We start from the raw sequence: 144,179 nt of genomic DNA, 5'->3' as shown, positions 1-144,179 counted from the left end.
TATTTTAACGTTTATGGATTGGCCCCATTCATTTCCATTGTAAGTGCCTCACTGGAACCCAGATTTTTTATTTATTTATTTATTTGTTTTTTAAGAAAAGGAGGGGCAAGTCTAAATTAATTTTTGTGGTAATCAATATTATGCCACAAATACTGTCGATTTAGCTTAACTTGTGTTGAACCAGGAAAATTCCTATAACAATCTTATTCTTTGACTTGTTAAATGTTAATCAATGATTACAATGAAAGAAAAGAACAGATACTCTAAAACGCCACAATAATGTCTTAAAAATATTTTATGACTGCTCAAACAAACCACTGTTAAAGGTGAAGTGAAATTTCTCTGCCACTGTTGTAACGAAACAGAATTGCAAATATATTGACTGTTTTAGTTCTGCTCTTAACTCAAGCCATTGAGTCTATCCATATTAAGTTGGGATAGGAGAAAGTATTTCAAACCAAACCTTAACACATCGGCTTAAAGACATTGTTATAAAATAGTAAATGTATTATACTGTGACAGGCAAAGGGAACTTGTATTCTTTGATTGGCAAAAGGATACATGGTCAGACTAATAATGATTTTATAGTAAGTATGATCTAATATTATTCATTCTGCATTGCATTACTAATGTGGTTGCCTTATCTGTGGCTCTCAAAATGACATCCCTTCCTATATATAGGGATATAGATGTGAATTACCCAGAACATTCATCATATGCTGCTTAAATCATGTGTGTGACGTACTATAAGCATGCATTTTCTTTGCTCTGTTTCACAAGATTTTTGTGCTCCCACAGATATACTTTATATACACATGAGACTGGCGTTGTGGTTTACTCTGTCTAACAAGCGATTAACATTAACCCTTACATAATATCTACAAGCAAATCGAGAGTGCACTGAACTACACACGTGTCATTCTATCCCTACAAAATCAAAATACAACTTCTAAAATATAAATAAAAAATCATATAAGCAGAAACAGTTCCTAATACCTAGTTGATACAGTTTGCAAGAAGACTATCAAAATAAAACAAAATATTTTGACAGAATAAAGATGACTGAAAATGGATTGCACCTTAACTGTTTTTCAGACAGTCTCATGTGACAGTTTTGCTTAATTAAGACCAGTGCTATGGTTTTATAAGACCAAAAAGAAAGGAATAACAGCACCAAACTGTGAAAAATATGATCCATCAGCAAAAATACATTCTTACAATACAGTTGCCATGGCAATTACACAGTTCATTAGTTTACAAAAACAAAGGAAGATTTCATAAGTTGTCACATTGATATTAGGACAAACTCTCACAGTTTTATATATTTTTAAATAAAAAATTTTGTATGTTCAATTTTAATGATTTCATATCAATATTTGGACCCACTTTATATTAGGTGTCTTTAACTACTATGTACTTAAACATTTAAAGTACCTGCATTTAATTACATCTGTAATTACACTGTTAAACTTACCCCTAACTCTAAACCTAACCCAGTCCTTATCTTAAACCCTTACCCTAATCTAAACCCTAAACCTACCCCTAAAAACTACCCTTACCTCAACCTCAGAAGCAGCAACTGTGAATCTTGTGATAACTTTGCAGAACAACATGTAATTACACAATAAATACATTTCAGTTAGGACAACTCTCGGAGTAGTATAACATATATTTTTTTATTCTATATACAGTATGTATGTATGACATGGTATGGGATTGGTCTTGGTGGACTAGATTTGCTCTACGCATGCAGCTGCTGCTACTTCACATGAGTAAATATGCTGCTGCTGTTGCAAGGAAACTGTGCGCTGCTGCTGCCGACAGAGAAGTGTGCTGCTTCTATTGAACAAACATAAAATCCCCCCACAGAGCAGCTCTAAACATGTGGTGCTGGGGAGGTGGAGGGAGAAATTCTGTGTGTTACCATGCTGCTGCAGCAATACCGCTACAATGCGTTGGCGGGTTATATAGCATTTAATGAGGAAAAAAGGGGTTCTGATTGGTTAACGTATTGGTTTAACAGATATTTTGTGGAAGATAGACTTTCTACATATAAATAAACAACAGATTCCAATTGTGGCAACTTACCTCATATAGTGTTATCACGAAAGGTCAACTTGCATTACATAACATTTTTTCCTGTGCAATGAAGGTGAAAATAGCTTTTTTTGTGGTCAAGACTTCAAAGTCTGCAACTACAGAAATTGGCTTTCAAAATTAAATCTACCCTGAGAAATATTCACTTGAGTTAAAAGTGTAACAACTAACCTTGGTCTCGCCTACAAATTTACATACCAATTTAGAATAACTGACAGGACAATGTGAAAACAAAAACATGTAATTCTTAAAATGAAGATCTTCAAAAGAGAGATAATGTACTTAAGAAAAATCACTCTGATCTGTTTTTATCCCCCACATTTTTGTATTTCAAAGCATTACATCATCATTGAATTACAGTAAAACTTTCTGCTGCTAAGAGGTAAATTTGAACTAAAGTTTATGCAAGGAGAGCTCTCTCCAGAGCTTTCTGTTGAGTAAACAGTGAGGGTTCAGCCATAACAGAGCATAATGAAGCATATGGACACCTCTTGAAGACCTTTTCTTGGTTGGTGCTTTAGTTTTAAAAATGCTATTGGTTAAAAGACCAGCAGCTTTCTAATCCAGATGCGTAAGCTGTTCACTTCCTTTTTTAATGATTTTATATTTAAATCTAAAAACTATTTCTGACATTCAGACTGCAAGGAGGACAATGATACATTTGTGCTTTGAAAAAAATAAAAAGAAAGATTATTCATTTTTTTATTTTAGATTTTTAGATATACAAATTAGACATCAGACAGCATTCAAAATATTCTTTGATATTTTCATGCTGGCCATGCAGAGGACAAGCATTTTACTCGTTCACTGCCCTGGAGCAAAGATCTGTTCCTTGTTTATTAACCTTTGCTGTCACCATCGCAGATACTGTCCTGCTGTTGACCATAAGTCAGTACTGCCTACAAGACATGATAATGAATCCTAAAGCCAAATCTAATATACCCACTGATCTGATGCTTGACATGGAGAGTACATACTAAACAGCAGCTGTAACAAAGAATTAACTCATCATGCTTCTACCAAATTGCAATATTTAGAAAGGATTCAACAGTTTAAAAGTACACAATAAGGAAATAATTGAAACTGCTATTTAAAATGCAGCTCAGCCTCACTGAATCTGTGCATGCATTATGTTTCATAACATGAACCCATCTGTGCATGTGCAGCAAGTAAATTCCCCTTTCTTTAATAGTTAATGAGTTAAGGGCATGTAGTGAGACTGTTTATAGCTGCCCAATAAGCAAGAGCTGATATTTGTGCATGATTTATTAAATCCATATCAGGGAGACCGGGGACACACTTTTTACTCCAGTGAATATTTATCAGCGTAGGTTTATTTCTGAAAGTCAAATTCTATTTACGCTCATACCTTAAAATCTTGGCAACAAAGAAGTTGTGGAAAATTTGCATCATTATTTCCCTAAAATAAATGTACAGTTCATAGAACACATGTTAATCCTTTGTAACAACATGTCCACATGGGGTAAGCTGTCACAATGGAACCTGCCATTAAACGGCCTATTACAGGCTTTTTAGCAAACATTAAACAGTACAACAATTACAAAAAACAAAATAATTCATGATACAGCATGTAAAAGGTAATATTAAAATATCAAACCATTTTTTGTAATATTTCTATAATTTTTTTAATAATACTTTGTCATTTTTTAAATATTTTTTTTATAACAGTTTTAATAAAATATTCAAATATTTTTACAAAAATATTGTACACCAATCAACCACAACATTAAAACCACCTGCCTAATACTGTGTAGGTCCTCCTCGTGCAGCCAAAGCAGCGCCAACCAACATCTCAGAATAGCATTCTGAGATGCTATTCTTCTCAACACAATTGTACAGAGCGGTTATCTGAGTTACCGTAGACTTTGTCATTTCGAACCAGTCTGGCCATTCTCTGTTGACCTCTCTCATCAACAAGGCTTTTCCATCCACAGAACTGCCACTCACTGGATGTTTTTTGTTTTTGGCACCATTCGGAGTAAATTCTAGAGACTGTTGTGTGTGAAAAACCCAGGAGATCAGCAGTTACAGAAATACTCAAACTAGTCAATCTGGCACCAACAATCATGCCACGCTCCAAATTACTGAGATCACACTCTTTCCCCATTCTGATGGTTGATGGGAACATTAACTGAAGTTCCTGACCCGTATCTGCACGATTTTATGCACTGCACTGCTTCCACATGATTGGCTGATTAGATAATCACATGGATGATTGTTGGTGCCAGATGGGCTGGTTTGAGTATTTCTGTAACTGTTGATCTCCTGGGATTTTCACACACAACAGTCTCTAGAATTTACTCTGAATGGTGCCAAAAACAAAAAACATCCAATGAGCGGCAGTTCTGCAGATGGAAATGCCTTGTTGATGAGAGAGGTGTACAGAGAATGGCCAGACTGGCTCAAACTGACAAAGACTATGGTATCTCAGATAACCGCTCTGTACAGTTGTGGTGAGAAGAACGTCCTGGTTACTTTCGTAACCTCCGTTCCCTGATGGAGGGAACGAGACGTTGTGTCGATGTAGTGACACTAGGGGTTGCCCTTGGGAGCCCCAAACACCTCTGATCTTTGAGAAAAGGCCAATGGGAATTGGCGAGTGGAATTTTCATGACACTCCCCTGGACATACGGGTATGAAAGGAGCCGGCTCGCAACCACTCATTCAGGTTTTGTGCTGAGGAGCCGAGATAGGGTCCCGGCCATTTCAGCGGGTAGTTCAGTGTTGTGGCAGGAGGGACACAATGTCTCATTCCCTCCATCAGGGAACAGAGGTTACGAAAGTAACCAGGACGTTCCCTATCTGTCGCTCACTCGACGTTGTGTCGATGTAGTGACACTAGGGGTCCCTATACAAAACACCAGAACTAGCTGAACTGTGTTACGTGGACTGGCAGTGCGAGACAGGTAAACCATTGCGTGCCTCATAGCCAGCGCACCTGGCCATCATGTAACCTCCCCCAATGCTCCTACGAGCGTCGTACGGTCCCCCGCACCTCTGGGACAAGTCGACTGCCCAAAATGGGGACAGGCCGCCCCAGCCATGGCCTCTTCTCTTCTTTTTTCTCCTCAAAAAAGAGTGGAAATCGTTCAGCAAGGGGCCATAAGTGTCCGCGTCAGGGGGTGTCCTTTCCCAAGGGGAAGACACCGTGGAGATCACACCCTGCCCTAAGGGGAGGCAATTGTGTGGAAATACGTCACATGGTCTTACCGAGTCTTGTCGGCAGTGTTGCATGTGGAGAAGTCCCCGTGGTAGGTCCTACCCAGAGGGGATGGAGCTCTACAAACATGGCGACCGGTGGCAGAGGGGGACTCCGCCCAAGGAAGATGCGGGTTTACCAATGGGGAAATCTTCTCGTGGAAGATACATCACACGGGGTTACATACAGGAAACCAGCGCATGTGGAGCACCTACCCCAGTACAGGGCCTATTAGCACACCTACTGTGCCGGCATCGAATTTCTCCGCAAATTCGCTTGCCACAGGGCTAAGGAGGAAGGACATCCAGGGTTAATGACCTCGTGAACATGGCTGGGGGGTAAAAAGCGCACGTCTCCCCCTCCAGGAGGGGAAAGGCGCTGTACGCAAGCGGTACACCCGGCCCGTTGTCCTGCAAAATTACCTGTTCATACCTGACAACACACGGGATGAAACCGGCTCAACCCGGAGATTGTAGAACCTCGCGATGGTATTGGGTGTTGCCCAGCCTGCTGCTCTACAGATGTCTGCTAAAGAGGCACCATTGGTCAGGGCCCAGGAGGCCACCACACTCCTGATAGTGTGTGCTCATAGCCCCAAGGGGAGTGGCACACCCTGGGCATGATATGCCAAAGCGATGGCATCAATGACCCAGTGGGCGACCCTCTGTTTGGAGACAGCACTCCCTTTCCACTGTGCTCCAATGCAGACAAAGTGCTGCTCAGAGCTTCTAAAGCTCTGCGTGCGATCCAAATAGATGCGCAAAGCACGCACCATACACAGCAACGACAAGGCTGGGTCTGCCCCTCCTGGGTTAGTGCTTGCTGGTTCACCACCTGATCCCGAAACGGGGTTGTGGGATCCTTGGGTACATAGCCCGGTCGGGGTCTCAGGACCATGTGAGAATATTCCAGACCAAACTCCAGGCACGTGTCGCTGACAGAGAACGCCTGCAGGTCCCCTATCCTCTTGATAGAGGATAGAGGACTCAAGATGGCGCCGAGTATGGCTGCTGCGTTGCGAGCTCCGACACAACATGGTAGTGTTTTGTTTGTTTTGTTTACAATTCTTATGTTTTTTGTCTTGGATGTTGTCTGCCTTATTGTCTATGACAGACAAACACTTTTGGACATTGATTCAGCAATTGCACACCGTAAACCGGACTTCAAATTCCTCAATGCAGACCTGCTGTTTACAAACACGCAAGCGGAGCCCTTTGTCTGGGCTGCCCGGCCACGGAAACGCAGGAGGAAAAGGGGAAACAGAGCCGGCGTTCTAATCAGAGTAAAACGCCACGCAAATCGACCCCTGCTACCCAGTATTCTACTGGCAAATGTTCAGTCTCTGGATAACAAGCTCTGCAAGCTGAAAGCGTGGATCTCTTTCCAACGAGAGACGAGGGACTGCTGCATTATCTGCCTTACAGAAACTTGGATGTCTGCGGAGATTCCTGACTCAGCCATCGAACCCGTGGGGTTCTCCGTGCACCGAGCGGACAGAGCGAAAGACCTCTCAGGTAAAAGTAGAGGTGGTGTTGTATGTTTTATGATCAACAAATCCTGGTGTGATCAGAGGAACGTACATTCTATCAAATCTTTCTGCTCTCCTGATCTGGAATTTCTCATGCTTCTGTGTCGACCATTGATGAGCTAAACATTTTTTATGCTCGTTTTGAGGGAAATAACACCACCTTTGCGGAGAGAGCTCTCGCGGCCGAAGCTACAGAGGTTAGTTCACTCTCCGTCTCTGCAGCGGATGTAACCCGATCCTTCCGACGGGTGAATATCCGCATAGCCGCGGGTCCAGATGGCATTCCGGACTGTGTCATCAGAGCATGCGCGAACCAACTGGCTGGTGTTTTTACGGATATTTTCAACCTTTCCCTCTCTTTGTCTGTAGTCCCCACATGCTTTAAAACATCCACCATTGTGCCTGTTCCAAAGCAATCCAAAATCACTTGCTTAAATGACTGGCATCCTGTTGCTCTGACCCCCATCATCAGCAAATGCTTTGAGAGACTAATCAGAGATTACATCTGCTCTGTGCTGCCTCTCTCTCTAGACCCATTGCAGTTTGCTTACCGCAACAACCGCTCCACTGATGATGCCATTGCATCCACAATACACACTGCTCTCTCTCCTACCTGGAAAAAAAGAACACTTATGTGAGAATGCTGTTTGTAGACTACAGCTCAGCATTCAACACCATAGTGCCCTCCAAGCTTGATAAGAAACTCCGGGCTCTGGGCTTAAAAGCTCGCTGTGCAGCTGGATCCTGGACTTCCTGTCAAGCAGACGTCAGATGGTTAGAATAGGCAGCAACATCTCCTCATCACTGACCATCAACACTGGAGCCCCACAGGGCTGTGTTCTCAGCCCACTCTTGTATTCTCTACACACACATTACTGTGTGGCAACACATAGCTCCAATGCCATCATTAAGTTTGCTGATGACACGACGGTGGTAGGTCTGATCACTGACAATGATGAAACAGCCTACAGAGAGGAGGTGCACACTCTGACACACTGGTGTCAGGAGCACAACCTCTCCCTCAACGTCAGTAAGACAAAGGAGCTTGTGGTGGACTTCAGAAGAAAAGACAGAGAACACAGTCCCATCACCATCAATGGAGCACCAGTGGAGAGAGTCAGCAGCTTCAAGTTCCTGGGTGTCCACATCACTGAAGAACTCACATGGTTCTTCCACACTGAAATCATTGTGAAGAAGGCTCATCAGCGCCTCTTCTTCCTGAGACGGCTGAGGAAGTTTGGAATAAACCGCCACATCCTCACACAGTTCTACACCTGCACTGTAGAGAGCATCCTGACTGGCTGCATCTCCGCCTGGTACGGCAATAGCACCACCCACAACCGCAAAGCACTGCAAAGGGTGGTGCGAACTGCCAGACACATCATCGGAGGTGAGCTTCCCTCCCTCCAGGACATATATACCAGGCAGTGTGTGAAAAAAGCTCAGAGGATCATCAGAGACTCCAGCCACCCGAGCCATGGGCTGTTCTCACTGCTATCATCAGGCAGGTGGTATCGCAGCATCAGGATCTGCACCAGCAGACTTCATGATAGCTTCTTCCCCCAAGCAATCAGACTTTTGAACTCTTGATCTCCCACAATCAAAATACATCAGCACTGCACTTTATTACTTTTACTCTTATATCTCACACCGGACTGTCATAAATTATATTATTATTATATTATATTCTCTCTTAATAACTTACTATCAACCGACAGCCTGAATGTCAATACAGTACAATACAACCAACTGTATATTCTGTATATACTATATATACTTTTTATTGAATAATGTGTATCTATATTGTGTGTATTGTATACTGTACAGTGTATGTTATTATTTGTATATTGTGTTGTGTGTAATTATGTGTATATTAGATTTTAAATTGTGTTGTGTAAATCTGATGTTTATTGTTATTGGTATATGTCTCATCACTGTCATGACTGCTATGTTGCTCAGAACTGCACCCAAGAATTTCACACACCGTTGCACTTGTGTATATGGTTGTGTGACAATAAAAGTGATTGATTTGATTTGATTTGATTTGATTTGATTTGATTTGATGGATGTAAGTGCAATCAGGAGGGCAGTCTTCAAAGAGACTGCCTTTAGCTCAACTGACTCCAGGGGCTCAAATGGGGCTCCCCGCAGGCCCCACAGGATCACGGAGAGATCCCATGAGGGAATGAGGCGTGGCCTGGGAGGATTCAGCCTCCTCACGCCTCTAAGGAACCTGATGATCAGGTCGCGTTTCCCGAGAGACCTACCATCAACTGCATCATGGTGCGCCGCAATAGCAGCCATGTACACCTTCAAGGTGGAGGGGGACAGCCACCCCTGCAGCCTCTCCTGCAGGAAGGAAAGCACCAACCCAACAGCGCATCTCTGGGGGTCTTCATGTCGGGAAGAACACCACTTAGTGAACAGACACCACTTCAAGGCATACAGGCGCCTTTTAGAGGGAGCCCTGGCCTGCGTGATCGTGCCAACCACCATGGGTGGTAGGCCACTTAGGTCTTCCGCGTCCCGTCCAAGGGCCAGACATGGAGATTCCAGAGGTCTGGTCACGTGTGCTAGATGGTGCCCCGTCCCGGAGAGAGGAGATCCCTCCTCAGGGGAATTTGCCAGGGAGGGGCTGTCGCAAGGTGTGTGAGGTCCGAGAACCAAGTCTGGGCGAGCCAGTAGGGTGTTACTAGGATGACCTGCTCCTCATCCTCACTGACCTTGCACAGGGTCTGTGCAAGTAGGCTCACTGGGGGGAACGCGTACTTGCACAGCCCCTGTGGCCAGCTGTGTGCCAGTGCATCTGTTCCGAGGGGAGCCTCGGTCAGGGCGTACCGAAGCAGGCAGTGGGAGGATTCCCGGGAAGCGAACAGGTCTATCTGCGCTTGACTGAATTGACTCCAAATCAGCTGGACCACCTGGGGGTGGAGTCTCCACTCTCCCCTGAGCATGACCTGCCATGACAGCATGTCTGCTGCACTGTTGATGTCACCCGGGATGTGAGTGGCTAGCAATGACTTGAGTCACTGCTGACTCCAGAGGAGGAAACGGTGGGCGAGTGAAAGGTGCCCGTCACGACCTCGTGAGCTCCTCATGCACCTCTGGGAAGAAAGGGACTGGGGCGGGGCATGGCCGTGAGCGCTGCTCCAAGCCCAGGAACCAATCGTTAAGCCACGAGGGTTCAGGGTGGGGCGGAGGGTTCCACTCCAGCCAGCTCCGCGTTGGCCTGCGAGTCCTTGGCATCAGACTGGACCAGCCCGCTCTCCGATGCTGTGATTGACAGCTCATCCTCTTGACGAGCCCCGAATGAGACCGCAAACTCGCCCTGAGACGTGGTCTCATCCCAGAACTCGACGAGAGGAATGGGAGGTCCGTGGGGGGTTACCCGGTGGAGCATCTCCCATTGGGGTTCCCAAATCGCCCCCAGTGCTAACCGACGCGTCCTCATACCCATAGGTAGAAGGACCGAGGCGGGGAGCTGCTGGGGTGGCTTTCCCTCTGACAAAGGAAAGCCGCGACCGCAACCTTGCCATGGTCATGTTCTTGCAGTGAGGATATGACCCGTCCACTAACACTGCCTCCACGTGGGCACTGCCCAAGCACGTGAGACAGCGATCATGGCCGTCAGAAGTGGAAAGGTAATGACCACAACCAGGAATTAAACACAGACGGAAAGACATCTTTAAAAAGACGCTCTCCGTCAGTGCTACTCTTTTAGTAGAAAATATACTCTTTTATTGCAAGAATATATACTCATTAGACTGTTGAAGCACCCTGGGGCGTTCTCTGCACTCAACCGGTGCATGAGGGGGAAAAACCGTTGTAATGCTCCGTAAATCCAACAGCTTTCTTAGAGGTGAATGGAATGGCAGAGGGATTCAGCTGGCTGAACACAACCGCTCGGCTCTGAAGAAAAAATCTGAATGAGTGGTTGCGAGCCAGCTCCTTTTATACCCGTATGTCCGGGGGAGTGGCATGCAAATTCCACTCGCCAATTCCCATTGGCCTTTTCTCAAAGATCAGAGGTGTTTGGGGCTCCCAAGGGCGACCCCTAGTGTCACTACATCGACACAACTTCGAATGCTATTCTGAGATGCGGGTTGGTGCTGTTTTGGCTGCACGAGGGGGACCTACACAATACTAGGCAGGCGGTTTTAATGTTGTGGCTGATCGGTGTAAGTAATATATATAATACTTATAAATTGTATTAAACACATAATACCCTTAAAGGAATATTCAGGGTTCAATACAAGTTAAGCTCATTTAAAAGCATAAGTGGCATGATGTTGTTTATCACAAAAATGTAATTACACTAAATTCATTATAGTGAGGCACATACAATTGAAGTAAATGGGGTCAATTATTTGAGGTTCTAAATACAGAAATGTAAAGCTTAATATTTTATAAAAGCACTTGCATTAATTATTCTGTTAAAATTGTGTTTATTTGAGCTGTAAAGTTTTTTTAACAATAATGTTTGCGACGGACTACTGTTCGAAGCAGATTAACTTTTAGTTATTGGTCACAGACAGATGTTACGTTATCATGGCAAATTGTAAAATTGGATATAACTTTACACAGAAAAGGTTAGGAAGCGATTTTATCACACTTGTCACAATTATTTTAACACACATATTGTTTATGTCATGTGGCTATACTTTTGATACTTTTAACAAATATAATTTTTTTTTTGTGGTAATAACAATCATGCCACAAAAGCTGTCAATTGAATTTAAAGGAACAGTCCACCCAAAAATAATGATTCTCTTATCTTTTACTCACCCTCATGCCATCTCAAATTCATATGAGTTTCTTTCTTGTACAGAAGACAAAAAAATATATTTGAATGGAGATATTGGGCTCTATTTTCGTGACTGCTCTAGGAACATGTGCTGCATCTTATCCACATTTCGTCAGGGTGTTAACTCTAAGTGCAATTTTCATGCCAGCGCAAAGCGCAAGTGGGCATGGGTGGGAGTGCTTGCGCTATCTGTTATTAAATATTAAAGACCTATTCGTGCTACAATTTCCCTGGCCCTACGCAACCATGCGACCCGGGCCCCCCTGAATGTTTTCGCTGTCCGTTGGGGGTGGGGGTGGTGTCCGACCTACAACGTTTACGCTGTCCATCCGCTGGGGGTGGGTGGTGCTCTGATGGTCCGTAGTGGGATTTGGAGGTCCCCCCTTAATGCAGAGGCCCTAGGCAATTACCTACTATGTCTATAGCTATCGCAGGCCCTAGAGCTATCAATCACTTTTATTACTAGTCATGATTTTTGTGTCAGTAGAGCAATATGTTTAATAATAATAATAATGTTTACATTGTATAGCATCTTTCCAGAGCTCAAGGACGCTGAACAGAAATTAAACATAAAACATTAAACAGAGGAACATGTAACAATTATACATTACATCCTGTAACACGACGAGAGCAAACAGTCCCAATGAGGCCGATAGAGAAGATGTACAACCAGGGTTGGGGAGTAATGGAATACATGTAACAGGATTACGTATATAAAATACAAAATATAAGTAACTGTATTCCACTACAGTTACAGATTAAATTATTGGTAATTATAATACAGTTACATTCAAAAAATATTTTGATTACTGAAGAGATTACTTTGCATTTTATTTTCTTTTGTTTCATTTAATATTTAGTGCTTTCAGATGGAAAACATTTATACATATAAATTATATGATCCAAAGTGCATTTGAACAGCGGTGAAACACTTTCTTATGATGTGTTACATTCATACGAGCAGTCAGAGAATTAACTTTGAAGTAAGTTTGGGGCAAAAGAAATAGAAATAAACCTTGTGTAAATTGTCAGCTTTACGCTAAGCTCAAATGCTATTTCTATCAATTTTACATGCATGTTACCAGGCATGATCATATTTTTTTATCAAGAAAATTCACATTAGATCATAATTTCTTTTTTTCTAGTAAGACCTTTGATATTAGGGCAAAAATCATATTCTTGATAATAATTTTTGTATTGTTTTCCTGTAAAAATATTTGAAAATCCTTAAAACTAGATCAATTTGATTCATCTTGTTTTAGAAACAACACTGCATAAGATATTTACGTTTTTCAAAGAATGTATTTTTAACATGTGTATTTATTTCTTACTGTACTGGCAGAGTTTTTATAGTCAAAACAAGTGAAAAAATCTACCAGTGCTGAAGAAGTAATCCAAAGTATTTAGAATACGTTACTGACCTTGAATAATCTAACGTAATACATTACAAATTACATTTTACAGCATGTATTCTGTAATCTGTAATGGAATACATTAAAAAGTAACCCTCCCAACCCTGCGTACAACACATACATCGTGGTCTGGAGCAGCGCAGCCAACTATACAGTCACAGAGCAGGGGATTTTCGAGGCAGGAGGAAACAAAAATCCTCAGAAGTATTTCACCGCTAAACATCATAGCTCTGGAATGAGGGCAGACAACATGGGAGAGAGTTCACAGCAAGAACGTAGTTATTGCGCAAAAGAACCTAAGACATAAATGGTCCATATTTATTTTCTTCCAATGCATTGCATACAGCCCATTTTCACTTCCAAATTCTTATGAATAGGCTATCTTAATTTATAAAGATGTTGCTTTACAGGGAATGGGATACATAAAAGGACACAGATGATGCATTAACCAGAGAAGAACCTCTAAATTTAATTGCAATTTACCCAGCCCTTTAGCGCTTTGCATGCGCAATTTCACCAACCCACTTGTGCCTAGACTTAGCGCATCCTTGTACAAAAATATTAAACCTTCATGGCCATGCCCACTGACTTTGCGCATATGACATATGGCATAGCGCTGCGCTTAAGGTGTAATGCTCTTAAAATAGGGCTCATGGTGTAAATATATCCATTCAATGCAAGTCAAGGGAGTCCAACACTTCCAAGCTCCAAAAAGGACATAAAGGCATCATAAAGGTGATCCATAAAATTCATGTGGTTTAATTAATGTCTTTTGAAGTGATCCGATCAGTTTTGGGTGAGAACAGACCAGATTGTACCTCCTTTTTCAACATAAATCTTGAGTCTCCTTGGCGCGATCCTGTTTTTTGAAGATCGATTATACATCCTCGCACTTGACGCATGCGCAGAGCGCTGTACAAGCAGAAGAAAGAAAGTTATACAAGTTTGAGATGGCATTAGGGTGAGCAAATGTTGAGAGAATTATAATTTTTGGGAGAACTATTCCTTTAATTTGTTTTGAAACCGAAAATCTCCTATAATGTCAGTGTGGTTTAACTGTGTACACTAGTTTACCCAACAGCTATAAAACCTAAGTCACTGAGATACAGCCCGTGTGACAACTTCTCCCTGTGACAGCTTGCCCCTGTTTTTCCTACACGTTTTAGTGAGTGTATAATGCAAACCAACAAACAACTATTTTACTCCTTTTAAAACCAATACAGGAGATTCAAGCCAAAATGCTTTGTGACTCCATTAAAGGCTTATTAGCACCACAGAAATGATGTCCGTAGCACTACTCCTATTCTACACATAGTTAGTGAGTCTACTAATGTGCTATTGCTCCACATTGAGACAGACAGTCACAGGGGGAGATAATGAGACTCTGCTGCTGTTCTCCATTACTGCCATGCCGCCTCTGGGGACTCATAGAGGAAACTGTATGCAGAGTGGCTCGAAGTCTGACTTTAAAGCTGCCGTACCCGGCCTTCTGCCACTCTCGATCCCACAGATAATGACATGATGGCTGTGATCAAACTTTTCATTTAACTGGAATCTCTATTGGAGGACTTTTCAAAGAGAAAGTGTGGGTGACTGAAAAGAGAGAGACTAAGTGTTATCAAGTACATTGTGAAATACTGTGGAGTACTGCAGAACCAAATGGGACAGAAAGATATGGACATGGTCTTAATCTCAATCAACATGATAACCATTCTAAATAGTAAAACATTTCTGAAAAAAAGTCAGGACTACTGGGCAAACATCATGTCACCTAATTAATATTCATGAACTAGGCTGATAAGGTTAAATAAAGATAATATGTTTATAATGTATAATTTAAGGTAGATTTTTTTATGCTTCCATGCACACACTTACAGTATGCGACAAAGGGGTCTGTGATATTAAAAGCCAGTGTTATGAAGTGGCAGTAAGTCTCAAAACTGGGTGTACTGTCTTACTACATAGAGAAGTATGTATTCTCCCATCATCAACAATGTACATACATACACTGCAAAATGTGGTTACCCAACATAGTCTCATGATCACTCGTAATAATAAGTACAAGATAGTGATATCCTAAGATATGCTCACTCGTAGATGCCATCAGGTCAAATCTGCCCATTTCTATGGGTCAAATAATTGAGATGGTCTTGCTGGGCTATTTCATCTGACACGGTACAGGAATCACTCCAAATCTCTGACTGCTTGCAATGGGAATCTTGGCATATGAATACTGGGGTATCTAAAATGTCTGCAATGGTCTTAACAGAAATATCTTACAGTAAATTTACTTTTTTTGCCGTTTTCACTGCTTGAGTTATAGTCTATCTTAAAAAGGACCTTCTGGACCTTTTATATCATGCCAGATTGGATGTGTGATCATTATGAAAAAAACATATATATATTATATGATATAATAATGCTTTAATATGATATTAAAAATATAATATATTGTCAGTATAACACTATAAATAAATAAATATGATTATAACATAATAAATATATTTTCTATTTATTTTCACCAAAAAGGAAGTTCTAATTATGTAAAAAAAATCTAAATGCTTTAATAAAATGCTCATATGATATATTAATTATATAATATGATAATAATACTACATTAACACAACACATATTATAATATTTATATAACATTATATAATAATAATCAATATAAATAATGTTTTTTAATATATTTAAATTATATATTGACTTATAAAGAATTCTCTTTATAAAGAGATTCTGTAACATATGCTTAAATACCATGATTACATGTGATTTCCTTCAAATAGATGTTCCTCAAAGTCCGGCCACTTCCATCTATACATGCAGTCTGGTTTATTTGAATACTCTGTTATCTGCCCTGGGAGAACATTGGCTTTCTGCTTCACTAGGCCCGGTCATTACAACAAAAATATATCCTGTGGATTGAATACATTTGACTGCTCACATCAAATTGTATCCTTTTGTCCAAACACATAATATGTGCATAACATACCCTCTGAACATGATACATATTTATTTGCCCATCCCTCTCAATCAGCAGACACAGCAATGCCACTACATATCTATTTAAAAAAAACGAAAAAAAAAAAAAAAACGAAACGTGGTCTGGAAATTGGGGCAAGCTCTGAAGGGGAATGGATATAAACAAACATCTTAACTCATATGATCCAAAAATCAAACTTTTTATACACTCAAAATGGGATGTCATATGGATGCGTCATGCTTGAGGGAAGCTGTTTATGGCTCCCTTACAGATGGGCAGTGTGGTGTTTTTAGTCTCTTTAAGCTTGTGTGTTTAAATATTTGTGATTATTGGAATGCAAGACATTGGATGATACATAAATGAAGAGAAATGTATAATTTCCAAAATTGGATTAGAGATTGTTTAACCAAATCAAATCAAATCAAATCCCTTTATTGTCACTCAACCATATACACAAGTGCAACAGTGGGTGAAAGTCTTGGGTGCAGTTCTGAGCAACATAGCAGTCATGTCAGTGATGAGACATATACCAATTTACAATAAACATCAGATTTACACAACACAATTTACATATATAATATACACATAATTACACAACACAATATACAAATAATAATATACAATGCACAGTATACAATACACACAATATAGAACACACATACACAATAAAAATAGAATAGTATATATACACAATAAAAATAATATATATAAAATATACAGTAGGTTGTATTGTGCTGTATTTACATTCAGGCTGTCGGTTGATAATGTGTTGTTTAGAGAGAATATAATTTGTGACAGTCCAGTGTAAGATTAATAAAGTGCAGTGCTGATGTATTTTGATCATGAGAGGTCAAGAGTTCAAAAGTCTGATTGCTTGGGGGAAGAAGCTGTCATGGAGTTGGCTGGTGTGGATCCTGATGCTGCGATACCTCCTGCCTGATGGTAGCAGTGAGAGCAGCCCATGGCTCGGGTGGCTGGAGTCTCTGATGATCCTCCGAGCTTTTTTCACACACCGCCTGGTATATATGTCCTGGAGGGAGGGAAGCTCACCTCCGATTCTTGTCCTGCATTCTTGTCCCTCTGTTCTTGTCCTGCAGTGAGAAAGCCATCTATTTGTAATACTGTTCCCTCAGTAAGCTGGCTTTAGATGTAGGACACCAGCATATATGCAGTTGTATCTTGTTCCTAAGATACTCTGCAATTGAAATATTAGAGTATGCAATGGAGTATAAAGATACTCTCAAAGAAACCCTGGTACATGGCAAATATATACGGGTATTATTGTGAAAGCACCATAAGTGAAACTACAAAACCCATGTAGTGAAACAATACAGTGAATGGTAACAATGGCATTTTTGTGCAAAACCAGATTCTATTGGAACAGATCTGTAAATACAGTTTAAATAATGTTAATTAAATGGAAATACATACAAGATTGATTTAATATGATACATTTGAAGCTAAAGAGTGAACAAATATGGAGACTATTTTAAAGACCACCTGAAATGGCTTGAAAGTGCAATGTTCTTTCCTGTTTTGATGTATTTAAATAAAATAAAATAGTCAAAATAGCCTTTATATTAAAAAATAGACTTTAGTTTATGTAACAACCATGAAAAGGGTTTGCTACTTTTTTGCTAGTCAGAAGTAGGTGGTATTTGTGGGAGGGGACATTCTCATTCTAGAGACCATTTGATTGGACAAAATATGTGCAAGATGACTTCATCATTATTTTTGGTCTGTTTTCCCAGAAGAGAAAGCAATTTTGTCAGCTTTTACAAGCACACTATACAGTCGCCCAAGAAAGTATATGGACACTAAAGCATCACTTAAAGGGATAGTTCACCCAAAAATGCAAATTCTCTCATCATTTACTCACCCTTATGCCATCCCAGATGTGTATGACTTTCTTTATTCTGCTGAAACAAAGATTTTTAGAAGAATATTTCAGCTCTGCAGGTCCTTGCACTGCAAGTAAATGGGTACCAAAATTTTTAAGCTCCAAAATGCACATAAAAGCAGCATTAAAGCAATCCATGAGACTCCAGTGGTTATATCTATATCTTCAAAAGCCATTTGATAAATGTGGGTGAGAAACAGATCAATATTTAAGTCCTTTTTAAATATAAATTCTCCTCACAGCCCAGTAGGTGGTGATATGCACAAAGAATGCAAATTGCCAAAAAAAAAAAAAAAAATAAAAGAAGAAGAATGTGAAAGTGGAGATTAATAGTAAAAAAGGACTTGAAAATGGCTGTCCACCGACGGTTCCCATCCAACCTGACAGTGCTTGAGAGGATCTGCAAAAAAGAATTGCAGAAAATCCCCAAATCCAGGTGTTCAAAGCTTGTCGCATCATACTCCAAAAGACTTGAGGCTGTAATTACTGCCAAAGGTACTTCAACTAAGTACTGAGTTAAGGGTCTGAATACTTATGTCAGTGTATTTCAGTTCCCTATCTGTCACTCACTCGACGTTGTGTCGATGTATTGACACTAGGGGTCACTCTTGGGAGCCCCAAACTCCTCTGCTTTTTTGAAAAAAGGCCAGTGAGAATTGGCGAGTGGAATTTGCATGCCACTCCCCCGGACGTACAGGTATAAAAGGAGCTGGTATGCAACCACTCATTCAGATTTTCTATTCGGAGCCGAGTGGTTGTATTCAGTGCAATTAATTCAATTCCCTCCAAAGACTCACTTCAAAACTGCTGGATTTACGCCGCATTTCAGCGGCTTCTCCCCCTCTGCACCCGTGGAGTGCAGAGAACGCCCCTGGGCACTTCGGCAGAGCGAAAATAAGAGAGTATATTCTAAAAGAGTATATTTTCATTCACAAAAAGAGCAGCACACACGGAATGTCTTTTTAAAGATGACTTTCCGTTTGTGTGTTATTCCTGGTTGCGGTCGTTATCTCTCCGCTTCTGACGGCCACAATCGCTGTCTTACGTATCTGGGCACTGCCCACGTAGAGACATCGTGGACAAGTCATGTCCTCATGTCCTCATTGCTAGAATATGAACATGGCAACATTGCGGTCGCGGTTTGCTTTCAGCTTTCTTAAGAAAGCAAGCCACCCCAGCGGCTCCCCGCACCAGTCCTTCTACCTACGGATTTGAGGCCGTGTCGGTTAGCACTGGGGCGATTTAGGGACATCAATGGGACCACCTCCGCCGGGTATCCCCCCACGGACCTCCCATTCCCCAGCACTCTCGCTTGCCCCGATCGGGCTCTCGCACGAGACCGCCGGCTCGTCTCAGCGTGAGTTCGACTTCTCGTTCGGAGCTCCGGAAGACGATGAGTTATCGAGCGCAGCATCGGTGAGCGGGCTCGTCCGGTCTGACGCAGATGCTTCAGCTGGGCTTCCTCCTTCGGGAACTGTCGCCCAGTCTCATGCCGACGCGGAAATGACAGACATGCTTTCCCGGGCGGCCGCAAGCGTCGGGCTAGAGTGCTAGGAATCGAAGATTGGTTCCTGGGCTCGGGGTGCCACCCACGGTCACGCCCCGCCCCCGTTCCTTTCTTCCCGGAAGTGCATGAGGAGCTGACAAGTTTGTGGGAGGCACCTTTTACTGCCCGGTCCCGGTCTTTCAGCTCCCCCGCTCTCACTACCCTCGATGGTGGAGCGGCCAGGGGGTATTCGGTGATCCCCCAGGTGGATAAGGTGCTCGCCATGCACTTGTGTCCACAGAGTGCCGCCACCTGGCGTGGGCACCCGAAGATCCCGTCCAGGGCCTGTAGGTTTATGTTGTCCCTGACGACTGTGGCCTGCGGTGCCGCTGGACAAGCCCCCTCCGCCATGCATGCCATGACTCTCTTTACGCATCTATTTGGATCGCACGCAGAGCTTTAGAAGCTCAGAGCAGATCTTTGTCTGCTTTGGTGGACAGCGGAAAGGAAGCACCGTCTCCAAACAGAGGATCACCCACTGGGTCATTGACACCATCACAATGGCATATCAGGCTCAGGACATTACGAGCCCACTCTACCAGGAGTGTGGCAGCCTCCTGGGCCCTGGCCAGTGGCGCCTCTTTGGCAGACATCTGCAGAGCAGCGGGCTGGGCAACACCCAACACCTTTGCGAGGTTCTACAATCTTCGGGTTGAGCCGGTCTCGTCCCGTGTATTAGCAGATAAGTTCCGGGACAGCTGGCTGGGTGTACCGCTTGTGCATAGCGCCTTTCCCCTCCCTTGAGGTGAAGACGTGCGCTCTTGACTCCCAGTCGTGTTCACAGACTGTGATCCCTGGATGACTTTCCTCCTTAGCCCTCTGGCAGTTGAGTTTGCGGAGAAACTTGTTGACCGGCCCATTACGTGCGCTAATGAGCTCCTGTACTGAGTTAGGTGCTCCACATGTGGTGGTTCCCTGAAGGCAACCCCATGTGATATCTTCCGCAAAATCGTTTCCCTGTCGGCCAACTGCGTCTTCCTTGGGATTGAGGCGAATCACTACGCAACCATGAGGACTTAAAAGTGCATTGGGAATTGGGCATTCCAAATTGGGTGACAAAAAAAAAAAGGAGGGGCAAATAAATGTAAATAATTTTTTTTTTTGTGGTAATCAACATTGTCACAAATGCTGTCGATTGAGCTTAACTTGTATTGAACCCAGAACATTCCTTTAAGATCACCCCAGACAGCACGCACACGTACGTCTCAAAATGTCTTTTTTAGATCTTTTCATCTAGAAAGCATAACATTATATATAACATCTGCTAAACATCTTAAAAAGATCAGATTTACAAACATTCTTAATCATAAACGTCTCAAAGACATACTGAATGTCTTATTGACATCCGAGAGGAAACGTCTTTTAGACATATTGTAGATAAGCAAACAACCTAAAAAATAAATCATCTAGATGTAAACACACACATCAAATAGACGTCTAGGTGATGTATGGGTGCTACCAGGGAAAATAAGATCAACCAATTGTCATCAATGTCATTTTAGTGAACCAACATGGCAATCATAAGTAGTAATTAAATTAACTGTTTAAAGTGTCTTAAAGGGAAAAATTATTATTATATAGCAATATTAAATGTGAAGGCAAAACAACAGAGGTATGTGCTTTAATAATTATTTAGAAGCCTAGCTTTGAATCCTGAACTTTAGCTTTATCTGATGATTAACTTAAGCTTTGATTAGCCTATTCTAAGAAAGGTTTAATTCTGCTTATATTATAGATAAATAATATGGCAATTTCTTGCTGTAACACGTCTCAGTGTAAGGAGGAGGTGAAAAGCAGCTTTCCTGGTTCAGGTAAGGATTTTTATTTTCTCTCTGTAGCAGAATTACACTCTCAGAGTCTTGCGTTGTTCACTAAGTTAGTCTATAATCATACATGCCACTTCACAAAATAAACTCTCAGCATTCATAATAACAAACTCCTTGCTTCTTGTTCGGCTCTCTGGTGCCCAGGCTCTTTCTCTCGTCTAACTGCTGTGTGGCTCTATTTATGCCGCTCTCCCCGTGCTCACTGAAATTAGAGACAGGTGTTAGACATAATTTAACTCAGGTGTAAGCGCCCTTACCGCTTTCTCTCTCTCAGGAGAGATGCTTGACCACGCCCCCGCTGCCACACTTGCTTATCCCAGGTTATTAACGACACAATGCCACTGAAAAGGTCTGGATATGCCGCATTGCGTGAAGACAAGTTTAATTTTATACCCACAGTAATCTAATTCTCACCCTGACCAGAGGATTTTGTCAGTTTGGCAAGCACATTAATTCTTTCCCAAAGCAATATTACAATCTGGCCCATTAGACATGCAGCTCAAAATGCATCAAACGCATATTATTTATACAGTGAAGACTCCAAAGTGAGATTTTGTGTCCCAGTCGTACAGTATGTTGTCCATGGCCCTTTCAGAGTGCCTGCATTCATCAACATGTCATGTTGTGAGCTGTTGCCCTATTCCCTGGCGAGTACATGAATATTTAGAAGCAGTCTGGTTTAAGGATTTAAGGCAGTAATAAGGTCATCTCCTCAGCATGATACCACCCCCTTGTGTACAGTATGCATGTGTGTGTGTTTATCTGGTAATGAGATGACTAGAGTCTCCCCTACTGTCTCTTACATGGTGTACAAGTTTTTATAAGCTACCATTTAAACATACGAGAGATCCACAAAGTATCTTTTAACGTTCAACAGAATTAATGTTTTTTGTTTGGTGTTGGGAACAACACGGTGGGGGATCCTCATTAGTATATTTGAAAGAGTGTGTAAATTTTAAAATATGATTGAATAGCAGATGGTCTGCTAGGTTCTTGGATGACATGGATGGAAACAAATGAGAAGTTTGGTTTAAAAGGCCAGTTTTTTTTTTTTTTTTTTTTTTGCTTTGGGCTTTAATGGAGGATAAAATGTATGGAATGAGTAAAAAGACAGGTATCATTTAGTTAAAATGGAAGGTAAAATGTCATGTGCATTTTATCAGGAATTTCAAGCAGGTAAATTACTTGGTATTTGTTTGGATTTAGAGTCATCATTACTCAGTAAACAGAGGGCAACTGAATAGGCTTTATTAAATGCTGAAAGTGCTCTTGACTACACCTTGATATATCTCTTCTCCATCATTTGATTATAGTCTTTCCACGGGCAGAAATAGTGCAATGTTAATTGCACTGACCTTTGTGAACAAGGCACAATCTACAATAAGCCTCATTTGCATTAAAAGGAAGTGTGTTAACACTTAAAGAATGACAATGACTTAATTTGATTTAATTTGAATAGCTATATCCCACAACGTTTCTGCCCTATAAACGCAAAACAAATAAACTACAGTATTGAAACTGAGAAAAATGGCTTCAAAGTTACTTGCTTTCAGTATGGATTTAGTTGTTAATGCAACTTTTACACTCCGTTTTCTCTATATATGAGCATAGTTGAGCCAAACCCATCTGTCACAGGACAGATAATAGTCTAAGAAACCAAATTTAATTCTTAACTTAGTTTTGACAAAAATGTGTAGTTGCGTTTTGCCTTTGCAGGTCAGTATACGAGTACAGATGATTAAACTGGATTGCCGGTGGTTAGTGAATAAGACTAACTAATAAGCCTTTTTTTTTTTTTTTTTTGCACTGAAATAACTGTTTAGGGAATCCTAAGTGCCTGTAAAAGGCACATTTTAACTGAGCATTTACCAGGAGCTCAGTCATATCCAGTCTTTAATCTTTTTATATTGAACAAATCCTTTTAAAAAAATTATTGCCCTAATTGCTCTTTTTAAAATGGTTTACAAATGTCTATTAAATTAAAAAATATTTGCCATGCAATTGCATGGTTTACTGTGATGTATAGGTGTCATAATCAGCAGAGGACTCTGTGTCCTTTAGGGGTGGGATGTGACATGTCACATCTCATGGATCAATCCCATGGATCAATTGCATCACTACAGAGATATAGATCTCAATTTCACAGGCTGCAAATGGCAAATTAAGAGAGGCAATTTGATGCCTTCCACAGTGCCTTAGCATTCCTGACACTGGGGAAGCTTCTTTGAAAATGTAACCTTCTATTCAGTATTTTCCCAAGCTACACACTACTCACAATTTCAAGTAGCTAAACTCCAGTCAAGCTACTCTTTTAAAACCTTACCAGCTACTTACAAAAAGTAGCTAACTACTGTACATTGAAGCTGTTTAAGGGGGAAACATCTTAAATAACTATCAGCATTAACTAACAGCATTTCAACTGATAAATGTACACTAAACAACACCAACAAAATTAGAAAACATCACAATTTATATAATTAAATTCAAAACATGCTTAACAGAACTAAACTTAATATTCATCAACAAAACCAAAGGAAATGATGCGCATGGACTTGATGTGCACAGAGAATCAAATGAATCGATGAATTTGGTTCTATATTTAGAACAAAAGCTGACTTCATTCCGGCCTTTGCCAGTCAATCAAAACTCATTGTTTTGGCTCTGACTGAGACCTGGATCTGCACAAACAACATTGCAACTCTCTCTACTGACTTCACTTTCACCCACACCCCTCGTCTAACTGGGTGGGGTGGGAGAACTGGTTTGTGCATTTCCAACTCATGGAAATTCACTCTGCTCTCATCACTCTGCAATAACACAAATTTGAATATCATACCATTACTGCCACTAATCCTGTGAAGACAAAAAAAATCACTTTTTGGTAAACTATCGTCCCCCAGGTCAACTAGGCAACTTTAATGAAGAGCTAGTTGTATTGCTGTCCTCATTCCCCGAGGATCGCACTCTGCTGGTGGTCCTTGGGGACTTTAACATCCACCTGGACAAACCTCAAGCAGCTGACTTTCTATCTCTTATGAACTCATTTGACCTTACAAGAATGGATACCCCTGCAACTCACAGAGCAGGGCAAAAGCTAGATCTTATCCTTACACGTAATTGTATCACCACTAATCCCTTTGTTACTCCTCTATATATTGCTGACCATTTCTTCATCCAGTTTTCTCTCACTCTCCTTTCTTCTTTACCTCTCACTCCACCTAAGGTCTTCTTCCACTGCAACATTTGCTGTCTCTTACCCACTCACTTCTCTTCCATAGTCTCTGCATCTCTTCCCTCCACTAACCATTTATCTTCACTTGATTTAAATGAAGCTACAAATGTTCTTTGCTCAACATTAACTTCTTGTCTTGATAGTGTCTGCCCTCTTACCCACCAGGCCAGCACATGCCACACCTTCCAGCCCCTGGCTGTCAGAGACACTTCTTGAACACCACACCGAGCTGAGGGCTGTGGAGAGAAAGTGGAAGTCAAAAGACACTGCAGACCTGAGCAAGTGTCAATCACTTCTCTTCTCTTTTTCCACCAGCATTTCTAGTGCTAAAATGTATTATTACCAGAATAAGATAAGCAACACTTCAGATACACGTAACTATTTTCAACTTTCTCATCTTTTCTCTATCCTTTTCCACCACATCCTACTACTCTGACTGCTGATGACTTTGCCACGTTTTTTACTGACAAAGTAGCAAGCATCAGCAGCCAGTTCTCTACACCTAACTCCCACAGTCATTCTCTTCCAACATCCCATCCTCTGTTCTCCTCTTTCTCCCCTCTATCCGAGACTGAGGTCTCCAAAGTGCTTCTTTCTAACTGTCCTACTACCTGTCCTAAATGACAATGTAAACACTACAAAGTTTCGAGAGTGACAACCGCATTTAAATGTGGGAGTGAATCCCCTAAATTTTTATTCCGTATGGTACAGGACTAATTCCCGCAATTTAGATGATTGACAAGTGATGATAACCATAGCAACGGTGAACGCATTTGACAATTGCCTCAGTTCCCGCCACTGGAAAGAGCCGTTCAGACCAAATGCATCCTTGTGCTAAAAAATCTAGACGCAGCCCAACAAAAATAACAGAACGCAGGTCTCTCGAAATGCACTTTTAAAACTTGATTTTCTTTTTAACCTGAGGGGCCGTTCACATTGAATTCATATTTGCACTATAAAACCTAAATGCAGCAACATGAACGCAGGTGTTTTTAGACACGTTTGTAACATTTGGAGTTCTTATTAACTTGACACAGCATCTAAAAAAAGCGATGTTCCTGCGAGGGACACTGAAAAAAAAACAGCGAGATATGGCACAACAGACAAAGATGTCTGTCTAGCGTATGTTTATATACAGTAGGAGAACAACTCAAAAACAGTGCGGACAGATGCAAAAACGTGTTCGGTGTGAACGGCCCCATGTCTAAAAAATGCTGCGCTCCTGCATGGCTAAAGTCTTTCCAGCAAGTCAGTCCACTGGCAGCCATCTTTGGAACACTGTTAGATAGCTATTTTTCTATGTAAAAAAGCAGCATACAAGAGCAACTTCTATCTACTTGAATGGGAAAAGACAGAAATCTCCAAAACAGTTGGTCAAGATTACAATCAAAGAACATAATTCAGCAGTGAAATCTGACAACACTGGATTGTGCTTCTTTACCTCAGATTATGCAAAAAAAAAAAACCAAAAAAAAAATTATAATGCCTGGCTTGTATAGCTATTGCACATGCGTTTGCCGCATTCTCAAATTGATTGACAGGTGATGTCTGTAACTTAGAGGTGATTGGCTCTTTTACCTGTAAAGCGGGACTTCCTTCTACATCCGTTGACCATTGGACATTTCAAATTTCACCATTCATTGTAATAGAGGTGGCCCGTCTCTTCTAATAGTCTCACGTGGCACAACCGTCAGAGAAGTCTGTCTAGTGCTTGTTCACATAGAAAAACAATTGGAAAACAGTGCAGAAGGAAGCACATACACGTTCGTTGTAACCCTAAAGCTGTATGCGCAAACAGTGATGTAGAAGTTGTGATGCTACACACAAAAAAAGGCTTGTGGATAGAAAACCTACTCTGTTTTGTAAACAGTTGAGCTACTCTCACGCTACAGAAAAATATACTTACGTTAGTAGCATCGCTACTTTTAGATAGTAACTCCTCTGAAATACGGAAAAGCTGCCAACGTGACAATTGGTTATTACTGTAGGTATATCTGGCTCTGTGAACCTAAATTTAGATAAGTTATGTTTCAGTTTGGTTCTTCAACGAGTCATTAATAGTCTGCAGTATGGTGGAGTAATTTATTAAAAGCGTTTCAGAGGCGTTCTTTTTTCCCTTTTGGAAAGCTGAAAAATTGTGGGGCACAAAAGAGAGTTGAAAGGCTAGCTTTCTGAGAAGTAATTCTAAAAATACTCCACACGATTCTGCACACTTTCCACCCTTTGAAGCTAGCTAACAACAGAAGCTGGAACACGCACTTAAATTATTAAGCCTTTGTGACTTCATTTCTTTATTTAATCACTCCCTTGGACTGATTGACAGCTTTCTATTTATCATTGAACCCAAAATATCAGTTGTATCTGTTATGTGTATCTGGGCATTAGATTCCATTTTGTGGATAGTGAGAAGTGGGAGACATTTCAAATGAATCAGATACTTATTTAAGCAAACAGTGCGCTATGACTGTGTGGGAGAGTGGTTTGGGGCTCCTAGTGCAAGGACAAAACAAAAACTTACAACAATGGAGCTAAGGTATTGATATAGAACACTCTTTTGAATTAATTGTATCACCTTTCTTGTTTACTTTAGGGAAATGTGTGGGTATGTGTTCATTTGTATGAGAGAAAAACTGAGATGGCAGTTGTAGACACTGTGTGAAATGTAATTTAAAGGCTTTGAAGCTAAGAGGCCAAGATGGCAAGATGCCAAGCATTTTTTTTTTTTTCATTATTATTTTAGTCCAAGGTTCAATTGCAAACTCTTTAGAAACCATGTACCAGGTTAGTTGTAGAAGTAATGTGGGCCTTTGATGACTGAAATATGCCAAGCTAAAAATTGTTTTCCCCAATTGCACATGAACAGAATATCAACTGGCCATTCACATGGCCAACTGACAATGGGAGCAAATTTTTTAAAGTTAAAATACTCACTGTTTCAAAAGTTTAGCCTCAAGACATAAACAATATATATGTGTTAACATGATTTTAGTGTGATTAAATTGCTTACTAACCTCTTCTGACCTCCAGCCAGACTTACACCCCCCCCCACCTTCCTGGAGGAGAGGTGTTGCCCTTTCAGCCATCCTGCCTCCAGCCGGCCTTCTCCTGGGAAACTGAGAGAGATGAGGGGAGGGAGAGGGAAGAGAGAAAGAGTGAGCAGGAGAGACAGAATGAGAGAGAAAGAGGAGAGAGAGAGAGAGAGAAAAAGTGGCTCGCCGGTCCCCGGACATGCTGTCGCCTGGTCCTCGGCCAGCTGGGCAGTGGTCCTCCGCGATGCCAGGCGATGGCACTGGACCTTGCCTCCTGGCGGACGACAGCAGGTCTTCCACTTCCTGGCAAACGTCAGCGGCTCCTCCACCTCCTGGTGGACGGCAGCGTGCTCCCCCGCCCCCTGGTGGACGGCAGCGGGTCCTCCGCTCCTGGCGGCCGGCAGTGGCTCCTCCGCTCCTGGCGGCCGGCAGTGGTTCCTCTACTTCCTGGCAGATGACAGCGAGCTCCCCCGCCCCCTGGTGGATGGCAGTGGCTCCTCTGTCTCCTGGCGGATGGCAGCGAGCTCCTCTGCCTTCTGGCGATCTGCTCCAGTACCACCGCACCATCTTTCCTCGGCATCGTGACCCTCCAAAGCGGTGAGGGCTCTCCAACAGCACATCCCTCCTCCCTTCCGGGCTTCGGCACCAATGTAACAAGGTTCTTAAGATGGGCAAGGAGGAGGCGGGAACCAGCAGAACAGTCAACGTAAAACTTTAATAACAAACTGAACTCAAACAAAACATAAACTGCAAAACAAACAAAGACGCGCACACACACAGCTTCGGGCGTCTCTCTCACTCGAACTGGCATCTCTCTCCCACTGATTATTCAACTCAGCGCCAGGCATGTGTCATCACGGCCCAGCCACGCCCCTCTCCTCGTCACAGTCAACAAACCCTAAAACCTTAAAATGGCTGAAAAATGACAATTTAAACAACTTTACAGCTTAAATAATATATGACTTTTAACAGAAGAATTAATGTAAGTGCATTTATAAAATAATATGATTCACATTTCTGCCTCCAGAAATTGGCCACATTCACTTCCATTGTAAGTGCCTCACTGTAACCTCGATTTTTGCTTAAAAAAAAAAAATAAAAAAAAAACTGGCACTTGTGGTTGCCAGAATAATTATTTTAAAAATACAGTGTTTATATGTAAACAACTTTACAGAACAACCTGTAAATTTTCAGTTTTTACGGTATATTTTACGGTGCAGTACCATCGTTTATATTATTATATTATAAATTTCATATATTAACATTATGAAACTGTAAAAATCAAAATGAAGTTCATCAATAGTGGCCCTTCCAGGAGCAATGTCCAATAAACATGTAGAGACAGTGCTCATTGTCACTTACATAAACACTTATCACCAACAGGATAACACGTGAAATAAAAATTATGTGATAAACATTAACTAAACTACATCAAATATGACACAGAACACCTCAAAGTACATAACTGATATTAAAAATAAGAATAAACATAACTATTCCCATAAAACATTTATTTATTTACATTTTGTTTTTATTATTATTTATTTTACTTTTTTACTGTAGCATTTTTATAGTCTTTTACCATCAAAATTATGGACATTTTTTACAGTGTGATCTAAAAATGCATACACAGGAGCCAAGCATTTCAGAGGGATATTCTGAACTGATAAACACCCCAATCAATAATTATATGTAAATTGTCCTCATTTTATGCTCCCTTTCTATTCATAAATGTATTAATAAAGACATCTAGTCAATAATAAATCATACAAGTCTTTTAGCATTTGGTGTCCCCATTATTATAAAAGACAATTTCCAAATCAGTCCTTTTATATCTCAATATGGCTTTGATATCTGTATTTAGTCCAATTGCAATGGTGCCAATAAAACACATCAATGAAAAAAAAAAGTTTTTTCACCAAAGACTGCCTTGCCGAGCCAGTGAGAAACTCACATTCTCACGCCCTCTCTTTTTGTCCCTCAGTGTTTCTAAATTAATCTCTCTCAGCATTTTACTAATCCACTACCACCAAATGTATTCTGCATCACTCAAGACATTCATTCACCCTAAATGAAAGCTAAGATCCCCCCCTCTGAATGCTACATTTCCTTCAAACCAATTGATGAATAATGAGTGAATTTGCAAATGTGCTGGTCTGGCATTGCTTTTAATCCATTTAATCCATTAATTCGTAAGAGAGGCTGTAAGGATCCAGCCTGTGACTCATCATCTGCAAACATGTTCTCATAATGCATATGAAAAATTAGTGCACACAAATTTGTAAGGATAGATACAGAATTGTTAGTTTATGGAGTGTGGTATGAAAAATGTCTGATGAATGAGTGCAGGATTAAAGAACCCATGAAACTGTTGATTAACACCGTTTTCTTTCCTGTGTTGATGTATTTGATGCTATTGAAACAGGAAGTTGGGGTGGGACATCAAGGGTTGTCCCTTTTCTTTAAATAGCGGGTAGGGTTTAGTTTACATCACAGCCATGAACCATGACTTGCTACTTGCTAGTAGTGGTAGGTGGTATTAGGGGAAAATCTGATTCTATAGAGCATTTTATTGGACAGAAATCTGTATATGCCATTGAGTGCTGTGGTGATGGGGGCATGATTAAGTGCCGGTTTGTGAATGGAGAGTGAGATCAGGAAGTGAGAACGGTAAGGATCATCACCTGGCAATGATTGTCTCTAACAGCTGTTTGTCACTGCAGTGAGAGTGGAGACGGGCTTTAAGAGCGAGCCAGATGCCAGCCCCGGGAGAGAGCTGAGCTTACAGCATGTGTGAACCAGAAACCAGTTCTGCTGAAAAGCAAACACTGAGTGTGTTAAATACTGAAAAGTATAAAAATAAAAGTACCTTTTGAGTTGGATTTCGCCATCTCCCGCTTACTTCTTGCCCCCTTCCTAAGAACTTTGTTACACTGGTGCTGAAACCCGGATTAAGGGAGGGAGAACACCGCCATGGATCACTCACCTTTCTGGAGGACATGGTCAAGACCCTCGTTAGCCTCCACCAGACCCAGCATCAGGGCCTCCTCGAGCTGCACAGCGAACAGGAACAGCGATTCATTGTGCTCCTCCAGGCCCAAGCGGAGGACCGGCAGATGTTCCGGAGCTTGCTGCACCAGGAGGGTGCTGCTGTCGCGACCCCGGACATACAGTATACCTGTGAGTATTAAGGGAGGTACATACCAGGCCTTGGTGGATTCGGGTTGCAGCCAAACCTCCATCCATCAATGCCTGGTTCAAGACAAGGTTTTGGGTGCTAGTCACAAGGTGAAGGTAAGGTGTGTGCATGGGGATCTCCACATTTATCCTGCAGTGACCGTGATGATTCAATTTCTGGGACAAAAGCATAGTGTCGAGGCTGCGGTTAGTTTGTGCCTCACCCATCTGCTAAATTTGGGCATGATTTGGCCAGCGTTTTCGACGTTATTAAGGGAAATTTGCGCGGATTGGTCCTTTAACAGAGAGTTTCAGTGTGGGATTTGTGATGCGCTTGCTGGGGAGGCAGAGCCGGGGCCGTCTACGTCAGTTCCATGTCAGGATGACATAAGGGAGGGCTAAGTCTTGGCTTCCCCAGCCCTTAGAGGATTTGCCGCAGGGGATTTCCCTCTGGAACAGATGCAAGACGAGACTCTTCGGCACGCCTTCGACCAAGTAAAAGTGATTGATGGTCACCATCTTCGGCCAGACATTGCACTCGCCTATCTGTATTTTTCTAGTATAAATGACCGGTTGTATCGAGTGACACAGGACGCTCAGACAAAGGAATATACGACCCAGTTATTGATACTGAAGAACCATTTAAATAGCCATTAAATAGATTCGGACAAGTGTGTACCACCCAAAAACAGATGGCTTGGTTGAACGGTTTAATAAAACCCTGAAAAATATGATTCGTAAGTTTGTGCACGAAGATGCTTGGAGCTGGGATAAGTGACTGGAACCCCTGTTATTTGCAGTGCGAGGTATGGGTGTAAGCCTCGTGGTATCTTAGATGTCGTGAGGTAAAATAGGGAGGAGAGACCTTCAAACAGCAAAAACTAAATTCAATACTTTCTTGACCTGAGAGCAAAACTCCACACATTGGGACAGCCATCACAGGAGAATTTGCTACAGGCACAAGAACAGGGGAGCTCGGCTATGGGAATTTACACAGGGAGATAAAGTCCTTGTATTACTACCCACATCAAGCTCTAAATTGCTCGCAAAGTGGCAAGGGCCATTTGAGATCACACAGCGAGTCGGGGAAGTCGATTATGTGGTTAAACGCATGGATGAGGCAGAGCACATCATATTTACCACCTCAGTCTCTTAAAACTGTGAAGGGAGGTGGTCCCCATAGCTTTGGCGATGGTAATACTGGAGAGGGAGGAGCTCGGGCTGCAGGTGAAGTTAAAAGCCAGTTGCGGCACCCGGTCACTTGCGGAGACCACCTCTCACCGTCGCAAATCACAGACGTGGCGTAGTTCAAACAGAATTCTCGGACGTGTTCTCGCCCCTTCCCGGTCGTATGAACCTCATAAAACACCATATCAAAACAACTCCAGGGGCGGTGGTACACAGTCGTCCCTACCGATTACCCGAGCACAAAAAAAAGTGGTTCAAGAAGAATTAAAGGCCATGCTAGATATGGGGGTCATAGAAGAATCCCACAGTGACTGGGCCAGCCCGGTGGTGCTGGTTCCGAAGAGCGACGGCTCAGTGCAGTTCTGTGTGGATTATAGAAAGGTTAATGTGATGTCAAATTTGATGAGTACCCAGTGCCTCATACTGACAAACTGCTTGATCGGTTGGGTGTGGCTCACTTTTATTCAACGCTGGATTTAATGAAAGGTTATTGGCAGATCCCCTTAACGCCAATATCCTGTGAGAAAACGGCCTTCTCCACACCGTTTGTCTTACACCAATTTGTGACCCTTCCGTTCGTTTTGTTTAGGGCCCTGCTATGTTTCAGCGCCTTATGGACTGAGTCCTCAGACCACACTCTGCGTACACCTCTGCCTATCTGGATGACATCATTATATACAGTAATGATTGGCAGCGGCATATGCAGCATTTGAGGGTGGTTCTGAGGTAGCTGCGATGAGCGGGAACCCCAAGAAGTGTGCAATTGGACAGGTGAAGGTATGGTATCTGGGGTTCCACTTGGGTCACAGGCAGGTGCGCCCCCAAATTGATAAGACCGCAGTGGTTGCGGCCTGCCCCAGACCCAAGAGCAAAAAGGAGGTGAGACAGTTCCTGGGGCTGGCTGGCTATTATAGGAGGTTTGTGCCTAATTATTCGGATGTTACTAGCCTGCTGACCGATCTCACTAAAAAGGGAGCCCCAGACCCGGTCCAGTGGTTGGAGCCATGCCAACAGGATTTTATGCAAGTGAAAGTGCTTTGTGGTGGGCTGTTGTTACATGCTCCTGATGTTTCTCTCCCTTTTGTTGTACAGACTGACACGTTGGACAGGGGGTTGGGAGCCATGTTGTCCCAGCTGGTGGAGGGGGAGGAGCGCCCGGTGCTTTACATCAGCCGGAAGTTTTCGGCGAGAGAGGTGAGGTACAGCACCATAGAGAAGGAGTGTCTGGCCATCAAGTGGGTGGTCCTCACTCTTTGGTACTACCTCCTGGGACGGGCTTTCACCCTCTGTTCAGACCACGCCCCACTCCAGTGGCTCCATCACATGAAGGTGGCTCTTCAGATTTAAGTTTGAGGTGGTCCACAGACCGGGGGTGCAGATGGCTGTTGCGGACTTTCTCTCCAGAAATGGGAGGGGGGAGTACTGGGCAGGCCAGATGACTCTCCGATCTGAGTCGGGCGATGGGGGTATGTGGTGGTGGGGGCGTGGTTAAGTGCCAGTTTGTGAATGGAGAGTGAGATCAGGAGATGAGAACAGTAAGGATCATCACCTGGCAATGACTGTCTTTAACAGTGATTTGTCATTGCAGTGAGAGTGGAGACGAGCTTTAAGAGCGAGCTAGACACCAGTCCAGGGAGAGAGAGAGCTGAGCTTACAGCATGTGTGAACCATAAACCAGTTCTGCTGAAAAGCAAACACTGAGTGTGTTAAATACTGAAAAGTATAAAAATAAAAGTACCTTTTGAGTTGGATTTCACCATCTCCTCCATCCTCCTGCCCCCACCCTAAGAACTCTGTTACAAGTGAAAAATTAGTTATCAGTATTCTTGGTCTGTTTTCCTAGAAGACAGAGCATCTGTAAATGTTTAATGTGTATATCTGTTTTAGTTAATTTTGTCAACTTTTAGGAGTATTCTAGCATATAGATGGCCTCAGAGCTAACAGACATGGAATAAAAGCCACAAAACTCACATTTTTATGTCACCGGGTATTACGTAATATAAAGTAATACATTTCTAAGGGCCAATCAAAAAATCTAAATCAAATCAAATCCCTTTATTGTCACTCAACAATATACACAAGTGCAACAGTGGGTGAAAGTCTTGGGTGCGGTTCCAAGCAACATATAGTATGACAATTACAATAAACTTCTGATTTACACATAACACAGTTTACACATCTGCTACACAACACAATATACAATATACACCTAATAATATACAATATATACAAAATAAGAAGACTGTATACAAATAATAATAATAATATACAATATACAGTATACACAAAATAAGAAGACTGTATACAATATACAATAATATATATATATATATATGTATGTATATGTGATATTTTGTATATCCCTTTTTTATATCTGCATCCCTCTGTTTATTTTTTTCTTTAGTGAGGCAATGTTTTTGGAAACCGATGTTAAATAAACAGCTTTTATAAAGTCCAATGAATGTCATAAATGATAAATTAGTTCTCAAGTCATGACTTTTTAGGCAGTACTTTGGCTGTATCAGCATTTGTTTTAATGAATCATTAAATAATGGTTTGCAAAGATATCATTATGTTATGACTTTACTTGTTGAGGTACATGACTATTAACTCATCATTAAGTAATTGTTGTAATTAACACATGAATTTGCAGTAATAATGCAGTAATTAAGCATGTATTAATGCATATTAGTGCACACAATTGGGTAGAAGTTGAAATACATGGCTTCAGCTCATTGTGTTAATTAACACTATTAGTTCATATAATAAGTTGTTAGGGAATTAATCCACGATGACATTTAATTAATAGCAATTCATATATGACTTAATATATTAATCAGACAGACTCTTTATAAGTTGCTGATGTGGCAATCATTAATGAATGGCTTAGTTAATCATGAGTCATACATTAACTCAATATTATCTGTGCATTAGTTAAGCATGAATTAATGCTTATTAATGCACCCGTATTGTAAAGTGTTACCAAAAAATGTTTTACAGCACCTTTAATATGCTTTAATATGATCAACTCACATATCCAGTTAATACATTTTTTTCTACTTTTTTGCTCAAAGGTAATTCATTAAAAATTATCAAATGCAGGATCATTGAATAAATAAACATAGAAGGAAATACTCTAAATACACTTGAATGTGTGTCAGCGAGCTTGATTTTACTAAATGTTACATTAAACATGTAACATTCTAGACTCTAAAGATTTGCTTATATTTTTATTTTCATGAATGCAATAAACCAGCATAGCCAGTGACACATTCTATTAAGCTAGAGCCGCATACACGCTAGAGAGAAAGAGAGCTCTATAGATAATTGTTTGACGCAGGGGAGCTGAAATCCCTCTATTATTGTTGCTTTGAAGGTTGAGTTGTTTGTTCAAGCTCAGATGAGTTTGCTGTGCTGGGTTTTGGTGTGGACATGGGGGAACTGTAGAGCCTCAGTAGCTACTAATACGCTTTCAGCTATTTCAGGAACTCCTCTAGGCTGTCTGCAGCAGGCTGTCTGCAGCAGACAATTTGTTATAAATTTGTTTATGAGTACAACATCCCTGCGGCACCTACTTTCCTAGCCGGCCGTCTATGTGGTTATGAGGACAGAGGTTTAATTCAAGAGCATCTCTATTGCCTCATGTACTTGTATATGTACTTATTTAAAGGTTATTCTGATTCCAAATAAGACATTTCAGTTTTACAGTGTTGGCTAAACACAGAGGTAAATGGGCAGTTGACATGAGATGTGCATTTTTATGTATTTTAAGAAAAAGGCCATTGACATTTTGTCTTATATTTGCATTATTTGGCTATATAGCAAAGAACACAGATTTTGTCCATAACTAAAATTACCAATACATATTGTGTTTTAATTCTTTAGAAATTTGAATAGATCTCAATGATAGTTCATTGATCCATGGACAAATGAATCATTTACAGTACAATAAAACCAGGAACATGCATTAAGAAAGTAAAGAGTGTTCATGCTGACTTTGAAATTGAATTAAAACAATGAACAATCATAAGAACAAAGCTGTAACAGTAAAACCAATCAATATCTCCAATTCCACATAAATCAAAATAATCAGTTTTGATCATATGTCTCACTGTGATTGCTGTTTTTCAGAGAAATGGACATTGGAACACTCTCCTTAAGTGGTTTCACCTTCCTCCTCATCCCCCTACATGTACTTTGTACTCAACAGGTACTTCCAGTGTGACCGAGGTCTGAGGCAGTCAAAGGATGGGGCTGAAGTTTAAGACGGAGTAAAGATGCAGCACGAATCGTCCATAATTAACAGACTCACAGAGGCTCAAGCATCTGTGCTGTCCTCCACTAGATCAGGCATATCCACGCAGGAGCTAAAGCCAAGAGCTCAAGATGAATGCAAACAGCCACCTTCGTTACAGGGGAATGTGTCTATTAACATTGCTAATTGTTATTAATAGTTAAGAAAGCTGAGCAATGTATTGAGCTGGAATCAAAGGTCTCATGAGAACATTTGATCATTTTACTTCTTGTGCCAGCTGAGTTTTCTGAACTGCTCATTTATCCAGAATGGTATGTCATTAGCAAAGAAGTAATGGCTGTGGATACACTTCTCACAAAGCCCGGCATGCTATCATTCAATATGGGGTAAGTTGTCACTAGGGAACCCACCATTTAACAGCATAAGGCCACGTCCACACCACTCAGTTTAAAAAAAAAAATAATAAAAAATTGCAACGTTTACATATCTCATCCACACTGGAGTGCCTTTTTTTGCTCTTCATAACCACATACTTTGGAAAACGATGACGTTAGGAAACCAAAATGGGGGTTTCAAACTTAAATGGATTAATGTGGACATTGCCTAAAAAACAGTAAAACAATTTTTAAAAAACAAAAACAACAAAAATGTAAAAGGTACGCACTGGCAAACTTGCACTGGGTAAAGTGCAATTTAATTCTGAGGTTCTTCTCTGGTTATTGCACCATCTGCATCCTATTAAATATTCAATTTCATGTTCATGTCAAGCAACGTCACTTGACTGAAGACAGCCCATTCAAAAAAAATGTGGTAGTGTTAATGGGCTGTAAGCAATGCATCCCCTGTTACTGTATTATCGCCTGCACTGATCCGGACCACGATGTATGTGTTGTATGTTCTCTGTCGGTCTCTCTAGGACTGTTGGCTCTCATCCTGCTCACTTGTGTCTCACCTGCTTAAAATATGCTTTGCTTCTCTCCAATTGTTCATTGTTTTTTAATGTATATTTGTTATATGTTTCTCTGTTTAATGTTTTATTTCTGTACAGCATCTTTGAGCTTTGGAAATACAAAATAAACATTATTATTATTAATCATATTGATCTAATGACACAAATCATGGCTAGTATTTACAGTGATCAACAGCCCTTTATCTTTATTATCTGCTGGTGGAATCCACAAACTGCAAATGCAGGAACTGATTGGAACTGAGAAGACTTGGTTTAACTGAGATAGACATGGTTCTCAAATGTCTTAGCGCAATAACATATTTTTCAGGAACATAGCAAACTGCGCTTTGCGGCATTTCAAATACACCCACAGTTTGCACGTGTATAGTGCAAATACTCTTACCCATGACCACTTGTGATTTCCGCTGGCACAAAAGTTGCACTTAGAATTAGCACTCTCATGAAAATTGGATTGTGGAAACAGTTGTTGTGCTTAGTGGTGTGCTTAGCGGTGCGTCTAGCATGGTAACAAAACTAGAGCCCAAAGCCTTCCACCATGTGACAACTAGCCACGGTCTCCTCTATTTGTTTTTCTGTCTTACTCTAGGTGTGCTCTATATGCACTTCTTTATGAGTCAGAAGTCCCAAATATTTTGCTTGAGGTCATTGAATAACCCAGTGCACCCAACTGCATTTGATAAAGTCTGATGACTGACTCTGCTCTTTCTCAACCCACAGGCAATACACTGCAATTGGCACCGGGACTATGGAGGCAACTGAGAGGTGATTGCCCATGACTAGCTCAACCTCATTCACACACTGTCAAGATGGTTAAGGTTCAAACCATGTTTTTCCACTGCCCCACCTCACTTGAAACCTGGTTGAACTCAATTATAATGTATAAAAAGAAGATGGCTGAAATTATTATTACTACTAGAAATTGAATAACTATGACCCTAATTAGTAATACTTACTTCAGAATAACAAAAATGATAAAAATGCAGCCTGTCACATGTAGTCATGGCCTATATAAAAGGTGTTTCTTGTGTTTAGAGAATAGTACACTTGGCTTTACTCAAAGATCTTGCTGTGAGCACTCTCAGGCGAGACGAGAGCACATCTAGAGATCACAAAGGGGCTTCCACATGACTCACGTTGGGGGCGTCAAAGCATTGTTCAACACCAGCGTTAAGCACTACTTTGATCTCCACATGAAAAGTGCTAGAATGTCTTATTTTGATTTTAGTGCTAGCACGCATACTTCTTCTGAATTGTCCAGTAATCATTGGCTGCCGCTTCAAAAGATCAGCGGCAATGGGGTCAAAGTTAAAATGGTTTGAACTTTGAGTGACTCATTAAAACGCTTGACTGAAGCACAACATGCCACCAGGGGCAACGCTGACAATTTATGGCGGGAACTCCATAGAGTTCAATGTATTCGGCAAGTCATGTTTAAGCCCCTGTAGAGCGCCTACGTCAGAGTGCATTTGCGGAAAAATGTAAATGTTCTCATTTTTTGGTTGAATGACAGAGTGTCTCTTTCGAAAACCCTTGTGTTTTCACTTTCCACCCTTCCGACGTACCATACCTATTGAAATTGATGCATTTGCAGCGTTCTCTGATGCAACATAAAGTCTAGTTTGTTACATGTATGTTCATACAGAGTGATCAACGGCTGTTGTTCGTTAAGCCTTTACATAGAGATGATGCATATGCACCTGTGCTGAATGCCGCTTGAGAAACTTTTATAAGCAGATAAGAAAACTTGGATGCAATTGGTATAAAAGGTCTTTAATTTTAATAAATAAAGCTATAAACTGACACTTCACTACTAGATGTAAAGCTTGTACTACTTTGCAAGTACAAACTGCACATCTCTACAGGATTGAAGGTGAACGTTAAAATCTAATTAAGCGAAAGTGCTCTGAAAACAAAAGTAATTACCGTAGCCTAAGAACAGTTATGGGGGTGTTATGTTCACAAAGTGCAGACTGTTTGGTAGAGAAAATTGCTTTAAGATTCTGTCAGGTTAACGAATATACTGAGGGGACTGCCATTGTACTGTGCTTAATAGGTTAGATTGTTGAGATTTCAGGTCTTGCATCTTATTTTTCATGTTTTTTGCTTTTAGCTGGTGGGAGAAAATAAATGTTCTGTGTAAACAATAGAGAGTCCAATACTGCACCTTCAACCTGATGGTGTTGTTATCGCCTCTCTACATCCCTACTGCTGCTTTGTGAAATGGATTTGAGAATCAGACACTTCTAGGGAATCATTGCAGAGGACAACATCCTCTGATGTCTGCTCACAACTCTCACCATCATCTTTCAGTTTACCCAGTGGACCAATTTATGCATCATATACAGGCATCTGTGTTGTTATCTAACTAGAAAGAATCTGAGTTTGCCTTGATCAGCTTTAATTTTCTTGCAATCCCTCAGCCCCCTTTAACCGAAGCTATATGGTGCACATGAGGCTGTAGTTGAAGGTTGTTGACAGTCTGTTAGTTGATATGAAAATCTACAGTATATAAAGGCAAAAGCAATTAGAACTCCTATAGAAACCTATAGTACACTTCTAACAAAAAAGGTTTCAATTATAATATACGGTGTATAAAGAAAGTTTTTTTTTTAATCTTTTTTTTAGTATAACACAATACTAGTTTTTTAGTAAAAACATCTTTGATGTACTTTATACAACCAACTTCGTTGGTTCTTGCGAAATGAAGGTATGACATTTGGTCATGAGATGCAAGAGAGCCAAAAAGGTTTTTTGTTATCGCATGGTGGCCATATTGGATTCAGTTTAATAGTTTAGCAATGATTTGATTTGATAGTGAAAAAAACTTTCTACTGCCATTTTATTGAATGCAGCCAAAAAAGCTGAATTAAATATTCAGCCATTATGTAAATTTTTAGGAGAAACTGGAAGGCTAATTTGCCATGGGTTCTAATTTTCTATAGGTTTTTATAACTGGGTTTTACAATTCATGAGTAAAATAAGGTCTGTGGTAAACATTACTTGAAGATACTTGCACAAACATGTCCAAAAACAAATAAAAAATTTCCACAGACCTTATTTTAATAATGAATCCAAAAACTTTATTTTAAGAAGATCTACACTAGGTTTGTTCTGATGTAGTTGCCAAATGAATAAAGAGACTTTGAAATGGCTACTTTTTAAGATAGCAAAATAAAATAAAATATAGATATAAAGCGTATCAGTGTTATCACTTGCTATTGGTATCTTGAACATGGGACAGCGTAAGTAAGCTTTTTTGGAGGGTTACATACAGTATAGCACACCATTTGAAGTTCTAGAACTTTTGTCCTGATTTTAAGGATTGCTTGGTACCTGAGAGAAGTATTATTGTAATTCAAGGACAAAATCTTTGTGAACAATTGCCAGATAAAATAAATAAATAAATGAATAAAACACAAGCTCTGTGGTGAGTGGGGTTCTTCTGGGTAATTATTAGGAAGGTCTTATTATTTGTTTCCAGAATACAGGCTAAAGTTGCAGCAAAAGCTGCACTGTTTTTAAAGTTTTGGAAAATGTTAACAATAGTCAACCACACTTGTCAAACCACATAATGTGTAAACGCTTTGCTTGAGGGCAAGGATATTTTCTGAGAAAAGGAAAATATGGAACTATTAAGAGTAAAGATAAGATGCTACAAAAAAAAAAATGTATAATCAGAAAGCACATTTTGAAAAATGAGCATTTTAGACAATATGGCTATTTATTTGATCTATTTTTCCATTGCTATGAAAGTACTTTCAAACAAAGTGAAAGCAGGATCTAATGGTGTATAATGATATATATGTATAATATTTCATCATCAATAGTCAGGAACATATTCAAACAATGATTTGTTAATTATATATATATATATATATATATTTTTTTTTTTTGTGCAGAACTTTTCCAGACATTTGAGACATAACAGTGGATTATTTACCCAGGCAAGCTGAAAGACCAGTAGAAATAGATTTGTTTAGTAGAAAACAACCTAAGGTAAGAGCTGATATAGAGTTTGTGGCTACTTGGGGCTTACAGAAGCAGTGAGCAGACATGATTTGTTAAACTTTGAAATACTTTTGATGATTGTTCGAACAAAATAATCTAATAACTTTAATTTGCATTTATTCTAAATTTTTTCAAACAGGTGTTTATTTGTTTATTATATCTGAACATATTTGAACATGTCATACATTTTAATGAACACCAAATGAACAGGAAAATAACTTGAACAAATGAATATCAATTAAAAAAATCTTATGTTTGCATTTGTGTCTGTTGTCAATTAGGTTGTGTGTTGTGTGTGTGTGCATGTATTTGTATGGATGAATATGTATGCATTTATGCATGTAAGTGTGTATGTTTGTGTGTGTGTGTGTATGTGAGAGAGAGAGAGAGTGTGTGTGAAGGGGTGTGTATGCCTGCAATTATGAGTATGAGTGTACTTACAAATAAAGAAATTTAACGGTTCTACCATTTTACAGTTTTCTTGTAAGTTTTTATATGAACCAGTTCAAATTGACCCATAGGTAGGTACTTTTTCATAGCTTTGTTTATAAATACATGAAATAATAAAAAAAATAAAAAAATACATTGCCAGGTTAAAATCTCATATGTGGAAGATGTCATGAATTTCAGGCTGAAAACTTAAAGTATTAAAGAGCCGAAAACAAAAGTCCATCCAAGGGTTAAGGAAGAAAATATATTAAAACATAAAACAAATATGATATGATTTAATTCTACATTCCAAAGTTCTGATTTCAGAATTAAATAATATCACCTGATAGTTATATATTTAATTAGGGTGACACTACACAATAGGTTTGACAACTTTAAATTGAACAAATAAATGTATACTACATATAATCTAATAAAACTAGAAAACACCAAAATATAGTGATAAACATTAGCAATTAACTAAATATTTTGGTCCAAAAAGAAGACGGTGACTCATGGCAAAGTTTCAAGGCTGCTCATAGAGGCTCAAGTGAATTAGTGAATCATTTATGTGAACTAGTTAATTAGGTTGAGTTTAAGTGAATTGTTTATTTTAACCAGTTCATTTGCATAAACTGTTTGAAAGAACTGATTCACTTAAATTATTTGCATTCCCCAGAGCTACACATATGAGAGATGACGGTTAGGTGAGCCGTGAGCCTCTCTGATTACTCTAGGGGATGTGCGATAATGACAAAATTATGTATTTGCCCGGTTCATGTGTATATGTCTATATATTTTAGGTTTTTACAGGTACCTTAATTATTGATTATAAGACTTGCCGATTTGAGGAACTGGGGTCAGAGATTGGTGTTTAAATGGTGGCAGAAAGCTGAGTGCCAGAACTTGCAGACATCTGAATGATGTTCATTGCAAGGCTGTAAGTAGCAAAGTGTGGGATCACTGGCAAATGGAGCCCGCATCTTTTACAAACTGTAATTACTGAGCATGTGGCAGTGATTTGGACGGATAGCAGGTGGAGCAAGAGAACAGCCTGTCACCGATCTGTCAGCCAGTCACTGCCACACTGGGCTTGGCGCCAGAAAACACATCTAATAGCCGACTTACAAGCGAGAGCCAAAACTCCCTAAATAGGAGACATGTGACAGCGTCAGTCCGAGGATGATGTTTTGAGCGAGTCACTCAAGGGTGAGGATTCAAATCAGGAGATGTGAGAACTACTTTGTGGGTAATTGAGTGAAATAACCACTTATGGATCATAAACTGCATGACTGTGCATTTATATGATTGTGCAGCACAAAAACAAGTGACATGCCTACAGTGCTCTTGGTAGCATTAAACCATTTACAGTATATGTGCTCCAACTGTAAAAATAAAATTTGTGTCTCTTTAAAGGTGAAGTGTGTAATTTTTGCCACTAGTGTCAACAAATGGAATAGCAAAAATATTGACTATTTTTTAAACTTATGCCATAGGTAGCTTTGTCGAGCTGGTTGGGTTCAGTATGTTTACACTTTTGGAGGAATCAACCTACCTTTACTGTAACATACTTATACACTATATGGCCAAAAGTTTGTGGACACCATATGTGCTTGATGAACATTTGATTTCAAAACATTAGGCATCAATTTCCCCCTTTGCTGTAATAACAGCTTCCACTCTTTTGGGAAGGCTTTCCACCATACTGTATGTAGTAACATGGCTGCAGGCATTTGCTCTCATTCAGACACAAGGCTATCAGTGAGGTCAGGAACTGATGTTGGTCGATGGGGCCTGACTTACATTTGCTGTTCCAGTTCACCCCAAAAGTGATCAGTGGGGTTCAGGTCCGGGCTTTGTGCAGGCCAGTCAATTTCTTCCACGCCAGACACAGTAAACCATTTCTTTATGGACCTCACTTTGTTCACAGGGGCATTGTCATGCTGGAACAGAAAAGGGCTATCCCCAAACAGTTGCCAAAATTTGGAAGCACACCAAGCCCAAGCCATTACATAAAGAAACATTAAGATTTTTCTTTACTGGATTTAATGGAGTAACCAAATTCGTTAATTAGAAGGGGGGTCAACAAACTTTTGGCCATATAGTGTAGCTGTCCTTGCATATTAAGCTGGGATAAGAGAAAGTATTTCAACACAGAATGATCACACAGGAAATTGACATGTGGTGAAAGTTCATGTACCCTGAAATTAACCCCATTCAACTGAATTACTGAAAAGCGTCATCCCCCATCAGACATTTTTGCATCAATTCAAGCAACACATTTTTCTCAAGCACAACTGAAAATGTGTTGCATCAGCAACCTCCGAAACACAGGCTCTGGTCCTGTGAGAAACAGGAAGTAATTGCATTCTTATAAACAATGGTGAGCGTGATTTGGAGGTTGCATATTCACTCAAAAATAAATATTTTACTCCACCGACGGTAAGGTTTAGGGTTGAGGTTTGGTTAACTTAGAGGGTACAGAAAATAAATATGCATTCCTGTTGACTGTATAACATAATTTACAACTTAAAACTAGCGCTGTCAGTTGATTAAAAAGTTTAATCACGATTAAACAAAATTGTACTCTTGTATACTGTATACATATTTTCCTGTCAAAATGCACTTATTTCCTTCTTAGTAAAGCCTTCCACAGTATAAATGTAGAAATGCACTAAAAGGAACTATGCAACCATAGGTTGAGTATTCATTGAAATGTGCATTAACTCTCTTAAACTCCCATCCTCCACAGACTGTGCATATCCGCTTTGCTACAACAAACGTGAAGTCGTGTTCATAATTCGTATCAGGGCATCAATGTCAGCATCAAGCGCCGCTTTGAACTCCACATTAAAAGTGCTTGCAAAAACATCTACTTATGCATTTTTGTGATTGTTAAGACTTCACATGCTTCTGTGGTAATAACGGTGTATTACAGAGGCTGCAAAGTACTTGATTTTTGTCACAAGTCCCATCTGGGCATGTTTTGTACAACAAATAGCGTTAAGAGGTCCTTTCCCCAATATCTGATCACTGACACGGCTGTTGTATGTGTGATTTGCGGTGTGTGTGTAAGTGTAATGACTCCGGGCAGATACATAACAAAGGTTCCGCCCTGCTCCCACAAGTGTATATGCTGGTTTATGCTTTATTAACAGTAAATGCATTAATTGCGATTAAGAAAAATTAACACGTTAATCTTTTTAAAACTAATCACATGCATTAACATGTTAACGTTGACAGCTCTACTTAAAACACATTTTTGGCACCCCTCTGTGGACATTTCAAAACTGGAGCTCACATGTGCCTGTACATTCAACAACACTTCCAGCTTCAGCCACTGGGAGTGATTTGAATTTCCAGCAGCAAAACCTATGACCAACTGTCATTGTAAAAACATCCAAAAAATTACATCATCTTAAAGAAATGCATAAGAAAGCACCTTAAACAGTTTTAAAATAGTAATTGTTTTATTTAATATACAAATTTCTTGACTGATATTTGGATGGGTAAACACGTACACAATAAGGATATAAAATGTTTGGTCGTCATGTGTGTAACTACATAAGGCATACAGAAGACAGCAGGCTACATGACAGCGGCAGAGAACAATTCTGCTGAGGACTGCTATTATTATCCCCTATGCCGGCATTGAAAATTATTTTGTATGACTACTGATGTTGTACGTACTCCGCATTATAAACAGTGCTCAACAAAAGCATGACATGGGTGTCTTGTGGTGTTAATGCTTGTATATGCATCATGTGCTTACTCTGATTCTGGTGAATTCTTTATTACAATGTGTTGGAAGCTTTTTTTAAAAAATGCAATGCTATAAACAAAGATTAAAGAAAGAAAGAAAGAAAGAAAGAAAGAAAGAATTACAAAAAAGCAATTCAGTCTATGAGTTGATTTATGATTACTTAAATATCTTGTATTTTCCTTTCAGTATTGCTGGCCATAACATAATAATGATCATAGAAAATGAGAAACTGAAATCTGTTGATCAAGGGCTGTGGACTAAATTTCTACCCTATATATATATATATATATATATATATATGGAAACCTCGTAGGGGAGACCGGAGTTGGTTGACACACTTTTCATACTTTGTTGAATATCTCTGGTGGAACAAATGTTAAGATACCCCAACTAGGTGCAATGAAAGCTTTAGTTCTTAGGTAAAAAACAAACATGTTCAATGTCATCAAAGATTTAATGAACCTTGTAATCTAATGGTCAAAATTATGTTGTACAGTTACAGTATGTGTTTTTTTTTTTTTTTTTGGCACAGTATTAAAACACTATAGTAGTGTAGGAGAGAAGCAACACACAGAAAAACAAACAACAGTTAATTTTAAACCAGGACAACAGAACAACACATGTCTGTCTTCTATCATTAAAATGAGTAATGATTATGTAATTGATATGATTTAATTAATATGACTATGATTAGAATATACAAATTCACAGTTTGGAATTACTATGGCATTTTGTTACTAATATAAACTTGTATAAATATATACATTTTTACTTAAACTTGTTTATATTCACATAAATAAAAATAACTGATTGTATCATAAGTATTATTATTATTATTATTATACATTATTTTATGTTATGTATGGGGTTATTTAGAGGTATTTAGTAAATAGTGCATATGAAGCTTATGAATTATTATTATTCTTTTTATATACCCAATGTGTCATCCAACCCCACTCACACTCTTTTGATAAAAGATGTTAGCCAGCTAGCATAGCTTATCACAGGCTGACAAATTTTATGTAAAAATATAGCTGATACCCATCCCTATTAAATCAAATTAATATATTTAAAACATCTTTCTTGGTATTTTTTATTTAAAATGTTTAGCAGATGAGTTAAATGTTTGTTTTGACTTAAATTAGATAAAATGTAAAAGTAGTCTAAAAAGTAGTCTTACAATAACAGATTTTAAAATGCAGATGCCCTGACAGAATCAATCAGTGTAGGTCAAGAAAGTGAACATTTAGATGTTACACTTTTGTGAAAATAATTACCAGAAATGAACTCTGTGCCAACCAACCCTGGTCTCCCCTACTGGGTATATAAATATGATTTTTGTTTCACCACAACCAATAACTGTATCTATTGTGCAAACTCATAACAACTTTTGTGCAAAATTCTGGAAAAGTGGCTTTTTTCTTTAATAAAGCCTCAATATCAGTTTTTGTAAATATAAAGTCCAAAAACATCTCAACCAAGTGACACCAACACATAGGAGCATTACACAAATTTCTATATGTACACAAGTAATGCAACAGATACATACTTCATATTAAAAATGTGTATGTTAGGAGTGCACAAATACACAAAATATATTTCACAAAAGCTTTTCACACATGTAATCGAACCTAGTGTGTGTCTGGTAAAAATGCAACATTCGCTTTTCAAGTTAGTCATCATTTACTTTCTTTTTTTTTAACCTAACATAAATTTTAAGCTACATTTAGTGATAGTAAAATTTGGCAGGTTTTGTGCCTCAAAGTGGTAAAGGACGTGTTGTGCTATGCCTGAGACAATCTGTGCAAACGTTACTGTGAGCTTGTGAAAACTGTGCCACACTGGTCCGTGAGACATCTAGGGCATTGAGTCAGAACTGTAAACAACACATGGTTCTTCTTGTATTCTAGGACGTTAGGGTCAAGTCTGTTCAGTCCAGACACTGCAGAGTTTCTCCAGGTGACAAATATAAATTGGACTGGTGCTCTTGTTTCATCCGAAATTAGTTTAGCTGAAAAAAGTGTCTTATTATCAGAGGACTTCTTCGAGACTGACAACTCCGTTAAGAGGTCACCAAGGAGTAGATCATACTGGAAGACAAGATAAATAAGCATCACTGACATTGTGTGCAAATAAAATGCAAAATTATACAAAAAGGAGTTAAAATGGAGAGAAAAGGCCTTCCTTCAAAACTTCCTGATGAAAAAAGCAGCTTAAACCAGCCTAAAATGGTTTGCTGGACTTAGATGGACACCAAGCTGGTTTTCACTGGTCTAGCTGGTCTGGTTTGATGATTTTAGAGAAGTTTTTACCAGGTCGGGCTGGGAGATCAGCTTGCTGACCAGCTAAAAACAGGCTGAGAGACAAGCTAAACCAGCTTAAACAGCTCATTTTTAGTTTAAGTTGTTTTTTTAGCAGGTCTGCTTTAACTATTGCAAACTTTAATGACAGATGTTGCATAACAGCAGTCACTAACAACTTACACAAGATATTTGGAGTGGGCCATCTTCAGAGTTATTTTTGTCTGTTTATTTGAAGGTGGTAAAAGAGCTATTTAAAATGCCCATTAAACAAACTTCAGAAGGAAAAATGTTGTAGCTTCAAACATGCACTCATGCTTTCAACATGCGATGCTTAATTAATCAAATCAATTGAACAATCTTCAGAATTTATTTTTAATCTTGAAGACTTCAGTTGAAAAAAGATTTGTAAATAATTAATGCAAAAATGTGAATCAAATGAAACAGAAGAACAATATAAACAAACTAGATTTTTATAGTTTCTGAAGAAAATTAAAGCTGTGTGTGTTGTGCAAAAGCCACCACCACCATGCTAGGGTGTTCTAAGTGTTTTTTTAGCACATTGCTATGCATTTGTTTTGGGTAGTTGCCAGGCCATTTCTAGGGGGTTGCCTGGGTGTCTTACAAGCCCAAGACAAAGACCCTAACCTGGGGTTAAATGGCTTACTCAACGACACAATGGAGTTAATGGATCGCAACTCATGAGGTTCAAACCTACAACCTTTTAGATACCAACCCAGACTTCTGCCCACTAGAGTAGGTCACACCACCCTTGCACAGCTTGAACATAATGTCCCATGTACATTTGTACTTTCTCCAAAGCTATCTTTGTCCATATATTGTACTCTGCTTCCAGATGAATACTAAAAGGAATATCCCAGTTTCAATACAAGTTAAGCTCAGTCGACAGCATTTGTGGCATAATATTGATCATCACACAAATTTATTTCGACTTGTCCCTTCTTTTCGATAAAAAAAAGAGAAGCAAAAATCTGGGTTACAGTGAAGCATTTTCAAGTGAGTAGGGCCAATCCATAAATGTTAAAATACTCACTGTTTCAAAAGTATAGCCACAATACTTAAACGATATGTGTGTTAACATGATTTTAGTATAATTAAAATGCTACTAACCTTTTTTGTGCAAAGTTATATACAGTTTTACAACCTTTTTGCCATGACGACATAACGATGTTCACCCTAAAACGGCGATTTAAACCACATTGCAGTTCAAATAATACACGCTTTAACAGAACTGCTTTTATAAAATTATAAGCTATTTCATCTTTAACCTCATGAGAGCCCGTGTTCACATGCATAGACATTGTATTTTGGCTTTGCTATATGCAACGCATAATTTAAATGAATTTAAATCAACTGATCTCAGTTCAGGAGACTCTGGGCTGTCAGTAAAGGGTTCAACTTTAGACACATGGAGTCATGTGACAAAACAACATGCTGCCGACCACAGTGGAGTTTGTTTTTGGGAGAAACGCTGACAAAACTACATCTGCTAAGAAATCTTACGTTTTTACATTGGAAGTTGAGTCAAAAGATTAGATTCTCTGGTTTCATCCAATATGCCATTTTATTTTTTATTTGAGTACACTAATGTGTACTTAATGCACAGTAAATATATTTCTAAGGAAAATTGAGAATCATTGTGATTTGTGAACATTGAGAGTTTCAGGCTGCAGATGATGTTTGGACCACTCAACATGTTTGGCAGACATGGGTAATCAGTATATAGATTCAGAATGTATCATTTATTTTAACATGGTTGACAGTGACTGGATGATGTTGGCCATTACTTTGAATCAGAATTAATTTAGCTAATTTGTGATGTCTGTAACGTCTTAAACACAAATAGCCAACACTTCTGGAAACATAATAAACAACTTGACATTCTATAGTTTGATATTATTTAAAATTTCACACATATGTTGCCATACATTTTTTGGAAAATTAATTTTCTCTAGATTTTTTTATTTTTTATTTATTTTTATTAGGTGCTACTAGTTACAAATCAAAAAGGGAAATGGAAAATGCACACAACAGTCACGCTCAGGTCTCAGGAGTTTAAACCCTCCAAATATTTGCCCCATTCACTTGCATTTTAAGTGCCTCACTGTAACCTCGATTTTTGCTCTTTTTTTTATTTTATTTTTTTTTTAAAGGAGGCATGAGTCAAAATAACCTTTTTTGGCAATCAACATTATTCCACAAATACATTTGATTGAGCTTAACTTGTAATGAACCTGGAACATTCAAAATCAAATCAAATCACTTTATTGTCACACAGCCATATACACAAGTGCAATGGTGTTTGAAATTCTTGGGTGCAGTTCCGATCAACATAGCAGTCGTGACAGTGATGAGACATATACGAATTTACAATAACATCAAATTAACACAACACAATTTAAACATCTGTTATACACATAATTACACTCAACAATATACAAATAATAACATACACTGTACAGTATACAATACGCTGTTTTTTTTCTGTTTTTTTTTACTATATAGATACACATTATTCAATAAAAATAAAAAATATATATATATATATATATATATATATATATATATATATATATATATATATATATATATATATATATAATGTACAGTATTGTACTGTATTGACATTCAGGCTGTTGGTTGATAGTCAGTTGTTAAGAGAGAACATAATATAATAATAATAATAATATAATTTATGACAGTCCGGTGTGAGATATAAGAGTAAGGGTAATAAAGTGCAGTGCTGATGTATTTTGATCGTGGGAGATCAAGAGTTCAGAAGTCTGATTGCTTGGGGGAAGAAGCTATCATGGAGTTGGCTGGTGCGGGTCCTGATGCTGCGATACCGCCTACCTGATGGTAGCAGCGAGAACAGCCCATGGCTCGGGTGGCTGGAGTCTCTGATGATCCTCCGAGCTTTTTTCACACACCGCCTTGTATATATTTCCTGGAGGGAGGGAAGCTCACCTCCGATGATGTGTCTGGCAGTTCGCACCACCCTTTGCAGTGCTTTGCGGTTGTGGGCGGTGCTATTGCCGTACCAGGCGGAGATACAGCCAGTCTGGATGCTCTCCACAGTGCAGGTGTAGAACCGTGTGAGGATGTGGCGGTTCATTCCAAACTTCCTCAGCCGTCTCAGGAAGAAGAGGCGCTGATGAGCCTTCTTCACAATGGATTCAGTGTGGATGGACCATGTGAGTTCCTCAGTGATGTGGACACCCAGGAACTTGAAGCTGCTGACTCTCTCCACTGGTGCTCCATTGATGGTGATGGGACTGTGTTCTCTGTCTTTTCTTCTGAAGTCCACCACAAGCTCCTTTGTCTTACTGACGTTGAGGGAGAGGTTGTGCTCCTGACACCAGTGTGTCAGGGTGTGCACCTCCTCTCTGTAGGCTGTTTCATCATTGTCAGTGATCAGACCTACCACTGTTGTGTCATCAGCAAACTTAATGATGGCATTGGAGCTATGTGTTGCCACACAGTCATGTGTGTACAAGGAATACAGTAGTGGGCTGAGAACACAGCCCTGCGGGGCTCCAGTGTTGAGGGTTAGTGATGAGGAGATGTTGCTGCCTATTCTAACCACCTGGCGTCTGCTTGACAGGAAGTCCAGGATCCAGCTGCACAGCGAGCTGTTTAAGCCCAGAGCCCGGAGTTTCTCATCTAGCTTGGAGGGCACTATGGTGTTGAATGCTGAGCTGTAGTCTACAAACAGCATTCTCACATAAGTGTTCCTTTTTTCCAGGTGGGAGAGAGCAGTGTGCATTGTAGATGCAATGGCATCATCAGTGGAGTGGTTGTTTCGGTAAGCAAACTGCAGCGGGTCAAGAGAGAGAGGCAATACAGAGCAGATGTAATCTCTGATTAGTCTCTCAAAACATTTGCTGATGATGGGGGTCAGAGCAACAGGACGCCAGTCATTTAAACAAGTTATTTTTGATTGTTTTGGTACAGGCACAATGGTGGATGTTTTAAAGCATGTGGGGACTACAGACAAAGAGAGGGAAAGGTTGAAAATTTCCGTAAAAACACCAGCCAGCTGGTTCGCGCACGCTCTGATGACACGGCCCGGAATGCCGTCTGGGCCCACAGCTTTGCGGATATTCACCCGTCAGAAGGATCAGGTTACATCCGCTACAGAGACGGAGAGTGAACTAACCTCTGTAGCTTCAGCCGCGAGAGCTCTCTCCGCGAGGGCGGTGTTATTTCCCTCGAAACGAGCATAAAAAGTATTTAGCTCATCCGGGAGAGAGGCAGCGGTGTTCATGGCGGAGTTTTTATTCCCTTTAAAGTCCGTGATGATGTTAATTCCCTGCCACATGCTTCTAGAGTTGGTGGTGTTAAACTGTCCTTCAATCTTGCTCCTGTACTGCTGTTTAGCGGTTCTGATAGTTTTTCGGAGGGCATAACTGGCTTGTTTATGTTCCCGGAATCAAAAGCGGAGGTCCGCACATTAAGTGCCGCGCGAACGTCGCTATTGATCGACGTTCTTTAATATACTAAACTAATTAACTGCATTCCAAACATACCTCCCATTCTATCCATTTGGCAAGCTGCACTGAAATGGGGACTTCTTAGATTATGCACATTACTTTTCTTTGAGTGAGCTCATGCACACAGGTTCAATCATTCTGTCAGACAACAGCTTAATTAGTTCATTTCTTCCAAGGTAACAACAAACACAAAGACCATTTTGTCACCAAATTATCCAGCTGAATCTGCCGCACTCTTCCCCAGCTGGTGGAAATATAGTCAAGACAGGCTTCAAAGCTGCTGACACTATGGAAAATGACAGCTTCACCAGCTTGAGAATCACTCCGGGCAGGTCTTGTATGATATGGACAGTATTTATTTAGAATGCACCGCCATATGTTACCGATGTACGCTGAATTTCTGTGCTGACTTCACACTAGGGGGCCATTGATGTCATGCCAGAATGCTGTCCAAAGGCATTAATACATAATAAGTGGTTGCCCTGATAAAAAAAAACAAAAAAAAAACTGCATAAGCAGTTCTTTGCTCGCTGTGTCTTAGATCTTGAGCATGTGGGGGTGAGAAAAGTAGCAGCGTCGATCCTTTTATATCTATACTCTTTTGATGCAAAATGCCATCTCTGAAAAGTAGATCTATTTATGCTGTTTGAATTTATATCAGTGCATCAGTTCTGCATACAAAGCATGTATATTTAACCCTGTCAGGAAACATTTAGATGAAGTCGCAGATGTTTTTTGAATGTTGAGTGCTATGATTAGTGCTAGTGTACACAGCTCAAGGCTGGTCTTGAACTAGAAATGTTTTAAAAGGAGAATTGCTATGGATTGCACTATGTTATTAAGGTCTTGGGCTTATCTGTGTTTTGGAAAGTGTTGAAAGAGGACGATCAATGAAAAATGTATCTGAGCTATGATTATAGATATGACCCTGATGGTTCTAGCCACAGGCTAGCTGCAGGCCTGCTAGAAGAACTAGTGTGAGATTTACCCAAATTTCTTTCTTTCACTTCTATCAAAGTGACATGTTACTTTTTTGAGTCATGTTTGAATGGTCTTTAGAAAAGAGAGAATGGCAAAGCTATTATTGTAATTTGATGGGTATAGCCTGGTGCGCTGATATTGGATTTGCAATTGATTTGTTAGAGGGAGCACGATATTGCAGTTATACAGAGGGTTAAACTGTGCAGGGGTGGTCAGATAGACAGCGTTCATCATATCAGACAGGGTCAGTCCATCTAAAAAAAATGAAATTTGAATGCAGAAATACAATTTTGCTGCTTTTAAGTCACCATACGGACTAAATGCTGAAAGTGCTGTAAATGACTTTAGCTGTTCAGGAAATTCTGCCAGACTTAGGGTGGGTTTAAATTTTAAGGATTAAATTAAGCAGTTTAGAGCTAATACAGGGTTTGTTGATCTAAATTTTATTTTAATTTTAAATACGGTTTGACAAATCAGAGATTAAACTTTTAACCTGTGATTAAAATGGTCACCTGCGATTCATTTTGTCCACCATGATGGATTCTGAACTTAGCTGTAGATCGTTAGTACACAGGGCCGATCAAGGAGGTAAAAAAAAAAAAATGTCGCAGCAGTGTGTACAATATCACAAGCTTTAAAATGTGGCATCATAATTTAAGAAAAAAGGACCACATGGGTCTATGATCGACCGCCTCCCCTCGTCAGTGCCACTATTGTGGCCAGAAATTAACAGCCAGCTGAAACTAGTATAAGGGAGGAGGGGAGCAATAACGATCACCTGTCACTTGTAACCTCTCTCGTTAAATGCCGAAATTACGCTTTACTTTTGCTTCTAACCGTCTCTGTCCGGTGTCTCCGTATATAAAGGATGGGGAAGCGTGTAATCGAGACCAGCTGCCACACTCGCACATCGAATTTGAAAGCACACATTGCGGCCAACGCCCAACATTTCGGACCATAATAAACATAAATAATATGATAAACGTCTCTCAGAGGGCTACCGGCACATCCACTGTTCATTTAACTAGTCATTCTTGTTAAATTGTAGGTCCGTTTTTTATTTAAACCACCTCAGCTGCAAGTTTGAAGTTAATCCCTAACTGAGATTTAAATAAGAGTTTAACGTATTGCAGCAACAGGATTAAATTCAGATTTACTGTGAAATTTAAATTAGGATCAAACTGATGGTTAAAATGTAACCCTGTTTATTTTTAAACAAGGTTTAAGGTTTGGAGCAACAAAATTATCAGATTAACCTTGATTTAATCTAAATTTAAGATTAATCCTTGTTGGTGCAACACACCCTTTGCCACCTTTCTCAAAACCCTCCCTACAAAGTTACTGTTGTACCATTTAGACCATCAGAAATGGAGCAGGAGAGCAGCATCAAGTCAACCAAGTGTTGTCAAATTTGTCAAATGCAATGTTCTAGCAGGACAAACTAACAAATGACAGCTGCTTACAAAGCTGAATATGGAATTAAACCTGAAGGATCAACAGGATCCACTACCATCCTCTCAGCTTTTTGCTTCTTATATAAGGACTGTCCTGTGATAGCACACAATGACTGACATGCAAAAAGCATCTCAAAGTCTCCTGATTGGCAAAACAAAGAATATGACTACAGTCAAATAATACACCTTAGCCAAATACATTTAAACACAGTTTTCACAATTCCTGACATTTAATCATAGAAAACATTCCCTGTCTTAGGTCAGTTAGGATCACAACTTTATTTTAAGAATGTGAATGTCAGAATAATATTAGAGAGAATGATTAATTTCAGCTTTTATTTCTTTTATCACATTCCCAGTGGGTCAGAAGTTTCCATACAATTTGTTAATATTTGGTAGCATTGTCTTTAATTGTTTAACTTGGGTCAAATGTTTTGGGAAGCCTTCCACAAGCTTCTCACAATAAGTTGCTGGAATTTTGGCCCATTCCTCTAGACAGAACTGGTGTAACTGAGTCAGGTTTGTAGGCCTCCTTGCTTGCACATGCTTTTTCAGTTCTGCCCACAAATTTTCTGTCAGATTGAGGTTAGGGCTTTGTGATGGCCACTCCAGTACCTTGACTTTGTTGTCCTTAAGCCATTTTGCCACAACTTTGGAGGTATGCTTGGGGTCATTGTCCATTTGAAAGACCCATTTGCGACCAAGCTTTAACTTCCTGGCTGATGTCTTGAGATGTTGCTTCAATATATCTACATAATTTTCCTTCCTCATGATGCCATCTATTCTGTGAAGTGCACCAGTCCCTCCTGCAGCAAAGCACCCCAACAACATGATGCTGCCACCATCATGCTTCACTGCTGAGATGGTGTTCTTCAGCTTGCAAGCCTCACCCTTTTTCCACCAAACATAACGATGGTCATTATGGCCAAAAAGTTCAATTTTTGTTTCATAAGACCAGAGTAAATTTCTCCAAAAAGTAAGATCTTTGTCCCCATGTGCACTTGCAAACTGTAGTCTGGCTTTTTTATGGCGGTTTTGGAGCATTGGATTTTTCCTTGCTGAGCAGCCTTTCAGGTTATGTCAATATTGGACTCATTTTACTGTGGATATAGATACTTGTCTACCTGTTTCCTCCAGCATCTTCACAATGTCCTTTGATGTTGTTCTGGGATTGATTTGCACTTTTCGCACCAAACTACGTTCATCTCTATGAGACAGAATGCATATTCTTCCTGAGCGGTATGATGGCTGCATGGTCCCATGGTGTTTATACATGCATGCTGTTGTTTGTACAGATGATCATGGTACCTTCAGGCATTTTGACATTTCTCCCAAGGATGAACCTGACTTGTGGAGGTCCACAATTTTTTTTCTCAGGTCTTGCTGATTTCTTTTGATTTTCCCATGATGTCAAGCAAAGAGGCACTGAGTTTGAAGGTAGGCCTTAAAATACATCCACAGGTACACCTCCAATTCAGTACACCTCCTATCAGAAGCTAATTGGCTAATTGTCTAAAGGATTGACATCATTTTCTGGAATTTTACAAGCTGCTTAAAGGCACAGTTAACTTAATGTATGTAAACTTCTGACCCACTGGAATTGTGATATAGTCAATTAAAAGTGAAATAATCTGTCTGTAAACAACTGTTGGAAAAATTATTTGTGTCATGCACAAAGTAGATGTCCTAAACAACTTGCCAAAAGTATAGTTTGCTAATATTAAATCTGTGGAGTGGTTAAAAAAATGAGTTTTAATGACTTCAACCTAAGTTTATGTAATCTTCTGACTTCAACTGTAGGTGTGGTTTTTCAGGACACCTTATTTAGTGATATCTGTCATGTAATAGCAGTGTTGGGTGTAAATGGATTACAAAGTAATAAATTACTGTAATCTAATTACTTTTAGGCACAAAAGTAGTGTAATTCATTACATTTTAAATTATTGTAATCAGATTACAGTTACTGACTTACATTACTTGGGTTACAAATATTTCTAAAAAAATATTATTTATGTGTAATACAATTAAAATTTGAATTAATATGTTGTACGTCTGTTTACGTTTCTGTGATAGCTGAAGGGTATGCGACAATGAACAAGGAGAAAATAGACATTATTTAATAGAAAGTAACTTAAAAGTAAAGTAAGTAGTAATGTGATTACATTTTAAATGAAGTAATCAGTAAAGTAATATAATTACAATTTTAGAGAAGTAGTTAGTTTTAACACTGGGCAATAGAGACATTAGGTGCTTTTTCTACCACGGTATACGGTTACCATTGCTGAACCCTGCCATTCTGTGCTGAATCAGGCTCCTTACCACGGTTATGTTTTCTTTTTCTTTTGTGGTGCTTCGAAATCAGGATTAGAATAAAAATAACTGCCAAGTGACTAATTGTGAGTCGCCACATCACTAAAGGCATTCTACCGGTAGGGTTCTCTGTCCTGAGTATGGTTAGCTAACTGTGCTGTGAAATTCGGGTCAGGAACGGTTTGTAATAATACCATACTGAACTTTGCTCAAGTGGAAATGATACTGGAACCATTACTCAACGTGCTCAGAGTCGTTCAGCCTAATGGTGGAAAAGCGCCTAATGTCAGTGACCCATTTCATTAAAACTGCTTACAACACCTTTAAGAAGGTAGCAATTGAAGCAAGCAATTAGCTTAGGGGTCAAAAGGTCACAGAGACCATTGGTAGAAGACCTTGCAGAGTGATGTGATGGGAATAAGAGCTGTGAATCTTTCACAATGCATGGCACAACATTTGTGCAAAGTGTGTACGGGGCAGGTGAGGGGCAGGTGAAGGACAGGTGTTCGGGAAGCTCAGTTTTACAAGGTGCATAACCATTTAGAAAAAAACACCAACTCACTACCATCACTCCTTAAAAAGGAGGTGAGTTCCAATAGATGCTGGAGAAAAAAGGGGGTAAAATCTTTATTAAAGACTTCTACCTACAATTTCCATTTCAGAAGCAAATTGTTAAAATGTAGAATATACATATAACCATCTTGTGGCTGATACATAGCAATTGCCTTTGATCTGACAAAAGGTCATAAGGGCTGTTTACTCGAAGGGAAAACCTTCATAGAATATGTGTGTATATACTGTATGTGTGTATTAACATTTGATGTGACTTGATATAGTGTGGATGAAAACAAGAAACAGGAATTCTACCCAAAGGCATGTTCCTGGCGCCATCCAAGTGTGCAGAGTTCTTGTCAGTTCAAATGCTTGTTTAAGTATACATCTCTGCTATGCTATAGGCTTTAGGTAGCTTATACTATAGCAAAGGCACACACTAAAAAGCATATTTGGCTGTAAAGACAAATGTGACAAAAAACAAAACAAAAAAAAAGAGTGAAAGTATGCAAAAAATAAACATAAAAAGCAATATAATAATAATAAAAAACTCTTAAGAATGTGTTTTGTATATTTTTGAAAGTTTTATTTTCAGATAATATATATTTCTAGGTTTTACTTATGATTTAGTGACTCTAGTCATTCAAAATGTGAATTTGGAATAACAGTAATTACTTTGTTTTTTTTTTTTGTTTTTTTAAAGGGATAGTTCACCCAAAAATGAAAATTCTCTCATCATTTATGGTGATGTGAAAAAACTAAATAGGTGCCAAATGTGACTTTCAGATGTGAAAGCAAAAGTGGATATTCATAGTAAAAAAGGATTTAAATATCGATATGTTTCTCACCAATACTTACCATGTCGCTTTGAAGATATGGATTTAACCACTGGAGTCTTATGGATTACTTTTATATGCTTTTTGGACCTTCAGATTTCTGGCCACCATTCACTTGCATTGTATTGACCTACAGAGCTGAGATATTCTTCTAAATATCTTAATTTGAGTTCAGCAGAAGAAAGAGCATCTTACATACCTGGGGTTACATGAGGGTGAGAATATGATGAGAGAATTTTCATTTTGGGTGAACTATCCCTATAAGCAATTTGTTTTGTTTTTTTGTCATACAGAAGTTATTAAAAACTCAAATTTGTAAAGCTCAGAAAATCCAAACTTCCTAAATTAATAAAATAAATAAGGATATTTAAGTTTACTGGACAAGATTAGATGATTATTACAAGAGAGTGAAAATGTATAATATGTGCATTAATAATGACTCTGTAGTTGAGTCACTAGGCATATTTGTTATTTAAAAGCTTTATAGTTTTATATTTTGGATTTGCTATGGACACCAAAATGAGCATACCTGTAGCACATAACTGAACAAAAATCAGTTTAATAAAACTCAAAGTTGCACAGAATCCCATTTATAATCAAGTAAGTTTGGTTGCGTTTAAATAAGTTTGTATATCGTCTCACCAGTAGAGATAGTAGAAGAATGAGAGGACAAAGAAGGACATCTTGCACCAGGCTTCTTTTTGGCAGAATTTCAGCGTGTCCCCATTCATGACGTATGCTGGGTCGTAGAGAAGCTCCTTAGTGTCAGTGGGGCTGTGGAAGTACCTGCCGAAAAAGGGAAACAACACAAGGCGGGTAGTGCGTCTTGTAACATTATCTCCACTTATGACCTAAGCTTGCCACTTGTATTCCACCTGGTTCTCTGGTTTTCTGGAATTCCAGCCTGAGATTACTGAGCTACGGGATGCCCCTGCAGCTCTATTCAGGAGGCCCCTCACAAAATGTTTATGCTTCAAATTCACAAAGTGCCATATATACAGTGTTTGCACAGATGTTTCAATGGCACACAGAAGCAGCTTATACTGTATGTATTGGCACAGGAATCAATGTATCACACTTGAAAGTTAACCGTTGATTCGTGCACAGAGGAAGGATAAAGATGCGCATTGATTGTCTTGGCAGCTGCCTTAAGGGACCATTCACACAGAATGCATTTTGGTTGCATCTGAACTGTTTTTAAATTGTTTTTCTATGTAAACATGCACTATATGGATGTCTTTGACCATTGTGGCACGTCTCGCTGTTTTTGTTCTTGCTGTCTTGCACAGGAGTGCTACCTGTGTTCTACCTGCATTCTGCATTTATTAGCGCAAGAACACATTTGGTGTGAACGGACCCTTAATCTGCAGTTTTAATCTGAATAGATTTGTTGTACTGCACTGCCTGAGATTGTGCTTTGAACACAATCTTTCAAGTCGTTCCGTGCCTCCCTCTCATCTAAAAGCATCACTTCTGGTGCAACAATTTTGTTAGAGAAACATAAAAAAATGGAAATGAGATAACAGATGCGCATAAGGAAAAATCTGAGACAGGGAAAGAAAGGAAAAGGAAGATTGACAGCATATTGTATAGCAGCTGTGATTATTGAATCTGTGGAAAGAAAGGCAGATTATATACAACATTCCAACACCCGCCCCCCCCCCCCCCACACAAACACACACGCACACATCTAAAGCCATAAGTAATCTGGCAAGGAAAATTACAGGTAGCAGGCTGAAATATTCACTCTATTATTTGTCAGTAAAAAAAAAAGAAAAAGAAAAAACTAACATACAGAAAAGTAAAAAATTTTGGTGGCAAGGAATTTTATGAGGTGAAGTAAATGGTCCCTTTGAAATGTGCCAGGTTTACATGTTTCACCGCTTTAAAAGTGTTTAAAGGTGTTGATTCCAACCACACATCCTCATACTTGGAGAAAGCTATCCATTAGCAATCCCATTCATTTCAATGGCAGCTGCTCGGCTGGCGCATGCAGACGAGGAAGTCTGTGACCTGAATGCTGCCATCTTTGCTTCATGGGCACTCAGTTCCAGTTTTTGCAAATCACCTGAGCAGTAAATGCCCAAATGCTGATCACTCAATGTTAGAACTCCTTTGAGCAGACAGAGAAATAGTCAATTTGAATTTTTTAAATTCCCTTCTAAAGCAAAAGGTCACTGATGAGACATCTACTATATTACAGCAGTGCTTTATGCTAAGGATTTTTTCTACTGGCCCAGTCGGTTTAGATTTTTACTTGCCCTGCCAAAAATTTCACTAGCCCAAAAACAAAAATGAAAAATAGTTGTTTTTAACATAATGGCTTTAAGCCATAGTGAGTGTGCTTCTTTTCATATCAAACGGCATTAGCATGTCAAATTAATGTTTAGATTTTGATACATTACCTAGTTAAATATATACTTACATTTTGGATACTAAGCAGCTCATGAAATCAAGGAGGAAGTGGGAGCCGGCTGGACAGATCACAAAGACTTTAACACACAGTTCACGTAGACACAACATACACAGTGCACTCTGGCACACACACGCCGGCAGACACGCACACAGCTCCGTGCGACGCTCACTCTGTTGACTTTTCAGCCCAACGCAGATTGCACTGATAAGTGAGCTGTGTGCAACTCTCTCTCTCTCCCACACTGGCATCCCCGGATCCTCTTTATCTCTCTCCCGCTGATTGGGTAACTCAGGGCCAGGCATCCAAGCTGACAGCCCGGCCATGCCCTCCTCCTCTTCACACCAGGGTTTAACAAAGTTTAACTACGTTTCATTCAGTGCTTTATCTCTAAAGATGAAAAATATCAAAGAAAAGGTGATTTTTTTTACTGTGGGAACAGTACCAGTACTCTGTCCTTTTGCGAGTGCACATTCTGTACATGCTAAACAGCATCTACACTGCACAGAGAGAAATGATGAGAGAGATGCCCAGAGAGAGAGATGGATTTACAGTCCAACAGAAAGAAACTATTGATTTATTGTGTTCCAATGTGTGGAAACTGTGTTAAAACATGTTAAAACGAAAAAATCGGGGAATTTTTCCATACTGTGAACATGGAATATGCGGGAATAATTAAAATGTTGCGTAATACTCAGAGTCCCAAAGTCTTATTTGCTGTTTACAGAGCCTTGGGCTGTCACAGGGACCTATTTTAGTGATATCTGCTAGGTAGGAGAGTCATTTTATGTGCTGTTTTCCAAAACATTTGCTCTTTTAAGGGGAGTGAAAGATGGTTCAGGTGCTCACCTCCATGTGTTGTAGAAGAGCAGAGGGATATTTAGGCCCACTGTAAGCCACTCCTGAGCGCACAGGAACATAATACAGAAGAGTCCATGGATGGAGTACTCTGGAAGCACCAACTGGAGAGACAACAGAAAAATAACTCAGATACTGTAGTTCCTTCCCTTGGCAACAAATAGCACTGCAAAAACAAGGCCTGTTTTTAAACAGGTTCCCCAAACATTTTCCCCTCTTCCATTAGTCAGTGTACAGATAGTCTCACCCCAGACTCATGCCATTGGTTGAGAAAATGTTACTTTGTCTGGCTGGATGGGATTCTCAAACAAACAGAGCAATGTTTTGATAGTGCCACAGAGCCGCAATGTTTTGATAGTGCCACAGAGCCACAGTGTTTACACTTTTCTGGGGAATCAGCCTATTAATGGCTTACTTATAGCTGACTATGCATATTACTCTGGGATAGGAGAATGTATTTCACCTCGTGTGACCGATTGATCTCAGTTCAGGAGAATCTGTGCTGTCATGTGACAAAACAACATGGCGCCGACCACAGCAGTGTTTGTCTTGGGAGAAAAGCCAAAAGAAACTACATCTGATAAGAAATCTAATTATGTTTGAGATTAGAGTATCTAGTTTCATCCGATATGCCATTTTAAAAATTTGAGCGATTTAGCACGAAACGCCACGCTACTAAACACAATGTATACTAATGTGTACTTTAGTGCATTTTTTCCCTTAGAAATCCTATATTTACTGTGCATTATCACATTGAAAATCAATGGGTTCATCCAAAAGCTGAAAATGGTTGCTTTCAGAGGCTTTATATGGAGTTAGGATGAAAATAAGGTGGAACTGTTCTGAGACCAGTAAAGACAGACAGCACACTGGAGGTTAAGTCATTCACTAAATAGGGAGCAAGGGAGCATCCTAAATCTCTCTATGCAGCAAAGTGCATTAAATCCAAACTTCCTATCAAAAGTTCAGTTTCAGGCTGCAGATGATGCTTGGACCACTCAACATGTTTGGCAGACATGGGACAATGGTAATCAGTACATAGATTCAGAATTTATAATGTATAATTTTATTTTAACATGGTTGGCAGTGATTGGATGACGTTGGCCATTACTTTGAATCAGTATTAATTATGCTAAATCCTGATGTAATGTCTGTAATGTCTCAAAACATGAACAACCAACACTCCAGGAAACATAATAAACAATTTGATTAAAACAATCAGACTTTCCATAGCTTGTTATTATTTAAAATTTAGTCCCGCTGTCCACATATATTGCCATCAATTTTTAGGAAAACGATTTGCTCTAGAATATACAGGTGCATCTCAATAAATTAGAATGTCGTGGAAAAGTTCATTTATTTCAGTAATTCAACTCAAATTGTGAAACTCGTGTATTAAATAAATTCAATGCACACAGACTGAAGTAGTTTAAGTCTTTGGTTCTTTTAATTGTGATGATTTTGGCTCACATTTAACAAAAACCCACCAATTCACCATCTCAAAAAATTAGAATACATCATAAGACCAATAAAAAAAACATTTTTGTGAATTGTTGGCCTTCTGGAAAGTATGTTAATTTACTGTATATGTACTCAATACTTGGTAGGGGCTCCTTTTGCTTTAATTACTGCCTCAATTCGGCGTGGCATGGAGGTGATCAGTTTGTGGCACTGCTGAGGTGGTGTGGAAGCCCAGGTTTCTTTGACAGTGGCCTTCAGCTCATCTGCATTTTTTGGTCTCTTGTTTCTCATTTTCCTCTTGACAATACCCCATAGATTCTCTATGGGGTTCAGGTCTGGTGAGTTTGCTGGCCAGTCAAGCACACCAACACCATGGTCATTTAACCAACTTTTGGTGCTTTTGGCAGTGTGGGCAGGTGCCAAATGCTGCTGGAAAATGAAATCAGCATCTTTAAAAAGCTGGTCAGCAGAAGGAAGCATCAAGTGCTCCAAAATTTCTTGGTAAACGGGTGCAGTGACTTTGGTTTTCAAAAAACACAATGGACCAACACCAGCAGATGACATTGCACCCCAAATCATCACAGACTGTGGAAACTTAACACTGGACTTCAAGCAACTTGGGTTATGAGCTTCTCCACCCTTCCTCCAGACTCTAGGACCTTGGTTTCCAAATGAAATACAAAACTTTCTCTCATCTGAAAAGAGGACGTTGGAACACTGGGCAACAGTCCAGTTCTTCTTCTCCTTAGCTCAGGTAAGACGCCTCTGACATTGTCTGTGGTTCAGGAGTGGCTTAACAAGAGGGGGTTTTTGTTAAATGTGAGCCAAAATCATCACAATTAAAAGAACCAAAGACTTAAACTACTTCAGTCTGTGTGCACTGAATTTATTTAATACACGAGTTTCACAATTTGAGTTGAATTACTGAAATAAATGAATTTTTCCACGACATTCTAATTTATTGAGATGCACCTGTATACATATTTTTCCCACATGTTTATTAGGTGCTACTAGTTACAAATCAAAAAAGGAAATTGAAAATGCACACAGTGACGCTCATGTCTCAGGAGGTTTAACATAGAAAAAAATGACACACTTCACCCTTAAGAAAGGTGAATTTACCTTACATATATTTACAGTCGTTGCTCTCAAATCAGTCAAATCAAATTTCTTTTATTGTCACACAACCATATACACAAGTGCAATAGTGTGTGAAATTCTTGGGTGCAGTTCCGAGCAACATAGCAGTCGTGACAGTGATGAGACATATACCAATTTACAATAAACTTCAGATTTACACAACACAATTTAAATTCTAATATACACATAATTACACACAACACAATATACAAATAATAACATACAATGTACATTATACAATACACAATATAGAATACACATTATACAATAAAAAAATAGTATATATAGTATATATAAAATGTACAGTAGGTTGTATTGTACTGTATTGACATTCATGCTGTCGGTTAATAGTCAGTTGCCAGTGTGTTGTTAAGAGAGATATAATTATGACAGTCCAGTGTGAGATAATAAGATGAATAAAGTGCAGTGCTGATGTATATTGATCGTAGGAGTTCAAAAGTCTGATTGCTTGGGGGAAGAAGCTGTCATGAAGTCGGCTGGTGCGGGTCCTGATGCTGCGATACCGCCTGCCTGATGGTAGCAGTGAGAGCAGCCCATGGCTCGGGTAGCTGGAGTCTCTGATGATCCTCTGAGCTTTTTTCCACACACTGCCTGGTATATATGTCCTGGAGCGAGGGAAGCTCACCTCCGATGATGTGTCTGGCAGTTCGCACCACCCTTTGTAGGGCTTTGCGGTTGTGGGCGGTGCTATTGCCATACCAGGCGGAGATGCAGCCAGTCAGGATGCTTTCTACAGTGCTGGTGTAGAACCGTGTGAAGATGTGGCGATTCATTCCAAACTTCCTCAGCTGTCTCAGGAAGAAGAGGCACTGATGAGCCTTCTTCACAACGGCCTCAGTGTGGACAGACCATGTGAGTTCCTCAGTGATGTGGACACCCAGGAACTTGAAGCTACTGACTCTCTCCAGTGGTGCTCCATTGATGGTGATGGGGCTGTGTTCTCTTTCTCTTCTCCTTAAGTCCACCACAAGCTCCTTTGTCTTACTGATGTTGAGGGAGAGGTTGTGCTCCTAACACCAGCGTGTCAGATTGTGCACCTCCTCTCTATAGGCTGTTTCATCATTGTCAGTGATCAGACCTACCACCGTCGTATCATCAGCAAACTTAATGATGGCATTGGAGCTGTGTGTTGCCACACAGTCATGTGTGTACAGGGAGTACAGGAGTGGGCTAAGAACACAGCCCTGTGGGGCTCCAGTGTTGAGGGTCAGTGATGAGGAGATGTTACTGCCCATTCTAACCACCTGGCATCTGCTTGACAGGAAGTCCAGGACCCAGATGCACAGCGAGCTGTTTAAGCCCAGAGCCCGGAGTTTATCATCAAGCTTGGAGGGCACTATGGTGTTGAATGCTAATCTGTAGGCTAAAAACAGCATTCTCACATAAGTGTTCCTTTTTTCCAGGTGGGAGAGAGCAATGTGTATTGTAGATGCAATGGCATCATCAGTGGAGCAGTTGTTGCAGTACGCAAACTGCAATGGGTCCAGTGATGGAGGCAGCACAGAGCAGATGTAATCTCTGATTACATCTGATTATCTCTGGTGTGTAATTGTCTCTCAAAGCATTTGCTGATGATGGGGGTCAGAGCAACAGGATGCCAGTCATTTAAGCAAGTGATTTTGGATTGCTTTGGTACAAGCACAATGGTGGATATTTTAAAGCATGTGGGGACTACAGACAAAGAGAGGGAAAGGTTGAAAATGTCCGTAAAAACACCAGCCTGTTGGCCCGGAATGCCATCTGGACCCGCGGCTTTACGGATATTCACCCATCGGAAGGATCGGGTTACATCCGATACAGAGACGGAGAGTGAACAAACCTCTGTAGCTTCAGCCGCGAGAAACGTGCATCAAAAGTATTTAGCTCATCCGGGAGAGAGGCAGCGGTGTTCACGGTGGAGTTTTTATTCCCTTTAAAGTCCATGATGATATTAATTCCCTGCCACATGCTTCTAGAGTTGGTGGTGTTAAACTGTCCTTCAATCTTGTTCCTGTACTGGTGTTTTGCTGCTCTTTCGGAGGGCATATCTGGCTTGTTTATGCTCCTCTGCATTCCCGGAATTAAAAGTGGAGGTCCGCGCATTAAGTGCCGCGAACATCGCTATTAATCCAAGGTTTCTGGTTCGGGTAGATCCGTATTGTTTTGGGTGGAAAAACATCCTCTATGCACTTTCTAATGAAACACGTGACACTATCAGCGTAAAGCTCGATGTCATCATCAGAGGCGGACTGGAACATCTCCCAGTCCACGTGATCAAAACAGTCTTGTAGCATAGTCTGATTGGTCCGACCAGCACTGGATCGTTCTGAGAGTGGGTGCTTCCTGTTTCAGTTTCTGCCTGTAAGTGGGCAGAAGCAGAACGGAAGAGTGGTCCGATTTTCCAAATGGTGGGCGGGGGAGGGATTTGTAGCCATCCTGGAAGGGAGAGTAGCAATGGTCCAAAACCTGGTCCCCTCGTGTGTTAAAACTGATGTGTTGGTGGTATTTTGGTGCGATTGATTTGAGATTGGCTTTGTTAAAGTCCCCGGTCACAATGAACACGGCCTCAGGGTGCGCGGTTTCCTGCTTGCTTATAATCCCATACAGTTCCTTGAGTGTCCGGTCTGTGTCGGCTTGTGGCGGGATGTACACAACTGTGATAATGACCACTGTGAATTCCCTCGGTAACCAGAATGGTCGACATAGAAGCATGAGAAATTCCGGATCAGGAGAGCAGAAAGACTTGATAGAATGTATGTTCCTCTGATCACACCAGGATTTGTTGATCATAAAACATACACCACCACCTCTGCTTTTACCTGAGAGGTCTTTCGCTCTGTCCGCTCGGTGCACGGAGAACCCCGCAGGTTCGATGGCTGAGTCTGGAATCTCCGCAGACATCCAAGTTTCTGTTAGGCAGATAATGCAGCAGTCCCTCATCTCTCATTGGAAAGAGATCCGCATTCTCAGCTCGCAGAGCATGTTGTCCAGAGACTGAACATTTGCCAGTAGAATACTGGGTAGCGGGGGTCGTTTGTGCGACGTCTTACTCTGATGAGAACGCTGGCTCTGTTTCCCCTTTTCCTTCTACGTTTGCGCGGCCGGGCTGCCCAGACAAAGGGCTCCGCTGGCGTGTTTGTAAACAACGGGTCGGCATTGAGGAATTTGAAGTCCGGTTTACGGTGTGTAATTGCACAACAAATGTCCAAAAGTGTTCATCTGTCGTAGACAATAAGGCAGACAACATCCAAGACAAAAAACATAAGAATTGTAAATGAAACAAACAAAAAACTACAATATTGTATCGGAACTCGCAATGCAGCAGACATACTCAGAGCCATCTTGAGTCCAAAGACCAAATGCCAGAGATTACATTCAAGTATTCATATGTAAGAAAGAGAGCTTCAAAAAAAATAAAAATATTAAAAATATTACACTTATGTTTAAAAATGATGTGTTATGAGTAAAGAACTGTGACATTTTACCAATAACTGTAGTAGACCATGCTATGGGAGTATACAAGGAATTTCAATATGGAGGTTTAATAATTCTCTTCTTAGGGATAATATTTTTAAGGATAAAATAATGCATTGCTTTAAACATTATATACAGAGTAACAATAATGGAGAAGTGACACCAGTTATATTGTGGGAGGCTGCTAAAGCCACAATGAGAGGGGAAATAATAGCATATGCATCATGGAAAAAGAAACAAAAAGTCAAAGAGAGAAGTTAAACTTAGAAAATACATTAAAAAGTTTACAGGAAAAGCAAGTGAAAAATAAAAATAAGGAGGTTTACGAAGAGCTAAAGGAGGTAAGGAAGGCCTTAGATAAAATAGCAATAATAGAAACTGAGAAGATTTGAAAGTATACTAGACAGAAATACTATGATAATAGTGCAAAATCTCTAAAAATGTTAGCATTTAAATAAAAAATAAAAAACAAAGAAAAATCTGTAATAATGAGTATAAGGGATAAAGATTTAGTAGAAAGGAAGGGAAAGTTAGAAATAGTTTCGTGTTTTAGAGATTATTATCAGTTTCTCTATAAACCAGATTCAGAAATGTTGGATACAACTAAAATTAAAAACTACTTGAATTTTTTGAACCTTCCTACAATTACAAGTCTACAAAATAAAGTTTTAACCTCTCCAATAACAGAAGAAGAGATTTTAACAGTTATTAAAAAAAGTAAAGCAGAAAATGTCCAGGTAGTGATGGATTTACAAATGAATTTTATAAAACATTTAATAAATTGTTGTCCCCAATATTGAGTGAGGTTTTTAACTGGATTTTAGAAAAAGATGAGCGGCCACAGACATGGAACTCATCCATTATAACCCCACACAATGTTCATCTTATAGACCTACATCTTTGTTAAATGTAGATAAAAAGCTATTCACATCAATAATTGCTACCAGACTTGCTGATATATTACCAAAAATAATTAACTTTGATCAAACTGGTTTTGTGGAAAACCGGGTATTGTATGATAATGTACGACGAACACTAAATCTTATTGATTATGCAACTAAAGCTAAGAAACAAATGTTAATAATGACATTAGATGCTGAAAAAGCTTTTGACAGGGTTCTATGGCCCTTTATTTTTGAAACTTGTAAAGCATATGGTTTTAATCAACTGTTATTAAATTAGTCAAAAAAAAAATAAATAAAATAAAATAAAAAATATACAACCAACATATGCAAGTGTTAGGGCCAATGCAGTTCTTTCACAGAAGTTTGCATTAATGAGGGGGACAAGACAAGGGGATCCCTTGTCACCTCAGATATTTGCTTTATGCATAGAGCCCTTAGCACAGAGTATACAAATTAATTCCACAATAAAAGGTCTTAAAATTGAGGATGTGAAACATAAACTTGCATTGTATGCAGATGATATAATATTGTTTTTAACAGATGTAGAAACATCATTACCCTCAGTGTTAGAAGAGATAGATTTATATGGAGATTTGTCAGGTTATAAACTAAATTTTAATAAGACAGAAGTTATGGAAATAGGGGGCAAATTACAAAAGGATTTAAAAAAAGAAATATGATATTAAATGGAACCAAACTGAAATAAGGTACTTGGGAGTGATAATTCCATACAATGTAGAAAATGTATATAAGTGTAATTATGATATTCTAGAAACTACTATAAGACACAATTTTAAAAGGAGGAAAATACTACCATTATCTTTGTTTAAAAAATAAGTACAATTAAAATGAGTATACTTCCAAGATTCTTATTTCTGTTTCAAAACCTTCCAGTTCCCTTTCTGTCACTCACTCGATATTGTGTCGATGTAGTGACACTAGGGATCGCTCCTGGGAGACCCAAACACCTCCAATCTTTGAGAAAAGGCAAATGAGAATTGGCGAGTGGAATTTGCATGCCACCCCCCAGACATACGGGTATAAAATGAGCTGGCTCACAACCACTCATTCAGATTTTTTCAACGGAGCCGAGAGGTTGTGTGTCAGTAAGCTGAATTCCACTGCTGGTCCATTCACCTCAGACAGAAGCGTATGCTGTTGGATATATGGCACATTTCAGCGGTACCCTTCTTCCCGGAAGTGCACGATGAGTTGACGAGGTCCTGGAGGGCACCTTTTTCTGCCCGAACTCGACTTCCCAGCTTGTACACTCTTACTACCCTCGACATAGGAGCGGCCCATGGGTACGCAGAGATCCCTCAGATGAATAAGGTGGTTGCGGTGTATCTCTGCCCGCAAAAAGGCGCCACCTGGCGGGATCGTCCGGCGCAACCCTACAGGGCCTATAGGACTACATTGTCACTGGTGACTAAAGCCTACAGTGCCGCTGGAAAGGCCACCTCCACCCTGCATGCTATGGCCCTCCTGAAAGTACACCAGGCCCTGAAAGAGCTGCACGTGGGTAGTCCTGATCCCGATGTGATGCAGGAGCTGTGCTCGGCGATCGATCTCACTCGGTGATCGATCTCCCGTTACGAAGGTCACGGCGCAAGCACTCGGGCAGGCGATGTCCACCTTGGTGGTCCAGGAGCGCCACCTGTGGCTGAATCTGATTGAGACGAGGGATGCCAACAAGGCTCGTTTTCTCAACGCTCCCATCTCCCAGATCAGCCTATTCGGCGACACCGTTGAGTACTTTTCCGAGCAGTTCTCGGTGGTGAAGAAGCAGACTGAGGCGATACAGCACATCTTCCCCCGGCACGGCTCAAGATCCCGTACCCTGAGCCCAGTTCTCGGCCCCGGCGTAGAGCCTCCCGCAGGAAGTTGATGCCCCCTGGGTCACTCCTTGGGTCACACGATCAGTGTTTATGACTGCCGTTATCACGGCGACCGGACACCGAACACCTGCGACTTGGACGTCGCGAATGCGGGCCCCCCGCTTTCATGTACCCGACTGCACCACACTCGCACCCACGGCCAGATGGTTGTGACGAGTTACGAGTGCGGTCAAAAAGTCCCTGCTCCCCTGTCGCCGACCTCCCCCGATGCCGGGTACATGGAGCAAGGTAAGTGCTTTGAGGGCCCCCTCAGCGCAGCCACGAGTTCAAGATGAAGCAAGGCTCCTCGACGTAGCGTACCCTGCTCCCCCCGCCACGAGGCCCCACCCACAGGTACGTTAGACACGATTGTCCACTTAGTGCCCCCCACCCGGAGCTTGGACGCGTGGTTAACGCTTTCCAGCCCGTCACAGTGGCTGGCCAGGACCATACGGCTACGTGATTCAGTTAGCCAGGCGCCCACCCCGTTTCAGCGGCCTGCGTGTGGAGATTGCGACCCTTCTGCGCAAGGGTGCGATAGAGCCTGTCCCTCCAGCCGAGATGAGGAAAGGGATCTACAGCCCCTACTTCATTGTGCCAAAGAAAGGCGGTGGGTTGCGGCCAATCTTGGACCTGCGAGTTTTGAACCAGGCCTTACACAGACTCCCGTTCAAGATGCTGACACAGAAGCGCATTCTGGCGAGCATCCAGCCTCAAGATTGGTTCGCGGCGGTAGACCTGAAGGATGCGTCTTCGCGAAGGTCCCCCGCTAAGGGAATTGGGCATTCGCATCCTCAACTATCCCGATGGTTGGTTAATCCTAGCTCACTCTCAGGATGTGTTGTGTGCATACAGGGGACTGGTGCTCTCGCGCCTCAGCCGACTAGGGCTTCGGATCAACTGGGAAAAGAGCAAGCTCCTCCCGGTTCAGAGCATCTCTTTTCTTGGTTTGAGTTCAACTCCAGTCTCGTTGATGGCACGCCTCACGAACGAGTGCGCACAGTCGGTGCTGACCTGTTTGAAGGCGTTCAAACAGAAAACAGCGGTTCCACTGAAATTTTTTCAGAGGCTCCTGGGGCATATGGCATCCTCAGCGGTGGCCACTCCGCTCGGGTTGATGCATATGAGACCGCTTCAGCACTGGCTTCAGACTTGTGTCCCGAGATGGGCATGGCGCCATGGGACACATCATGTGGCCGTCACACCGATCTGTCACAGTCTCTTCAGCCCTTGGACCGACATCACGTTTCTACGGGCAGGCGTTCCCCCAAGAGCAGGTCTCCAGGTGCGTCGTGGTCATGACAGATGCCTCCAAAATGGGCTGGGGTGCTGTTTGCAATGGGCACGCAGCCGCCAGCTTATGGACGGGCCCGTGGTTGCGTTGGCATATCAACTGCCTCGAGTTGCTGGCAATTCTGCCCGCCCTGCTGAGGTTCCGGCCATTGATCCAGGGCATGCACGTGTTAGTTTGGACAGACAACACGGCAATGGTAGCATATGTCAACCGTCAAGGCGGTCTGAGCTCCCGTTGTATGTCACAACACACCCGCCGTCTTCTCCTCTGGAGTCAGCAGCATCTCAAGTCGCTGCGAGCCACTCACATCCTGGGCGACCTCAACATTGCACGCTGCCACGGCAGGTTACCCTCAGGGGAGAGTGGAGACTCCACCCTCAAGTGGTCCAGCTGATCTGGAGTCAATTCGGACAGGCACAGGTAGACCTGTTCGCCTCCCAGGAATCCTCCCACTGCCCGCTCTGGTACGCGCTGACTGAGGCACCTCTCAGTATAGATGCGCTGGCACACAGCTTGCCCCCTGGCCTGCGCAAATATGCGTTTCCCCCAGTGAGCCTACTTGCACAGACCCTGTGCAAGATCAGGGAGGATGAGGAGCAGGTCATCCTGGTAGCACCCTACTGGCCCACCCAGACATGCTTCTCGGACCTCACGCTCCTCACAACAACCCCCCCCCCCCCGGCAAATTCCCCTGAGGAAGGACCTTCTTTCACAGGGACGGGGGACCATCTGGAGTCTCCATGTCTGGCCCCTGGATGGGACGCAGAAGACCTAAGCGGTATACCACCCGTGGTGGTAGACACGATCACTCAGGCTAGGGCCCCCTCTACGAGGCACCTGTATGCCTTTAAGTGGCGTCTGTTTGCTAAGTGGTGTTCTTCCCGATGGGAAGACCCCCAAAGATGCACAGTCGGATCGGTGCTTTCCTTTCTGCAGGAGAGGTGGGAAGGGCGGCTGTCCCCTTCCACCTTGAAGGTGTTTGTAACCGCTATAGCGGCACACCACGACACAGTGGACGATAAGTCCTTAGGGAAGCACGACCTGATCATCAGGTTCCTGAGAGGCTCTAGGAGGCTGAATCCCTCCAGACTGCGCCTCGTTCCCTCATGGGACATCTCTGTAGTTCTTCAGGGTCTACAGCGAGCCCCCTTTGAGCCTTTGCAGTCAGCTGAGCTTAAGGCACTCTCCTTGAAGACTGCCTTCCTGACTGCGCTCACTTCCATCAAGAGGGTAGGAGACCTGCAAACGTTCTCTGTCAGCGAAACGTGCCTGTAGTTCGGTCTGGGCTACTCTCACGTGATCCTGAGACCCCGACCGGGCTATGTGCCCAACGTTCCCACGACCCCTTTTAGTGACCAGGTGGTGAACCTGCAAGCGCTGCCCCAGGAGGAGGCAGACCCAGCCCTGACGTTGCTGTGTCCGGTGCGCGCTTTACGCATCTATTTGGATCGCACACAGAGCTTTAGAGTCTCTGAGCGGCTCTTTGTCTGCTTTGGTGCACAGCGGAAAGGAAGCGCTGTCTCTAAGCAGAGGATAGCCCACTGGCTCATTGACACCATAATTATGGCATTTCATGCCCAGGACATGCTGACCCCGGTAGGGCTACGAGCTCATTCTACCAGGGGTGTAGCGGCCTCCTGGGCCTTGGCCAGGGGCGCCTCTCTAACAGACATTTGCAGAGCAGTGGGCTGGGCAACACCCAACACCTTTGCGAGGTTCTACAACCTCTGAGTGGAACCGGTTTCGTCCCGTGTAGTGGCATACACAAGCAGGTAAGTCCGGGACAGCCGGCCGGGTGTATCGCTTGCACATAGAGCCTTTCACCTCCCCTGAGCTGAAGACATGTGCCGTTAACTCCCAGTAGTGTTCACAAACTGTGTTCCCTGGTTGCCTTCCTCCAAGCCCTGTGGCAGTCAAATTTTCAGAGAGTCTTGTACATGTGCCGGCCCAGTACATGTGCTACTAAAGCCCTGTACTAGGGTAGGTGCTCCGCATGTGGCAGTTCCCCATAGGTAACCCTATGCGATATATATATCTTCCGCTAATTCTTTTCCCTGTTGGCAAACTGCATCTTCTTTGGGCAGTGGCCCCTCTGCCTCAGTCTCCATGCTTGTAGTAACTCCTCCCTCATAGGGTAGGACCTACCATGGAACTTCTCCACATGGCATACTTCCGACATAGCTCGGCAAGACCATGTGACGTATTTCCACTTAAATACCCCCTCTCTGGGCGAGGTGTGGTCTCCGCAGTGTCCTCCCCTTGGGATTTTGTATAGGGACCCCTAATGTCACTACATCGACACAACGTCGAGTGAGTGACAGACGTCTTGGTTACTTTCGTAACCTCCGATGGAGGAAACGAGACATTGTGTCCCTCCTGCCACAACGCTGAACTACCCGTTGAAATGGCCGGGACCTTGTCTCGGCTCCTCAGCATAAAACCTGAATGAGTGGTTGCATACCAGCTCCTTTTATACCCGTATGTCCAGGGGAGTGGTATGCAAATACCACTCGCCAATTTTCATTGGCCTTTTATCAAAGACCAGAGGTGTCTCGGGCTCCCAAGAGTGACCCCTAGTGTCACTACATAGTCACAATGTCTCGTTCCCTCCATCAGGGGACGGAGGTTATGCAAGTAACCACGACGTTTTGTTTGGACAATAAAAGTAGCGTGACTTTGTTAAGTTTCAATTAATTGCAAATGAGTGTATTCCTCTTCCTGTCATTCCAATTTCGATTTAACACCATGTGGGATGTGTTCAATTAAATTTAAATAAAAACATAAGAACTGACAAAGAAACATTTCTTAAATACTAAATTCTGCCCAACTCTGCTATTTACTTAATATATTTCTAGGGCACTACACTATTGTATTGTGTAAAGGTGCTGCTTTAAAGTCAAGTAAACTAAATAACAGCAAAAAAACATTTTAAACAGTTTTTCTAAACGTGACAGATAATTGATCAATTATGTTATAAACTCAGTTGACAATCCACACATTATATAAATGGAAATCTCAATGTCTTTCACACAGTACAGAATGGATTTTTGATGCCGACGTTTGATGACAGTACTGTATGTAAGACTTATGGCCTACTTTATACCTGACAAGAGGGATTGCTTCAGTGCAGAGGCAAGGACAGGACATTTCTCATTCAGGACACAATATCCTAAGGCACAAACCTTTTCTATGGCGGACATTCGCAGCAGGCTAAAGGAAATGTGGTTCAGGTCAACCCTTATGTAAGAGGGCTCATTAGAGTTTAACCTGTCCCAGCTATTTACTCTTATTGGTGCAGAAAAAGCCCAAAATACCGTCACCACAATAAAAATACCCTGGATTAAAAAAAGAAGATAAATGCTTTAGTGAAACAGGCTTGTCCTGTTTAATTGCTTTCTCTGTGCCACATTCTCATCTTCACAACAAGAGTAATATTAAACACAAATTTTACATATTTTTAATAGCACTCTATAAGGAACACCTGTACACCTACTTATTCATGCATTATCTAATCAGCCAATCATGTGGCAGCAGTGCAATGCATAAAATCATGAAGATACGGGTCAGGTGCTTCAGTTAATGTTCACACCAACCATCAGAATGGGGACATTTTTTTATCTCAGTGATTTCGACCGTGGCATGATTGTTGCCTGATAAAATGCTCAGTGAGTGTACATTTAAGTTAATATTCAGACACTCTCCTTAGTTTATCTATAAGTTTCAAGCAGAGGCTCTTGGGTAACTTTTAACCTGAATTTTAGATGAATTGTGAACTGCTGTTGGAGTACAAACTTTAAAGTAATTGTTAGCCCACAAATGAGTATTCTTTAATTATTTACTCACCCTCATATTGTTTCAAATCTTTATGACTTTATTTCACTCATGTAACACAAAAAGAGATGTTAGGCAGAATCTTAGTGTGTGTTCACACTTGTAGTTTGGTTCTCTTGGTTCTCTTGGTCCGGAACAAAAAAGAAAATGATACATTTAGTCCTGGTTCACTTAGCATTCACACTGGCATTTTTAACACCGAACTTAAAGATACAAAACAAAAGGCAAAAGGATAAGGTCACCACCTGTTTGGACAGCTTTTATGACGTATATTTTGCAACAGAACTTGCCGAACATCCAAAATAATGCTGGCTGCTGGGCTAAATGCGCTCGTTGGATTTATGTACATATATATATATATATATATATATATATATATATATATATATATATATATATATATATATATATATATATATGGTGGTATTTTTACCAGCTGAAAACATACGAAGAGCTATTAAAATGTGTAAAGGAGTCAAAACAGCACCAGGAATTCCTCCGTTGCACACACAAACGAAGATATGCTGCAAGGACAGCTGACGGTGGTTCCAACGCCTGTACTGAACTGTAATGGGCAACATAGCTCATTTGATGAGAAGAACCAGGTATGCTTGAGGTCAGTATTAAAGGCAAATGACTTCCTGTTATTGGTCCATTTAGACGTCTTTGGTCCATGCCGCGTTCATATCAGTCGAACCGCACCAGAGTTCGTTTGGAAGCGGACTGAGACCCACTATTCAGGGGGTCTCGGTCCGTTTGTTTGGTGTGCACCAATGTTCGGATGGCAGTGTTCACACTTGTTCAAATGAACCGCACTAACAGAGCAATCACACCAGAGTTCATTTTAATCGAACCAAACCTGCCAAGTGTGAACATACCCTTAGCCTCAGTCACAATAGACTTTCATTGTGTAGAAAATAGATGCAATTAATGTGAATGTGACTGAGGCTAACATTCTACCTAAAATCTCTTTTTGTGTTCCATGTAAAAAGGAAATCAAATGAGTTTTGGAATGACATGAGGATGAGTAGATGAATTTTTCATTTTTGGATGAACCATCCCTTATAGTAACGATTCTTTCCTAAAACTTCTGGTAACAACAAGAATAAATGATCTCCTCATCATAGTGAATTCAGTGATAAATGCTTGATAATCACTAAGTTAGTGTGCACTGGCAGCTGGGCTAGGAAGGGCGCATCTGGAGGATCAGTTTTTATCTGTTAGACTTCAGGGCTTCTGAACATCTGACTAACTTTAGGCACAATCATTTGTGCTTCATTTCAGTGGCACAAATAAACATATAGGAAATCTTGGGGGAATTTTATGTGTGACATTTAGGTGACATTAACCCTGTGATCAACTTACTGTAGCTGTGATACTTTCCCTAAATGATAGTCTACATATTCATTGACTAATATAAAATACAAAGTAATACAATTTGTAACAACACTATTTAGAAATTATTCATTATTATACAGAAGTGTATGTGATTACAGACAGGATGTATTGTTTTTGACCGAAAAAAAAAAAAAAAAATATCACACAGTTATCAGTGGCATAGATAGACCCTGGCTGATAGGGCTGAAGCCATGGATCTTTTGTTAATAGCCCCAAATGTTTTTTGTGATGAAAAAAATAGGCTTAAATGTTCATTACATCAGAGTACAAAAGCAACAATGCAGGCTGCAATTCTGGCTCGTAGGACTTTGAGTACACCAGGCAGCGAAACATTCCAGAGGACACACAAAGCAAAAAGCAGAACCTTCTGGAGGAATAACATTAGGGCCTTTCCAGGCCATAAAACTGTGAATCTATAAATTTGGTGATGAAATGTCTGAGATGCCCTCTCCCAGTTCCATCCTGCATCACATTATGAAACGAAAGAACTGTCAGAAAGATCGCACTCCCCTCGGGGAGTCCCCTTTTGGGAGACTGAAGCTCCTTTCAGGTTGTTGATTTGAGATAATAAACGAGAGCCAAATGGTTGGTCAGGAGACTATCCATTCTGCTAAAACAGCAAAACTGCATGATTTAAAACAAAAAGAACATTGGTCAAGTAGGCCCTGCACCCTACAGGACAGTGACATAGGGTAGACTCAGTAACCTTCTGAACTATTCCACACAGACTTCAAACTTTTGACTCTCTATGCATCTCAACCCAAGATGCCCAAGCTCTCTGTTGGACCAAACGTACAATATAATTTTATGCACCAGGCTTAGCCTGACTATATCATTTACAATAACAGATAATCAAGCATCACCATGCTCTAAATTAATGAATTAACCATTATAACTTTTAATCTGGTATCCTATTAGGCAGCTCTCAGCCTAGGAACAAAGGAGGGGGAGGTCCGCCCTCCTTCTTGAAGTTACACTCAAGAGAGCGAGATCTGAAGCCTTGAAATTTCAAGACTGGGTTTACTAATATTTTACCCTTTTAAATACATGGAACTAATGTTGTTCTTGTATTTCTCATAAGTATATCTACCTTTGAGATTGTCAGACTACCTCATGTAATGTTATCCTTGCTTTAACTATTATTACTCTTTTAATTGCTTATCATGCAGGTTATTGCCATTGCAATTATTAGTGTTACCCTCATGTTTGGTATCTATGAGGTCCATAGTTTCCAGAATTATGCTGTTTGGGTTGTTTGCAGCTATATATTTTCTTATGAAATTCATGATTAAAATGTTCACATTTTTGAGTGGGAATTTTAAGAGGCCTTTACACAAAGGATTGTAAATCAACTTTGAAAATGAGGGAAAGATGTGACCATGTGACCCAGCAGAAGACACTTCTGATTAGCTCAAGACACCTTTGGGGTGCGGCCAAACTCAACTAAACAAAACTTCCCCAATAAGTACGAACTTCCGCTCTCTCTCTCTTCACGCTCTTCCCTCTGGGCTCTTAGCCCTTCTTCGACTAGCTTCCCTCCAGCGCCCCATCTGCCCAGGATCCGCACAATGTAGTGTCCAGGAAAGTTCGGAACATAAAGTTCTAAGGAAGCTCTTCTCTGCGCTACGACTCACACACGTGACGGAGAGTCGTGAGTCTCCCTGGCGGGAGGCCTCGCTTCAAAGCCCTGCCTCATCATTACAGCAACAAACTATCCACAATCTTAATAGAGGTCCAAAACACGACGGAACAACCAGAACTTTCTACAAAGAGCCAAAGAACCAAAGCAACGCAAGGAAATGCAAGTACATCTCCAGCTTTTGCTGAAATGCTGGTGTCTCTTTAATATTATTTGAGTAACCTGATAGCAAATCGAGGTATTTATTCGAAATGAAGTATCGCTGGTTCTCAAGGCAATGTCTACAGACTCCATAAAGTTCAATTTCTCTGCACAGATCCTTTCATTCACCTTCTGTTACAATTTACTCTCCAACCTGTTTTTCATGTTGTCTATGTGTTTAAATTAGCAATAAAGTCTTGTTTGTAGTCAAAGGTAATTTGACTGTGGTATATTTTAATAAATAATCTCGTCACATGATTTTTTAAAAGATCTGCGCTCCGAAGCTCGAACCATATCTAAACCTATTTGTGATATTATTTTCAATAGCCATGAGAATAGTATTACTCTAAAGAGTTAACAGATGTGTCATATCAACTCAGCGTGGCCGAGTGATTAGACGTATACTGTAATTCTTTCAATAAGTGAATTAATCATACTTCCCTTATTAAGCTAATTCCTTACATATAAATTGTCAGCAGATACAACAAGCCTGTTGTATTACATTTTAAATGGTGGAGAATCTTTATTCAGATTTCTAATCTGGTCAGTTGTCATTTATCCTTTTTATAATGGTTTTTGAACGCGGCTAATTCCATTATACAATTTCCTACATATTATTGTTGGAGATATGCAAAGTCGCGAATTTCCTACATATTAATGTTGGAGGTATGTGGGCATTTTAATCCATACCATGTACATTTATACTACCAAATTTCCTTACACCTTAATGGTGGATAAATGCGGGCATGTTTAAATCTGGCCATTACATTTAGCATTCTATTATTCAATTTCCTTACAGGCTTCAAATGTAAATTAATTCTGATCAGTGAGCCAACATTACATTATCATTGCATTAATAGACAGTTCGCACTTTGACCTTTACCTGCTGTTCATGCTCAAGTTCATCAGACACGTAACGAACACCTTGAGTGGGAGCTTTCTATTTTCTCTCACAAGGGTGCAGCTTTTCTGTATCAGAGGCACTGAGGTTTTATTACGCAAACCTTATTTTTAAATATATAGTCTATAAGCAGAGTTGGGAGGGTTACTTTTGAAAATGTATTCCACTACAGATTACAGAATACATGCTGCAAAATGTAATTTGTAACAAGTTCCGTTAGATTACCCAAGGTCAGTAACATATTCTAAATACTTTGGATTACTTCTTCAGCAGTGGTAGATTCTTTTGACTTGTTTTGACAACTGCCAGTACAGTAAGACAAAATACATGTTAAAAATACATTCTATAATTTTTTATAATTTATAATTATATTTATTTATCACACATTATACATTTGCACATATACAGTGAAATTCTTTTTTTCACATATCCCAGCTAAGCTGGGGTCAGATTCTCTGAAAAACCTAAATATCTTATGCAGTGTTGTTTCTAAAACAAGATAAATCAAACTGATCTTCTTTTAAGGATTTTTAGATATTTTTACAGGAAAACAATACAAAAATGATTATCAAGAATACGATTTTTCCCTAATATCACAGGTCTTACTAAGAAATTATGATCCAACGTGAATTTTCTTGATAAAAAAAATATGATCGTGCCTGGTAACGTGTGCATGTAAAATGGTTAGAAATAGCATTTTAGCTTAGCGTAAAGCTGACAATTTACACAAGGTTTATTTCTATTTCTTCTGCTCCAGACTTCTCTGTCTGCTCGTATGAATGTAACACATCATAAGAGAGTGTTTAACTGCTGTTCAAATGCACTTTGGATCGCATCATTTATATGTATAAATGTTTTTCATCTGAAAGGACTAAATATTAAATGAAAAAAATGACAATAAAATGCAAAGTAATCTCTTGAATGTAACTGTATTCTAAATACCAATGATTTAAATTGTAACTGTAGTGGAATACAGTTACAAATATTTTGTATTTTAAATACGTAATCCCGTTACATGTATTTCATTACTCCCCAACCCTGTCTATAAGCCTAATTTCTAATCTTCATTTGTTTTTAACGATCCACACACCAAGTAGATTTTAATGCATGCACCAGTCAACTTGTTCATTTATTCAGGTTTAGTTGGGAGTCAGTAGGCTATGTGGGAATAAAGAACGTGTATTGCAATGGAATTTCCTCAAATGCAACTCAAAATAGGAGAACAGTAAGCTATAAGCCTAAATAGCACAATACAAAGGTTTTAAAATTATAAATCTCACATTAAAGTCAAACAAAAATGATCAAACTGTCACTGCCCGTATATGCGCTCTGCCCGTGTTGATTCACATTTCCATGTTATGTGCGTGGAGTTAAACTGCTGCATTTAAATAGCCTCTTTGGGGTGCCTTGATTTTTAAATGGTTTAAAATGACATTGAACTTGTCAAATTATTGCACTTAAGTCTGCACATCAAAGCAAAAGGGGGAAAAACCTGGAATCATGAAACCCAACGCATTTTATTTTTTTAATCTTTACTTAGTGATCCCACGATGATGTTTTATTGGCCTGTAAAAAAAAAAAAAAAAAAAAAAAGAAAAAAGATTAAGTCATAATATTTTCAGAGAAAAAGTAAAAATACAGAGAATTAAGTTGTAGCATTATGAGATTAAAGTCGTAATAGTTTGAGAATAACATCGTAGCATTATAATATTAAATTTCTTATTAGAATAAAGTCAAAATTATTAGAATAAAGTCATAGCATTTTGAGATTATAGTCATAATATTTTGAGAATAAAGTAAAAAAAATATAAGAATAAAGTCATTGCATTGTGAGAATAAAGTAGTATATTAGAAAAAACTAAAATCTAAATATTAGGCTAAACGGAGCATCATTATCACAACGATAGAACGGACACCGTGCCTGCAGCTTCATTAATGCAAGAGATGTCATAGGCTTACTTTAGTTTAGGATTTGGCAATAATGAAATCCTTCGTCTTTTGGCTCATCAGCACAGAGTTATTAGTATTCGGACTCCGGTTATGTAGGAAATTTTATTTATTCAGGAGAAAGAACCAGACAGATTTGGCAGTCCTGCTTGGCGTTACTGGGTTTTCCTCTCTAAACAATACTGTAACTGAGGGGATGTTACCACATACAATATCTTGAAATGGACCTATATAATTCACAGCAGTTCCAATTATTTTTCTCTTCACTTAAGTGTGAGCCTATATCTCTTCCTCCCTTGACAGGCACCTATATGTTGAAAACACCTGTACTAATGCACACCTCATTCATGAACAGAGAGCTTGCAAAACCTTCCCACAAATTCAGCTCGGTAGCATAGCCAAGTTATCTCCCTGGTTATTGGTGTTGTATGTAAAGACCCAGACGCTCCACTTTGCTGTTGTCCACCACATCACTTTCCTTTCGATTTATTCTCAAAATATTACGACTTTAATCCCATACTGCTTCGAATTTCTTCTCATAATGTTTACTTTATTCTCAAAATATTCTGATAAATGACAATTGTAAATGTAAAATTCTCCCCAATTTGGAATGCCCAGTTCCCAATGTTCTCTAAGTCCTCGTGGTGGCGTAGCGATTCGCCTCAATCCGGGTGGTGGAGGACGAATCTCAGTTGCCTCCGCGTCTGAGACCGTCAATCCACGCATCTTATCACGTGGCTCATTGAGTGCGTTACCGCGGAGACGTAGCGTGTGTGGAGGCTTCACGCTATTCTCCGCACCATCCACGCACAACTCACCAAGCGCCCCACCGAGAGCAAGAAGCACACATTATAGGGACCATGAGGAGGTTACCCCATGTGACTCTATGCTCCCTAGCAACCGAGCCAATTTGGTTGCTTAGGAGACCTGGTTGGACTCAGTACGCCCTGGATTCGAACTCGCGACTCCAGGGGTGGTGGTCAGCGTCAATACTCGAGGAGCTACCCAGGCCCCTGTAAATTTAAATTATTAAATTACTTTGATTTTATTGTTAGCGTTAGTTTCTGCACAATGAACAAATGAGCCGACAAGTTGTAATTTTTGCTTTAATCCGCAATTTAAATTAAAAACGTGTTTGATCTAAAGTTCTGAACAGGTGTCAGTGTTGTGCGCTTAATATAGGCCCTAATTGTTATTTGACAGGTAGGGTGGTCATTTTTTAAATCATGTTATGAAGGATTCTTCTTATTTTTATATTTTAATATGCCCTGTGGGCTAAGTGCTGGATGTCACTGAAGTCTAGCAACGCCCCTGGTTATCATGTTGGAACTGTCATCATAATCTCCTTTTAAATAATCTTTCCATAAATTAGATCTCAGATGGTCTTAAAATCTTAATTCAGTAGGTACTTTTCCTCTTTACACATTTTTTTGTGTGTGCATTTTCTTTCCATAATGACAATGCCCCTGGCCTCGGCACAAAGCAAGGTCAATATAGAAATGGTTTACGGAGTCTGATATGGAAGAACTTGACTGGCCTGCACAAAGAACAGACCTCAACCCCAAGGAACACCTTTGGGATAAATTTGAACACCTACTGCAATCCAGGCCCCATCGCCCAACATTAGTGATTGACCACTGATTCTAGTATCTGAATGAGAGCAAATCCTTACAGCAATGTTCCAAAATCTAGTAGTAGAGGGAGGATAAACTCCTTATTAATGCCAAAGGTTTTAACAAGCACACATGAGTTTAGTCATAAAGTGTGTCTTTATATGTAAATAGATTGTCTCTGCCATCCTGCATCCTGCTGACTCCATACACGTGAAGCCTCTTAAGCATACTGTATAATTAACCATTCAGAGAGACATAGTTTGCCCTACACTATTGCTTCCTATATGTTAATTATAGGCCAAGGACCACTCAGACTGAAGTCCATGAGCGCTTTACAAGTGTAGCTTTTAAAGAAGCCTTTCTATTGGAAGAACACGAGCTAGCAATAACCTCTTTTGAGTTACAATATGTCACCTAATGAGAGGTCTGTTGTGGCTGAGTGGTTTAGTCTAGTGTCCTTAATGTTGTCTCTTTCTCACTCTCTCTCTCTAACCCTCTGTTCCTATCACATTCTCACCAGCCTGCCACTGCTGGACTCTCCAATTAACACTACTTACCAGTAATGACAGGACAAAGACCACTATGCTAATGCCCAACCATTAGTGCAGAACAGAGCAGGCATCAAACCTGTAGATAGCTCTTTAATGAGGAAATGTGCCTTGACAATTTATATATCAAGAATAGAGATAAAAAGGGAATTGAGAGACATCTCTCTGGGCAGGAGGTGTCAATACCATCACAGGTATGAACTTTTATTGTATGTTATAAAACTGACCACAAGAATAACTTGAGGAGGGCTAATTAGTGACATTGTGATCAAACAGGTTCTTGGTGAGGTGGCTGTATTAAGCCTGCACACTTCTACTACTAGTATTAATAATTATTATTTATTTTATAAGAATTTAATAATAATATTAATAATAATAATAATTTAGTAACTAATTAACCACACAGTTTTCTGTGATTAATCGCGATAAATCTCAGTACATTAAACAAACATTAAAGTATAATAAAAAAATATATTTACTTCATACTTTTTCCTCAGAGAACTTGCAAGAAATGGGCAAGTCAGCATTTATTTTTAATTGTTTAAATATGTACGTGTTAAAATGTTCAGTTTTTTTGAGGATATAATTAATTTTACACATTTATACAGGTACACACCGATCAGCCACAACATTAAAACCACCTGCCTAATATTGTGTAGGTCCCCCTCATGCCGCCAAAACTGTGAGATGCTATTTTTCTCACCACAATTGAACAGAGTGGTTATCCGAGTTACCATAGACACTATCAGTTCAAACCTGTCTGGCCATTCTCTGTTGACCTCACTCATCAACATGGCGTTTCCATTGGCAGAACATCGGAGAACGCTCACTGGATGTTTTTTGTTTTTGGCACCATTTGGAGTAAATTCTTGAGACTTGTGTGTGAAAATCCCAGGAGTTCAACAGTTACAGAAATACTCAAACCAGCCCATCTGGCACCAATAATCATTCATGCAATTATCTAATCAGCCAATCGTGTGACAGCAGAGCAGTGCATAAAATAATTCAGATACAGGTCAGGAGCTTCAGTTAATGTTCACATCAAATTTTTTCCCTATTCTGATGGTTGATCTCAGTGATTTCGACCGTGGCATGGTTGTTGGTGCCAGATGGGCTGGTTTGAGTATTTCTGTAACTGCTGATCTCCTGGAATTTTCAGACACAACAGTCTCTAGAGTTTACTCAGAATGGTGCCAAAAACAAAAAAACATCCAGTGAGTGGCAGTTCTGTGGATGGAAACGTCTTGTTGATGAGAGAGGTCAATGGAGAATGGCCAGACTGGTTCGAGCTGACAAAAAGGCTACGGTAACTCAGATAACCACTCTGTACAATTGTAGTGAGCAGAAAAACCATCTCAGAATGCACAACAAGTCGAACCTTGAGGAGGATGGGCTACAACAGCAGAAGACCACATCGGGCACTTTATTAGGACCATAGTGTTCCTAATAAAGTGCTCAGTGAGTGTATACTGTACAGTGCAGATATAGTATAATAACAACATGTAAGTTAGTAACAGATTTATACATATATATATATAACAGGTGGTGGGTATAGTATTGGAAACTACCACAAGCCGGATTAAATTTCGTGCCAGCTGCAAAAAAACAAAACAAAACAAAAAAAACAATACATTTGCTCTACCCTTCAGACCACTTCTCCAACATCGAACTTATATCATGTTTTGAAAAAACTTTTGTTAAAAGTGGTAACCAGCAATTGCAATCTTAAATAATTGTTACCAATATATCTACCTGTTCTAAATTTTTTTGTTGGTGTAGTCAGGTGATTCAGTCATGTTAAATCATTTTTCTGACTTGAATAAAACCAGTTAATTTAGATGTTGCCACATTAAGCGCATTATTTAGGTTAACATTTTTTTTTCAGAGTACTTGACTAGTTATAATATTATTAATATAAATAAAAACTCACAGTACATGTTCAGTAACCATTCTCTTTCAATTCATTCATTACAATGACAGATCTGACTATGGGCGTCAGATTAGCAGCAGCAAAATTTTCTTGGCCTCAGCAGATCAAAAGAGCCGCTAGTCTCCAATTACGGTCTTTTTCATTCAACAGCAGCCAATAATTAACTGCAGCAAAGAATTATACATATCTTTTTTTAAAGAACACCTATCCCCATGAGACAAGACAGCATATGAACTGGCTTTCCATTTAGTTATTCAAACTTTGTGAGGTTAGTCGCTGTGGTTGGCATGATTGAATCTTAAATATCAGAGTGACACAGATCCACTTTAACAGGCTGAAAATGTCAAGATATTTGGCATATTTAAAATGGAGCAGGGTATCATCATAGACTAATAACACAAAGATTAACAGAGGAAATGCTGAAATGTAATGTTTGGGGAAAAAACAAAACAAAAGAATATCTACTTTTAAAATTGTCTCAAAAAGTAAAAAAATAACTACAGTATGACAAACATGCAATTTTAGCTGACCTTGGGTTAGAGAGAGTGACATTAAGATAGAAGGGCTACTATAAATGGTTGATCAACCACATTTACATGCACTTAAGAAAACTGATTATTCCTGGGTTTTTGCAGAAAGAGGCATTCTGAAACGTCACGTAAATAAGGATGGCGATTTCCTTACATCGTATAAGGGATTAAGAGAAAGCGATTTAACACATCTATGTTTTTGAGGAAAACGCATGTGTGTGGAACAGACCAAATAACAAACATCATAGGATGGAGCCCAACAACAAGTCAACAAAACATTACTGAGTACAGTGGGAAAAGCACATACACTATAAACTATACCCATTTATAAACACCACTGTAATATACCGACGGTCCCTCACGTTCGCATATATGCGCCGGTACACTGAGGGAATCCCGAAGTTTTTCGTAAAGGGAAACCCCACTATTGAAACGAAATTCCGCTGCCAGTTGCGATAGAAAGGTAAGGAAACAAACACAGCAACAGCTCTGGAATATCTGGAAATAAAGCAAAGCGAAGAATAAAATAGTGGAGTCTTCCTCAGATACCATGTTTGTTAATAACATAAGCGTCGTGGGGAAATTAAGCTGCTGTGGAGAAAGCTGCTTACTGACCGAAAAGTGTACGCTGCTTATACTGTAGAGTGCATTTAAACTGGAACGCTGCTTTCTCACAATATGCTGCTTTCTCGCAATAACCTGCTTTCTGGTGTCCATGTAAACATAGTTAATTAATGTGTTTTTTATGGCCAGAGTTAATTGTACCATAGACAAGCAGCAGCACTGCCACACCTTTGCTGAGATGACACTGTCTCAGAGACTGGTGACAGGCTAATAGGCCCCTGTCGCCCCCTTCACACCCATGTCTCAAACCTAACAAGATGCACACAGAAAAAAGAAGAGAGAATAGTCTGATTACCAGTAAGATGTTGCTATTTTTAAAAAGCCACTAAGTAGAATGCCCTTTTTATTCCAGCAGAGAGGGCTGGCTACAAGAGATTTGATAACGAAGGCTTATTTTTTCAATTTTCCCTTCTGAAAAGAACTGAGCATCTTCATCAGAGGTAATAAAGGTCCTATTTACATTGAGTCACTTCATGTGTTTTGATCAATCAGATTGCCATCTGATTGGGTGTGCACATTCTATTTACACTTTGTAATTCAGATTTACTAATATTATAACCGCTACCCCTTTTTAGGCTTAAGTCATATAGCAGAGTAAGGACGGAAATGCTTAATACTATTTTAGGTATTATTAAAAGATGAATGTTAATCTCCTTTGGTTTACCCAACAATGTACATGAAGTAACAGACCCAAAATTTCCAGTGAATTGCATGTATATTATATTCAACAACCCAATCGTCACAATAATTTACATAGCACACAAAAAATAAAGCAGAAATTATCAAATCAAATTACCAAAATAATCCAGAAAATCAAGAAAATGTTCAGTGTTGAGTGATCTGAACCAGAAAAGAGAATGGTAAAAACTTAGCTGATGATGAAACCGACAATGTTTGGTAATGGTTGAAATTATGATGTCCATGCAAAAGTCAGCACTTTCAGAAAGCAATATTCAATTAGTGGTAATCCAGTGTTGACGTAAACAAGCCAAACTTGGTGCAAAAATAGAGTCCTCCTGTCTTCCACATGTAAACTCCACCACCTCTTTGTACGCATGTAAAACGTCCTAAGTGTTCATGTGTCCAGCAACAAACAACAAAGCAGGCAATTCGTGGAAGCAAACCTTTTGAACTACTTTCCTCACATGAAAGAAAGCACAGGAATAAAAGGTCCATCTAATTAAAAGACACATTCACAATTAGCATGCATGACTAGCTCAGTGCTCAATACATACTCAATCCAATAGTTACACATTAATTACAAATCACCAAAACCATACAGTGCATGTAAGAAAAAAACAACACTACTTACTGATTGACCAAAAGGAAACAAATTCCTCAATCATAGGACCTCAGAAAGAAAGTTAGAATAGCACAAGAAAGCCAGTACTTCCTCTATCCAAATGCTTGCCTACTTCTTCAGGTATAGTACCTGGCTAAATACTCATCTATGAAGATGGTTAGCGCCCCCTAATGGCGTGGAAAAACATAAACTCTAAGGTAACAGAGTTAGAGCTGTTATATACCCCCCCGCTCAGAGGCAAATTTGTCATAACCATGGCAAATTTTAAGATTTTGTACATGAAAAGTTTCACATTTGTCAGGGTCGGAAATAAAAGCAACTGAATAATTTACAGGTCCCAACATTTTCTTAACCCTGGCCGGACCTTTGAATTTGGCCGACAATTTTGCCATAAACCCTTCCTCAGCTTTAGATAGGGGATAAGCCCGCACCCAAACCACATCTCCCTCCTGGAAATTAACTGGTTTTCGACGCTGGTCATAATAATTCTTCTGTTTTGCTTGAGCTCGTTCCACGTTATATTTGACAATCTTAAGGAGTTCCTTCTGTTTGTCAAGTATGGGATAGGCAGGGTGGCTGGGATCTGGCGGTCTCTGCAATGCACGTTCCATTGGACCTTTAAGTTTCCTTCCTAGTGCTATTTCGGCAGGATTGAAACCAGTGCTTTCGTGAAAGGCAGTATTGATGGCAAATCTGAATTCAGGAATCCATCTGTCCCAGAGTTTGTGATGGTCCCCTACATATGAGGCGAACATTGTCTTCAGGTTTCGGTTAACCCTCTCATTAAGGTTGGTCTGGGGATGGTAAGCGGTTATTAGTTTTTGAACAACGCCACACTGTTTGCACACAGAACTGAGGAGTTGAGAAGTAAACTGTGTTCCATGATCAGACACTAGTTATGCTGGTATGCCCCATCGAGTAAAAATCTCTTCCACCAAAATTCTTGCAATCTGTGGAATTTTCGCAGATCTAAGTGGAAACATCTCCACTCACTTAGAACAGTAATCCACAACGACCATAAGATACTCATTTTGCTTGCTGCTTTTAGGGAAAGTACCCATTAGGTCAACACCTAGCATGAAACCAGGTTCAACTACAGGTGTAGATTGTAACTGACCAGAGAGTTTAGAAAGCGTTGGTTTATATCGTTGACATACCTGACATTCTTTGCAATAATTCCATACATCTTTCCTTATGGTTGGCCAGTACATGGTTTCCAACAGTCGGAGGAGGGTTTTGAGCTTACCAAGATGCCCACTAAGTGGGTTATCATGAGTGTACTGGATGAAAGCTAGTAGGTAGGGGTGGAATGATGAGTTGAAATCTCTGTCCTTTATGTCCATCAGGAATACTTCTGAAAAGAAATCCATTTTCAATTGCATGATGCACTCTGGAAGTATCAGGTTGTGACTGGTCACGGATTGCAGAAACTATGTCTTGTATGTTGGGATCATTATTTTGGGCAATGGCAATTTGAGTTAGATTGACTGGCATGCTGGCAGATGGAGGTACTTGGGTAAGGGCAATGAGATTAGGTGAGCTGTCACAGTTTGGGATTCTGGAAAGCACATCCGGAACTATGTTACACTGGCCTTTTCTGTACTTGACAACAAAGTGGAACCCTTGGAGATGGATGGTCCACCTGACCAGACGCGATGATGGTTTGGGATGTTGAAAAGCCCATGTCATAACCTCGTCGGTGATAACCTCAAATAATCTTCCCTCTAAATAGGGCCGCCACTTTTCAACTGCCCACACGACTGCCAAGCATTCCTTTTCTGATACTGAATAGGCCTTTTCTGTCCCCCTCAATAACCGAGATGCATAGGCAATGACACGTTCTATTCCTTCTGCTTCCTGGGTAAGCACTGCTCCTAACCCTACTTCACTCGCATCGGTCTGAACTCTAAAAGGCTTATCGAGATCAGGGGCTGCCAGAATGGGTGCATTGGTTAAATCCATTTTGAGTATATCCAATGACTGCGGACACTGCTCTGACCAGGCCCATGTTGCATTTCTTTGTTTTAATGCATGAAGGGGTGCTGCTTTTTCTGAGAAGTTGGGGATGAATCTATGATACCAACCGGCTAATCCCAAGAATCTTTGTACTTCTTTCAGAGATTGCGGAGTGGGAAATGATCGAATGGCTGAAACTTTGTCTGGATCTGTTCTTATTCCTTCTCCAGAGACTATGTGACCTAGAAACATAAAGGATTTCTGAATGAAATTACATTTTTTTCAAATTGAGAGTGAGACCAGCTTTGGATAGACAATGGAAGACCTGTTGGAGGTGCTGGAAGTGCTCTTGCTCGTCTTTGGAGTAGATCGCCACATAGTCAATGTACACCATGCAATATTTACCCTTCAGATCTCTAAGCACATGCTCCATTAATCTTTGGAAAGATGCTGCGGCATTTTTCAGGCTGAAAGGAAGACATTGGAATTCATATAATCCTGATGAAGTCACAAAGGCTGTTTTATGAATGCTGTCATAATCCATGTCTAATTGCCAGTACCCACTTTTCAGATCAATGGTACTGAATACGGATGCACCGTGCATAAACTCCAAAATGTCTTCTATTTGTGGCATCGGGTACGCATCCAAGGGTGTTTTGGCATTAAGTCCCCAATAGTCAATGCAGAACCATTGCTCTCCATCTTTCTTTGGCACCACAACTACTGGTGAAGCCCAAGATGAGGTAGATGAACGTACAATATGTTTATCCAACATTTCTTTCACCTGTTCATCAATGAATGCTTGCTTTTCCTTAGAAACTCTGTAAGCTCTTTTTCTTACAGGCACCTTGTCAGTGGTAAGGACTTGATGTTTGACCAACATTGTATGTCCTTTATCATGAGTACAAACTGTGGGCCAACCCAACATCAGACCTTCCAACTGAATTTGCCCCTGTGTGCTAATGTCTGCTTTGACTGTCAGACTGCGGATGGCCTGAAGATCCTCTTCATTGCATGGTGGTAGAGACAGGGCAAGGTAGAAATTGACAGTATGTGTTGTTGGAATAGTATCTTGTCAGGAAAAGGTATGGGTAACAGTAACTGCATTGTCCCCTTTTACGGGTAAGGTATACAGAACATGCTGAAAGTCTATTATCATTCCTGAATTCAACAAAAAATCCATTCCCATTATAACAGGTACTGCCAGGTCAGAATCGTTCATTATGTAGAATTCAACATCCACTGGAACATCGTGCACTTTTGTCATCCAGATTACTTTCCCCACAGCAGTTTGATGGTGGCCATTGGCAAGAAGAAATGTTTGTCCTCCGTTTGACAACAAGATTTCTTCCTTACACAACTGTTTCCAAAGGGATTTTTGCATGAAAGAAAAAGTACTACCAGTGTCGATGAGTGCAGCTATCTGTTTACTTTGAATGTTAAGTGGTACGGTGAGGTTTCTGGGATTATGCTGCGAATTCTCTTTAATGTTTTGTACTACTCTGGTATAGGATGGAGTGGTTTTTTTTGTGACTCTTGACTCATGACATTCTTCTTCCGCTGCTCATCAGCGTTCATCATGTTCCAGTACTTCTGGGATTCGGTAATGTCTCTTTCAACTTGCATTCCAACCCGGACCAGTTTGTGGACTGACTGCAGGTTCCCTCTCAACAGGCTGGCCAGCCGAGTGTTGCAGTTTCTCAAGATGGCTTGAATCATCTCCTTTTCAGTCATTCCCTTTTTCCACCTTAAACACTGGGCACGGTAATGGAAAGCAAAGTCCCTAAAACTTTCATTTACCCCTTGCCTCCTTTCCATGAGCTTTCTCATGGCCACTACTTCATAATCTTCATTTAAGAAGGCTTGAAGGAAGGATTCTTTGAACTGCTGCAAATTATGGACCTTTTCTTTTCAGCAGTCCACCAGTCTTTGGCCGTGTGACTCAAAACAGCAGTAAAGGAAGCTATAATTTCCTCATCTGTTAATGGGCGGACAGCGAAATACTCCTCACAATGTTCAATGAACACAAGTGGGTCTTCCTCTGGATGATTACTGAATTTTGGAAATTCGAGCTTGACAGGTGGGTTATACTGGCTTCCTGACATACTGTCAGTAGTACAGTAGGTATTAGAATGAATGTCTTTAGCAAATTTATGTATAACAGGTCTACTTGTGGTTGGACGGGGAGTAGAAACTGTTGGGTTGTATGTCTGTAGTTTATGGTCTATCTGCTTGTCTCGCCTTTTTAGACAATCCACCATAGACTGACCCAGATCCTGCATGAGCATCTCTAGATATTTTTTCATTCTTCCACATTCACGATCAATATGATATGACACATTCTCTTCAACGGATTTACACCGTTCCTCACAGTCCCTTACAGATATTTGATCTCTCACCTGTTGTCAAATGTTACTGATGTTTTTTTCCAAAGCATCAAGATGGTTAGTAATTTCGTTGATTATAGATGGTTTAGGATCTGGTGCTACATGCTCAGGCTCATCATAGACCTCTGGGGGTGGAGGAGGTGGTAGTTGAAAAGCTTTGTCAGGATCTTCCACAACCTCCTCATCTGATCCAATATACAAATCGCTGAAGGTATTGATCAGCTCTTTCAGTGGCTCTCGGGGTGCACTAAATGATGCTGTTGAGAAGTCTGGGTCAGGTACGGGAACATCCCCCCCGAAAGCCTGTGTACTAGACATGATTTAATTGGGACCATTCAATAAAGAAACAAATACCTTAAAACCTTCATGTCCCTGTTTGGGCGCCATTTATATATAACCACTACCCCTTTTTAGGCTCAAGTTATATATCAGAGTAAGGACGGAAAGGCTTAATACTATTTTAGGTATTATTAAAAGATGAATGTTAATCTCCTTTGGTTTACCCAACAATGTACATGAAGTAACAAACCCAAAATTTACTGTGAATTGCATGTATATTATATTCAACAACCCAATCATCACAATCATTTATATAGCACACCAAAAAATAAACAAAGTAGAAATTATGAAATCAAATTACCAAAATAATCCAGAAATAATTAAGAAATGTTCAGTGTTGAGTGATCTGAACCAGAAAAGTGAATGGTAAAAACTTAGATGAAGATGAAGCTGACAATGTTTGGTAATGGTTGAAATTATGACGTCCATGCAATTCCTGGTTGCGGTCATTACCTCTCTGCTTCTGATGGCCATGCTCGCTGTCTTACATGCTTGGGCGCTGCCCACGCGGAGACAGCGTTCATGGACAGGTCATGTCCTCACTGTGAGAACATGACCACGGCAACGTTGTGGTCGCGACTTTCTTTCGTCAGAAGGAAAGCCACCCCAGTGGCTCCCCGCCTCGGTCCTTCTACCTACGGGTATAAGGCCATGTTGGTTAGCACTGGGGGCGATTTGGGGACCTCAATGGGAGCCGCTCTGCCGGGTAACCCCCCACGGACCTCCCATTCCCCAGCACGCTCGTTTGCCCCGGTCGAGTTCTGGGATGAGACTGCCGGCTTGTCTCAGGGTGAGTTTGTGGTCTCATTAGGAGCTCGCGAAGAGGATGAGCTGTTGATCGCAGCATCGGAGAGCAGGCTCATCCAGTCTGACACTGAGGACTCGGTGGTCGGTGGACACCCAGTCGCAGGCCGACGCGGAGCTGGCGGCCATGCTTGCCCGGGCGGCTGCAAGCGTCGGGCTGGAGTGGAACCCTCCACTCTACCCTGAACCCTCGCGGCTTGACGATTGGTTCCTGGGCCCAGAGCGCCGCTCATGGCCGCACCCCACCCCTTTCTTCCCAGAGGTGCATGAGGAGCTTACAAGGTCATGGCGGGCACCTCTTGCTGCCCGGACCCGGTCTCTAAGCTTCTCCGCTCTCACTACCCTCGATGGTGGGGCTGCCAGGGGGTACTCGCTGATTCACCAGGTGGATAAGGCGGTTGCGGTGCACCTGTGCCCGCAGAACGCCGCCACCTGGTGGAACCGCCCGAGACTCCCGTCCAGGGCCTGTAGGTTCACGTTGTCTCTGGCGGCTAAGGCCTACAGTGCCACTGGACAGGCAGCCTCCACCCTGCACGCCATGGCTCTCCTGCAAGTGCACCAAGCCAAGGTGCTAAAAGAACTGCACGAGGGTAGTTCTGACCCAGGATTGATGCAGGAGCTGCATTCGGTGACCGATCTCGCTCTCCGGGCGATGAAGGTCACGGTGCAGACTCTCGTGGTCCTGGAATGCCACCTTTGGCTCAACCTGGTCGAGATGAGGGAGGCTGACAAGGCAGGTTATTTGATGCCCCCATCTCCCAGGTTGGCCTATTCGGCGACAACTTTGCCAAGCAGTTCTCGTGGGTGGTTAGGAAGCAGATGGAGGCTATTCAGCATATCCTGCCCCAGCGCAGATCAAGATGCCGCACCTGTCTGCTCGTCGCCAAGGGCGTCCCCCTGCAGCAACAACACCGGCTCTGCCACAGCCCACCCCGGTGGTCCGGTCCTGGTGTGGAGCCACTCGCAGGAAGCAGACGCCCTGTCTCACGGCCCGCCACCAAGAATCCTAGGAAGGCTTCGAAGCACCCCTGAGACGGGCGACCCAGAGACGTGGAGACCCACTGCATTGGAGGTGGTAAACAGACCAATCCATCCCACGGTGGAGGGCCGGGAGGAGAATAATTTGTTTCTGCGGGGAGCCCCGTTTGAGCCCCTGGAGTCAGTTGAGCTAAAGGCACTCTCTTTGAAGACTGCCCTCTTGACTGCGCTCATGTCCATCAAGAGGGTAGGGGACCTGCAGGCGTTCTCTGTCAGCGACACGTGCCTGGAGTTCGGTCCGGGATACTCTCACGTGGTCCTGAGACCCTGACCGGGCTATGTGACCAAGGTTCCCACGACTCCGTTTTGGGATCAGGTGGTGAACCTGCAAGCGCTGCCCCAGGAGGAGGCAGACCCAGCCTTGTCGTTGCTGTGTCCAGTGAACGCTTTGCTCATCTATTTGGACCGCACACAGAGCTTTAGACGCTCTGAGCAGCTCTTTGTCTGCTTTGGAGGACAGCGGAAAGGGAGCACTGTCTCCAAACAGAGGATCGCCCACTGAGTCCTTGATGCCATCGTGATGGCATATCATGCTCCTCCTGGAGGGGGAGACGTGCACTTTTACCCCCAGCCTTGTTCACGAAGTCGTGGAGCCTGGATGTCCTTCCTCCTTAGCCCTGTGGCAGGCGAGTTGGTGGAGAAATTCGATGCCGGCCCAGCACGTGTGCTAATAGGCCCTGGACTGGGGTAGGTGCTCCACATGCGCTGGTTACCTGTATGTAACCCCGTGTGATGTATCATCCGCAAGACGGTTTCCCCGTTGGTAAACCCACATCTTCCTTGGGCAGAGTTCCCTCTGCCACCGGTCGCCATGTTGTAGAGCTCCCCCCTCTGGGTAGGACCTACCACGGGGACTTCTCCACATGCAACACTGCCGACAAGTTTGGTAAGACCATGTGACTTATTTCCACACAATTACCTCCCCTTCAGGTAGGGTGTGTTCACCGTGGTGTCTTCCCTTTGGGAAGGGACACCTCCCTGACATGGACACTTAATGGCCTCCAGCTGAACAAGATTTCCATTCTTTTTTGGGGAGAAAAAAAAGAGAAGAGGCCATGGCTGGGGCAGCCTGTCCCCATTCTTGGGCAGTCGACTTCTCCCCGAGGTGCAGGGGACCATATGACGCTTGTAGGATTGTTGGGGGAGGTTACCTGATGGCCAGGTGCGCTGGCTACGAGGCACGCAATGGCCTACCCGTCTCACACCGACAGTCCATGTAACACAGTTCAACTAGTTGTGGCATTTCGTATAGGGACCGCTAGTGTCACTACATCGACACAACGTCGAGTGAGTGACAGACGTCTTGATTACTTTCGTAACCTCCGATGGAGGGAACGAGACGTTGTGTCCCTCCTGCCACAACACTAAACTACCCGCTGAAATGGCCAGGACATTGTCTCGGCTCCTCAGCACAAAACCTGAATGAGTGGTTGTGAGCCAGCTCCTTTTATACCCGTATGTCCGGGGGAGTGGCATGCAAATTCCACTCACCAATTCCCATTGGCCTTTTCTCAAAGATCAGAGGTGTTTGGGGCTCCCAAGAGTGACCCCTAGTATCACTACATTGACACAACTTCTCATTCCCTCCATCAGGGAACGGAGGTTACGAAAGTAACCAAGACGTTACTTCTATTTTGTATTTTAAATACGTAATCCCGTTACATGTATTCCATTACTCCCCAACCCTGTATACACATATATATGTATATATATATATAAACAAGAGGCAGATAAAATTGCTTTTTGAGGTTGTTAAGGTTAATGCTTTATCAAGTTTTATATTTTTATATTATATCTCCCTACCCTCAACCTCACCAATAGTGTCATAAATGCAAATGTGAGATGAGAAACCCAATTGCTGAAGCAACCACGTCATTTTGTGGTGCTTCTATGACACTTTTCGACTCAGTACTCATTTTGTAAAAATGTAGGTACAGTAACGTGATTCTAAGACACCACTGGTCTAATAGCTATCTGATCAGTTTTTCATCTTTATTGTCACACAACTGATAAAGACAGCTCATGCAAATTTATCAAAAAGCTATGTACTCCTCGGCAGCAATTGATCAGTCAACTAGTCAACCAACTTGTTCAGTTTTTGGCTCAGTAAGAGACCCAGAGCAGTGCAACAAAGCTGGCTCCTCATTCTCTGCCCAGAGCCCTTTTGAAGGAGTTTTTCCTCCAGGTGGAGGCAGGATTTCTTACAGTGCAAATATCTTAGTGTAGCATGTAAAAAAGAAAAATCTGATTCAGATCTCTAAAGAATTAAGTATTGCTTGGCAAAGCCATGTGAGGGAGAGACTGTGTTTGTGGCCAAACAAAGCAAGCTACAAATCTGATATGAGGTGTGATGTTCTTTCATGAGTTTTGTTAAGACTTATGCTTGAAAAAGCGCATCTGAATCTATTAACAGGCTTATAAACTCAGACATACCCATAACAGAAACAGGAAAGACCATTGTTTTTGTTCATCAGTCAATGTGTTTCACCCTGCACAAGAGCATCATCATGAATTTCAAAAGAGAGAGGCTGCTGCAGTGCATACAGGTCTTTTATTAACAATCCTCTGCCTTTCAGCTCAACTTTGTCATTTTCAGTTACTGTGAGTTCTGTGCAAATGCCTTTGGTGATGAATGTTAGTGTGAAGTGGAGTGATGGAGAGGACAGAATCATCTGTACTGCAACATCAAAAAGTAGCTTCTTGTTTGAAGAACAAACACACAGCGTAGGCAACCGTGGGGGATTATACCACACTCCCCAGTGGATGGCTCGGATTGGCTGCTTGAATATTGACCTTGAAATTCAGAGTTAGGCAGAAAAAGCTTAGCATAAGAGAAAGACAGGGTCAAAAATTATGTTAATTTTAGGGGCAGAGCTTGAAAAGGAAAAGCAAAAGCTAAACGAAACAGCCAAACAAACATTGATTATTCTTGGATTTTATTCAAATTACAGAAATTATATATAGAGAGTAGGTCTACAGACATTATTACATGTGGTTATTTGTTAAGAGGACAAGAACTTGTTCTCCCTAAATACAGAAAATAAAACACAATTCTAAATCTGTATTTTAATTCATCAAAAATTATTTTGGTCTTTAATTTTTTTTTTCTCCATACAACGAAAGTGGATGGTGACTGCGGCTGTCAGTCCCTAACATCTACTTTTATGTTCCACAGAATAAAGAAATTCATACAGGTAAATTATGACAAAAGTTTCATTTTTGTGCAAACTATTAAAAAAAATTAAAATAAATCACAGCCACATAGTCATATAAAACAATAGCAAAAGCAATATGAAAAAAGATTCCAATGTCCAATAAATAATTATATTTAAAACAATAAAAATTTAAAGACAAAAAAAAAAAAATCTATTTATTAATCATAATAATCACCATAAACAATTCATCAGTCATGTGCATTTTGTTGATCCATTTTTTTCATGTCTTTTATTTAGTAATTCTAGTTCATGTTCCCTAGTCATGTGATGTCCTGTTCCCTATCTGTCACTCACTCGATGTTGTGTCGATGTAGTGACACTAGGGGTCACTCTTGGGAGCCCCAAACACCTCTGCTTTTTGAAAAAAGGCCAATGGGAATTGGCGAGTGGAATTTGCATGCCACTCCCCCGGACATACTGGTATAAAAGGAGCTGGAATGCAACCACTCATTCAGATTTTCTCTTCGGAGCCGAGCGGTTGTGTTCAGCGAGCTGAATTACTCTGCCGATCCATTCACCTCTAAAAGATGTTGGATTGCAACTGGTGAAGTGCAAAGAACACCCCTGGGTGCTTTAGCAGCTAAAAGAGTATATTCTTCCTACTAAAAGAGTATATTTTCCCTTCTTAAAAGGGTGGCATTAACGGAGAGCGTCTTTTTAAAGATGCCTCTCCGTTTGTGTGCATTTCCTGGTTGCGGTTGTTATCTCTCCGCTTCCAATGGCCACGATTGCGGTCTTACGTGCTTGGGCGCTGCCCACGCAGAGACAGCGTTCGTGGATGGGTCATATTCTCACTGCGACAGCGTGACCATGGCAACGCTGCGGTCGCGGTTTTTCTTTCATTAGAGGGAAAGACCACCCCAGCGGCTCCCCGCCTCGGTCCTCCTACCTATGGGTTTGAGGCCATGTCAGTTAGCACTGGGGGCGATTTGGGGACCCCAATGGGAGCCACTCCACCAGGTAACTCCCCACGGACCTCCCATTACCCAGTACGCTCGTTTGCCCTGCTGGGATGAGACCACTGGCTCGTCTCAGGGCGAGTTCGCGATCTCGTTTCGGCGCTCGCGAAGTGGATGAGCTCTCGATTGCAGCATTGGAGAGCGGGCTGTCCAGTCTGACTCTGAGGACTCTACTGGGCTCCCACCTTTGGGTGTGGTCGCCCAGTCGCAGCCTGATGCGCAGCTGGCAGCTATGCTTGCCCGGGCGGCTGTGTGTGTCGGGCTGGAGTGGAACCCTCCACCCCCCCTGTACCCTCGCAGCCTGACGATTGGTTCCTGGACCCAGAGCACCGCTCACGGCCGCATCCCACCCCGGTCCCTTTCTTCCTGGAGGTGCATGAGGAGCTCACGAGGTCGTTTTAGGGATCAGGTGGTGAACCTGCAAGTGCTGTCCCAGGAAGAGGCAGACCCAGCCTTGGCGTTGCTATGTTCGGTGCATGCTTTACGCATCTATTTGGATCGCACGCAGAGCTTTAGAAGCTCTGAGCAGCTCAGCGGAAAGGAATCACTGTCTCAAAACAGAGGATCGCCCACTGGGTCATTGATAACATCGTGATGGCATTTCATGCTTAGGACGTGCCACCCCCCGTGGGATTACGAGCCAACTCTACTAGGAGTGTAGCGGCCTCCTGGGCCCTGACCAGTGGTGCCTCTTTGGTAGACATCTGCAGAGCAGCGGGCTGGGCAACACCCAATACCTTTGCGAGGTTCTACAATCTCCGGGTTGAGCCGGTTTTGTCCCGTGTATTGTCAGGTACGAGCAGGTAAGTTCCGGGACAGCTGGCCGGGTGTACCGCTTGCGCATAGCACCTTTCCCCGCCCTTGAAGTGAGGACGAGCGCTTTTGACTCCCAGTCGTGTTCACAAGCTGTGATCCCTGGATGACTCTCCTCCTTAGCCCGGTGGCAGACGAGTTTGAGGAGAAACTTGCTGCCTGCCCCGTACATGTGCTTATTAGGCCCTGTACTGGGGTAGGTGCTCCACATGTGCTGGTTCCCCATAGGTGGCTCCATGTGATATCTTCTGCTAAATAATTTCCCTGTCAGTAAACTGCATCTTCCTTGGGCAGAGGCCCCTCTGCCCCCGGTCACCATGTTTGTAGAAATTCCTCCCCCCTCGGGTAGGACCTACCATGCGACTTCTCCAAATGACATACTTCCAACAAGACTCGGTAAGACCATGTGATGTATTTCCACTCAAAATACCACCCCCCCCTTCTCTGGGTGGGGTGTGGTCTCCGCGGTGTCTTCCCCTTGGGAGTGACACTTCCCTGACGTAGACATTTATGGCCCCCAGTCGGTTAACAAATTCCGCTCTTTTGGGGGAGAAAAAAGAGGAAAAGAGGCCACGGCTGGGCTAGCCTGTCCCTATTTGTTGACTTGTTCCTGAAGGACCGTTGTGAGCATTGGGGTAGGTTACATGACAGCCTGGTGTGCTGGCTACAAGGCACACAGCGGTCTGCTCGTTTCACACCGCCAGTCCACGTAACACAGTTCAGCTAGATGTGGCGTTTTGTATAGGGAACCCTAGTGTCACTACATTGACACAACGTCGAGTGAGTGACAGATAGGGAACGTCCTGGTTATTTTCGTAACCTCCGTTCCCTGATGGAGGGAACGAGACATTGTGTCCCTCTTGCCACAACACTGAACTACCTGCTGAAATGGCTGGGACCTTGTCTCGGCTCCTCAGCACAAAACCTGAATGAGTGGTTGCGAGCCAGCTCCTTTTATACCCGTATGTCCGGGGTAGTGGCATGCAAATTCCACTCGCCAATTCCCATTGGCCTTTTTTTCAAAAAGCAGAGGTGTTTGGGGCTCCTAAGATTCACTACATTGACAGAACGTCTTGTTCCCTCCATCAGGGAACGGAGGGTATGAAAGTAACCAGGATGTTTTCCCTCTATGCTCATGTGTCTTGTTTTCATTGGTTTATTGTTTAATTATCTTGTTTAGAGTTCTGTTTGTTCATTGGTTTATGTTCTCCCATGTCATGTATTTAACCCTCACGTTTTCCATAGTCCATTGTCAAGTATTGTTGAATGTGGATGTGTTTGTGCTTCATAGTCAAGTCATTTATTTTCAAATAAACTGCACTTGGGTTCTCTTTACGTCATCGTCTTCGTAATTGCCAGTGCACATCGTTACATCATCAAGTATATAGTTCATTAGGCTATTTATGGTTGTCAGTCAAAATAAAAGTCGATTAGAGAGCATTCTATGAATGGAACTAGGTGCATTGATAAATAAATACAATAGGTGTGGGTGAGAAATAGATAAATATTTAAGTACTTTTTTACTATAAATCTCCACTTTCACATTCTGAAAGCGAAAATGGAGATTTATGGTTAAAAAAAAAGGATTGAAATATTGATCTGTTGCTCACCCAATGTGATTGGATTGCTTAGGAAGACATAGATTTAACCACTGGAGTCATTTGGATAACTTTTATGCTGTTTTTATGTGATTTTTGGAGATTCAAAGTTCTGGCCACCATTCACTTGCATTGAAAGGAACTACAGAGCTAAGATATTCTTCTAAAAATCTTTGTTTGTGTTCAGCAGAAGAAATAAAGTCATTCACATCTGGGATGGCATGAAAAGGAGTAAATGATGAAAGAATTTTTATTTTTGAGTCAACTATCCCTATAACTCATGTGCAATTACAGGTGTGCATATAGTAAAAGGGCTATTTTACAACAAAAATGGCTCGTCCAATCAGATTTTATAACTACAATTTTGGTGGTGAAATTATCCAAATCATGCCAAATGGCAGGAGTCCGACAAGTACATCATGTACATCATCAATTTGTAATGGACTAATCTTACACCATTATCATAATGTTACACCAAATCAGAGTGAAGGCATTTATAAATGTAGTTTATAGTTATTGGCAGATATTTTATGAATAATTTATGAATTTGATAAGATGCCATGCAAAGGAAATGCCTCTGCAATACATTCACTGAGCACTTTATTAGGAACACCTGTATACTTACTTATTCATGCAATAACTCAGATAACCACTCTTTACAACTGCAGCAAGCAAAATAGCATCTCAAAATACACAACACATTGAACCTTGAGGCGGATGGCTACAACAGTAGAAACCCATGACGGGCACTTTATTAGGACCATAATAAAGTGCTCAGTGAGTGTATATTAAATTACAAACAAACTGGTGTGAGGTATCTGAATTATGTGTCCTGGAAGGAAGTGTTAGCAGTTGTCTAAAAATATGCTGGTGGTTTGCATGGAAGCTTTGTGTGACTCAGCATTTGCATATATTTGTCTGACTGGCTCTAAGTCACCCAAGCAAAGTATCATTCCCTTTTTGATTTTCCAGAAGATGTGTTTTGGTGAAGGCCTCATCCTGACAAGACACAAATGGTGCGACTGACATTCATTCTACCCATATAAAAATAAGAAAACATGCATGTTTGTTTCTTGGCTATGAAAAAAATCCTCCATACCTAAAGTGGAGAAAATATCTTGTGTAAGAGCTTGTGAGCATAACTGAATGGCTCATTCTTAAAGGATGCACAATGCACTCATCAGCAAAATTGTCACATTAGCAAACAAATAAATATGTTTATTCTCTCATGCACAGACATTTTAAACTCTCTTAACTATTACGGCTACCTGGTCAGAATGAAAATCATTGTTTGTAATGAGACTTGATTTACTGTATATGCACTCTATAGCTTGACACAGAGAGCTTCACAAATTATCACTGGGCCCATGTCAGTCAAGTTAAGACTCAGTGGGATGTGATACGAGCCTAAAGCTAAGTGTTCACAACCAAGATAATTAATAATGATAATAAATGATAACCCATGAGCACAAAGACTCCAACCAACAGACAAAGAGCGAGAGAAAGGCAAAAAGACAGAGAAAATGAGAGAAAGAAAAGGAATAACAGCATAGATGTCCCTCTTTCACTAGCTTTGATAGGATAGTTCACCCAAAACACCCATTTAAACACCCTCATGCTGTTCCAAACCAATTTGACTTTCTTTCTTCCTTAGAACACACAAAAAAGGGATGTTAGGCAGAATGTTAGCCTCAGTCACCATTCACTTTCATTGCATCTTTTTTTCCAAACAATGAAAGTGGATGCTGACTTAGGCTGTCAGTAACATTCTGCTCATTTTGTGTTCCACAGAAGAAGGAAAGTCATACAGGTTTGGAACAACATGTCACAGGAGTGCATAAGGTATATGGACTATTTTCCAATGGACATGTCTTGTTTTGTATGAAAATAAATGGTGATTGCTATCTAGTTTGTAGTGCACATAACAAAAAAAACAAAGTTAGTGTACAGTAGTTCAACTGGTAGAGCAGTGCAGTAGTAGCATTGAATGTATTGTAAGTCACTTTGGATGAAAGCCTCTGCCAAATGTACTGTATGCATACATATATATATAAGTTTTATAAGCAAGAACTCCATTTGACCTAAAACAGGTCATTCTCTGTATTACCCAGAACGACTGAGCTCAAGCACATATGAAGCCCTTCTTCAGCCAATGTTATACCATACCGTGTATGGATAAGTGTTTTTGTCAGCTTTCTTGTTCCTTTACATTTGCAGTCAGGTGAAACAGAGTGACAACATAAAACCTTTTCTGCTATGTGCACATGCACACAGAACAGCTGGGACTCATACGATGAGACATGTTACTCATGAAGGCGTTCTGCTGATGTTGGCACAATCCATGGAACATAACAGTTCTGGTCCCCTTTAACAGTACTTGTTATGTACTTAGAGCAGAATTCAAACACACAATTCTGTGAATGCCACAATTAAAAAAAATGTGGGAAACATCTCATAGTAACTTTAATTAATAAGTCATCTTTAATAAACATTATTTAATGCTTTAAGACCCCAAGAAAGGTTTGGATGAGCACAGTTTTCTTACCTATATCAGCATATTTCCAATTGGAACAGGGCACTTGAATGACATACCAGAATGTGTGTCCTTATTTATTTATTTTTTGTTATGTCACATGAACAATGATTTGCTACTTGCAAGTCAGTTGTTAACAAATATAGAACATATAGAACCTTATTGTGAAGGGTTACAAGTTAATTTTGTTAACATTTAGGAGTATACCAGTATAAAGATGGCCGTAAAGCTAATATACATGTACTAAAAGCCACAAAATTCTAAATTTGATTCCATGGGGTCCTTAAGAAATCAGTAGTTCAAGGATATTTATAATATGAAAATATATATATATCAAAGCTTCTAGACATTTCTAACTATTTGAATTTACACAAACTAATAATCTGTGTTGCCAAATTATGTCTTAGAATACATAGAAGTTAAAGCAAGAATTACCAAAGTTTACCATATGATGTTAAATCAAACAAAAGTATCATTTCAAGAGGTGCATTTAATGAAGTGTAAAATGTGCGCAACAAAACAAATGTAATTTTGGCACACATAAACACAAACATTACATACCTTTCGTAGAAGGCAGCAGATCCTCTCAATGTTCCGAAGCCTTTCACGCTGTTAAGAGAAAATAAGACCTGTTATATCTCCCATCACATCTAAAACGCAAGTATCAAGGGCAAAACTAGTATCAAGGCCACATCCTTCAATTGATTAAAAAAACTGTAAGAAAAAAAGTATGGACATGAAGTATGATGAATTTTAACATTCTTGCTTAAAATGTGAGTGCATGTGTGTGCATGCATGTGTTTATGCAGTCATACGTGTGTTGCACAGTGGTTACATCTTTGACATCCCACTGCTGCCTAAGGCTTTTGTTTCCCCAGTTCTTGGCCTATGTTCCCTTGCAGAATCATAGAGCAATATACACTGGCAAGGACATCAAGGGACATGCATTTAGAAAAACAACTGCCAAGAGGTGTAAAACACAGCAGGCAGATTTTTGAATGGCATGTGTAAATGGCATATGGTGATTACATGAAAACATATCCATTTTTGGGGGTGGGGATAGTGGCGGTACTCTCCAGGGAGAATGCTTCAAAATCTATTTTTACATATGCTTCCAGACGCGGTGTAGTCAGTGTTTACTACGTTAATCACATTTGACAGTGGCACAGACCTTAATTGGCAGAGATTTGAATGCAACCTCTGCTGATGCCCATAAAAATCACTTTTGAAGGAACATTTAACCTAAAAATTAAAATTCTGTCATTATTAACTCACTTCATATTACTCCAAAACAATGGAACACAAAAGGAGCTATTAGGCAGATTGTTAGCCTCAGTCACCATTCACTTTCATTGTATGGAAAAAAGTTGCAATGAAAGTAAATGGTGATGGAGACTAACATTCTGCCTAGCATCTCCTTTTCTGTTTCACAATGAAAAGAAAGTTGTAAGGGTTTGGAACAACATGAGGTTGAGTAAATGATGAAAGAATTTTCATTTTTAGCTGAACTATTCCTTTAACCCTTATATTGTGTTCTGGTCAAAAATGACTGATTAACCTTTTTTTTTTTATTATTTTTTTTTTTTTAGCTTTTGTTTATTTTATCCAGTTAGAATAAAATTCCAACATTACTTTGTTCACACAAGGCATCTGAACACACAGTTCTTTTTAGATCATTTTGATAAAATTGACTGGTTTTATTTTACTTTGTTACACCTGTGGCGTTCCCCGTCTAAAGTAACCAGCCATTGGAAATGAATGGATTAGACTACAAAATACAGACATATTAAGTGTTCAGGAGCATCCCAGTCCTTTAGATAAGCACATATGTGGATGTGTGTTTGCACACACAAAGTCCTTGGACATATGCACGTGCGTGCGCACACACACATACACACACACAAAAGCACATACACATAAACGTGTGTTGAGCACCCTTTTGTGCATCGACTTTCCATGCACACTCTTTGAGGAATATTTCAAAATCTACTAATTATATTATGTTGTGTTTGGGCTCGTTTGAATCGGTATAGTCTGCTGTAACTAAATTAAGATATGTCATTGTCTATGTTAAATGTACAGGTGCATCTCAATAAATTAGAATGTCATGGAAAAGTTCATTTATTTCAGTAATTCAACTCAAATTGTGAAACTCGTGTATTAAATAAATTCAATGCACACAGACTGAAGTAGTTTAAGTCTTTGGTTCTTTTAATTGTGATGATTTTGGCTCACATTTAACAAAAACCCACCAATTCACTATCTCAAATTAGAATACACCATAAGACCAATAAAAAAAACATTTTTAGTGAATTGTTGGCCTTCTGGAAAGTATGTTCATTTACTGTATATGTACTCAATACTTGGTAGGGGCTCCTTTTACTTTAATTACTGCCTCAATTCGGCGTGGCATGGAGGTGATCAGTTTGTGGCACTGCTGAGGTGGTATGGAAGCCCAGGTTTCTTTGACAGTGGCCTTCAGCTCATCTGCATTTTTTGGTCTCTCGTTTCTCATTTTCCTCTTGACAATACCCCATAGATTCTCTATGGGGTTCAGGTCTGGTGAGTTTGCTGGCCAGTCAAGCACACCAACACCATGGTCATTTAACCAACTTTTGGTGCTTTTGGCAGTGTGGGCAGGTGCCAAATCCTGCTGGAAAATGAAATCAGCATCTTTAAAAAGCTGGTCAGCAGAAGGAAGCATGAAGTGCTCCAAAATTTCTTGGTAAACGGGTGCAGTGACCAACACCAGCAGATGTCATTGCACCCCAAATCATCACAGACTGTGGAAACTTAACACTGGACTTCAAGCAACTTGGGCTATGAGCTTCTCCACCCTTCCTCCAGACTCTAGGACCTTGGTTTCCAAATGAAATACAAAACTTGCTCTCATCTGAAAAGAGGACTTTGGACCACTGGGCAACAGTCCAGTTCTTCTTCTCCTTAGCCCAGGTAAGATGCCTCTGACGTTGTCTGTGGTTCAGGAGTGGCTTAACAAGAGGAATACGACAACTGTAGCCAAATTCCTTGACACGTCTGTGTGTGGTGGCTCTTGATGCCTTGACCCCAGCCTCAGTCCATTCCTTGTGAAGTTCACCCAAATTCTTGAATCGATTTTGCTTGACAATCCTCATAAGGCTGCGGTTCTCTCGGTTGGTTGTGCGTCTTTTTCTTCCACACTTTTTCCTTCCACTCAACTTTCTGTTAACATGCTTGGATACAGCACTCTGTGAACAGCCAGCTTCTTTGGCAATGAATGTTTGTGGCTTACCCTCCTTGTGAAGGGTGTCAATGATTGTCTTCTGGACAACTGTCAGATCAGCAGTCTTCCCCATGATTGTGTAGCCTAGTGAACCAAACTGAGAGACCATTTTGAAGGCTCAGGAAACCTTTGCAGGTGTTTTGAGTTGATTAGCTGATTGGCATGTCACCATATTCTAATTTGTTGAGATAGTGAATTGGTGGGTTTTTGTTAAATGTGAGCCAAAATCATCACAATTAAAAGAACCAAAGACTTAAACTACTTCAGTCTGTGTGCATTGAATTTATTTAATACACGAGTTTCACAATTTGAGTTGAATTACTGAAATAAATGAACTTTTCCACGACATTCTAATTTATTGAGATGCACCTGTATGTTTAAGAAGTATTAAGGAAAAATGTGACAAAAAGAGACTCAGGTTTATTATATGTGTGTGTGTCAGTGGGAATTTTATACACCAATACTCACTGCAATCCGGTCTCTGAGTGAAAAAATTTGCATTTTACTAATTAAGCCCTTTCCAATGATATATAACACAAGGCTATCTCATCATTTTTATGCTTTTACCAACTCTGAATATAATTGTTGCGATAACAAATTTGCAAATTATGAGAACAAAACTGTTCTAATTTGACAGCAAATTAAAAAGCATTATTTAAGAGTTGGTAGGATCAGATATAAATGCATTATAAAGTCCAGATTTTTTTAAGCTTTTAAAATATCAAGCAAGTTGTCATTAATTTATTACATAATTATTATTATTTTTTATGTTTTCTGCAGGGAGTGCCCCCCACTAGCCCGGTATAAGCTCAGTTCAACTAATCCTTCTAACAACTAATCCTTCTAAAAATCTGTTCAAAAAAGATGTACAGACCTGTCATAATTACTAAAAAAGAAGTTGACAAAAAGATCTAATGCAATATCTTGGGATAATATATGCAATATGAGATATTTATTAACAATCTTAGTGGCCAGTTATTTTTGACTGGGAACACAAAGGGTGTTAGCACAAATGAAACCAATACAAGGTGTAAGAGCCAAATTAAAGTGTCTTGTTTTTGAGATTAAAATATTTGTTTTGTGAGTGTGCCCCCTCTGCAGGTCAAGCTATTCTATAAGAGGAAGCCATGCCATGATGTGGGTGTGGCTGAGTATGGGGCACACAGTCTTTTGACCACATGCCAGTGAAGTCTAGCACAAAGAACCCCTGCTTTTGTTTCTTTTCTTTTATTTAATAACCTAAACTATTTCAGTTGAAAAACATGCCTGTGTCATTCACACCTTCACTCTCACCTATGGGCAATTTAGAATTTCCAATTCACTTAACTTTCATGTTTTTGGATTGTGAGGAAAACTGGAGTACACCCACATGAACATGCCAACTGCACACAGAAAGGCCCTGGGTGAGCCGGGACTCAAACTGGGGACCTTATTGCTGTAAGGCAACAGTGCTGCCCACTGAGCCACCATTTGCTTTTCATTTGTTCGCACCCTGAATGCATTTTTGCTTCTTACGGTATATGCACTATGGCATTGTATAATTTTTTTTTTTTTATCTCTGATGCACAGGGAGCAGAACACAATAGGTGGCATGTATGGTTGAATGTTAAGGAACAAATAAATCTTATATGTGTGACACAGAAGAAAAAGGCTGCAGTCTCTCTAAAAGAGTGCTGTTCTTATGCCCTCTGGCAGGAGGACAGCCAAGATGCTATTTTCTGGATTAATGAAGTCTAAACATACATATTTGATTGCCATTTTTAAATTTCCACTGAAGAAAAAAGGTTATTCAACTCAATGCATTATTTAAACAAGTAGCCTGCACTTGTAAATAATGTACTGTAAAGTAGCCAACTGTAATCCACAGAAACACCCATGGTGACCACTGCAACCCTCCTTCTCGGCAAGTATACTCTCTTCTAACCAGAGATAGCCTTATTATTCAGTTCAGTCACACACATACAGTACATAAAACTGAATTAAAGCTGATGTCTTTCTTTTACTAGTGTATATCTTCAATGTTCTAAATTAATTCCCTGTAGCTCAGCTGGTAGAGCATGGTGTTGGTAATGCAAAGGCCATGGGTTAAATTCCCTGAGAACACACATGCTGCTATAAATGTACCTTGAAAGCACTGTAAGAGGACATTCAGGCTGCATTTTTGTGTCCGTCTGTGTGCTGTTTTTCAATTATTTTTATAGGTAAACAACAGCTAGGCATACGTCTTGACCATTATGCCACATCTCACTGTTTTTCCAGCATCTCGTGTAGAAATGCCGTGTATAGACAAATACACGGCATTTAGACAAAATGTAACTTTTAAAAACATGTCTCGACACACCCGAGTCTACTTCGTCTACCTTTGTTTATCGCAAAAATGCATTCGGTCTGAAAGTCCTTTTGGAAAAAAGTATCTGCCAAGTGAATAAATATACTGTAAATGCAGAATTTATAGAAATGTGAAGAACTTGTGCAGTTCTCACTAAAATTATGTACAAATATTTGCTGAGATAATGCTTTGAGGTTTAATTTTGATATGTGCAGCTATTTTCCAGAAATTTCAAGAGTGCATTTTTTAAAATGCTTTGATTGACAACCCCCACTGTCCTGTTCCAACACACAGCTATGTTTCACAGATTAGACCAAACTTCCATTAAAGTTACACTGAATTCTCACTATTTTTGGATGGCAGCTCATTTAAGTTCATCCAAATTTGCTTAAGACATCTCTTTTTATTTTCACACTGCCATCCTTCCCAATAACAGCATGCAAATATATTTCACTGGCAGTCATAGAGACTGGAGATAACAGCAGAAATATCAGCACTTTTAATTAGCAGGCAATTAGAATCAGCTCCCTTTGAAATCTTCGACAGCACAAATTCTGCTTGACAAATGCTGGCATACAGCGTAAACAATATAGGGCTGGGCGATAAAACGGTATCGGTATTTATCGATGGTACACCTTTATCGATAACGATATAAAAAAATTTTTTCCGGATATAACGCTCGATAGTTTCACTTAAATGCATTAAAATGTAAACAGACATGAAGTTTGGTTGCATGAACAACCCTTAAGCGTGCGCCGTCCCTGGATCGTAAACAGCCTATCATGTGGCTTGATAAAGGAGTGTGCTACGAGTGACAAGCAAACAGCCAATAACAAGTTGCGTTGCTGTGGGGGTTCGGTTGCGCCATCGCCATGTGACATCAAAACACAAGAACACATGCGAAAATGAGTGAAGTGCCTGCCGGTGATGAGGAGATTGTGAATAAAAAGGACATGTCAGCTCGCCAGTGTGGCAGTTTTTTGGTTTCTTGACGTCTGAACAACATCAGAACACCGTTGTGTGTAATCTTTGCAAAAAAAATGTCCCGGCCAAGTATGGAAACACAAACTTATTTCATCACCTTAACCGCTTCCACCCTTTGGAATATGCAGCATGTCGTCCGCCACGACCTACATCTACCTCACCTCAACAAACAACGCACAAGCAGTCCACGATGGAGAGGTACTCGGCAACAATGCCTTATGAGAAATCCTCCAAATGATACAATGATAACACTTATTTATTTAATCTTCATATAAGATATAAGAAAGAAGATATTTGTTTACATTTTTTAATATTTATGTTAAAACTAAAATAATTTTTTTGTTTGCCTTAATAGAGTGAGTAAATTAAAAATACAGTGGTTAAATTCAAACCTTTTTTCTACTGGTCTTTGTTTAAAAAAGGTTATTAAAATGTATCAATAATTATCGATACCGAATGATATGAAACATTATACCGTGATACATTTTTTAGCTGTATCGCCCAGCCCTAAAACAATATATTGGTAAATATAGGACAGAGAGAATGTAATGTTCTTGGACTATGAAACCTTGCAGAAGAACCTGCCAGGTACAATGGTTCATAGCCTTTGAAGTAGATGCAAATGCAAACACAGCAGAATTGAGTCTCTCTTCTCTGTAGCACAAATAATATTCAGCATACCCACTAATCATGGGATTGAAAGAGTATGAGAATATGATTCCTACAGTTAGTTCTCAATTGGTGGCTTGCAGGTCTAATCTGAAAGGGTTGCAGACAGCAAGGAAACAGACAATGCTAAATGCAAATAGTAAAATTCAACTAACCAAATAATCGAGTATAGGATAGCAAAATAAACAGAAAACTCTGTGTTATTTAGGTGTAAATACACCTGTCACTTGGAAGAAGCAGGTGTCAACATGGACAGGTTGCGTGACATACAGTTGTGCTCAAAAGTTTGCATACCCTTGGAGAATTGGTAATATATGTACCATTTTTAAAGAAAACATGAGTGAGCAGGCAAAACACATTTCTTTTATTTCTTATGGGATTCATATTCAACTGTAGGTTATAACAGAATGGCACAATCATAAAACAAAACATGGCAACAAAGAAAAAAATGAAATGACCCCTGTTCAAAAGTCTGCATACCCTTAGTTCTTAATACTGTGTATTGCCCCCTTTAGCGTCAATGAAAGTGTGCAGTCTTTTGTAATAGTTGTCTATGAGGCCCTAAATTCTTGCAGGTGGTATAGTAGCCCATTCGTCTTGGCAAAATGCCTCCAGGTCATGCAAAGTCTTTGGTTGTCTTGCATGAACCGCATGTTTGAGATCTCCCAAGAGTGGCTCGATGATATTAAGGTCAGGAGACTGTGATGGCCACTCCAGAACCTTCACCTTTTTCTGCTGTAACCACTGGAGGGTCAACTTGGCCTTGTGCTTAGGGTCATTGTCATGCTGGAAAGTCCAAGAGCATCCCATGTGCAGCTTTCGTGCAGAAGAATGCAAATTGTCTGCCAGTATTTTCTGATAACATGCTACATTCATCTTGCCATCAATTTTCACAAGGTTCCCTGTGCCTTTAGAGCTCACACCCCCCCAAAACATCAGTGAGCCACCACCATGCTTCACAGTGGGGATGGTATTCTTTTCACTATAGGCCTTGTTGACCCATCTCCAAACATAGCGCTTATGGTTGTGACCATAAAGCTCTATTTTGGTCTCGTCACTCCAAATTACAGTGTGCCAGAAGTTGTGAGGCGTGTCAAGGTGTTGTCGAGCATATTGTAACCAGGCTTTTTTGTGGCATTGGCGCAGTAAAGGCTTCTTTCTGGCAACTCGATCATGCAGCTCATTTTTGTTCAAGTATCGTCGTATTGTGCTCCTTGAAACAACCACACCGTCTTTTTCCAGAGCAGCCTGTATTTCTCCTGAGGTTACCTGTGGGTTTTTCTATGTATCCTGAAAGAGATCCCTGAATTTTCCACTTCTTAATAAGTGATTGAACAGTACTGACTGGCATTTCAAGGCTTTGGATATCTTTTATATCCTTTTCCATCTTTATAAAGTTCCATTACCTTGTTACGCAGGTCTTTTGACAGTTCTTTTCTGCTCCCCATGGCTCAGTATCTAGCCTGCTCAGTGCATCCACGTGAGAGCTAACAAACTCATTGACTATTTATACACAGACACTAATTGCAATTTAAAAAGCCACAGGTGTGGGAAATGAAACTTTATTTGCCATTTAAACCTGTGTGTGTCACCTTGTGTGTCTGTAACAGGGCCAAACATTCAAGGGTATGTAAACTTTTGATCAGGGCCATTTGGGTGATTTCTGTTATCATTATGATTTAAAAAGGAGCCAAACAACTATGTGATAATGAATGGCTTCATATGATCACTATCCTTAAATAAAAGACCATTAAAAAAAATATGATCAGTCATATTTTCAAAATCAATGCCAAAATTTCACAATTTCTGCCAGGGTATGCAAACTTTTGAGCACAACTGTACCTTTATCTTAAAAATAATGAACAAAATATGCAAGCAATGTAAAAAGAAAAAGAAATGGACCAAGGCTACATTAAATATGGCTCACTTGCAGCAAGGTAATTTGTACAGTAAATTATTAGCTGCAGAGGGCTTGAAACCATCAAATTCAAGATACATTTAAATTTTAAAAATTTGATTTTAAGGACATTTTATCAAACAACTGATAACCACTAGTTTAAATTATGATATAGAGAAATGTTTAATCTTTTTCTCTTTTTTAGCCAATAATACAATCTCTCTGCCTTGCAATCTAAGCAAACAATTTACTGTGGTATTTAGAAACCCACCACTGCAGTGCAAAAATGAAATAATATTGGCACACCTTATCCAGTCTGTTGAAGCACTCTTCACTTCAGTCAAAGATAATGTTTAAATGCCATAGCAAAATAATCTTATTTGCTGCTCTGCACCCACAGCTAATTAAGTGGTATGGAAAGTAACAGATGCCTTTGAACCCAAAGGGACCATCTATGTCCAATTCAAAGTGGGCCCTGAGGATGGTCATGTGACCCCTTCTAAGGCAGCCGTGGTGTGTAATTTCGTTTTCATAAGCTCATGCTTTACCGAGAGCAGAAATCAAGAACCTCCTGAAGCTCATCTGGTAGAGCACTGTAGCACCAAAAGGTCATGGGTTCCATTCTAAGCGAACACACATACAGTACTGTGTATAAAAATAAAATGTAGACCTTGACTGCACTGTACATCGCTTTGGATAAAACTGTATACCAATGTAGAGGATAAAAAAACCTGATGCTAGTGAGCCAATGGGTGTGCTGAAGTGGTCATACTGTGCATGCTGGCAAACATCTGGTCTGGATAAGATCATAAAACCCCTGCCTTCATGTACGCAACATGCCATAATAAGAAATCTAATTCAGTGTGGTTTTACATTGAAATCAGTGACATGCATGTTAATGTCTGTCATGGCACATTAGTGTAATAAAATGTTAAAAGCATGCATGCATCAGGCAGCACAGCAGATAAACATTACATCTAATGAGCTCATAACGTTAACATGAAAGACGCCTCATGTGAACATAAAGAAAACTCATCAAGGATTATTAGGGTATCTTATGAAGAATAACATCAGAAGTGTGTAATTGCTGGAGAATTACGTCTTGAATGTCTTCACAGAATTAGCCGGGCGGCAGCAGTTAAGGGCAGTTAAATGTGATGATGCTGCTTGCTCTCTCTAGCTCTCAGATTGAGATTTCTCCATCAGAGAAAGTGATACATTGACATGTGGAGAGTTGATGAATGAAAATGCATGTGAGCTTTTCTTTTTCAATATCAAGGTCTTAGGTTAAAATTTATATATTTGTATAAGGGAAAGTGTATGATTTTAGATGCATTTCTTCTAAGTTTCTCACCACTTTGCATCAGCTTTTTTTTTTTTAAATAATTTAGTTGCATGCACAGTAATTACAATAAAATGTAATGTTAGGTATTTGAGGTAAAACTTTTCCTATTCCTAATTTAGTAGCTTGAAAATGTTTAGTTTGTCATCCAGTTGGGCTTCTAATTAGCCACATTTTGAAGGATCCCCAAGAGATTGGCTGATTAGAAATGGATTTTCTGAGACACCACAAGACTCAATAATTAGACAAAATAGTACATACACTTTCAGGGAAATTTGTAAATTCATGACCAGACATTTTTTTGAAGATAGACCCCATTAGATAATGGCAATATATTAAAATTTTATTTCTATCCACATGATTAATTTTGATACAATTCTGTATTTCACAGTTTATGATGAGGACAGTCAGAATTTACATATTTTACTTAGAACAGCTAAAAATGAAATAGAACAGATATGAATGCAATTACTATATATATATATATATATATATATATATATATATATATATATATATATATATATATATATATATGCACGCACACTAATACTATAATAAACTGATAACACTTTACAATAAGGCTCTGTTTGTTAACATTAGTAAAAAGGTATCATGAACTAATAATAAATAATATTTTTTTTCACAGCATCTATTAACCATTAACCAAGATTATTAAATGATGTAAACTATTTTTCACTGTTAGTTCACATTAACTTATGTATTTAACTAATGTTAAAAAAATACAACCTTATTGTATAATGTTACGAATATATTGAATACATTTAAATAATATTTGAACAGATAATATATTATGGACAAAATCAGTGGTCTTTTCTATCCAGCTAAATGATGAAAATATAAAAGAGGAAATTAACTGCCTTGTTCTTTGAGGACAGTAAAATTACGTAACATTAAATGCCCACAGGCAAAGTCCCTTTCAAGGCAAGTCAGTTCACTTAGCGGGCACCTTTGGAACACTCCCTGGCAGCTATTTTCTATGGATACAAGCGCCATGAAAGTACAGCTCATTTGTACTTGAATGGGGAAAGACCGAAATCTCCAAAACAGTTGGTCAAGATTACCATCAAGAACATATCAAATCAGTAGAAAAATCTGTCAACAATGGTATCATAAATTGCACTTCTTTAGCTCAGATCATGCTTAAAAACGCTTTTCAGCTAATAAGCATGCACATTCTCGAGATGACTGACAGGCGATGTCTGTCTCTAAAAGGTGATTGGTTCTTTTATCTATAAGGCAAGACTTCTCTACATCCGCCATATTGGGCGTTCCAATTTCTCCCATTCACTTTAATACAAGTGGTCCATCTTGGGCTAAATAGTCTTTGCCACAGGCAGATGTGTATAAGAAGGCCATTTGACTTCATCCCTTGCCAGGCAGGCAGGTATGGTCTCTGTCCCTACCCTCTGACCAGAGTCCAACTGACAGTGTTTAAGAGAGTAAATGCAGTGACTGCAGCACTATTGTGTAGAGTCATCAGGGAAGCTTCAGGGAGGATCACAGGATGAGGCCCTGACTCTCTCTGAGCCGGAGATTGACAGAAGCCACCAATTAGCCTGGCAGGGTGTAAGATTGACTCAACTGTGTGGTGAGATCAGCTGGGAGGCCATCAATCTTTTAGCATCCCCCATCTTCCATATCCTCCAGCCTGATAGAGGGTTGGGTGACATATAGAGCGTGTATCTCTCACATTGACACTGTCGGGAAGATGGCAATAAATTGCAACTACACTTTGTGGATATGTGACTCAGATACTTTGTCTACATGTCACAATGCTTCTTTCTAAGGGTGCTTTCACACTTGTGCTTACAGTATAATGCATTTTTCATAGCTGCTTGCCTCTGAATAAATTGACTTCATAAATCCAAAGGGTCAAATGCATAAAATAAACACAGTGAATTTGGTGTCTTTTCCTCCTGAGTCATTACTTGGCTAAAGTGGTAAACAGATTCCACTAGTTCTCACTTTGATGATACCAACATACCACAGCTCGGATCCAAATAATACAATGAGCTCATTTACATGTGCATTACACTTCCTCACACTTGAAGCTTGCACATGCGCTGAGTGCAAGATTTATAGTGAAAAAAATTTGGTCTGTTCTGGAGCGTGTCTCTCTCTCTCTCGAACTGGCATCTCCGCCTTATCTCGCTCTCCCGCTGGTCAGCTGATTCAGAGCCGGCCGTGCTTCATCACGCCCCGGTCATGCCCTCCTTCTCGTCACAGGTTTATAATAAGATAATTTGTGGTCGTTTTCAGCATATTGGTGTAAAGGACAACACACTCAATGTAAAACCTGTAGTGCCACGGGGAGGATGGTGGAATCAAACTTGGGTTTGGACCAAGCAATCGTGAAAAAAGTTAAATAAATTAGACAATTTTCAATATGAAGTCACAGATGCAGTCCAAAAACACTTCATTCAAAAATATCTGCGTTCGCTAGCGCCTCTTACTTTAGTATCTGTTGCAACATAACCCCGGTGAGGTATCAAGAACACACACATGTAAATTATTCTACAACACTGGCATCTGGAATGCCAGTGTTGTTCTAACTTTTGGATGACAGTTGCTGTATCCAAAAAGCTGGAAAAGTAGCTTCTGTTTGAATTAATTAGCTAGATTAGAGCTGCAAGGGGCCTCCATCAGAGAAAATACAACAAATAGACAGCTGGTCTATGGATTATTCATGCAATGCAGCGGATGACAGGAAATGTTTAGGAGCCCAGGGTGGGTAACACACCTGGTCCCTGCAATAGATCAGAGGGATTGCTTAAATATATTCCCACCACAAACAAACAAACACACCAGTATCAGAAAATAACTTTTCCATAAAGGGGAACTATATACAGTTCTGTGCAAAAGTTTTAGGCACTTGGGAAAAATGTTGCATAGTGAGAATGTCTTCAAAAATAATGCCATAAATTGTTTTAATTGTTCAATTAATGTCATACAAAGCCGAGTAAACATAAAAAAAAAAGCTAAATCAATATTTGGTGTGACCACCTTTGCTTTCAAAACAGCACCAATTCTCCTAGGTACACCTGAACACAGTTTTTCTTGGTTGTTGGCAGATAGGATGTTCCAGGCTTCTTGGAGAATTTGCCACAGGTCTCAATTGCTTCTGTCTCTTCTTGTAATCCCAGACTGACTCAATATTCAGTGGGCGGCTCTGTGGGGACCATGCCATCTGTTGCAGGGCTCCCTGTTCTTCAATTCTATTTTATTCTATTTGCAAAATAAATGTTTGTGAGTCTAAAATGTATATTTCCTATTGACACACTAAAGCTGAAAATATAAATAACCATCATAAGACAAATGTTTCTGTGAAGCAACTTATGTGCCTTATTAAGAATTTTGCACAGTACTGTATATATATGTACTGTATATGTACTATATATATATATTACCTTTATGAGGGTATATTTTTAGTAATCATACAAAGATATTGTTCATTCTTTAATGTAAAAAAATAATTAACATTAACACGGAAACTATTAATTTATATAAATTGCTATTAATAAGATCTCATATAATATGTATAGAATAGAAAATTAAGAAATATCTAAGAAATTTACTCATTGAGCACTTTATTAGGAACACTATGGTACACGTGGTCTTCTGCTGTTATTCAGATGTTATTCTGCTCACAAAAATTGTACAGAGTGGTTATCTGAGTTACTGTAGCCTTTCTGTCACCTCAAACCAGTCTGGCCAATCTCCGTTGACCTCTCTCATCAACAAGATGTTTCTGTCTGCAGAACTGCCACTCACTGGATGTTTTTTTTGTTTGTTTTTGGCACCATTCTGAGTAAACTCTAGAGACTGTTGTGTATGTAAAACCCAGGAGATCAGCAGTTACAGAAATACTCAAACAAGCCCATCTGTCACCAACAATCATGCCACGGTCTGGGAAATCACTGGGATCAAATTTTTCCCCATTCTGATGTGATGTGAAAATTAATTGAAGCTCCTGACCCATATCCGCATGATTTTATGCATTGCACTGCAGCCACATGATTGGCTGATTAGAAAATTGCATGAATAAGTAGGTATACAGGTGTTCCTAATAAAGCGCTCAGTGAGTGTATATGCAAATAAAACATTTGAAAGTCATCACGGGGATTTTTTTGCCCTTACATTGGAATTTCAAGGCCTTTTTTGTCACTTTCTATGACATTTTTACCCTGAGCCCCATTTTTTACCCTGAAACACACATGCAAACTCACTCATTTCCATGGAAGTGCAGGAAAGGGCATTGAATCAAGTGATCACATCCATTTTATTTGCATGACTTACCGCATGAAGTGGATTGCCCTGATCGATCGGCACCTTGAAGTCTGCCTGAAGCTCATCAAAGGCTGTTATCTGAAAACCCAAAGAGAAAAAGGGAGCACAATCATTATCATTAGATTGGACATATTTATTGGATTTGCAGTGCATGGGCAATCTTTAGGCATACTTGATGCCAAGCTCTTTCCATTACTGTGTCCTTCACATTTCTTCTCTCTGATAGTCCAGCATCTCATTTAACATAATACTTGATATGTCAAAAACTTTAATTGAGAACAGATGTTCATATGAACAGAGATGCAAGGGCTACTTTAAAAAGGTAATGCAGTAAAATTACTTTGTAAAAAATGTCATCATTAACATAATCCAAATACAACCTATAGTAACACACTATAATCTGTTTACTTAAGTTACTTTAAGATTGAATATGCAAATAAAGGTGACAGAAAAACAGTATGTTAACTAGGTGACTTGATCTTAAAATGCCAACAAAACAATCTTACAAGTCCTGCCCTGGAAAACGCTACCTACAGTATGTTGCCAATTTCAGGATCTGCTATTGGTGATAGTAGTACTTTATTTCTTTCACTATACAGTATATTTAGAAAATGCAATACTGGTAATAATTCTCAATTTTACAAAAGGTAATGCTAATCTGTTTATGTGTTTTTAATGTAACTGTAATGGAATACAGTTACCTCTTCATTTAATCGTCATTACATAATGCTGTTACAAGTATTCCATTACTCCCCAAGCCATCATTTGAAACGATCTACTTTAACAACTGCATTACAGGAAAATGTTTTTGTGGTTCCCCATGCCTTTGGCACCTGCACAAAACAAGAGAGGCCTATATTAAAGTTAGATCAAATTAGAGTTTATTTACCCTGTTACAAACCAATATGCCCTCACTACCTGCACTGTTTCCCTCTTATGGTATATCAATGTTCTCTCAATTCTGTAGGCTACACAAGCAGTAGAAACGTGGTTTGATTTTGATTGATTTTGACTTTTGAGGATAAATGGAAGACTTGATTAAGGAAGTCATTGGATTGATGGAATTTTTGTGAATTGTTATACAACTAAATATATACTGAATCTATTAAACATTTTGCATAAGCTGTGAGTCTTGTGTCTTTCTGCTCAACCATCAGATGAGCATGGAGGTGAAACAGCTACAATATGTAGAAAAGAATGCATTACATAATTCATTTAATTCTGGCCATCTTGTAACAGTTGCATTTAAATTTGCACCACGAAAGGGGGATTATTCAGCCATAGAAACTACACAAGTGACATAAATAACTGAACACTTTTCTTTAAATGTTGATGAAGCATAAAAATTGCTTGAGACAGGTTAATTTAAAATAATGCCGGTTATAATCCTATACTGACAGCAGCATGTGAATTTTAATCAAAGTGGTATGAAACAGCACCGATACAATATGTCCATGCATATGTTGCATGTTTTCTACTGTGTATGCAAGTAAGGTGTAACCACAAAAAAAATCTGTTGCGCAACAAAACAGAAAATCAACAAAGACTGTAACATGTGCACAATGCAGCCATGTGGAAACATCGCTGTTTCGTTCCCTCAGTGAATTCATCATACCCATTTGGGGATTACAAAAAAATATGTCAAGAAGCTGACTGCAGAACTGTACACTATATAAATATACTTCCCTTTCTATATCATGAGGTTCACGCAGCAATGCACAGCTTTTAAATTATACTAAAATCTTCAAAATGATTAGCAATTATTACTCAGTGATTAAAATCTCACAAACATACTCCTATTTATTCATTCCTATGAGGATAAAAATTGCAAAAATATTGTGTGTAGAAAAGGACGTAATTGTGCCTTATATCAAATAAAAGCCAGATTATGACACATTGTGTTGCTGCTAGTTAAAGATGATTGTTTCCTGCTGTACTGTCTACACATCCAATATCATGCCTGACCTAATCTATCATCTCATTCTCCTACACTACTAGATTTACTAGTCTTACCCATTAATTTGGGTCAGAGACTTTCATAGCTCACATGAGCCAAATGACGAAACCATTCCGGGGACACTTGGGCTCAGAATTGTTATGCAAATAAAACAGTTCACTTCCGTGATTATGCTAATTCTGGGCAGTGAATTTATAAGATGTGCTTTATTATTTGATTCCAAGTAAATTTGCCCAGCGCACGTGTCTGTATATGGGCGCACTGTCTGTTTTTCCCCTGTGGGCTTATCATAGATAAGACGCGTCATGCACGTCAGCCGCGCTAATTTCAGTGTTTAATTTCAGTTTCATCAGCGATCTGCATCAAATAAACGAGGAAAAATGTTCTGTCTCTCCTACAACATGCATTCGTCTCTTTCTTTGTTATTATTTACTGCGTGATGCAAGCCCAATGCAAATATTCTGTGACAGCTGTTATGTTTTGCATTTTTCCTGTGCTAACGTAGCACTGTTTTGGTGGGGTAAAGTTTACCTATGTGACTTGAACAGATGCATTTAAACTTGACCAGTTTCGTCTGGAATGCGTCTCAAATCACCTCCTGAAGTGGTCTGAGTGATTGGATTGCAATCCTTCTCGAATGCATTTCCGAGGGCATTTACACCTGGTCTTCATCAGATCCGATCTGATCAGTGAAAATGCATGAAGTGGCCAAGTGTAAACAGGCCCTAAGGTGGGAAAACAGGCAGATAGCCGATTAATCGGCCGATAGTTTTTAAATTGTATAATATGAATGAAAACTTTCCACTCATTATAAAATAGTGCTGAATATTTGTAAGTATCACTTTCAGTGGCAATACTTTATACATTTCTCCCACACTGGTATCTTCAAAGCCTTTGACATCTGAAATTAATTAAAATATTAATTAAAATATTACAGGTCAAATGTGTTTGTTGTTCAGCAGTAACATAAAACACTGCCTTACAAAGCCAATTAGCGACTGTATGCTTCATCACTACTGACAATATTTATTATTTTGTTTTATTGTCATATTAAGTATACGAATGATGTACAAGAAAGGGAGAGAGAAAAAGATGTTGAAATCAAATCAACTCAAGTCTTGTCTTTATAAAGGTAATTTTAGAATGGCATTGTATAAATTATATGTGCCCTCATATGAACACATTGTATTATATAACAATGTGCCCTCTTATGAATATCAAATTTATATTTCAAACGTATATATTTTACCATGCTCATTTATTTATTCATTTATTTATTTTTTGTACATAACTACGTAATAAAATTAGGAAGATTGAACAGAAGTTCATTTTGTTAGAATGCAGAAAAGCTCAGGAATCTTTATAGTCAAAAAACTATCAAATGTAAAACTATCCACAATATTCTCAGCGAGTCCACTGTATTTCGCAAGGTGAGCGGAATGAAAAAGTATAAAAAGGTGTTTTTCCTGAACTGTCTGTGAGTAGTGACAATGTTTTCAACTGTTTTCATGCTGTGATGCTAAATGGATAAATTCTATAGTGGAAGACCATAATTATTAGATGAGACATGTACAGTAGTGAGATGTTTTATCACATTTAAAATTAACTGTATTCTGATTTTCCTCTGCCCTGCATTTTTCCTGCCTGCAATTCACTTTCTTTTGAGTGTCTTTGCAGAATGTGCTTGTCTTCCCTTAAGGGGAAAAGGTGATTGGGAAAACAGTGTGGACATTAATTCAGTATCAATTAAATGTATTTGTACAGCTAGTGCTTTTATTAATACATACTGATTTATAGTTGCTTTACAGAAAACATTGAACTTTTGTGTACAATGTTTATAATGTACTGTATGTCCAGATAAATACGTTTATTTGTATTGCATGTAGTTCTTTTTGTATGGTACAGTTTATTGTGTGACTGCTAATACATCATTATTTCCTACACAAGAACAATAAATTCAATCTATCAACAGGATCAGTTGTTCACTAAAACATTTCATGTAGGTTATAGCATTTAGATACGGATATAATGTATATAAACTAACTATTATAAAGCTAGACTGAGCATACTACACAGTCATCTCCCACAAAACAATTGTATTTTATCTGAAAAACAACAGCATGTCAGTCTCAACGCCTGAGTCCTGTAATACATGAACATCCTACTGTCTGGACCTCCCCTGTTTCTGCAGTAAGTACATAATCTCAGTACAACAAACTTTTTAGTTTCTGACTAAACTCAATATATGCTTTAAAATAAACATACTTATCTACAGTTCTCAAAACATGTCCAACTTTACAGCTGTGAAGGTGCTAATAGGCTACATAGCTTTTCAGGTTAGTCTGCTCCGGTTCTTCCATTGATGGATAAAGACTCAACAAAATAACTAAAATGCTTCTATTCGCAATATGTGGCCATCATCCTCAAACCCATACTCATTAACCGATAGGTGGGGAAGAACAACATCGCCTCGCTATAATTCTGTGAAATTTGTTCACAAGTTTCTGTAATTTTTAATGCTGTGTTAGTACATAACATAACGGAAGTTCTGCCCACATCGCCCGAAAAGCATCATGGCACTCCGGAATATTGTGGATAAAACTGTTCCTGTGCGCGTGCATTCACTCAATGTAATTTGGTAGCACTTGGTCTTCTGAAGCAACCGAACGGCAGAGCAAAAGCAAAAACTCAGTCAGCATATTCATATAAGGTTGGCATTAATTATTGATTTACTACTGATAATTAACTTAAGCTATGAATCTGCTTGGCAAAAAAACTTCTTTGGAACGCTCATGATTATAAACTGACTGGAACATATTGGATGCCCCTCAACACTGAAAAAATAAATAAAAATCTCAACGGATCTGCACAAATTCATAAGTTACAAGAGGAAAGGTAAGCAGTTTTCATCCTTGACTTGTAACATTGTTCTAACCATTAGAACAGGTAATGTTAGCTCTGTTATCCTCTCTCCACCTTGGCAGCAATGCAGTTCTCCAGTGCAGAGATTAGTTATAAATAAATGAATTATCAAACCATCTTTAGTTGTCTTAAATGTCTGATTTATTGTACCATGACAATAATAATAACATGTATTGTATACATACCTTGGCTTTTCTCTGTCCATGTTTTAAACCACTTTTTAAGCATCCGTCTCTATAAATAGCCTTTTTACGTTGCACAACAATCTCCATGCACAGTCAGTGATTGTGTTTATTTATATCATGGTCTGTTCGAATACTCTATTATGATTGGCTGGAATGCGTGCGTTTCAAACTGTTGAATGCACAGGTAGTTCCGGTCAGTTTTAATCACCGTTCGATATTAATGTGCTGCGTATGTGTTCCGGTAGTATTTTCCCCATTCATTTCTTCCATAGACTTTTCAAAAAACCCTATATTAAAGAGTTGTTAAGCATGAACTACACCAACCAACTCCAGGGTAAATCGCAACATTACAGACTTTATTTTAAAGCAAAAAAGTGTTTGAAGGTACAAGTCTGTGTACTTATTGTCTTTCACGAGGGCACAAACTACAATCCCATGAAGCATTGCGAATGATATGATAGAATATAAAATTATGGAAATATATAAAACTATTAATTTTAGTTTGTTGATTATAAGTATAGAAACAATATAGTTTATGTTTTTTACAAAATATTCCGATATACACAAATATATAAGTGCAGGAAGACCGACTCCTTTGCGTCATTCAGAGGGCGTCATTGAAGTGGACGGTCGCTTCCGGTCTTATTACATGGGCTTTCTTGTCTGCAGTTCTCTGATTGGAGGATCTTTCACTGCTGTACCATGGGTACTGTAGTTGTTCACCAGGAATTCCACTATTAAATGTGATTTTTAAACAATGAAGTTGAAATAACACAGACGGATGACTTCAACAGAAGCATATACCATAGACTAACAACCTCGGAGCTCATGGTAGTTATTGTTAAAATCAGTTAGTCTGGAAAAAATGAATGGGATTTTTACTTCTGGAACCTGACTGTTGTGTTCTATTACAGAGCAAGCAGAGTGAACTATATGGCTGCATCTAAAACCAGGAAAATGCTGCCTCCGGAAGCTGTATATGGAGGTGGGAAGGTCTGAAGGCATGTCCGAATCCAGTGATCATGTCACATCCTGTCTACTGAGATACCTTCATCTGATCGATTTCTGAAGGCAGCATAGCTGTATCCTTTGCTGCCTATGAAAACCCATAATACTGTGCATGCGGATCCACGGCAGTTGAGATGGAAAAAAAAATGGTGGCCGAACAGGCAGTTGATAGCCAATTTGTGTATAAATGAACATTTTTATTCACTTTTTCCAAGTTTTGATTCAAATTCTAGCGAGAAAGTAGTATTGCAGTTATGAAATATACACTTGGTTATTGCCAAAACTCTCCTTGATTTGTTCTAAATTATTAGACCATTGTGGTTTGGTTGACTGAATGAAGCAGACGCATTACCTTTAGTGGACACCAAATGGCAATATTCAGTTGCTGGTATCCTAGCAATGATGTGACATTATGCATTATGGGCGTTACGTTATGTGACATTTCTGGAGTTACTTTTGTACACAAACGCTGTCTGCTGAGTCATTAACTGATAGGGCAGCGAGACAACAAGACAGCTACCTTTGGTTTCAGTCGCAGCCTATAGCAACTGAAAACATTTCCTAACCACTTTCATCAGCATAGTTAATATAATGGAATTCAGCTTGTTTTGCATAGAGGGTGAGAGAAGGAACTAAGGACCTATTAAATACATCTTTCACAGTCCAGCAAGGCGAGGCAAGACGATTTAAACTGTAATGTATTGTGCTTATTATGTTTTCTGAAGTGCCGCCTATAGCAACTAGAGTCCTCCTCGTGCTCACACATTTCTGACTCCAAGCATGCAGCATTTTGCGGTGAAGCATTACCGTTCATGGACAAATAGCAATTTCATTCTTAATTCAGTCAACTGTGCAGCCTTGATGGAAACCATACCGATGTCTCAGAGGTCAAAATCTTCAGGTTCCAGAGTGTTTTGAATGGTTTTCCCCATTATTATACAGTAAATGCTACTTTTACTGTCACTGCTATTGGAAAAAATCAACTCCGATAGTTTCTGATAGTTATTTTTGGTTTCATATTTCCGTGGCTGGCGCTGGAGGGTTCTACAGTCTGAACTCTTTGGTTCAACAATATAGCGGCGCCCATTAGAGGTTAAGTAAGGGATAATCCATTCCCTTAATGCGTTAAACGATTTTAAATGCACTTCGCGGAGGCAACCACACATTTAAAATTGTTTAATGCACACCTTGTTGTAGCATTACAGCTGTGGTCACTATGGACTGTCACTGTATCGCAAGAGCTTGGAAAATAACAGCAAAGAGGTTTGGAATCACATGAGAGTGAGTAAATAATGACAGAATTTTAATTTTGGGGTGAATTATTCCTTTAAGAATTGTGCTTCATGTACGTCCTGGTTACTTTCATAACCTCCATTCCCTGATGGAGGGAACGAGACGTTGTGTCGATGTAGTGACACTAGGGGTCACTCTTGGGAGCCCCAAACACCTCTGATTTTGAAAAAAGGCCAATGGGAATTGGCGAGTGGAATTTGCATGCCACTCCCCCGGACATACGGGTATAAAAGGAGCTGGCTCACAACCACTCATTCAGGTTTTGTGCTGAGAAGCCGAGACAAGGTCCCGGCCATTTCAGCGGGTAGTTCAGTATTGCGGCAAGAGGGACACAACATCTCGTTCCCTCCATCAGGGAACGGAGGTTACGAAAGTAACCAGGACGTTCCCTATCTGTCACTCACTCAACGTTGTGTCGATGTAGTGACACTAGGGGTCCCTATACGAAACGCCACAATAAGCTGAACTGTGTTACGTGGACTAGCGGTGCGAGACGGGCAGACCGCTGTGTGCCCCGTAGCCAGTGCACCAGGCCGTCACATAACCTCCCTTCGGGGACAAGTCAACTGCCCAAAAAATAGGGACAGGCTAGCCCAGCCGTGGCCTCTTTTCCTCTTTTTTCTCCCCAAAAAAGAGTGGAATCTGTTTACTGACTGGGGGCCATAAGTGTCTACGTTGGGGGGGGGGGGGGTGTCATTCCCAAGGGAAATACACCGCGGAGACCACACCCTGCCCAGAGAAGGGGGGGTATTTTGAGTGGAACAGTTACCAAGTCTTGTCGGAAGTATGTCATGTGGAGAAGTCGCATGGTAGGTCCTACCCAAGGGGGGAGGAGCGTGAGGTCCGAGAACCACGTCTGGGTGGGCCAGTAGGGTGCTACTAGGACAATCTGCTCCTCGTCCTCCCTGACCTTGCACAGAGTTTGTGCAAGTAGGCTCACTGGGGGAAACGCGTATTTGTGTAGTCCAGGGGGCCAGCTGTGTGCCAGTGCGTCTATACCGTGGGGTGCCTCGGTCAGGGCGTACCAAAGCGGGCAGTTGGAGGATTCCCGGGAAGCAAACAGGTCTACCTGTGCTCGACCGAATCGACTCCAAATCAGCTGGACCACCTGGGGGTTGAGTCTCCACTTTCCCCTGAGCGTAACCTGTCATGACAGTGCGTCCGCTGCGGTGTTGAGGTCGCCCAGGATTTGAGTGGCTCGTAGCGACTTGAGGTGCAGCTGACTCCAGAGGAGGAGACGGCGGGCAAGTTGTGACATGCAACGGGAGCGTAGACCGCCTTGACGGTTGATGTATGCTACCATCGCCGTGTTGTCTGTCCGGACCAACACGTGCTTGCCCTGGATCAATGGCTGGAACCTCCGCAGGGCGAGCAGTACTGCCAACAACTTGAGGCAGTTGATGTGCCAATGCAGCCACGGGCCAGTCCAGGAGCCAGCAGCTGTGTGCCCGTTGGAGGTGTCCGTCATAACCACAACGTGCCTGGAGACCTGCTCTAGGGGAACCCCTGTAGGTCCAAGGGCTGAAGAGGTGGCGACAGATCGGCGTGATGACCACACAATGTGTCCCACGGCACCATGCCCATCTCGGGACTCGAGTCTGAAGCCAGTGCTGAAGTGGTCTCATATGCAGCAACCCGAGCGGTGTGGCCACCGCTGAGGATGCCATATGCCCCAGGAGCCTCTGAAAAAGTTTCTGTGGAACCACTGTCTTCTGTCTGAATGCCTTCAGATTGTTCAGCACCGACTGTGCACGCTCGCTCGTGAGGCGCGCCATCATCGAGAGCTTGCTCTTTTCCCAGTTGACCTGAAGCCCCAATCGGCTGAGGTGAGTGAGCACCAAGTCCCTGTGCACACACAACACATCCCGAAAGTGAGCTAGGATTATCCAGTCAAATCAAATCAAATCACTTTATTGTCACACAGCCATATACACAAGTGCAATGGCGTGTGAAATTCTTGGGTGCAGTTCCGATCAACATAGCAGTCGTGACAGTGATGAGACATATACCAATTTACAATAACATCAAATTAACACAACACAATTTAAACATCTGTTATACAAATAATTATACTCAACAATATACAAATAATAACATACACTGTACAGTATACAATACGCTGTTTTTGTTTTTTTGTTTTTTTTACTATATAGATACACATTATTCAATAAAAATAAAAAATAAAAATATATATATAAAAAAAGTATATATATATATATATATATATATATAGAATGTACAGTATTGTACTGTATTGACATTCAGGCTGTCGGTTGATAGTCAGTTGTTAAGAGAGAACATAATATAATAATAATAATATAATTTATAATAGTCCGGTGTGAGATATAAGAGTAAGGGTAATAAAGTGCAGTGCTGATGTATTTTGATCGTGGGAGATCAAGAGTTCAGAAGTCTGATTGCTTGGGGGAAGAAGCTATCATGGAGTCGGCTGGTGCGGGTCCTGATGCTGCGATACTGCCTACCTGATGGTAGCAGTGAGAACAGCCCATGGCTCGGGTGGCTGGAGTCTCTGATGATCCTCCGAGCTTTTTTCGCACACCGCCTTGTATATATTTCCTGGAGGGAGGGAAGCTCACCTCCGATGATGTGTCTGGCAGTTCGCACCACCCTTTGCAGTGCTTTGCGGTTGTGGGCAGTGCTATTGCCGTACCAGGCGGAGATACAGCCAGTCAGGATGCTCTCCACAGTGCAGGTGTAGAACCATGTGAGGATGTGGCGGTTCATTCCAAACTTCCTCAGCTGTCTCAGGAAGAAGAGGCGCTGATGAGCCTTCTTCACAACAACTTCAGTGTGGACGGACCATGTGAGTTCCTCAGTGATGTGGACACCCAGGAACTTGAAGCTGCTGACTCTCTCCACTGGTGCTCCATTGATGGTGATGGGACTGTGTTCTCTGTCTTTTCTTCTGAAGTCCACCACAAGCTCCTTTGTCTTACTGACGTTGAGGGAGAGGTTGTGCTCCTGACACCAGTGTGTCAGAATGTGCACCTCCTCTCTGTAGGCTGTTTCATCATTGTCAGTGATCAGACCTACCACCGTCGTGTCATCAGCAAACCTAATGATGGCATTGGAGCTATGTGTTGCCACACAGTAATGTGTGTACAAGGAATACAGTAGTGGGCAGAGAACACAGCCCTGCGGGGCTCCAGTGTTGAGGGTTAGTGATGAGGAGATGTTGCTGCCTATTCTAACCACCTGGCGTCTGCTTGACAGGAAGTCCAGGATCCAGCTGCACAGCGAGCTGTTTAAGCCCAGAGCCCGGAGTTTCTCATCTAGCTTGGAGGGCACTATGGTGTTGAATGCTGAGCTGTAGCCTACAAACAGCATTCTCACATAAGTGTTCTTTTTTCCAGGTGGGAGAGAGCAGTGTGTATTGTAGATGCAATGGCATCATCAGTGGAGCGGTTGTTGCGGTAAGCAAACTGCAGCGGGTCAAGATTGAGTGGCAATACAGAGCAGATGTAATCTCTGATTAGTCTCTCAAAACATTTGCTGATGATGGGGGTCAGAGCAACAGGACGCCAGTCATTTAAACAAGTTATTTTTGTCGAGATAATTGAGGATGCGGATGCCCACTTCCCTTAGCGGGGCAAGGGCTGCCTCTGCGACCTTCGTGAAGACGCGAGGGGACAAGGACAGGCTGAAGGGGAGGACCTTACACTAGTACGCCCGGCCCTCGAAAGCAAACTGCAGGAAGGGTCTGTGTCGAGGTAAGACTGAGTTGTTGAAGTACGTGTCCTTCAGGTCTACCGCCGCGAACCAATCTTGATGCCGGACGCTCGCTAAAATGTGTTTTTGCATTAGCATCTTGAACAGCATCTTGCCTGAGAGACCCCGCCGGCGGCCTGTCCAGCGGCACCGCAGGCCTTAGTTGCCAGAGGTGACATAACCTTACAGGCACTGGACGGGGGTCTCAGGCGGCCCCGCCAGGTGGCGGCATTTTGTGGGCACAGGTGCACCACAACCACTTTATCCACCTGGGGGATCGCCGAGTACCCCATGGCAGCCCCACCATCGAGGGTAGTGAGAGCGGAGGAGCTCAGAGACCGGTCCAGGCAGTGAAATGTGCCCGCCAAGACCTCATGAGCTCCTCATGCACCTCCAGGAAGAAAGGGACTGGGGCGGGGCACGGCTGTGAGCGGCACTCCGGGCCCAGGAACCAATCATCATGCTGCGAGGGTTCAGGGGGAGTGGAGGGTTCCACTCCACACCCCAAGGTGGGAGCCCAGTAGAGTCCTCAGAGTCAGACTGTACAGCCCGCTATCTGATGCTGCAATCGAGAGCTCATCCACTTCGTGAGCACTGAAACGAGATCGCGAACTCGCCCCGAGACGAGCCGGCGGTCTCATCCCAGCGGGGAAAACAAGCGTACTGGGGAATGGGAGGTCCGTGGGGAGTTACCCGGCAGAGTGGCTCACATTGGGGTCCCCAAATCGCCCCCAGTGCTAACTGACGCGGCCTCAAACCCATAGGTAGAAGGACCGAGGCGGGGAGCCGCTGGGGTGGTCTTTCCCTCTAATAAAAGAAAAACCGCGACCGCAGCGTTGCCATGGTCACGCTCTCGCAGTGAGAACATGACCTGTCCGCGAACGCTGTCTCCGCGTGGGCAGCGCCCAAGCAGGTAAGACCGCTATCGTGGACATCGGAAGCGGAGAGGTAACGACCGCAACCAGGAAATACACACAAACTGAGAGTCATCTTTAAAAAGACTCTCTCCATTAATGCCACCCTTTTAAGAAGGGAAAATATACTCTTTTAGCAGGAAGAATATACTCTTTTAGTTGCTGAAGCACCAGGGGCGTTCTCTGCACTTCACCAGTGCAAGAGGGGGAGAAGCCGCTGTATTGCGCCGTAAATCCAACAACTTTTCGAGGTGAATGGATCGGCAGAGTAATTCAGCTCGCTGAACACAACCGCTCGGCTCCGAAGAGAAAATCTGAATGAGTGGTTGCGAGCCAGCTCCTTTTATACCCGTATGTCCAGGGGAGTGGCATGCAAATTCCACTCGCCAATTCCCACTGGCCTTTTTTCAAAATCAGAGGTGTTTGGGGCTCCCAAGAGTGACCCCTAGTGTCACTACATCGACACAACGTCGAGTGAGTGACAGATAGGGAACTGATATTATTCTTGCCTAGTAACACACACAAGGCAGTATTTAAAAAAAAAAGAATCCCCTTTTCTCCCAATTTGGAATGCCCAATTCCCAATACTTAGTAGGTCCTCATGGTGGCGCAGTTACTCACCTCAATCTGGGTAGCGGAGGACAAGTCTCTGTTGTCTATGTTTCTGAGACAGTCAATCCGCACATCTTATCACATGGCTCGTTGTGCATGACACCGCGGAGTCTTCGCATGTGGAGGCTCATGCTACCCTCCGCGATCCACACACAACTTGCCCCATTGAGAGTGAGAACCACTAATCGCGACCAAGAGGAGGTTACCCCATGTGACTTTACCCTCCCTAGCAACCGGGACAATTTGGTTGCTAAGGAAACCTGGCTGGATTCACTCAGCACACCCTGGATTCGAACTTGCGACTCCAGGGTAGGGCTGAAACGATTAGTCGACGTTATCGACAATGTCGACAATAAAAATTTGTCAACAAAAATTTTCATTGTCTAATAGTCATTTGATCTTAACGTAACATAAGATAATATGAAACTCCAGTGATTGCACACAAGAGCAGCACTGCAGCTCACGCCTGACTGAGGAGAGGAAGAAAACACATCTCACAGTCCAGATGCACTCTAAACTTTCCAAACAGCTTCGGGTGATGTCGATTGCAAAGTATGAGGGAATTATAATGCAAAAATACAAAATAAGTAAATACAGAAGCGCTCTTTTTGTGGAATAAGCAGAGCCAGATTAAGCAAAACTTGCGTGTCGAGCGTCTTTAAAGGAAACACCCCAGCGTTACATCTTTAATACAGTTCTATTTAATGCGTTATAGCTTTATTAAAGTTAAAATAATAAGGAAACTGGCATTTCTCTGAGCAATCAGCGTCTCTTCTATGAGTTGCGCAAAGTGTCCCGATCTAAGGGGGAGAGACTGAAACTGCACCCGGCTGAGGTACACTCTGTTGCGGGGACGCTCATCCCTCGAGTGCGCGCGCTTAATGCAGCTAGATTATAACACAATGGCAACTTATTGAATCATAATATATGTCACTGTGCATTTCTTATCGTGAAGAAAGTTGGCAAAACACAGCTTTATTATTCAGAGAGAGTATTTTTTTTTTTTTTTTGTGAGTTAAAGATGAGTCTTCGCCCCATTATACACTGCAAAAAAATACATTTTTGATTTGTTTTTGTTTTGGCTTGTTTTCCAATATAAATATCTAAAACTCCTTTAAAACAACGTACATTTACTTTAGCAGCTATACTGCAGAAGAATTTTCTTTTTTTTTTTTTTATCTGAGAATGTTTAATATAATATTAAAAATACAAATATTTTAAAATACCTAAAAATCCTTTAAAAAAGGTGCATTCACCTGAGAAAATACAAGTATATTTTGTCTTTACTGCACTCGCAGAAGTATAACCAAGTGAAAAAAATACACTTATATACAAAATACACTTACATTTAAGATACATTCTCTTAAAGCAAGTCTAAATATCTTATATGTTACTTCTCAAGTAAATGTATCTTGTTTTAAGGATTTTTAGACAGTTTTAAATGGAAAAAAGACAAATACACTTGATAACAACAGGATTTTTTTGTAGTGACATTTTTACTGAATTAAACAATAAAAAGTATGTTTTCCCTTTAATTCAGTGAATGTCATTTAGAGGTATTTTTAAAAGATGATTTTGTCCTCTTTATTGTTAGCAAGCATGTTTATACAACCTTTTAAGTCAGGGCACAAGCTGAATAGTCGGTTTAGAGCTAATGATTAATCATTGCAATAATCGCCCGAATAGTCGAATAATCATTCTAATAATCGTTAGATTAGTCGAATATCAAAATAATCGTTAGTTGCAGCCCTACTCCAGGGGTGGTAGTCAGCGTCGATACTCGCTGAGCTACCCAGGCCCCCACACAAGGCAGTATTAAGACCATGAGTGCACAGTTCATCTCATAACCTAATCAAGATGCCCACCGATGTTTAGTAGGAGCTCTTTGGAGCGGCTTGTGAGGATTACTGGATTAAATGTGCCACAATTATGACAACCACTATACATCTTAATGATATATTCAGCCCTTCACAGATGAATGCACCACTGCATTCACAGATAATCTGTTAAATACTGTTCATAACTGGGTAGCCATGGAAGGCATATTTCTGGGCACTAATGTGTCGGTTTCCTCTGCACTGGCTGTGAAAGTGCAGTTGGCTGTGAAAGGGAGTTTTGGACTCTCACTTTTAGTTAAGCTAATGTGGGGATCATTTCCCTTCAGATGTAGAAATATATGTAAATATGCAAATTATGCATTAATTTAGAATCCCCATGAAATGGCTTGGCAGGTGCTCTTTTCTTTTTTGTAGGCATATTTCCAATTGAATCAGAAAGTTTAAGTGGAACATATGGAAAGGTGCATCCCTTTTTTGTTTATGTCACAGGCATAAACCATGATTTGATACTTGCTATTGCTACACAAAGGCAGATGATATCAGAGGAAGGGACATACTCATTCTATTGCACATTTTAGTGTAAGAGTGTAAGATGAGTCATCATTATTTTTGAAAATTTTTCCAGAAATGAGATTGTACATTTTAAATGCATATTAACTGCTTAAAGTTTATTTAAGGAATTGTAGGAGTACTGTTACATATAAATAAGTGGATTTATACAGGATTTCTTTAAAAATGACAAAAGATTCTACTTTGCTCGTAATCTGAGTTGCCAAAGAAAGGAAGATGGCAATATTAACACATGCCCAACCAATGGACTGAATATGGGGCAGGAGTGAGGGGACTGTCTGTTCATCCGTACAATGGAACACTAGGGAAGTGTCTGAAACATTTTTGATAATAGACATTATTTTGGCAATACTGTTTGGTGCTGTATATAGTGTTGCAGAAATGACACAATTTATCCTTTAAGGTGCTGTAAGCTGTTTAGCTAACTTTTGCTAGACAAGCCACGCCAATGTCAGCAAATCCAAACACGTATGTAACAGTTCAAGGTTAAAGGTGCAGCCTCACGGCCCGGCCACGTCCTCCTCCTCGTCACACTCCTTCCCCGCCCGTTTCTGGGTTTCAGCAACACTGTAACAGTATAATAACGGGCAAGGAGGAGGCGGGAAATAAAGGTTTAATGATAAAAATGAACTTAAAACAACATAAAACATAAACGAACACAGACACACATGCAAGCGCGGCAGTGTGCGTCTCTCTCTCTCTCGAGCTGGCATCTCTGGCCCCCCTTTATCTCGCTCTCCCGCTGATCATATGATTCAGCGCTGGCCGTGCACCTTCACGGCCCGGCCACACCCTCCTCCTTGGCGCAACGTAAAATTCAGAGAGCATCCTCGGATTGACTAGTTTTCTGATAAGCTAATAAAAGCACTCCCCAGTGTCTTTTTGGACAGAGCTTAGGGCTGTCACAGAGACAGGTGTGATTTCTCATTACAGCTATTTCCGTTATACGTGTCAGACAGAAGGGAGAACTTATACATGAAATTTAAAAAATGTTTACCTTTGCAACAAAAGTTCTAATATGCACCATTCCTTTTTGTCCCACAAATACAACATAACTTCAATAATCATAATCATAGGTGCTATTTAAAGAAAGTATTGTCTCTATTTGATAAGTTTGAGTGACATACTGTACTCCCGAGGACTCCCAGCATGCTTAAGAAGGACAATGTGGAAGTCTCATAATGCATATTCTATGCCATACATCCTGTGCATTCAACACAAATATCACAATCAAAACATAGGCTATGTAATACTACAATCAGAACCGGAAGTCTGAAAGCATTTAAGCATTTAATTTGCTTATTTAAAAGGGGATCAAGTCTATTAAAGATTCAAAAGCTAAAACCACTAAGGACAGCATTCTTGCCTTCCTTACACAAAATAATGACAAATAAATGCAACTTTTAGAATACCTACAGGACGCATAACAGTTTGGGTCTCTTTACAATCGAGTGAGCATAATGATGTCTTCCTAAAAACTCTGGGTCAAATGTGATGTGCTGATAATTACCCCTTTTTTAACACTTGGGGATTTAATGTCTGTTGCTATGCAAAAGCAAGCCCAGGGCAAACGACTTTGCTGACCCAAATCCAGAGCAGTCTTGCACTGCTGTGAATGTGAGAGAGTGGTATGCTTTAATGCGGCTTTCCTCAATGAAAAAAAGAAAACAGTGTTGCACCTTGCATAAAGTGCACAGACAAAAAGGACAGAGTATCATCAAAACAGGTCAGGCACAAACTGCTCCTCTTACAGGAAAATAACACTGACTGTGGCCTCATGCAGAGCAATTCATAACTGTAAGGGGGTTTGAACACAGGTATGCGTCTACTGAATTGGAATCCATATGTGCTGAAAGGTGTTTTACCATAAAGGTATAGAGCAGAACAGTGGGTACAGTATACCCTTGCAAAAGACTTCCTGTCTTACAGAAGAAGATACACAAGCTGGTACCACAAAGTCAGGATATGCACCAATGGTGTCACCCAAGTGACAAGTCTGTTTGCTTACAGAATCTCACAACCCTTTAACACTTAAAATGATCATCGATTACTTTGTTTGGTGATGTAAGACCTGGTAGGCACATGTATAATGTTAGAGACCGTTTGATCAGGTGATGGATGGACAAACATTTACTGACCCTGCTCTGACTCGAATGATGCTTACCACATGCACGCATGCATGCCAGCCTGCAGCAATATATTTTCACACAATAAAAACCTTAAATTTTCGAAAGCACGTCAAAAGATGCAAAGACTTACATGCCAGATCGCGAAGAAGATCAAAGAAGCACATAGGACTAGGGAAAGCATATAGCAAAAGGCAGCGAAAGTGAACATAATTGAGAGAAAACTGGAATTAGTAATGTTTCCAGAAGAGAACACGGTGCTCGGCGCCAAACAGGACTGACTGGCTGAACGAATGAATGAATGAATGAATGTAAGCAGTTACGGGGCACGCGAAAGGGAGAGCATCATCTTCATCAAAATATTTGCAACAATGTGTTGCAAACCTCTGCTCCAGTTTACTGCGATCGGTTTGCCATTGTCACAATTTAATAAAAAGTCCAGTGTGGTGTGCCGTTATTGCTTGAGTTGCATCAGTGTTGCAAAATCCCAGTGAAATTCAGGCATTTGCGTACGATCACGCAGAACAATACAATTGTCAGGTATGGTCTTTCCAACAGTGATAGTCCATTAAAGATTGTGAGCAGACTGTCGCGGTGAGGACTTCGGAAATGCAGCGCCGAACTGTACACTGACACACGGTCTTGCAGGCAGACAGTTCACCTTACCATAGCGAAGGCGCAAGAATACATGCTGGCTAACAGGTGGATTTAAAGAGCTCGCTCGCTCGCTCGCTCTCTCTCTCTCTCTCTCTCTCTCTCTCTCTCTCTCTCTCTCTCTCTCAGTATAAATTCGGTAAGGAAGTACTTTAATCAGACGTGAACCCTTTTCAACGTTCAAAAATGTTCAAATTTTTCTCATTTCAGCAAAACAATAAATATAGTTTGAAAAATTAACAGAGATTAATTCGTATGCTATATTATTTTATATTAGTGGGTAAAATCCCATACATTATTTTCTTGCGCCATCTTGCGTTTCGACAACGTAAAGTCAGTCAAATTATTATTTTTTAAATAAAGCAAACATATTGACCAACATTATTACCACACGATTGATAAAACTACACAATAAATAATTAATTAAATCAGTAGGTAAGTGAATTATTAAATAAATAAATTAAAAAAATGATAGACCTTATTCAGAGTAGGCTATAACGCCATATTTAATTTTGGACGGGAATAAAAACTAGACTGTGAGGGAATTCAATGGGTTGTAGGCTACTGTTGTTCAGCTGAGGAAATATTAAACAATACTAAAAAAATAAATCTTTAAAAAAACATCCAAAACATCCCTCAGCCTTTTCATTCCCGTAAACATTTTTAACATGGCGCTACTGTGAATTAACAGTGCATTGTAAAAACCCTGGTAACCGTATCGCCTGTTCTGTTGTGTGTGGGTTCCTCGGGAGACGGATTGTTGCGTTTAGTCTACTTCAGGCTACTCTCACTTCAGCTCTCTGTTCAAATACTATACCCATATGAATCAATCATATTACAAAATGGACAGGAGGTAAAGCCTGGTCTAACTATTTACTGTTTATTTTTAATTAATAGCTTATTGGTCACGTTCCAGTAGAGGAAAATGACCAATTATAGTCTGTACTGTATATGCTTTAATTTATGATGTGTTTATAAAACTCTGAATGTAAATTAAACTTCCCTATAGGACGATATAATTTAATTTGACTTTAAGTAAATTGAACTGCCGCAAACTAGGCTATTTAATTTATATAGGCTATACAAGTTTGTTATAGCTTAAAGGAATGTTCTGTGTTTAATACAAGTTCAGCTCAATCGACAGCATTTGTGTCATAATGTTGATTACCACAAAAATAAATAAATAAATATAATAATAATAATAATAATTTCGACTCATCACTTACTTTAATAATAATATATTGATATAAATAAATATATGCATCTACGGTACAGTGAGTCACTTACAATGGAAGTGAATGGGGCCAAATTTTGGAGGTAGAAATGTGAATCTTATAATTCTATAATATAATTTATAATTTTATATATAATATAATTATATAGTTACATGTAGTTTTTACAGTCGTTTTGGGGTTTTAGGGTTTGCAGTGTTACGTTGTCATGGCAACAAAGATGTACAATTGGGTATAAATGTACACAGAAATGGTTATAAGCATCATACTAAAATCATGTAAACACTCAAATGGATTGGGTCTTGTGGCTATACTTTTGAAACATTTACGGATTGGCAACATTTACTTTCACTGTAAATGCCTCACTGTTACCCATATTATTGCTTTATTTAAAGAAAAGGAGGGAAGAGTCTAAATTATTTTTTGTGGTAATCAACATTGTCACAAATCCTGTTGACTAAACTTAACTTGTTTAGAACCCAGAATATTCCTTTAATGGTCACGTTCCAATAGAAGTGAACTGACTTGATGCAAACTTGTAAAAGGAAACCAATCTCTAAGTGACATGTTTCAAACAAAACATATGATCTTGGGTATTTTTATTTAATTGGGGTTCGGTTTATATGGTTTTCCTATGTCCCCAATACCACTTTCCATCCTGTTAAATAAACAATGCTCCAAAAAACACCATCAACCGTGTTTGTCAGGGTACTGTAAATTAGTCTTTTGTTACATCCTATTATTTTTTTTATTTTTTTTTAAGTCAGAGATTTCAAAAGGTACTGCATAATAGGAATGACCCATGTTTTTGAATTTTTATCCCTTGGCACTTTTAGTGAAATGTTTCGGCCTCCCATGGATATGAAGAATCACACTGACTTCAGACACTCATTCTGGAGTTTTGGAAAAGAGAAAGAGTTCAAGCCGCACATTAGACACATTGCACCTGTTTTGACAGAGTAAGTACTTCATAAATAACATTTTCTCATAAAAGTAATAAAGACTGATTAAACTACAGTCGACGCTATAGTACTTGCAAAAGACAGCTTTTCAGTTTTTCCCTCACTACTTGAAGCAATAACGGAAGCGAATCAAAGTTTTTTGCATAAGTTGAATTGTAAATGTAATCTCACGGCCCATTAGTGGAACACATGAGAGACTCCACAGATTGTTGAAAGTCTTGATTTTAAAGCCCTGGGGTTACATTATAGCTACTCCCAAACTCCCAGTTGTGACACACTGGCTGTCTCTGCCTAGTGTTAATATTTCAAATGCTCAAGTCAGATAGAATGTAGGTCTATGTGACACTTTCCTAGTGCTTTTTTTTGTTTGTTTGTTTGTTTTGTTTTTGCTCCTGTTTGTTGCCTTTTGTGATGCCCTTGTCTGTTTAGATGTGACCTTGACTGGAAATCCCATTTGCACTGCATACCTGAACCTCGATACAGTGACGCCCCATTTCCGCACATCAAAGACATAAAGTTTCCCAATGAAAGGAAGCTGATGAGGTCTTTCCACAGTGAGTGATACTTTGATCAGCAAAGCCTAACTGTACAAGTATTAATAAACATCTCTACTGGTAACTGTTCATGAAAACATGTTGAGTTTGTTGTTAGATTGAGTTCATTTATCTGAATCTTATCTTTTACATTGCTTTTATTACATGTTTATTTAGAAGCTAATATGGAGTCCTGGTCTGAGTGGAGCTTTTATCCAAATTTTGGCCTGCCCAAGACCTACCACACTGGAAAGAGATGCATTATAGATGGTATTAATCATATGAGAAGCATGAGATGTATTTCAGAAAATTCTCTAGAATCATCCATAGGAAAGAAAAGGCAGGGTAAGAAAAACATTATCAGTGCTAATAATATTATTCCCTGCTGCTGCTGGCTAATGCCCCATTTATAGAAATGGAAATTGTACTTGCTAATGTGTATGCCAGTGCACCCAATGTTGAATAACATGTAAACCAACATTTTTATGTCTATGGAGGAACTAAAGTCATTTGTAATTTTTCCTATATAGGGAAGAAAGGGGTAGCTGTCACAATGGAGTATACTGTATCTCAGTAACTTCATACACTAAAAACATAAATAAAAAAATCTTTATTAGGTTCGTCAAACTCAATTTACGAAATTTTATTTAGTGTATTTTCTTATGGTTGTCCGATTTAATTTATTTAATTAATCATTAATATAAGGACAGTGAAAGTGTTGCACTGTCAATTTAATAGTAATTACTTACAGAGCTCAGCTAATTAGCCATCAAATCAAGTATCTTTTGAAAGAAAATCTCCATCCTCAACCTAAGCACAAGTGGCCATTTTTCACCACAGTGGTAACCCCCAAAATTTCTGCATAACAGACACTCTTTTAAAATACCAATAGGCCTATAACATAATCTCTTCCTATTCTCATCTTGTTTAAAAATGCATAAAATAACACTTAATTTCAACATTTGTTCTCCCTATACAGTCCCATACATAGTATGCTGGGAAATGGAAATCCCCTGCCCATGTTTCATCAGTGCTACATTAACACTACAAAAACTATTCCTGTTGTCCCAACTCAAATTAATTAAGTAAACTTCCATTTTACACACTGAAATGGATTGAACACAGTAAAATCAAGTTGTGACAAAATGTTATAGAATTGTGTTGCTTTAGTTTATTTTAATTAAGTAAATTGAACAAGCAGCAAAAATACTTTTTAAGTGTATTTTAAGTGATCAAGTCGTTTTGAGACAAAAGTCCAACTACACAAATGTGTCTTTTCTCCAACAGAGGTTTTGTATGTTGATTTGAAAAGCACACTTCCAAACTTTCCAAAATAAGAATAATTTTTCTGTCTGCAAACTAAAATCCCACTTTTGGGGCATATTGTCTCAAAAGGTTAATGTGTATTAAATGAACTGTATCTTATTCTAAGCCATTAAAGTGTCAATGTTCTATAGCTGTTTTGAAGCCAAGACTTAAGGGTATGTGCCTATACAGAAATTGACTTAAAAAAAATAAATAAAAAAAAATACCATGAGAAATATTCAATATAGAGTAAAGAGTGACAGTTATCTCCGCCGGTCTCCCCTACAGTTTTTATTTTTTAGAATTTTGCAGATTGTGATACATTCAGATTTTCATCAACAAACCTATCTTTTTGTTTGTTCAGCCACAGACAAATTAAGCATCTACACAGCAACAAGAGCCAGACCATTTCTAGTTCCCGAGTATAGCCCTGACTTTCACAAATATAGATCAACGTCACGCACAACCACTTTTGGGTAAGGGCTCACATGAAACTCATGGCTAGATGCAATAACACAGAGACCAAACAGATGGCACTGTTGACATTTTTTATGCATATAGATGAAGGCAAAACACAACACAGGAGATAATATGCATATGACAGCGATCAGTCAACTTGAGTCAAACTATAACCAAGTTACAACAAACAATATTAGCCAAAGATCCACAATAGATAGCAAGGAACTAAAGAGTTAACAGGACCAATTAAAATGAAACACCTGGGCACAATCAGGGAAAGGAGCAAGGACAAGACAAGAGCAGGGTGACAGAACCTCAAAATAAAAGAACATAGACAGTCACAGACCTTGAAGTCTAGAAGGAGGTCTCAATATATGGGACACATCTCTATTTGTAAAAGTAAATCTTTCTTATGTGCTAAGTAAATTATTCTTCATCCAGGTATTTTGACACACTTAAACCATTTATTCACCCAAAGACCCCTCCAAAAGAGCCCAGGTAGGTACAACAAATAATCTCATGATAATCTCAAGGTATTTTTCTAATATGCATTGCATAAAATATGTGTATATATTTGCAGGACAACTTATGCAGAGAAAATTAAATCTCATGAGCGAGAGGAGGACATGCTTGAAGTCAAGGGGCTATGCACGTGGAGGCCTGCACCAGACATTTGTGACAGGACAGTTTGGCAGGATGCCTAATTTGTTGAAACCATTCATTTGTTTATTGTTTTTTTTATTTTTTATGTTTTGTTGTAGTTTCATAAAAGTGTTAAAGCAAATAGAAAGCATTCCTTTTAGATATTAATTATTACTTGTATAGACTATTACAGTACAATCTGACACAATTTGGACAGATAGTATGTCTGAGCACCATAACTACAAATTTAAATGTTTTGAAGCAGACATTTATTTTGCCTTATTAGTTGGAGGGGTACATCAAATAGATTTTCTGTATTTCCCTGACAAAGACAAATGAAGGTCTTTTTACTCAGCCACAATATAAATCATAGGTCTACCCAGAATAAGGTGACTATTCTTTGACAAAATAATTTGTGAAACATATTCAAAGAATGTGAATGGAAAATATTTTCAAAATTTCAATTATTTTTCACATGCACACCATAAGGGCCTCTGGGACCCCAAACATAAAGTCATTCTCAACAGATCACAAGGGTTATGTATAGTGAATGTGAGTTGATTGTATTGGAGCAAGGAGCAGAAACTGTTTCACTCTTCTTATTAAATAATAATAAAACAAATAAAAAAATAAAAAATAAAAAAAATCAATAGATGCATAAGCAAAGGTTTTAAAGATGTATTAAAGTCAATTCATTCTAGTCTTGGACAGAACCGTATGCTATCTAGTGTTTAATCGGCTAAGTGTAATAACGCTCATGAGGATCAAACTCAACTTGCTTTAATGCAGTTTAAAGAAAAGCATATTTTACACAGGTCTTTTGCTTCTGCAGCATTCTCTGTGGTGGACCATCTGTTGTGTTGTTATCTAACCAAAGGGTAGTTTTGTTGCACATTCACTGTCCACACAGTTCATCCAAAGGGCTGATGAATAATGCCCAAGAGTTTATCAACACTATACAGCCTATATGTTGTCATTGTTGTTCACCTATACCTTCTCTGACCCCACACATTGTCCTCCAGAGATCAATTAGCTTTCATAATATATTGTATATTATCCTTAACTTGTACTGTTGTAGAGATGGATAATATTGTTTCATTCTAAGTATGACGCTACAAAATCTTTTACAAATGTAGGGGTTGTTTAGTCAGTTTAGCTCTCTGAATGGGTGTGCCAGAAACAGCATAACAAGCAATAAAATATTCTAAGTAAATACTCGCCAGTTTACATGTTCAGAATCACAAATAGAGATGTCAGATTCATGAATGAATCATTCTTTTGAGTCGGTTCTTGAATGATTGTGTCAAATGGATTAGCAAAATGGTCTGAATCGGTTCGCAGTTCAATTTAAATAATTTGGACAGCTCACTCATGCACTGAATCGTTTGTAGCAGTTTCTCTTTCCGTAAAACAGTAAAGGGATGAGCGATACCATTTATTTTCTTTTTGATCTGATACCAGTCATTTCAAGTACAGAATTGTTGATACCAATACCGATACTTCTATTAAATGGATTTTTTTGCGATTTCTTGGGGTAAAATTAGTAATTTAAAATATAATTTTTAGTCATAATTCAAGTCATTATTATTATTATTATTATTATTATTATTGTTATTATTATTATTATGTTTTATTGTTTTTTTTTTACATTTGTGAGCCTCAACAGAAAATTATTAGACTTCTGTTTTGTTTAGCCTTACAAAAAGTAACCATGGTTTCACTACAGTAACTATAGTTTAACCATGGTATTTAGTTAAACCATAGTTACCACACAATTAACCATCAGAATCAGAATGAGCTTTATTGCCAAATATGCTTACACATACAAGGAATTTGTCTTGGTTACAGAAGCTTCCAGTACACAAACAACACAACAGTAAAACAGAGATAATACAAAAATGTCTACCATTATGGCTCTTCTTAAACGAGAAATATTAATTGAGTGTAAAATCACTAATTTCATTGGTAAAATACTTACATAAAAACAAATAGGGCCTGGGTAGCTCAGCGAGTAAAAACGTTAACTACCACCCCTGGAGTCGTGAGTTCGAATCCAAGGTGTGCTGAGTGACTCCAGCAAGGTCTCCTAAGCGACCAAATTGGCCTGGTTGCTAGGGAGGATAGAGTCACATGGGGTAACCTCCTCGTGGTTGCTATAATGTGGTTCGCTCTCGGTGGGGCACGTGGTGAGTTGTGCGTGGATGCCGCAGAGAATAGCGTGAAGCCTCCAAATGCGCTATGTCTCCACGGAAATGAGCTCAACAAGCCACGTGATAAAATGCATGGATTGATGTCTCAGACACGGAGGCAACTGAGATTCGTCCTCTGCCACCCGGATTGAGGCAAGTCACTACACCACCAAGAGGACTTAGAGCACATTGGAAATTGGGCATTCCAAACTGGGGAGAAAAAGGGGAGAAAAAAATAATAAATCAAAATGGTGTTTTGAAATTATGTGAAGCGGTGCTTCACTTTTCCCAACAGTCTAGACTGAGTCTCATGACATTTAAGGAAAGGCTTTCCTCCTAGTAACTAGGGCTGCAACAACTAATCGATAAATCTGATAATTATCTATAATTTCTATGACTTTCATTATCG

At 40.2% G+C, this 144,179-nt stretch overlaps 2 protein-coding genes across 2 annotated transcripts; one reads left to right on the top strand and one right to left on the bottom strand.

The window, feature by feature from the left end:
- Nucleotides 1-45,105: 45,105 nt before the first annotated feature.
- cnih3 (cornichon family AMPA receptor auxiliary protein 3) lies at nt 45,106-136,441 on the bottom strand. Its single transcript, XM_051725339.1, has 6 exons — nt 135,928-136,441; nt 118,650-118,718; nt 104,408-104,455; nt 61,580-61,692; nt 58,960-59,103; nt 45,106-47,460 (listed from the first exon to the last, which is right to left on the bottom strand). The coding sequence occupies exons 1-6, from the start codon at nt 136,003-136,005 to the stop codon at nt 47,433-47,435; spliced, it is 480 nt and encodes a 159-aa protein (XP_051581299.1). The 5' UTR covers nt 136,006-136,441; the 3' UTR covers nt 45,106-47,432.
- Nucleotides 136,442-138,535: 2,094 nt separating this feature from the next.
- LOC127409969 (uncharacterized) lies at nt 138,536-141,643 on the top strand. Its single transcript, XM_051644950.1, has 6 exons — nt 138,536-138,639; nt 139,072-139,196; nt 139,353-139,520; nt 140,845-140,956; nt 141,381-141,437; nt 141,520-141,643. The coding sequence occupies exons 1-6, from the start codon at nt 138,536-138,538 to the stop codon at nt 141,641-141,643; spliced, it is 690 nt and encodes a 229-aa protein (XP_051500910.1).
- The last annotated feature ends 2,536 nt before the right edge of the window (nt 141,644-144,179 follow it).

This window comes from Myxocyprinus asiaticus, chromosome 19 (genome assembly GCF_019703515.2).
Source record: "Myxocyprinus asiaticus isolate MX2 ecotype Aquarium Trade chromosome 19, UBuf_Myxa_2, whole genome shotgun sequence".
NCBI lineage: Eukaryota > Metazoa > Chordata > Actinopteri > Cypriniformes > Catostomidae > Myxocyprinus > Myxocyprinus asiaticus.
This window is presented reverse-complemented; position numbering and strand designations above follow the sequence as displayed.

Bases quoted from the DNA above. Each gene is read 5' to 3' on its own strand.
- cnih3 (XM_051725339.1), bottom strand. From the start codon at position 136,005: ATGTTCACTTTCGCTGCCTTTTGCTATATGCTTTCCCTAGTCCTATGT. The intron at 118,719-135,927 runs GTAAGTCTTTGC...TTGGGTTTTCAG, and splicing joins TCTTCTTCGCGATCTGGCAT to ATAACAGCCTTTGATGAGCT. The intron at 59,104-61,579 runs GTGAGCACCTGA...CTTTTTCGGCAG, and splicing joins CTCTTCTACAACACATGGAG to GTACTTCCACAGCCCCACTG.
- LOC127409969 (XM_051644950.1), top strand. From the start codon at position 138,536: ATGGATATGAAGAATCACACTGACTTCAGACACTCATTCTGGAGTTTT. The intron at 139,197-139,352 runs GTGAGTGATACT...ATGTTTATTTAG, and splicing joins GCTGATGAGGTCTTTCCACA to AAGCTAATATGGAGTCCTGG. The intron at 139,521-140,844 runs GTAAGAAAAACA...TTGTTTGTTCAG, and splicing joins CATAGGAAAGAAAAGGCAGG to CCACAGACAAATTAAGCATC.